The sequence below is a fragment of the Accipiter gentilis genome, chromosome 14 (genome assembly GCF_929443795.1).
Source record: "Accipiter gentilis chromosome 14, bAccGen1.1, whole genome shotgun sequence".
NCBI classification, from domain to species: domain Eukaryota; kingdom Metazoa; phylum Chordata; class Aves; order Accipitriformes; family Accipitridae; genus Astur; species Astur gentilis.
The window spans coordinates 33,499,080-33,620,975 of record NC_064893.1 but is presented as its reverse complement, the minus strand read 5'-3'; the positions used below and the strand labels follow the sequence as shown (position 1 = coordinate 33,620,975).

At 52.8% G+C, this 121,896-nt stretch overlaps 6 protein-coding genes and 1 long non-coding RNA gene across 9 annotated transcripts; 4 read left to right on the top strand and 3 right to left on the bottom strand.

Annotated features, from left to right (window-relative positions):
• Positions 1–490: 490 nt before the first annotated feature.
• TTI1 (TELO2 interacting protein 1) lies at positions 491–15,747 on the bottom strand. Its single transcript, XM_049816852.1, has 7 exons — positions 13,278–15,747; positions 12,598–12,786; positions 11,673–11,821; positions 10,673–10,813; positions 9,034–9,238; positions 8,204–8,291; positions 491–2,041 (listed from the first exon to the last, which is right to left on the bottom strand). Exons 1-7 carry the CDS (start codon positions 15,568–15,570, stop codon positions 1,807–1,809), a joined length of 3,300 nt encoding a protein of 1,099 aa, XP_049672809.1. The 5' UTR covers positions 15,571–15,747; the 3' UTR covers positions 491–1,806.
• A 202-nt stretch (positions 15,748–15,949) lies between these two features.
• On the top strand, positions 15,950–44,772 carry RPRD1B (regulation of nuclear pre-mRNA domain containing 1B). Its single transcript, XM_049816859.1, has 7 exons — positions 15,950–16,279; positions 17,837–17,966; positions 19,119–19,252; positions 26,308–26,420; positions 28,251–28,377; positions 29,418–29,593; positions 42,212–44,772. Exons 1-7 carry the CDS (start codon positions 16,129–16,131, stop codon positions 42,359–42,361), a joined length of 981 nt encoding a protein of 326 aa, XP_049672816.1. The 5' UTR covers positions 15,950–16,128; the 3' UTR covers positions 42,362–44,772.
• Positions 44,773–51,430: 6,658 nt separating this feature from the next.
• Positions 51,431–66,842, bottom strand: TGM2 (transglutaminase 2). The gene is made up of 13 exons (XM_049816854.1): positions 66,543–66,842; positions 64,027–64,206; positions 61,250–61,492; positions 59,979–60,097; positions 58,958–59,086; positions 58,139–58,319; positions 56,978–57,113; positions 56,747–56,850; positions 56,392–56,631; positions 55,945–56,217; positions 53,054–53,214; positions 52,654–52,790; positions 51,431–52,364 (listed from the first exon to the last, which is right to left on the bottom strand). The coding sequence occupies exons 1-13, from the start codon at positions 66,550–66,552 to the stop codon at positions 52,208–52,210; spliced, it is 2,070 nt and encodes a 689-aa protein (XP_049672811.1). The 5' UTR covers positions 66,553–66,842; the 3' UTR covers positions 51,431–52,207.
• Positions 66,843–71,779: 4,937 nt separating this feature from the next.
• On the top strand, positions 71,780–75,572 carry LOC126045563 (uncharacterized). Its single transcript, XR_007508108.1, has 2 exons — positions 71,780–72,808; positions 74,911–75,572. It is a non-coding gene; the product is annotated as an uncharacterized LOC126045563 (long non-coding RNA).
• A 1,698-nt stretch (positions 75,573–77,270) lies between these two features.
• KIAA1755 (KIAA1755 ortholog) lies at positions 77,271–91,348 on the bottom strand. Of its 3 annotated transcripts, none has more exons than XM_049816850.1 (14): positions 91,266–91,348; positions 87,461–87,658; positions 85,666–86,965; positions 85,392–85,556; positions 84,589–84,712; positions 84,075–84,168; positions 82,864–82,950; positions 82,067–82,183; positions 81,591–81,689; positions 81,229–81,377; positions 80,154–80,292; positions 79,747–79,869; positions 78,837–79,157; positions 77,271–78,754 (listed from the first exon to the last, which is right to left on the bottom strand). In XM_049816850.1, the coding sequence occupies exons 1-14, from the start codon at positions 91,266–91,268 to the stop codon at positions 77,786–77,788; spliced, it is 3,888 nt and encodes a 1,295-aa protein (XP_049672807.1). In that variant the 5' UTR covers positions 91,269–91,348; the 3' UTR covers positions 77,271–77,785. The 3 variants fall into 3 exon arrangements, with proteins under 3 accessions (XP_049672807.1, XP_049672805.1, XP_049672808.1); XM_049816848.1 differs by lacking the exon at positions 91,266–91,348 and adding an exon at positions 87,739–89,130; XM_049816851.1 differs by lacking the exon at positions 91,266–91,348 and adding an exon at positions 87,739–89,130 and having other exon boundaries at positions 78,837–79,028.
• A 5,958-nt stretch (positions 91,349–97,306) lies between these two features.
• LOC126045594 (bactericidal permeability-increasing protein-like) lies at positions 97,307–107,165 on the top strand. Its single transcript, XM_049816952.1, has 15 exons — positions 97,307–97,586; positions 98,501–98,615; positions 99,145–99,273; positions 100,031–100,186; positions 100,665–100,728; positions 102,703–102,766; positions 103,234–103,325; positions 103,490–103,666; positions 103,889–103,948; positions 104,075–104,242; positions 104,668–104,735; positions 105,009–105,051; positions 105,427–105,490; positions 106,035–106,111; positions 106,835–107,165. Exons 1-15 carry the CDS (start codon positions 97,343–97,345, stop codon positions 106,886–106,888), a joined length of 1,575 nt encoding a protein of 524 aa, XP_049672909.1. The 5' UTR covers positions 97,307–97,342; the 3' UTR covers positions 106,889–107,165.
• Positions 107,166–107,573: 408 nt separating this feature from the next.
• Positions 107,574–115,617, top strand: CDK5RAP1 (CDK5 regulatory subunit associated protein 1). The gene is made up of 13 exons (XM_049817034.1): positions 107,574–107,842; positions 108,530–108,633; positions 109,102–109,136; positions 109,875–109,975; positions 110,162–110,372; positions 111,202–111,322; positions 111,618–111,848; positions 112,105–112,202; positions 112,313–112,368; positions 112,465–112,595; positions 113,485–113,634; positions 114,067–114,207; positions 114,355–115,617. The coding sequence occupies exons 1-13, from the start codon at positions 107,617–107,619 to the stop codon at positions 114,433–114,435; spliced, it is 1,686 nt and encodes a 561-aa protein (XP_049672991.1). The 5' UTR covers positions 107,574–107,616; the 3' UTR covers positions 114,436–115,617.
• The last annotated feature ends 6,279 nt before the right edge of the window (positions 115,618–121,896 follow it).

The following is a 121,896-nucleotide window of genomic DNA, read 5'->3' as shown; positions in this document are numbered from 1 at the left end:
CTCCAGCCAGCGCTGAAGGCAAGGCAGAGGCGGGTTGGATGCAGCGTGTGCACCTGATGGATGAGTTTTATCAAGTGCTACAACAATCCAGAAAATTCTGCACCAACCCCAGGGGTGCTTTGGAGACCAAAGGTAATATTTCACCTTTCTGCCTCTCCTGTCTTCCCCTGTCAGATCAACTCTGAAGGGTTCCTTTGTACAAAATCCAACCAAGTGTTAAGCACTGAATATATGGTAAAAAAAGCATAAAATGGTAAAAGCTGAACTGTAGTCCCGTCCTACCTGGTAAAAAAGCCACTGACTTGTGTCTTTCCTGGAGAAGCAACCAGGAGGAAAGCCTGAACAAAAACCAGGGAGACAAGGGGAGATAGCCTCAGCTGAGGGGGGTGTGGGCATGGGTAGCAGTGCCCTTGCTTCCAACAGTTGAGATGGTGTTTGGACGCTCACCCCGGATCCCCAACAGTGATGCACAAAGCCTGTTCCATGTAACAATCAGTTTATTGCTTTGGTTTTTGCATTTCTCAGCTTTCTTACAAATTTACAGTCAAAATCTGTCCTTTTGCTTTACTAGCATAAAGCTTTCACAAGTGCCAGGAAGCAGCCTGCTGCCAGAAGTTGCTCTGGGTGAAGCTGACAAATCCAGGAGACGGCGTGGTCTGGGAGCAGCCAGGTAAAACAGCACCTGCAGACCATCTCTGGGGATGGAGTCTGGAGGACGTGGGAGCTGGAGTACGGTACAGTAGCTTCCAGGCGAGTGGTGAGCCTGTGCTGTGTTCTGGAGGGGAGGCTCTGTGGCAGGGGCAGCAAGCAGACCCCAAAGACTAGTCGTCCTCTCCGCTCGCTGCATTGTGCTATACCTGCTCAAGCAAACTGTGGCACCATCGTGCTCACACCTAATGTCACCGCCTGCATCGTCTGACCACATACGTACCCACCTGGGAGGCAGTACTGGGGCACAGTTAGATATTTCATCTAGTTCTCCTTGGGGTGGGTGTTAAAAATCTGAGAGGTCTAAGAAATGGCCTGTGAGAATAGCAGGCAATCTGGGAACAAGGAGGAGTCTTAAATCACTTGCAAGTTGTAAATCAGGGCTGGCCATTTTTCTAAAGAATCTCTCACTCAGTGGTAAGAATCAGGGAGCACAATGCATTTGGCCAGTCTCAGCAGCCAGTCTTAGCAAAATGCAGCTACAAGGAATGGCCTTGATGTTTCTAAGAGGACGTGGTGTTCTTGCCAGTAATACTGATGAGGAATTTATTGAAAATGCATTTTAACTTTTTCTGGTATTAACTGGTTTTAAAAAGAAAAGATTTTTAATGCATCCCAAACTGGATTCTCTCCCTGGGAAGGGTTAAGGCCAGAAAAAGCTTTTGTTTTGAGTTGGCAATCATTGTCCAGCTGAGAACAGGAGGGAGTATCACAGTTGTGAGGAGGTCAGAGGGATGTGGAGGGGGTGCTGAAGGGGCACCACCCAAGGATTGAGTGTTGGGAAGTCATTTCTGGAAAATGACTCTTTGTACTGAAGAACTTGGAATAGATGTGTTATGACCTTTGGACTTAGCTCCAGCACCATGGGCAGAGAAGTACGTCTGGAGGAATCAGGGCAATGTACCCACCTCATCCTCAAACACTGTTTAAAAAAAATAAAACTTCTGCCCATGGGGAGGACATCTCAGCCAGTGCCCCAGACTGGGCAATCCTTCCTTTGCCCCCAGAACGATTCAGGGCCTGAATGATGGGATTTTTCCAGGTGAGTTCTAATCCTGGCGGTTCCTTTTTTCCCCTCCCAGCTGCTGTGTAGGTCTGTCAAGGAGGAGATGCCTCCTGCGTGCCAGCCTGCGGCATCACACTCTCCTGCTGCTGCAGCTTCTCCAGCAGGAGCAGCACGTTGTCGGTGAACTCATTCCGCTGCCTCCCCATCCCACTTAGCTTCACAGGCCGCAGGCTGATGTGGGGGGGTTCATACTGGTGAGGGCAGCAGACCTCGTTCAGGAGGAGCCAGGTGCTGTCAGGGTCCACGTGCATTAAGTGGAGGAAAACACTTTGGAAAACAGTGGGAAGAAAGGAAAGAAGAGTAAGGAGAAGGCCTTTTGATTGGCACCCAACTGGGTCATTAACAGAGAGCTATGGAAAGCTCTGATGTTGTCTGCAACCTCTGACAGCTGAACAGACTTGGAGGCTCATTAGAGAGAGCCATTAAAATGGCTCCTGTGCCCAAAAGAAGACAGTTCAGTGGTTTCACATCTACTGGCAAGTGGGAGAAATATAGTTATTATGCTACACAGAAAGTTATCGACATCAAACAAGCAGCTGGTGAATAACTGACCCAGGCTTTGGTCTCAGCATCATGGGCTGATGCTGGCAAAAGCCTTTCTAAATCAGCCTGTCCCAAGCGCTGCAAAGGTGACTGCAGAGTATTGCATGTGCTACTTACATCTGGTATGTTTTGGACAATCACTCCTGCAGAGCTCTTAAAAGAAGTTGTATATGTTGTTCACCACCCTCTCTTTTTTGGGAGGGAGTGAAGGGGTCAACCCATCTGGACTTGTCTCCCTTTTCGGAGCTGGTAAAAACAAGGGTACTTCTGGACAGCTGTCCAGGCTGGGCCACAAGTAAAGTTGAATGCTGTATTGAGGGCTTTTTGCTTATGTGAGGTCTCCCCTCATCCCAAATCCTTATTAGCTGCCTCCAAATTTCTTCCTTCTGCACAGCACCTTTCACAAAGCAGGATTTTATTTTCTTAAAAAAACAAAACCCCACCTTCATTAACAATAGAATGGAGGAAGAGAGGAATGACAACTTCCTCTAATGCTTTACTGCTGTGTTGATGGTTTTCACATTGAATTTCAATACCTCACCTAAGATGGGGGATTTGACTTTTGAGAATGCACTTCACACTTTTGACTCCAGCTGTGAGTTGCTGTAACAAAGATGCTGTGGAGAATCCTGCTGGAGAGCAGGAGGCTCCTAGGAGCAAAAGAGCAAATGGCTGATTTGCATGACCTACACTTATTTCTTTCTGCCAGTTCTCATTGTCTGTAACCTTTGGGCTTAGCTACGTCTGTGTCAGGGTTTAATGCACAGGTGTATTATGCTTAACCGGTATTAAGCTCTCTGGCTGTGCCATGTACAAAATAAAACTAGAATTTGCAGGCTGCCCTAACAGCACTGCAAGGCCTCCTCCTGCATGGTGCTGAGTACTCTGTGCTCCCACAGAGATTATGAGCGTGAAGGGTACTCAGCACTCACCAAACTTAAGGGTCAGCTTTCCCAGACCTCAGTAAATGCCTAGCCACCATCTTCAGGTCTCTGGTTTCCACTGAAATCATGGGGCCATGAGGAGAACAGCTGTGCAAGGTAATGAGAAGTCAGATGGTAGGTCTGTCTCTGTTCCCCCAAGAAGCACAGGACAGAACTCCCCTCTCTAAAATCAAAGATCACCTGCTACGAAAGCAACACAAAATCCAGACTTGATGCTGTCAAAACTTTTCCCTGAAGAACTTTGATCCCTAAAGTGAGCTTGCTTCCTCTGCAGGCAGAAATCCCTTTTAGAAGCTCTACTCTGAAAGCGAGTGCAGTGCCATGGGTAACCTGAAAAAGCACAGAAATGAGATGGAGGCACTAGAAAGCGCTCTCACCTCTTCACAACGATCTTGTGACTGTATTACTTGCTACTCCATGAGTAGCCAAAGTTGTTGCTTTTGCCTGCCTGCCATTAACCATTTGCCTGTCTCTCAGTGCAGGTCTCTGAACAGCCATTAGGGAAGATGTTGTCAGTGCAAGCTGTTGGCAGTGTCCCCTCCTGAAAGTGCTTGCAGTGCCTATCTGTCAGCTCCAGAGGAACCCTGTGTGAACGTGCTCCAAAGCGATAGCTGTGCATGGCAACAACTGCATCGGCAATGTGCCTTCTTTCTGGGGGACGGCCAGAGGCAGGTGAGCTCACGGGGCTCTCTGCTCCCCTGGCTTTGTTACTGATACTCTGCTGACTGGAAAAGGGAGGACTGGCTGGACTCAAGTGCCAGCCTCCCAGGTGCCAGACTGAGTAAAGTGCAGGCAGGCTCGCTGGGGCAGGGTCTAGAGCTTGCACCTGCTGACGTCCCTGCACCAGTTCTCCCAGCCCTGCTGGCTGCCAGTGCTCTCCTGGTGCTCGCTTGGTCATGACAGTGCGAGCGTGCAGCTGTCTGCCTGCCAGCAAACAGCAGGTCCCAGTGGTTTCCCCTAGTTTATGATGGGCTGCTGCTGGTGGGCAGCTGCACAGAAACAATCCTCGCTCCTTATGGCTGGGGTGGATAGGATGGGGTGAGAAAGATGAATCACTGTGAAGTAAACACGGCAACAGGAAATACTATTCAGCTGACTTCTGCTTCTTCAGCACATGCACTACTTTACCTCATATTCACAGCAAAGATACTCTGCTCTCCAACCTATTCCCAATCAGCTGCTCTGGCGAGAGCAACCCTCAAGAGATTAGCTGGTCCCTGGAGAACTCCACTGCCTCTTGTGCCCATAATGGCCTGAGGGTGTGATTATCTCTTGATAACCTGGAGTGCTGTGTGGCTTAAAGAACAACTTGACTTTTACATTTTCAAACTAACTCTGGGGTAGTTTCTAAGCAACCTGTTTCCATGGCAAAGAATCCTGGGGTTAATCCAGGTTTGTTTTCTGTTGTTGCTTTTTTTTTTTTTACTTAAATATCATTTTATTGAATTTTGCCTTGTGCAGGTGGCTGTTTTGGTGCACTTCAGCCCAGCTTGTGAATGACAGCTGTCAATAAGTATCCAATAAACTACACAATCAAACCAAAAGAGGTATGCTCCATAATCAACTTTGGTATCTAAAAAGGTCCAAAAATAGCTCATATTTGTTCCAGTTATGCTAAACAACTTTATTCTACTAGCAAAGAGCAGAATTTGGCTATTCTGTTGCCTTGTCTTTTCCCAAGCTCTAAGCAAAGCCACGGCACACTGAACAGGCTGGCAAAAGGACAAGACTTTCTGGCTTTTGCATCTCTGCTGAATGTTTAACTGATACAGTTCACCACAGACTTCAGTAAGAACTGGGGAAATTATTTCTGCATCCTGGAAAAAACTCCATTCCTATCCAGACTACTGACTGAAAGGTCAAATGGTAAACTTCACAGGCTGTAAACATTTATTAGGAATTAAGTATAAAATTCAAAACAGTCACTTCAAATGAAAAAATGCAGAACTACTTGTGAAGTGTTGACACAGGCCAATGACAATTTCTTAATTTCTTTTCCTTCAGAGTTTTTTTCCCCTGGAGTGAAAAGCTTGTCAGGGATGATGCAACTTAATAAACTGATGAGAAGCTCAGATTTACATATTATGACTTTCAGTTTATACCATCTTCCCCCCTGCCTTGTTCCTAATCCTTGGGCCCCACAGCTGTTTGAGTGTTTCTGGTCACTTTACCTGCAGTTGCACTGCCTTATTTTCAATGAAAGGAAAGACATATTTAGTGTTCCCTTGCTTTCCCAAACTCTTCTTCAGTAGGTTTTGGGGTTTTTTTGTTGGTGGTGGTTAGTTTGTTGTTGTTTGTTGTTTTTTTTTTAAGCTTTGGATAATATTCCTCTCCTGGAATATTCCCAGTAGTCATCTTATACTAAAGCCTATTGTCCCATTTTTTTCTTCCTCAGATTTTTTTTTTTTTCCCCCAGCATCTATTTTTGCCTGTTGAGTATTGCATGAAGCTGCAGTTACAAAATTCACTTACTCCCACTGGTTTATCTAATAAAACTACAGCGTCCCATAAATGGGATTAAGCAGCCTCCTTGGGGCATGGTAACATTCCTGGACAACAGCCAAAACTCCCTTTTTTTGTGTGTGTGTGACGCCAGCACCTTAGCCAAAAATTCCTGCTTAGCCCTTTCCATACCTACAGAGTCCTCACTTAGTGCAGGGAGTTATTGGTGCTACAACTGACTTTGTAAGACCTAACCTTGTTCTTGGCAGGTCACAACTCATGAGTTGAATAAGAATCCAAAAGGCTGAGCAAAGGCCAGTTAGTATAAATCAACATGGCAAGCTGATTCCAAACATCTTTTTACCTTGTATGATTTCTGCAGTGATAAAGCTGAGTTATGTGACGTATGTTGGCACTCAGGCTGTGGCTAAGATTAGTTCTGGTCTATCTGTTTTTAGAAGCATTTAAAATGCAGAATTTTTCATGTATCAGGCTGATAACATTGCCCTTGTCTAGATGGAAAGGGCCTTACATGTGACAACCTGTGTCAGTTTGCAGGATTACTTTCAGGCACATGCAGAGCAAGGAAAAGGACTGGAGCTTACAGGAGTCTGGTAGTTAAGCAGCCAGAGAAAGGAAACTGAAGCGTGGTAGAGAAGTGATTCTTATCCTGGTGCTGGAGCCAATTGTTATGGTACAAACTAATTTTGACTTTTCCAAGCTGAAACCTCTTATCATGTGTACTATAGTTAAAAGTGATTGATATATGTTTAACTCTGATCCATCTGGGCTCCAAGATCAGGGATCAGACAGGACTAAACTAAAAAAAAAAACCAAAAGGAAAAAAAGGAAAACAACAAGTGCTGCCATATGGATAGTTAACATCAGGCCAGACATGATGCATGCCTCAGTGCATATATGTGTCTGGCCAACAGAGCTACACATAAGAAAGCTGTTCACAGAAGACCTTGCTTTGTTCAGTGAAATATGTAATGTATGGTGCATCAAGGGCATGGGGGGAGTGGTGTAACATGGTATTTCTCCCTTAAAATAGAATAAAAATAATATACAGGAGAAAAATGTTACTTGCCCTGAACTTTGCTGCCCTTTTCCTCCAACAACAGTGAGGTTGCTTCATAATATAGCTTCTATCACATCATAGGGCTAATTCAGTGTTTCCCCCCATCCCTGCTGTGGGGGGAAATTGCACAGCTTTTCAGACTGTTTTGTTAATGATTTAAAAGCTTAAGATTCCAAATATCTAGATAAACCCTGGTGTTCTGCTTTCCATTCCAGCATTGCTTACACAGATGAACGCTTTATTGTATTAAGGTATGCAAGCCTACAGTGAAGAACCCCTTTGCAGAACAAATGCTGCTGAAGCCTGCTGCGATGCAATAAAAGCCACTAAGGTAAAAATAAACCTACTCTCACCAGTGCAGGAATCCAAACAAAGGTACGGCTACAGCTTCTGAGAGCGTTCTCCCTCTGAACTGCTTCCCAGCCACACAAAAGCCCTTCACCCCCTGCACCTCCCTGGAAGGCCTGCGCTCAGGTGAAAGGGAACAGACAGCTCTTCCCTGTTCAGCAGCCTGCCCTCTGAAATCCGCAGTGCCTGCTGAACCTGCTCACTGCTGGCTTCCTCTCCCCTCAGGGGAGGGCAAGGTTGGCCTTACAGAAAGAGGGGGGCTTTTACCCCTGTCCTTCAGCCGAGACAGAGGTGCACAGCTTTCTTATTCACTTTCCATGTTCTGTAACTGGACTCGTTTCGTCTCCTGAAATCTCTGGCCTTGTTTCCAGGTGACAACATATGACAATAGTGATTTCTTATCCTGACAGCAGGAACGCGCTGAGCAGGATTTTGTACGCCAAGCAGCAAAGTATGTCTGTCAACACTTCATAGAGCTGATGTGTGTTCACCTAAACTGTTTGTGCTCTTTTAATGTCTCCCAGCCTTCTCAGAGCAAGACTGGTGCCAAGACTGACAGCTTCCCAGACAAACTCCGGTCCACCTAGCAGAGCCTGGGTTGACGTGATCACAGGGGCCCAGGGAAAATGGAAGGATAACAGAAGTAAATCCCCCAGCGTGCAGAACGTATTAAGTGATAAAATACATAGGAATGTCTGGCACATCCTCTTGCATAGCTGTCTCTGCAGTTTTATGCCACCAGTGGGCCAAGACCCCTAAGTAGTCTAGCATAGGAGGCAGTTAGAAAAAAAGCAAGTATCACATCTTCCCCCTCTGTCCCCAAATGCACTGCAAGGTAATCTGAATCAGTCAACTGTAACTTGTGGGCAAGCTAACCTCTCTAGCTAATTTTGGGTAGTAAGTGACACTTCACCAGAGAAAGGAGTTAACTTCCATTAGAGACCCTTTTTGTACAGGACTCAAACCTGCCAGAGGGAGGAATGGGAAAGGTGCAAGAGGAAAGGGGTTACTGTGCTCCCTCTGTCCCACCTGATTTGTACACCTGATACACCTGCATTTAAGAGACATTACCTCTGGGCAGCTTCTTGCAATTTCATGGGTTGCTTGGCACTGAGGTAAATCAGGCAGGCATCTGCCACTTTATTCAGGTCACTCTCACCTGCAGAAATGGAACAGAAAAGAAGGGTAGGAGGTAACCTACTCCGCGGCTGCTGCCTAACAGAACCAGCTCTAAATTGGCAGCAAGAGGCTTCTGAGCCTTTGAACTGTCTGACCCAGAACTCTTCTGACCTCACCTCTTAAGCATCTTGCTGCAAAGCTGGGAAAGCAATCAAGGGCATTGAGAGAGGAAAAGAGCAAATAGCCAGCAAACCTTCTCCCTCATCAAAGTCAGCTCCAGAAATTTAACCTAGGAGAATTTCAGAGAGTTTCATTCAGTAGAAGAATGTGCTGTGCTGCATTTAAAGGGTCACCCACAGAGGTGCCTCAAAACGGAACCAGGCAAGTTAGCCAGAAGTCTTATCTGGGCTCCAGTTCTTCAGTTAATTAAGAACAAAGCATGGCCCAACAGGCCTAGCTGCAGCAACCCAGGCACTCCACTCTATACCCACTTCTCATGCACAAGTGAGATGAGCAGTTAGACTCTGCAAGGTGCTGGAAATCTCTCCCATTTGCCTCTGCGGGAGTAAAGAGCTACCAGCCTCTCTTTACAGAGCTCTGAAAGAGGACAGATTAAGGCCCAGCAAGACCTGAATGGGATGAGGCTGGAGAAGATCAGAAAATCAATTCCATGGGGAAGCAGAAGGGTAAGAAGCAAGTGCAGGCCTGGTCAGTTGAGATGAAAAGAGAAGAGGTAAGTCCAGCAGAGATCTCGTACAACCTATACTTTGCGGGGTACTCACCCATGTCCAACTTCTCGCACAGAGAACCCAGTCCCTGCAACACAGCCAGCTGCAACTTGAAGGCAAGCGTGTGGTTGTACACAGGCCCAGCTCTGGCACTTGCTGGGGCTTGGCTGAGGAGGGAACTGGTCAGCTTAGGCAGGACATCTTTGGAGAATCTCTGCCTCAGAAAGTCCCCACACTTTTGAGCCAGGGTACACAGCACCTAGTGAAGAAATGTCAGTTACTGGAGGCTAAGTGCACTTACAGGTCTGGGAGGAGCTCAGCAATCCGCACCAGCTTGGGGGATAAGGCATTCATTCTGCCTTGATAATTTTTTTGCAGCTGAGAGCAATATGACCATACCTGCTACAGTTTCCCATAATGAACAGAAGGCGAATGCTCGATCGACAGGCTGACTGACCTGCACCCAGCTCTTCAGTTTCACACGGCTAACCTTCTGGGACTGCCCTTCTCTCATTAGCACAGTAAAGGTAAGAGTAGCTTGTGAAGCCTTATTCAGAATTGCTGGAGAAGTCTCTGATGGAAAATGCCATTAAAATACAAATCACCTTTGTGGTGGAAACAGTCCACCTTTACAACCATGCCAGCAAATGGAAAGGCCAACTGGCTACAGCATAGGGCACCCAGCACTACTGGTATGTGCCCAGGATATAAACCAAAGTGGCTTAGAGAATGGCCTTAAACACATATAAAAATGAAGGGGAGATCCATGGGGCCAACCCACATGGCCAGAACACTGTTTTCTCTTGGAACTTCACTAAGCTTGTGGTCTCAGTGTGCAGGACTGAGACGCTGGCTATGTTGTGTTTGGCTTACATTGACACTAGGCTTCCTGTCCTGAGATTTAGGAAGGAAGACACTCCTGGGGGATTTCTTATAACAAAACCAAAACTCAGTGCTAATTGTAATGGTCCCTTGAACTTTTCAAGAGCTAATTATTTTTTGTGTAGCGATCTCTCCCTTCTTTTAGGGCAGGCACATGTGAGGTATTGCTACTCTGAAATTCTATGGCTTCCTGAATTCGGCAAATCAAAACTCTCCTTTTATTCACACTGAAGGATTCCAAAACGAATCTCATTCTGCACAGCAGAGGAAGCCCTGTGAAACCCTGGGGCTGGCAACCTCTGGAAACATGCTTTATTGTCTAACTTGTGAGTCAGGAAGAGAATGCAGTCAGCTGACATGGTCAGGAGCTCTTTAATAATGTTATTATAAGGCTAAGTCTTTGCTTAACCTCTCCCCTCCCCTGCAAATGCTTCAATCATGAAACAATTCCTTTGTTTCAGTCTAAGACTTACAAAGGGGGGTGCTGAGACTGTGGCTCCAGCAAGAGCAAGTTGCACTATATGGTGCCTCTGACAGCTGCTTAGACTGTAAAAGAACCGTTTTCTGCTTCCCTGCAATAATCACTAAATTACTCTTTCCCCCAGGAACAGTGTCAAGGTTTTATCTGCGGACAAGCTGCAGTGGGAGTGGTACAAGCCTACTCACTGCAGGGTGGTGACCCTGTGTTCCAAACTACGTTTCAAAATCACTCCACAAGCTTAGTGCTTGTCTCACAAGCCACAGCAATGCCTGAGCCACTTGCCTTCTAAGCACCAGCTTGAAGGCTGTTGGCAGAGATTTGCTGCTGTACCTTGAAGGCTCTGAGCACTGCCAGAGGGTCATCACTAATCAGCCGGGTGACGAGAGCTGGCCAGACACGATGAGCCATGGGAAGCAGATGGTTTCCGTGAGGATGCAGCGCAGTTACGCAGAGCTCTAACACATCCAGGACCTGGGCAGGAGGGGTAGGTAACAGACTTTCAGAGCACCGCGGCACCAGGCATTCAGGTGGATCCGTAGTGTCACGCGGGGGAGCCAGGAGAAAGGAGGGTTTTAATATAAAAGGGTATGGTTTTAGCTTGGCATGAACTAGGATAACTGAACAGTGCATAGAGCACAGGCCCGTTTGGAAAGGGACAAGTTGCACAGTGACATAACTGGCTGGGCTACAGAGCTGGGCTGGAGCCAGGGCATGATTCCTGGCCCGATCCTGCAGGCTGAGCTGTGTGTGCACTAGGACCCTACTGCTCCTGTGGCATGGCAGCAGGATCACCTGGTAGGGCTGGGGCCTCTGTGGTAAGAATCTGGGTTATGCCTCACTGCTGCATTTTCTGTCTCGCTTTGCAGTTTAAAAGGAGGCCACCTTCAAAGGATTTTCATAATTTAAAAAAAAACACAACAGGCTTTTAGCCCTGCTTATGATCACCCCAGGAACTTCAAAAATGTTCATCAGCCTGTGCACTACAGTCTGAGGCAGGGGGATGGGAGGCCTAGATGGGAGAAAGATGCTTCTGCTTCCTCCACCAAAGGCTGAGGCACAAGATTTGACTATCACAAGCATCAAGGGAAGGTGCCTGATACAAAGCCACCCTTAAGGTTCTGTTCAGCCTGGCTGCCATTCCCAAACCAGACTACTCCCAGAAAACCATCTCACTTTCTCTTGCTAGACGTGGAGGGTCTGTCCTGAATGAGCATATGGCAGCACTAACCTCGTTACGGTGGGAAGCCCAACATGCATCGTGCACATGTTGACAAATTACCAGCCTCCTTCATGGGCACCACCTGTCCCCTCAAAGCTGGCATTTACTAACCTTCAGCCGCACTCGGAGGTTCCCGTCAGACAGCAAGTGGATGCACCTCTCCATCACATCTTTGGCCAGTTGAGCATGGCTTGGCAGTGGTGTTTCTCCTTCTGTGTTAGAGTTGTTTGGCTCTGGCTCAGCGAGGGGGAGAACCTCATCTGGGAGACAAAACCATTACTGAAGCCATGAAAATGACTTGGAAGTCCTGGGAGATCACAATACCCACCCACAACTACTCTGCAAATTCTCAAATGAGGCCTTTGGCATTTTTTAACATATTTAGATACAGTGAAGTCTATGCTTGTGTTCTGCTAAGAGTGTGGGACAGGGAAGGTTTGCTTTCTTTACTGGACAATGCAGTTGGTCTGACATTTGCAGTCTCCCCTCACCATGGACTTATTTCCCATTGATTTTTATTAAAAAGGAAAAGCCTAGGTATTTAAAGATGAAGTATTTAAAGGTCAGGATTGCAGCATAGCCCAGTAAAGACTAAAAAGCTCCCTGTATGAATGTCTGCGGGGCCTGCCAAGGCCAAGTGAGAAGGGAGTGGTGGCATCATTAGCCAGGAGAAAATGGTACAGAGATTCCCAAGGGAGGGTGAGGAAAATGGTGTAGGATACTGGAAAGAGGAAACTGGGTCCTGAACCCAAATGACCTGTTATGAGATAAGGAAAAACAGAGTGTGCTTGTGTCTTAGAGCTAGACAAGACTTGATCTGCAAGCATTTCACTCCCCGCCCTGCATAGAACAAAGCAAGAACACCCAGCAGCACCTTACATGAGCTAAGGTCAGCTCAAAGCAGACCTGCGACTGTCAGGAGCGTGCTAGGCTTTCAGTCTGGTCCCAAGTCCCCCATCTGACAAAAGGAAACATCAGAGGTCACTGTCTTTCTCCAAGTTGAACATACTCTTCTCCAGTCACGCACAGTACTGACCTGGCTCCTCATCCCCTGTGTCAGGAAGATTGCCCTCTGCGATCTGCTTCTGTCTGACATAGTCAAGGAAGAATTGTTCCACTTCTTGCCTTGTCACCACCTGCTGCCCCTGGGACAAAGTCCCGCTCCACCATTCGGGAGTCTGCCTTTGTTGGTGTTCCTCACCGCAGGACGAACCAAACCACTGGACTGCAAAAGAAGAACTGATACATCACTACGCAATCACGATCCTTTCCTGCAAGTCAGTAAGGTACCATGGATTCCTTGAGAGATGAATGTGACTCTCAAGTCTCATGGGACTGAACTATGGAATCTGGCACCTGCTGTCACATCACCGTGACCTCCCTGATGGTATGAGAATGTTGAAACCCCAATGTAAAAAGGAATACACTCCATGTGCTTCTACAGAACATTTATGGGAGCAGTAAATCCATCTTTTCTCAATCACTAAAGGCCGTGTTCCTGCAAGTCTGCAGGCCACACAAACAGAAACTGCTTGTGGAGAGGGGAAGCTATTGGTGATCTTTGCTTGAGAGCTGGCCCACCAAGCAAAGTAAAGTTGCCATCATGCTGCAGTACCTCAGCTACTTGAAATCTCCCACAGCAAGTCAAAAGATCAAAGACAATTACCCTTAGTTACAGTAAGAATGAATTATGCAAAGTAAACATCATTTAGATACCTAAAGCTGTCATTACTGAGTGGAGGACCCCGAGGAAAGTGGAAGCCTGGTTATTGTAAGACTGATCTAGCGCAGACAGGACATCTTGGATAACGTCTTCTACCAGTGGCAGCAAGCTGGCATCTGAATGCCTCAGCATAGTGTCCAGGACCCGGGAAGCATGTGGCTGATGTGCCAGCTGGCGCAAATTCAGGGAAATCCCATTCACCAGATAGTCAGAATTCTCATTAATCAAACACTGCAAGGAGTCATAACTGCAAGCCTTGCATATGTCTACCAGTGTCCCCAGTGCTGTCTCACTGATGAGCAGAGTCTTGTCACCAGCCTTTTCCAACACAGGGTAGAGAGCTGACAGCAGAAGCAACCGGAACTCCTTCCCAAGGACAGCAGCGAAGCAGCCGACACCTTCCAGCTGGATGCAGATCTGCCAGATGTTGCTGTTCATGGTGCGGGTCGTTATGTGCGGCTCTGGGGACGGAAGGAGAACACTGCTGCATGCACCTCCTGGATGGGCAGTAAGTCCTGAATGTTGCACAGAGTGCTCATGGCTGATTTCTTCTGTATCAATGCTAGTGATCAAATACCAGTTTGCCTGGTCTGTGTACTCATCAAGAATGGACATTATGGACCCTTTGAGATCATCCACATTCAGTGAAACTTCCCTCTCCTGAAGGACATCCACTCCCACTCCAGCAGCTCCTGTAATCAGCTCATTGAGGACCATTGCTGCCTGCTTTCGGTACATGCCAGATTCACCGTAGAGCCCCATGAAATGATCCACAAGCAAATAGAGGTTCCCGTAGTAGCCAAGAACACGACAAACTTGCTGAAGGAGCTGGAAAATTTTCTCCTCCGTGAAGAAGCGGAAGTATTTCTTCTGACATCTGTCTTTCTGCACACCATGCTGCAAGGAGCCCGAAGGTCCGCACACACCCTCGCAGCGTCTGTCTTCCACTATCTTCACATCTGTCACGTCCAGCTCCAGAACCTGCATCAGTGCTTTGGACAGTCGGTGGAGGTGGGATATGGAGTTGAGGACAATGTTAATCTTGGGGCCTAGCAGCTTCAGATAACCGAGCAACAAGCTCAAAGTGGAAACCTTGCCCGTGTCATCCTGAGAGTTCATCAGGCGAGGAAGAGCTGTGGCAAGGGAATGGAGGTTCTCAGAGAGGACATCAGCAAGAGCCCTGTTCTGTGCTACTATCCTCTGCTCTGCAATGCCTTGCAGAACCTCCTTACACCTGCTCTGGACTTCGCCGTTTTCATCGTTCACTAACCCTACCAAGGCCTTTAAAAGATGACCGAACGAATCCACCAACGACTGACTGCAGTTCCTCAGTAAGTGGTGGACCAGTTCCACCAGCTCCAGTCTCACTTTCCAGTGGGGGTGAACTGAAGAAAATTCAACCATTCTATGCAGGAGGAGAGAGAGTTTTTCAGCAGTACTTTTACTCCAGTCAGGTCCTCTATGGACCATTAATTCTGATATTCTGCCTTCTTCCACTGGCAGCTTTTCTTTATTCTTTGCAATTCTGGCTAGCTGTGCATCAGCCATTACCAAGCCAACAATCAGATAAAAGAGTCTGATGGCGGAAACAGTGGATTTGTGACCTTGTTTGATGTCTCCAGTAATAACCCGAGACAGCGTAATGGAAATCCCAGGCAGAAAAGAAGCAAACAAATCCCCACATTGCTGTGCCTCATCTTCATCTAGGTGTCGATGCTCCTGGCAGTCACACTGCAGAACTAGGACCTGTAAGCACTTCAAAGCAGAGATCTTAATTTGCTTTGCTTTTTCTTGCTCTGCTAGGCCCAGGAGCAAAGATACAGCAAATCCTAAGAGAGGAAGGGTGGAAGGTTGATACAGAGACCAGATAACATCCCCATAAGCTGAGTGCATCAGGGTGTGGAGTGCCTGGATTACAGCCAGCTTTAACTCTTCTGACAGCGGGACTGGGTTGCTTGAGCTAGAAGGGGGAGAGAGGCAGGTACAGAGCTCAGAAAAAAGCTCCTGCAGGAGCTCCTGCTTCTTCACACACGTTGCCGCCAGCACGGAGGAGATGCACTGCACCACGCTCTGCACCAGGCGCTCCTGCTTGGGCCCCGGCACCTTCAGGGCGAAGCGCAGAGGGAAGAGGACGTACTCCTGCAGCTCCTGCAGGGCCGAGGCGCTGACGGCTGCCAGGTGGGCCTGCAGGCGGGCCACGTTCTCCATGGTCTGCGCCCTCGTCAGCTGCACGCAGGCGGGGCGCAGGGCCCCGAAGGCCTCCTGGGGGGTGTCGAAGACGGCCATGCTGGGGCGCCGGCGGCAGGGCGGCAGCAGCAGCTGAGGGGAGGCGAGGGGGGGGACCGCCGGGGGCTGTCACGGCAGCGGCCCGCGGCGGCTTCACGGGCTCCCGGCCCGGGGCGGCCCCTGAGGGCCGGCGCGCCTACCTGCTCCCGTAGCGGAGCGGCCGCGTGCCGGAAGTGACGTGCGGGTCGCCGGGCCCGGCAGCGCGACAAAAAGCGCCCACCGGCGCTCTGCGGGCGGAGAGTTGTGAGAAAAGTCCCGGGTGCCCGCGATACGCATGCGCCTCCCGTGGCGCCTTGGCGGCCTGCGGCGATGCGGCCGCGCATGCGCTGTACTTCCATCTCCCCCGCCCCGCCCGGCGTGCGTGGTCTGTGCCGGGCGCAGCGGTTCGCCGCGTCTCCCTCTGGCGATCCGTACGATGCTGCCCTTCGACCCGCCGAGGCGGGGTGAGAGGTCGGGCGGCCATCTTGTGGCGGCGGCGGTGGCGGCTTGTCGTCGGTGAGGCTGCGTCGCGCCCTCCCCCGCGGGCGGAGCAGGCCCGGCGCGGGCCGGCCCGCCGCCATGTCCTCCTTCTCGGAGTCGGCGCTGGAGAAGAAGCTGTCGGAGCTGAGCAACTCCCAGCAGAGCGTGCAGACGCTCTCGCTGTGGCTCATCCACCACCGCAAGCACGCAGGGCCCATCGTCTCCGTCTGGCACCGGGAGCTCCGCAAAGGTACGCGGGGCGCCCGGCGACGGGACGCGGGCCCGGCGGACTTTGCCCGTCGGCCGCCGCCTTCCCGCTCCCCGGACCGCCGCCGCGGGCTCGGGCGGCGTGCCGGCGGAACGCGGGGTCGCCGGCGCTGCTCGCCGCTCCGTGAGGGAGACGGTGCCGAGGGGCCGGTTCCTCCTCCTCACGGCGGTCGCGGGGCTCTTCGGGTCGGCAGGGCGAAAGGTTTGTGAGGCGGGCGTTCGTGGTCAGCAGGAGCCTGACCGCCGTTCTCCCGCTGCTGTCGTTAGTTCTCGGGGGGCGCGGGGGGTGTTCGGGGGGAGAGGGTGGAAGCGGTGCCTGGAGATGCGAGGTGTTAGCTGGGAGGGGGGGATGCACTGCTGGGCCAGGCGGCTGGGTTGGAAAACAAAGACGTACTGAGCGTTTTCACCCGGCTGTGAAGCGCGTTGGTGTCTGTTCAGCCCGTAGGTTTTGCTTTTACGTTTTACGGGTTTGGATTCATAGTACTTATCTGTCACAGAATTGCGCTAAGGGATTAGGAGATAAGCAAAGTAGAAGTGGTTGTAGAGATCTATAGAAACCGTTTGGTAGTATCATCCAGAAATATTTTGTGCCTTTTTTTTTTTTCCTTGCAGATTAAATTAAGTTAACTTCTGGTAACTTCTCAGATTGCTTCATAATGAAGTCAGGGAGACTGCCAGTATCAGTGTTGGTGCCCTGTCCCCACGGGCAGCTGTGAAACCAGCCAGTGTCACCTTTTTCATCCTGGGTAGCCAGCAGTGTTAGCCCCTTGGAGCAGATGGTGCTGATGAAGTCCTAGCTGGAGTATCTTTAATGTGATCGCGGAGTTGCCATTTATAGTATATTAAGTATGAATTTTTGAAAGATCCGAGTTTGGCCTGCTGTGGAAATAAGCGCTTTTGTTTTCTGCCTTGTGTGTGCGTATTCGCGGCCGGTGCAGTCTGGAGATCTGCATCTCCCACAGATTCTGGCCACAGTAAAATAGAAAATGGTGGTGTCAAGATGGGAAAAGTTATGGTATACAGAAGAAATGTAATGTTGCTTTGGCACAGCGTTGTCTGGAAAATATTTGAGTCTCCACAATAGCTTTCTCCTACAGTTTCATTCTGTTCTGAATTAAGTGGTTCTATACCAAGTTTTTTTCCTGAAGTTAATTAATGAAAAATAAGTCTATTGTTATATTAATTTGCTGGTAGGTTAGAAAAGCTCGTTTTAATCATGCGTTTAAAGTTTATTTCTTATGCAGCTTTCTTGAGAAGTGAGGTGTCCCTGTCCATAAAAAGTATTAAGCTCATGTTTGTCTCATAAATTAGTTAGGAAAAACACCCAAGCAGAATTAAGTAGATCAAGAACTACTTGACTTGAAGGCCTCTGATTTGCCTTGGTAACATGGAAATATTTTGCACTTTGCTTTTAGACTGAAAAGCTATAAGCAACTTTGAAAACCATGTTAATGATTCCAAGTGAACAAAGTGAGTAATAAACACAAACTCTCTCTCTCTCTTTTTTTTTCTTCCTTCTTTTTTTCCCCCCCTTTCCCAGCAAAATCAAGTAGGAAACTTACTTTCCTATATTTAGCAAACGATGTCATCCAGAACAGTAAGAGGAAAGGTCCTGAATTTACTAGGGAGTTTGAATCTGTTCTGGTGGATGCTTTTTCTCATGTTGCCAGGTATGTTGCTGTATTATGTATTTTTTCAACTTTTCTCTCTACAGATTTGCATTCTTATTATACAAAGTTTAATTCAATTGGATTTTGTTGGTTTGTTGTGGTTTGTTTTTTGTTGGGTTTTTTTGTTTGTGGGTTTTTTGTTGTTGGTTTTTTTTAAGTCTCAGGGATGCTTGTACCCTCTCTCTAGTAGAGATAGGATTCTGACGTGCTTCGTGGCTAGGAACTCTTTAGTGTTAATATTTCCCTTTGGGCAAACTTCTTTGTATGTGAATCAGCCCCTCACAGATTTACACATTTGTTCTTGGCATGCAACTTCTATGTACTTTAATTGTTACTAAAAGATCTTGCAGATCTGTTCGTGGGCAGTGAAACTGAATAGTTGCATGTGTTTATTAAAGCCACATAATAAATGTCTCTTCCCCATTGTCAGAATACTTTAAAAGAGCTGATATTTTGGGCCACTGGATTCTCATCAGTCTTCTGGTTTAAGCATGGTTTCTTCTTGTATTGCTTGTTTAAACGGTTATCTGATCATTAGTCTCCTTGCTAGAGGAAGGGAGAATTTTATACATAAAAGGGAAGGAGTGATGCAGCTACCATCCTATCAAAAATGGACTATCATTTAGTTAAGATTTTCTCTAAATGGCATAGTAATAATTTCTATTATCTCAACTAAACTTCAGTGTTCTGTGTGTTTAGTGGTATGCTGTTCTGGATGGCTGTCTAACTTTCAGTGCACTATATGAGTACATTTAAGTGCCTAATGATCCAAACAACCTGCTTTTTAATTGGGATGTTACTGACTGAAACAACTGTTCAAAGTTAACGCTCTGAATTGTAAACATGTCAACTTGGGGGTATTATATAACTCTTCTTGCAAATACTGAATGATAGCAAGTTTCTTCCTCCAAAACTTTTCCTGCCCTTACAACATGGGAACATGGGGCACTTTGAGGCAATCTTTGGTTTCAGGAAGAGGGGAAAATTGGCCACAAATGTGTTTTGTACAGTTTGTCTCAGACAATATGAGAGAGACTCTCTCCAAACGTGCAAACATTGCAATGGATGCAGCTGCTAGTTTGGAAGATGCTCTCTTAAAACATAAGGAATATTTTCCAGCCGAACTATAATTATTTTTTAATCTTTGAACAGAGAAGCAGATGAGGGCTGCAAAAAGCCCTTGGAACGATTGCTTAACATCTGGCAAGAAAGGAGTGTGTATGGCAGTGAGTTCATACAGCAACTGAAACTTTCTATGGAAGACTCCAATAGCCCCCAAACTAAAGGTAAATACATATTGCTTTTCTTGTGTGCTGTATTTTGTTTTTTTAAATTGGTACACGTTTCACTAAAAGTACTGTGCGGAGTTGAGCTCTGGGCTCCTGTAGTTGAGTCGTTGCCAGAGCTGGTCATGGAGATTTTTCAGGATTGTCTTGAGAGAAGTCTGATTTTCATTAAACCAGCAGTTCCAGTTTGCAAGTGTGTTGCCATGTGACTTGAGGCTGGCAGTAAGCTTAACTTAAGGTAATGTCTGCTTCTGCTCATGCAGACAGACTACTCCAGGGCTGCCTTTTGATGTGAATGCAAGTAAGTAGCATGCAGGGAACTGTTGCGTCCACCTTGAGAGTTAAAATTGTCCCACTCTACCTCTCTGAGAGTGGTCAGCTGGGTTGTTATAATGGTTTATTCAATATTGTTAGTGCTTTCATTCTCATATTAATTGTTTTCATTTTGCGTAGTTACTGTATTATATTATGATTCAGCAAGGACTTCTTAATAATTAAAGCCTGGAATATATGCCCGGAAGCCTGTCTGTTTTCTTTTTTCTTACACCAGCTAATGTCATTTGGGGAAAACAATAACTTTGCATCATTTAACATCATTAGAACATCACGGTTATAACATTATTACTCCATGAGACACAGATGTGAGAAACTAAGTATAAGCTTCTTGTGTTTACTGTGCTTTTATACTGCTTTGGCAGATATTGCCTCTTCTATAGCATCTGAAAGTATTTAACTGGTAGTACTGTAATGAAAAGAGGGAAGCAGTAGGATGCCTAACCTATGGAAGGTGAAGGTCATTAAAAATCAAGAGTGTTCTGGTCAAGGGAATATTTGTCCACTTCGCAGCTAAAGGAAGTGTCAGTATTTTTCAAATCAGCTAAAATCACATTGCTGCTTTGACCAAATTTTGCTCTGTTCCCCACAGAGGTGCGGTGCTTTGTGAGAGAGTTGGCTTAGTCATTAGTAAAGTGCTCTTATACAGTTCTTAGGTGGTGAAAACAAGCAAGATATGTCTACTGGAGTTGGTAGTTAATACAGAATTAATATGAAGACATGAGTATTAATATGAGACATGCATGTGAAGACATATGTCTATGGCTGTCTTCACATGCTTCTTCAGGCAAAACTACTGGATGGGTGCTTTAGCAGTTTGCAACAGAGGCCTTCCAACTTAGTGTAATTTAAGTACAACATTCAGAGGGTATTGCCATTTTTTCCCCAAATGCTGGGAGACCAACTGACCTGACCAAAGGGGTTGTCTCTTCCATATCAGGACAGACGGAGTCTCTGCTCTGGGTGGTGGGAGAGGGGAAGGGTGGAAGATGTACAGTCTCTACATGCAACAGCTCACGTTGGGGTTTTTCTGTTGTCTGGGTGCAATGCATGACACCTGTTTGTCATGAAAGGATAGAATTTACATGCCTGAATTCCTGTTGAACTGATGTAACTGAGGATTTGAAACTGTTCAAGGTACCTAGATAAGTGTTTCACAAGTGTTTAACTTTTAATCTAAACAAGACCATACTGTGTGTCCAAGAACCACAGCTGTGATTTCCTGGTGAATTGACATCCAACTGTCACTTGGTGTTCCCCTTCCTTTGGCTGGTGGTATCAATCAGTCCTGCTACTGTTATCGTCTCAACTTAAAAATGTTTATACAAAATCAAACCCTTCCTAAGTATAACAGACCTTTGCAGGAAACAGAATGAAAAAATACAAACATTTTAAGAACTGCTGTGTGCACATCTTCACTTGGCAAGAAACTGAATTTTCTTCTGGGTAATTGGAGATACTAATGTAGTATCTTTTATTTGAGAGAACAGTTTAGGCCTTTTCATGAGTGTGAGTATTGCTGCCTTCTTGTCAATTCATTGTAAAAAAATTGAAATTTTTAAACCAAGAGAAAAATAAATTTGAAAAACTCAGTGGAGTTCTGAGGTTTTCCTCCTTGTTTTGACTGGCTTGTTTTCAAATTAGCTTTTTAATGGTAAGAGCTAATTTCTCGTGGGATTTTTGTGATTTCTAAGGTAAATTGATGTTTGTCAGGTTTCTGGTGGGCAACTATGTTGCAGAAGGCTTTGTTGTAGTTATTCTAGTCTGTTTTCAAACAGGTGAACATAAGCAAGAGGGACAACAATGTATCATGTTTTACAGGTATAATATTTATCAGAAACATGGAAAACCATAGTACGCTGCTCCTCCTGAACCATTCTGACTTCCTGGTTTTGTGTAGGTAGTATTAGTATCTGTAGATTGGTGCAAGGCTGTGCCATTAAAACAAAATTTTGAAGCTCCTTAGGAGTACCTGACACTGTGATAATTGTGTGTGATAATGCTGTGATAATTCTTTTCTTCAGCCTAAGGTATGGCAACAAGTCTGTGCAGGTGGTTCTCTATGTTTTTTTCATATTGCAGTGTCTTAAATTCCTGGGCTGGTAGGTGCTGCTTTCTGAACAGGATGGCTCTGCTGTAGAATTGCGAAACCTGCCAAAATAAAGCAGAGTCCTGTATCTGTGAGGAAAAACACGTTTAGAGCTTATCAGTGCGTGTTTCAATGGTGCAGCTTATTTCTTGTTTCATTAGTAGCAAGGCCTTGGGTAAACATATAGCAATTCAGTTGGTGGCACATGCGAAGTTCCTGCCATGGAACAGAGTTGATTGCACAAATAATGAAGCTTTCCCTTCAGGGAGGTGGTGGGGAAAGACTACTGGCCCTTTCTAAGCATTATGTTCCCTGGTTTTGACTTCCTCAGTGGTGCAGCATACTACTGTATTTTAGTCTTTCGGGTTCCTTAAGGAAATATGCATACACATAGAAATGAGCTCTTGAATATTGATATTTTCTATTGTTTTACTCTAAACGTATTCATTAAGCTTGCATTTGCTTTCTCATTAATCTCATTTTTATTAGAATGTTTCTTTTTACAAGCAATAGGGAAGAGAACCACCCATTTTTCTTAAAGCCTGGGAAAACCAGGTCTGTAGAGGTTTGATATAAAATCCTTTAGGTAATATAACCTATATAGCTGACTTTTTTTTTTCATTGTCTTTGTAATAAGCAGTTGAAGTCCTTGAATATGCTCTGATGTAGGAGTGTCACACTGTAACACAGAACTGAACTGCTACCCATCTGCTCTGGTTGTGTTTATATTGCAAATGCTGGCACAAGAGGTCAGATCCATATTAAAATATGGAGAAAAACATCAGAGAGGAGAGCAGGCAGGGATGCTTCCAAAAATAACTGAAATAAAGGCACCTGGGGACAGGACTAGGTATAATTTTGGACCAGATCAACTCCAGTTATGCTTGACCTAGGAGAGGCTACCAACAAATGTATGTTGTAATGAGAACTTAAAACAATTGTGAGTAATCTACCCCCAAAGAAACAAATGGTTAGAACAGTTGGAGGGTACGCTGGACCATTAGGTTTCTCTTATTTTGTTTTTTTCTGTGTCTTCTGGTGTTCTGTGATGGTCTTCTGTTTTAGGAAAGCTGTCTATTTTTTTGTTGTATTCAGTGTTTTGTCCTAAATCACTTTCCAAAAGTGTCTTTCATATAAGTTTACTGGGATCTTGCACAAGTTGCTAAATCCCTGCTGCTTAGAATCTAAAGCTTACAAAAGTTTGATTTTAGTTACAGTTTTGGGAGGCTTATTTTTTTGTTATGCTGATGGAGGCTGATAGCCCTGCCAACACATTAAAAAAACCCTTAAATTCAGCTGGTCTACCTTTCAAGTAAACAGTTACCTATAGAACTTCAGAAGTAGAAACCCTTGTTTTACAGGTTTGCCTGTTATTCTAGAACTACAGTATCTGTTAACTGGCATTTCCTTGCATGTTTCCCTGTAGACAGAAGTTTCTGCTCATGCAACTTGTCATATAACTGTATGCTTCACTGTCAGAAAAGGCTCATGATGTAGCTGTGCTGAGGCTGATAAATCCTCATGTGAATTAAGGACTATTTGTTTTTTTAAAAAAATCTGAGCCCTTTGCTTAGTTCCCTCCAGTGAAAGGCATTATCTATATGGGGAGTTCCTTACCACGTGGTGTGGCTGCTTCTTGAATGAGGAGATGAATGTAACCAAGTCCTCATGAGAGAAGATAATAATTTTATATTGCCTTGAGATTTAAAAAAAAACACACATAAACCCACAGTTTTTAACAGAGCAAAGTTTTAAACTCTTCGTTATCCCTCTGAATATGTGTGTACAGATTCCATGGTTGGTTTCTCTTTACTATGCATGTGAGCCTGGAGTCAAATTAAAGAAGCCTGTTTACCTCTAAAACCAGTCATCAAGAGATGAGAACAAAGAGGTGAAGACCCTAGATGGGAAGATCTCCCTTGTTGCCAGCTTACAGGAAAAACTTATGCTTTGTCACTAAGGTCTTTGACACTGTAAGCTTCCTCAAGCCACTGGAGATGGTTTGAAGACTGAAAAATTGGTGGAGACATACCTTTACACGTCTCTCTGGACACTGCAACAGCAGGATAACAACAACCTCGAGTTTCACTGCAAAGTTGGTACGACAGCAATTGTCTGTCATTCTGGAGAAATGCAGCGCTTTGCTCTTTGAAGGTTTTTAGGGAGTAGCTCAATTTGAGCTGTGAAGGCGACCCCAACGAAGCAGGAAAGCTGACTTCATCCCTAGTAGTGGCTTCTCTATCTTCTTTATGTCTGTGTCAACAATGGGCTCTTGGTTTTCTTGGAAGAGGCTGTCCATATTCTACAAGCATATCTTGATTGTTTTAGAAGATGCATGTTACATACCATTGCTGAGTTCTGATCACTTTTAGATGCTTTTAATGCTTGCTTTCCTCTTTTCTTCTTGGATTTGACAGGCTTTTTCAGAAGTGTAGGCTGCAATGGATAAATTACTTCTGGCTAGCAGGTTTTGAAGGCTACCTAGGCAGGGTATGTTATAATTTATGCCTTAGTTCCTGTTCTCTTTCAGGGGTCCTTTTCCACCATATGCTCTTAAGTTTGAAAATAAATGTGGGTTGGGTTTTTTTTCTATTTTGATGAAATAGAGATGGTGTTTCTAGGATTCTTCAATGAGGTCTTCTGCTGCCCCTGTTTACCAATGCCAAGCAAAAAAAGCGCAATGTTCGCATTTATGTCATGCTACTCATGCCCAAAATGCTACTTCAAAGCTGACTGCTTTGTCCTCCTTTGCCTACTGGTAACTTTGTCCCATCAGCTGCCATTCATACGCTCAGGGAGCGGCCTCTCTCCAGGTAGGCCAGCTAGTGACTGGTGTTTAGGACTGCAGATGTTCATGCACCTATCTTCTTCAGAGTGTTTCCAGTCAAGCTCACTTGGTCTTGTTCAGATGGAAAATACAATGAGTTCTGAATCCTCTATGTTAGAGTAATAAGTAAGCATAATACTGTGTCTTGTGGTAGACCAGTTAGCAACACAGCAGGAATAGCTCTTCAGCAATTTGAATCCCAGTTCTCATTTTTGTTTTTACTTGTGCGTGCACTGTGGTCATGCATTCTTCTATTGATTATCTTGTGTTTATCCTTTGTTGGTTAATTACTTTGATAAATACACACCAGTGATAAATACTGATGGCACATTGTATTGGGCTATGTAACTTAAAATGCTCTCTTTGGCCATTTTGTCATCTGCACATCTGTTCAACTCAGCTTGTGTCTTTTGCATACCTCAGTGGATAACAGCTGTTTTTCTTTTTGATCTGGTATCTTGCTTGTCAGTCAGATTATCAAGCACTCTTTTCTGTCAGTTGTATACATACAGTACTTAGACTGTACCCTTTTCTAGCCTAGATAGCTTTGCTCTACCATACTTAAAAAATTCATTCGGTTTAGGGTAACTATGTTTTCTGTGCTTCTTTGCCTTGTGTTGAGTAAATCTGTTCTCTTAACAGAGGTGTGTTTGTGTCTACCTCACGAAGGTTGTTCAGCTTTTTCCCCACACGAGCAGGATGTACAGCACCTCTGACTTTCCCTCCATTAAAAAGCTTATTCAGACATATGTCCCACCTAACAAGGCAGGCAAAATTTTGCATTTAAGGACAGACCTTTGTTTGCTTCCTCATTAGAATTGGGCAGGCTGATTTAATTTTAAATCAAGAGTGATCTTAGATTTTCTTGTGAATCAAACAACGTACAGATTCTTTCCCTTGAACTCCATGATTATCATGGCAAGAGTTGATTCCATCGAAGAGATGTTCTCAAGACTCTGTCCAAAGCTTGCTTACAAATTACCCTGGCTCTTATTAATTTTGGTGGCAAGTCTGAAGAATGATCTGTCTTCTTTATTTAGGAGGTTCTGTAACTGGATCAAAGGCTGCATTAAGACTTCTGACTCATTAAATAAACTGTCTGTTCCCTTTAAGCTAAGGTATGCTATGCTAAGGTTCATTTAACCAACACTGCCTTGCTTTATGAAATCCTTATTCCTGAATATTACAGGTTACCTGCTTGGAGATTGGTTCATGCTCTGCCCATGGCTGTTGTTGCTGTCACATCTTAGAGTTTCAGTTTCACAGAGCTGTCCCGAAGTCTTTATTTTGATGGAAGAGTGGAAGGTTGAATAACCAGCAGTTATTTAGTTGATGGTGGGACCACAGTGAGCATATACTTGGTGCAAAAAGATAACTTGAAATTCTTCTGTCCATATGTATCTTGGCATCAGTGCTTCATTTCTACTGGTAGAAATCCTGCATACATGGTATTAACCAGAGAATGTGAGCAGGGTTGAAGACCTGCCATTTATTGACAAATAGGACATTTCCTTTCCTGCTTTCAGTGCAGGAGGCACAAATATGTATACAGTGCACAGTGCCAATGTGAAGACTGTACCCTTGTACTTGGACGTACAGAGATACGTGTGTGGGCAAAATCAACCTTTTATTGCTTTTTTTGCATTTGAGTGCTTGGAATATGATGCCAACATTAGTGTCCAATTGTGGTCATCCTTCTGTTTAGAGACCCTAATCATCAGAGCATCTGGTACAATTTTTTTGAAGTGGAGATAGTTAAAGTGGGCAGATCTGGCATTCAAATGAGTTGCTTATATGTGTCTTTAGTTGCAGAGGAGAAGAAGTCTTTAAAGCGGACATTTCAGCAAATACAAGAGGAGGAAGATGATGATTACCCTGGGAGCTACTCACCCCAAGACCCTAGTGCTGGGCCACTGCTGGTATGTGGGACAGGTTGAGAGTGGGAGTTCTGAAAGCCACCTCCCGTGTGGTACAGCCACAAGGTGGAGCTGCCAACAAGTAAAATGCTTTTAATGGAGAAATTCAGTTGGGGGTTGAGAAGTCCATGGAAGAAGAAATGGAACAGATTCTTTTTTCATATTGAAATAGTGTACCACTTCTGAGTGATTTCAGGTAGTCTAAACCAAGGTCTGAGTAGTACTACCACTAAAGAATCTCAAAGGACTGCTAGAGGAACAGACCAGATTTTAAATTCTTTCTAAGATCAGTGTGTAATCTCTCAAACCCAAAATTGTAACAGACTTAAAACTTAATTATTTTTTTTGTAGGACATCTCTTTCCATGAGCTATTAAAAAGTTCAACCTTTGATAGATTTGTATGGAGTTGGTTAGAAAAAGCAGTTCTGAAGACTTTATTTTGACGCTGACATGTTAGTGGTGTGGAAATAGTAGGAATGAAATAGAGGATCATTCTGACCCTTCGAAGCTACAAAATGAACATGTGTTAAACTATTGTCTATCTGAAAAGGATAAAAAAGTACACCATCCATCTGGTAGACTATAAACATTGAAAAAAAGAAATAATAGTTGTCAAGGAAATAAGTGAGATTTTTTTTGTTGTTTTTACCTCCAGATGCCTTGCAGCTTATGGTTTCTCTTGATGATAAGCATTGTCTTTGTTACTGTTGGAAATCATTAGCAGTTTGCAAAGAAGTAGTAAATATTAGGTAATGGACTTCTTTATTTTTCAGATAAAAAAATTGTATTTAATTTTTTCAGTGTTTTTATTAGTTTTCAAACTATTGAAATGTAGTTTAAACATCAGTGGTGGTGTTTACAGGGCTAGTGTTCCAGTTTCAAAAACCTCCTGCTAAAACTTCAGTATTTTTTTAAAATAAAGGAACAACACTTTTTTCTTCCTGTTCAGGGAGTCTGTCTCTCTCCTTTATTTTTTTGAGTAGGGAGGAAATACGGTGTGTCAAGAAGAGGTCCTCTTAAGGTTGTCCTCATCCACATCCTTTTTAAGCTAGGATATGTTTTGAGTGTATTCATTTAAACTGACATGTTTCCTCAGTGCACTAAAACCAGCTGAGAGATGAAGTTGAGGGGATACAGTGGAGTCCAGTTTAATTGTAGATTGCAGAGTTCTTCCAAAGAGCCAGCTGAGCTAAGTGAGGATATCAATGGCTTTGCAAAATCAGGACAATATAAAATTTGCTTTAACAGGGATACCTTTCATTGTCATCAAAGTTTATGGTAGGTAACCAGTTACAAAATTCTAAATCTTACAACAATGGAAAGGTGACAGAATTTCGTTTGGACTGATACAAGTTTGGTTCAGATTTTGGGCTTTTTTTGGTATGTCAGAATGCACCTTTGGCATAGAACGAAAAGGTGCATGTACCCTCCTGCTAGTCTAAGAGAAAGTGTCAGGGATGCTTAGCTAAAAGATACAGTCCCAACTTGGTGCAACACAAAGGGCTGATGGCTGTTTCTCAAACTGGTGTGGTCATGTACTTTTCAGCTTTGTCTTAAATGATCACTTCTCATAATTGGAATGAGAAGTTTTCCACTGCAGAGTCTTGAAAAAGGTGATCCTACTGTAATTATGCATAAATTCCTAAACACTGGGATATTGTAACCTTAGTGAATACTCCCTGTGTTAGGAAGCAACAGTTTAAAAACTATTTGAAGAAAATATTCCAAAAATGGTTGCTTTCAAAGGTAGATGACCTCAGATGCAGTGGCCACATCGACAGGAAATGGCATAGAAATTACCTGGTTTTAATGTTGGCTAACTTGTCTTGTAGACTGAGGATTTGATCAAAGCCCTACAAGACCTGGAAAATGCAGCATCAGGAGATGCAACAGTGCGGCAAAAAATTGCCTCCCTGCCTCAGGAAGTTCAAGATGTTTCATTACTGGAGAAAATTACAGGTATGAAACTGGAAGATGAATGAACATGGGTCCAAAGAATAACTTAGAAATCAAAGTGTTTTTTTTCTTTAAATCATAACAATGGATGGTGGAGTGAATTCCTGCTTTGGTGTCCTTATTTTGTAGCTCTTGCGTAATTAATAAATAGCAATCCTATGAAGTAGAATAGAAGATTAAACTTGCATAGCTTCCTCCATGTTTGTGTTTTGTTTTTTTTTTGGCTTGGACCAAGGCTTTTTTACTTGGAGAGCACCAACAGCATTTTGCAAGAATGTAAAGGAAACACGGCCAGAGTTCTCAAATGGATGTGTTTGATTTTGAACACTTTGTTAGACAGAGTTTTAATCAGACTGCGCTCAGTACACGCATACTCCTTGATTGCCATGAAAAAAGTAAACTTGCTATCCCCATTCGTCTGTCAGTCCTTGTTTAAATGCACTTTTGCAATTGTATATGAAAAGTAATCTTAGTAGAAACATTTAAAGGTTGAACTGATTTGACTCTTGTTCCTGGAAGTGGTTTTCATTTAGAACTCATTATGAACTGGCACTTATTCAGTCCTTTATCATGTGCTCTTACAGCGTTCTAACTGTGAAGACTAGTGTGCAGTTGATATGTTTGCTTGTATTGATACATTAGAAGTTATTCAGAGAAAAGAGGAATTAAAAAGTGCATACCATGTTTAAATGTGGAAACCACCTGATTTGTTTAACTGAAAGTACAGCCTAATGTTTTAGTTTAATTAACCTGTTTATAGAGGCTGATGTCATAGATTTATATCCCCCCCAATCACTGAGATCTCTGCAAGGATAAAATGCAGCCAATCATGTCTGTGTCTAAAACATACTATTCTTGGGTTGTTCGTCCTGCCTATTTCCTTTATATCCCCTGCGATAAGAACTCTTATTTTCCTGTCAAGCCAGAAGTGTATTTATGAATGAGATGTTATTGTGGGTGTGGCTGGTGAATTGTAGCCCTTCTGTCAAAGATAGAAAGTTTTAAACTTTGTCCTCTAAATTACCCAACACTTTTGCATGTAGATAAAGAGGCAGCCGAACGTCTTTCGAAGACTGTGGACGAAGCATGCCTGTTACTAGCAGAGTACAATGGCCGGCTGGCAGCAGAGCTGGAGGATCGGCGCCAGCTGGCACGCATGCTGATCGAGTACACCCAGAATCAGAAGGATGTATTAACAGAGAAGGAGAAGAAGCTAGAAGTAAGTACTGATTACACTGGTGCCGGCAAGCTGATGGTCTTGCCAAATGCTGCCGCTTGACTCCTAATCTATGTGTTTCTCTCAAGGGAGATGATTCTAGGTGTTATCTCTACATTTGGAATAAAACATGGATAAGAAAGCAGTGTAAAAAGTCTGGAGAAGGCAGATCTGTTCTGATGTTCAGTCTAGTATGTTTTAATACACATGGACATGAAAGGCCCAGAACTCCATAATTCTTAAAGAAAAATAGGCTCACCTATCAAAGTTTCTTCAGACTTAGCCTATTTTTTTTATGAAATCCTTATTTCCAAAAAATCAACCTCCCTTTGCCATAATTAGCTGGGCTTTTTTTATTAGTTGTTTTTTTATTATTCTTTTCCTTATGCTTGGGTGCCCCTCATCTGCCTTCCCAGCCCCTACTTGATAAGGGGATGCAGTTTAAATAAGATCTTCTGGTATCCATCCTTTAATGGCTACTCTTACCTACAGCTTCTGTGATGGGGTGTAAATTGGGCTGATAGGGAAAGATGATGACTCGTGTTTCCTAACATAGCTCCCTTGAACAAGGAGGGTAGGACACTGTAAAATTAGACTATGCTGACTGGACCTGAGCACCAGCTGCACGTCCTAGAGCGAGTGCAGAGGCTGCAGCAGCCAGCCATTTATCTGAAAATGTTCTTTCTCAGTGGAAGTTCTTTCAGCACTGCATCTTGGGACTAGTGTGGAAGTTTAATTAATGATTGTGGTTGTATGTCACTCTGCCATCTGTTAAACTGCCCCTTGGCGGCACATTAAGGGCTTCCTCTACACTGTCGGCTGCTGGTTATTATGAACAGCTGTTGCTGGGTGGGACATGAGCTGCTGTAGAGGACAAAATCTTCTGGAAGGAGACTGTGCTGTAGCAATTTCAGGCTCTGTTTACTATCATGACAAACCTAATCCTCTGACAGCTAGGCAACACTGTGCTGAGGTACATTTCATTTTGAGTGTTTCTTTGTCATGTGTGTTTATATTAGAGTTTCACAATGTCTTGTGACTGTGAACATGTTGCTTTTCAAAGGCAACATTTTTTCCAAATCAGCCAAACAAGTGCTGATTCTGAGTTCAGAATTAGAGTGGATAGTTAATAATTCTGTTAGCTTGTTTAGCTTGAATTTCTTCAAGCATAGTGTCTGTCTTATGACTGCGTCATTAAAAGGCACTTTCAGACAGGGATATGAAAGATGCCATAAAACTAAATTCTGTTTGGCACCTGATTTATTTGCTGAATACTAGTGGAAGTCTTGGGTCAAGTTTTTTTTCCTTGCTGAAAGGACACCTGTCTAGTAGAAACACACATACATATATATATGTGTGTGTATATAAAAATATTGCTGTTTACTTTTTTAAAAAAAGGCAAGAAATAGGCAGCAAAATGCTGCACAGCAATTTTTTTAAAAGCCCAGAACAATCCATAAATTTAAGTCAGTTTGAGACTGTGAAATTAAGAAATTCATAATGACAACATTAAATTAAAATTTGTAATGCACTAGCTGGAATATTGTGACAATTGTGTTGGGTTTTGTTTTGGAAAATATAATAGAATCACAGAATGGTTTGGGTTGGAAGGGATCTTAAAGACCACCTAGGTGCAAGCCCACTGCCGTGGGCAGGGACACCTTCCACTAGACCAGGTTGCTCAAAGCCCCATCCAACCTGGCCTTGAACACTTCCAGGGATGGAGCATCCACAACCTCTCTGTCCAGCCTGTCCCAGTGCCTCACCACCCTCACAGTGAGGAACTTCTTCCTAATATCTAATCTAAATCTACCCACTCCCAGTTTAAAGCCATTACCCCTTGTCTTATCACTACATACCCTTGCAAAAAGTCCTTTCCAGCTTTCTTGTAGGCCCCCTTTAGGTACTGGCAGGCTGCTATAAGCTTTCCTTGGAGCCTTCTCTTCTCTGGGCTGAACAACCCCAACTCTCTCAGCCTGTCTTCATGGGAGAGGTGCTCCAGCCCTCTGATCATCTTCATGGCCCTCCTCTGGACCTGCTCCAACAGGTCAAATATCCTTTTGGTAAAGAAAGTTACTTGGAAATTGTAACTCTGGCAGAGGCAGAAATGTAATCTGGAAAATTAAGTGGTTCACTGGCTGAGCTACTCTGTTAATAGAAATAATCTTGCTGATGGCAACAGGACCACTCTTGCCCACTCTTAAGTGTAAACACATTCTTTAATACGTTGGAAACTAAAGAATGATCTTATTTAATACCTGTTTAGGTTAGCGTCATTGTCATTCTGCCAAAACAAGGTGGCCTTAGTACTGTAGAAGTCTAAAATGAGTTGCAGGAAGTGTCACTCTTTAATACTTAACATGAAGACACAATTCATACTCATGTCAAATCTCAAATCTTAGCTGAGGGATATTGCCTGATTAAAGCATTCCATTGTTCTTGAGTTGTAGAGGGTTAATAAATAGTGGAAGATGTTGGTTACAGATATGGCAGGCCGTATCTGCTCATCAGTTTTGTTTGAGTCTTTGATGTTCTCGCAGTAACGTTATTGATAAGCCTGGATTTTCCTTTGTAGTGCTAATAAGCATTTTAATAGAAGGATCTGAAATTCTTGTAGCAATTAAGTATGTATTAAAACCCACAACATTTTCTCAAGCAAAGACTGAAATAAGAAAATAACTTAAAACAATCTAATTTTACGTATCTTCTTGTTGCTTGTATGCTTTGCTCTCTCAAGGTATCTTTTCCAGAATCTTTGGTACTATTGACTAAGTTTTTTCTCTTGTGAAGTAAGTTTCCTGACTCTCAGATGAGATGGCATTTTTGGATAGAAGATGGATTATTTACTTTGCTACCCTAATCTAGTCAAGGCTGCTAGTTGGGGAAAGGAGTTTCTGATAGTTAGTAATATGACTCAGGGCTTTATTTTAAGATACAGAAATGTCTAATTTGGAAATCACTGTGGATATTTATTTTATTTCCTTACAAAGCAAAGTCTTTCACTATGATGGCAATGAAAGTAGCTAATCTACATCTTTTGAAAAGCAGCTTTTGTAGTCTATAAAGAGCTGCAGTTGTTTACTAATCCTATTAATACTATCCCTCGTGAAACACAGCAAATTCTCAAAACATACATAAACTCAGTGTATTTATGTCTAGTGGGCTAATGCTCAAAATACTTTGCAATGTCAAAACCCTGCAACACAGAGCTTTGTTATCAGTTGCAGAAAAGTTGTTTAATTAAGGGACAATATGCTGAGAAAGGTGGTTTTGGACAATGAATTACACTTCAGTATTGATACAGAGTGGTGTGAGTAACGATTGAAACAACATAGTGCTAAGAAGCACTGGTAATTTGGAGGGAGAAAGCTGGCACAGAGACTAAGGATCATAACATATGGACAAACTGCTTTTAGGGTAGCGACTGAAAAAATTGAAAGTGTAATAATTAGGATTACTTTATCTGGGGCTGGAGTGGGGGGAGATTGTGGTAATATGATTGTAGTCTAAAAGTGCTTAGAAGGAGAAGGTAGATTTCCTTTAATTCTGGCAATCAGCTGCAGAACAAAATCAGCTGGACCAAAGCTGATGCTGAACAGCCTATAACAAGGCATGTATTTTTAAAGGTAAGTACTCCTTAGGTTAACTTAGTGAAAGGTACGGTGGATTCTGTCGTTCAACATCTGAACACTGAATTTCCTTTTAAACAGTGCTTCATCTCAGTCAGAAGTTGTGGGCCTGTACTACAGCTGCTGTATGATCTTCCATGGCCTGGGTTGGATCAGAGGTTGGCCTAGACTTCCATATAATAGGTGTCAGGAAATAAAATCTATTTTCAGACTGGCATAGAAATAAGAACTGCTGTTTCTATAAGAGTGAGATAAGATGTCTTCATATCTCACATGAGTACTTAACTTCCATTTAAAGTTCTTGTGTTATTTTTGGCTATTGCTGCTCCTGTTACAATTACTGAGTACAATCAGCTGGGGAGGGTTTTTGTCCTTCAGCACCTGTGTCTGCAGAACTTCAAGGGGAAGGATTGTCTTTTGAAGTCAGTGTACTCTTCCTGAATGCATGGCAGACAAGTAGAAAAGTGAAAGGGAGAGGTACCCAGGAGAACATTTCCATGTTGGTGTACCAGGTGACTCAAGTGAAGTCAACTAAATAGGCAGGACTAGAAGAATGCTAGAAAATGGCAACTTGTATGGAAGTTTTATGGGTATCAAAAGTAACTACTGACAATAGAAAATTCAGAGTAAGAGGGGAGGGGGGGTATTTTAATCTAATGGGGAGAAGGTGGGGGGGAATATAGAGGAGAATGTGCATTCAGAGTTTTTACTTTGGCTTGCAGTCAGTGATGCTGAGTTCTTCCCCATGCCCTCCAAATATCTCTGTACCTGCATTTGTAAAAGGGGACATGAGGAACATGCTGTACTATATATATATACACTGTATATACTATAGTGTGTACGTGGAGGTATGTGTGTATACATATGAATATATCTGTGTGTTTGTATGTGTGCATATATATATCTATAAATATAAAGAACATATATTGTACTTAAGATCTGGTTTAGGGAAATTTTTCTGATTGTTGACTGCACCTGAAAAATCGTGACTTAGAATCCTGCTGAGAGCTGTGAGAGCTTTCAGATGTTGGTGGGTTTTAATATTCGTGGCTTCAAGGCACTTTTAATAAGGTGTTAAAGCTGTGCCCATATGAATTTGCAAACCCTCTTTGATAATGCATCTCTGAAGGATGAAGTACAACCTCACTTGACGTTGTCTGGACTGCCTGGCACTACACATTTTCTTGAAGTAAGATTTAGTTCAGCGGGTTAATATGCAATTTATTGCTGTGTTGCTTCCACTGCTTAGGTTTTTGTTGCATGTCACTGGCATGCCTTTGTGGCTGCTGCTTTCCTGTCAGACAAGAAGTCTTGGGTTGTGGTATATCCATTTCAGTGGTTTAGCCAGGGAACAAGAGATGAAGATTTAGTTTTTCTGCCAGGAAACAACAGTGTCGGTGTTTTACATGCATGCAAGTAGTGGAAGATAGCTGGGGGAACTAGGCAGCGGAGGGAGGTCTCCTGCTCTACACCCTGGGCAGGCCGAGAAGATCCTGAACAGGAGCACCCAGGCACAGAGTGTCATGCTCAGGTCTATAAAACTGAACTGCTAATTAACATGGCAAAAAGTGACTAACCGTACATCAGTATTTCCAGCTGTGAGCCAGTCATGCCTTTGGGTGTGGGACGAGAACGAAGGCTGTTCCATAGCGATACAATAAACTAACATTGTGGTGAACCTGGTTCTGTTGTGTGGTGTATGGCTCGAGGCAGCAGCTGTGTTTCTTTGCACAATGCAAAGGTATAATTTCTTCACTTTGTAGGTACTTGCAGACATTCATAATTATAGTAGTAGTACTGCAAATGAAATCATGCTAAAAAAATAAAAGCAAATAAAAATCATCCAATATTAATATATAATGTTTTTATGCATTTTACTGAAGTGAACCAGTATATAACTACTCTTTTGCCTAGCAATCAAAAGGATTAAGGTGCTTGGAGAGGTGAATATGTAGCTTTTTGTTTGTGCCCTAAATGTTGATTTTTGCTGTGAACATAATTTGTGGCCCCCCCCATGTTTATTGTAGGAAGGATATGTTGCAAATGAAGCCAGGTTTTGTTGCCATCACATACTGACAGCCAGGGCCAATTCTGAGAGAGCTTTTAAACGTTGCGAAGGCCAGTAGATGAAGAGGAGGCATCTCCAGCAGCTGGAGGAATGCTCTACAGAGGCCTCTGCTGACTCTTCCATTGGACAACTTGAAGTTGTCCTAAGCAAAGAGTAAAGCAAGGAGACAAGTTACGGTTTCAGAGCATGTAATTGTGCCAAGAGCAGAAATACCATTTCTGGTGTGATGAATGATGGTGCAAAAGAAAGAAGCCTTGTCAAATTTAAGAGTAAGACTGTGAACAAATTTAAGGCATGAAAATGAGCTGTAGCTCTGTAAGGAAACACATCATTCAAGCTCCGATTCCTGGACTGCATCTTTCAGATGTGTTGTATAAAAACCTCAGGTGGTTTGTTTAGTGCTTCTGCAAAATAAGGAAAACTGGCTTTACCACTAGCATTTGTTTTCGCTTTGCTTTTGAGGTGGGTTCTGCTGCACTGAACTTATGAAATGGAAGATGTTTCCTTCTCCGTTATCTGACTTCTTGGAGGGGCAAATTGACTGTGTGACTGTTAAGAACCCCTCAAGGCATTTGCCATGCTGACTGCAGTGCTGCTTTTGAGTTTTGCCAGGTACTGGAGAATGTTCTGTCCCCTTGGCCCTAAAACACACACTTCTGGAATCGGGAGGTCAGGACACAGATAATGCATTGTGCAGCTGTAGGTACTGCTACACTCTTCTCTGCAGGTTTGTGGCTGCTTTGCCAGGAGGCCGTTTCAATGCAGCGCTGGGCTTGCACTGGTTAGCCCTGCAAAGGAGGAGAGGCAGGGCAGCCTTGCTGCCAGGCTAGTGCAGCTGCCTGACTGCACCAGAGCAGGTGCAGGTCATTTTCAAGGTGGCATGGGTGTCCTAGTCCAGCAAGTGTCCAGACAAACTATTTCAGAGGACTTTGGGTTCTGGATCAGGCCTTAAATGTGTCTAATCTCTCACTTGTGTTCTGTTGAATTTGCATGAAAATGAGCAAGTTTACGGATAATTCATGGGTTTTTTTCTGGCTCTTTTCTCTCTTGATTTTTGTGTGAATGTTTGTCAGCTGCCTTCTTTTGACCAAGACTACTTTTATTTCTAGAACTGTAGAGTTTCTTTACAGGGCAAATTCATGTCTGTTTTGCAGACAGACTCTTTCAAATTTGCTTTCTGTGAGGTTTGGGTGGTTATAACTGATGTGGAGAAAGCAGTTAGCCCTCCACTCCACCAATTAGTAATTCTGCTTGGCACACTGACCAATGCCTTCCATTGTCATGTGGAGAAGATTGATTTATGCTTATACAGTAGAAAATACAGGCTAGAATACGGTTTTAAAACTGGGTGTATTCAAACGGGACACTTGAGAGAATGTGAAAGGAGGTGGGTTTGAAGGCAGGAGAAAAGTGCTGGTATACTTGGTACACTTTACATTGGAGAAGGGGAATTTTGAACTGCTTTTGAAAAGGCTGGGAGGAATAGCTTGGCAGGAGGTGGAATGAACATATATGTAGCATGCAAACTGGGCATCTTCTGCACGGAGTTGTTCTTGAGCATGAAACTGAAATCAAACGATAGGCTTTTTTAAAAGTTATCTAACAAATTATCCATGCTAAAAAAACCCCAAAATGTTGGGTTGTCCTCTAGGTGTATATATACTGGAAATACTGATTAGTAATAATCCATGCTTTCTTAGATAATAAAGAACAACCTTGGGGGATGATCCCAAAACCAACCAACAAAAAAAACCCTTACTGTTCTAATTTTGGTGTGCTGTGTCTAAATGTTCTGTCAGGATGTAAGATGAAGGCTGTTTGCATACTCCTTGAGCAGAAACGTGACTCTCCTTGCTTTAGAAAGCTTTTAATTTGTGCTCATTTTCTCCCAACACACTTCAGATTGGTCATTTCTTATAAATACATGGTCATTGTGACATTCTAATATGTTTTAATGAGTATGTTTTAAAAGTACTTTACATAGGTTGTGGCAAGTGGCAAAAGCTAAGGAATACCTAATCAACCTACTATGTTAGTGTTGTATATTTAATGTTTTTAAATAGAAGTTTTACACAACCATATAAACGTGTTACTGTCAAACACCTCACTTCGCTACGAACTCTTTTCAGATTTCTGTTGAGTCTCTGGTGCATTTTTTTCCCTGACTTCTGTGGTCTTTTGCTTTCATACATCTGGCTCAAGCTACGGCATATCAAAACTGAGACTGACTGGCTGCTCTTCCTATTTACTTTCTAAATTCTTATTAAGGATTAACTAGATGTTTTTCAGTAGATGCAATTGCTGTGATGACTTAACAGTATGTTACTGCTTGACCCAGCACAGGAATGGAAGTGTCCAGTGCAAAGTCTAAGCTAAAATAAAATTAAGTCCGTGCTGGGTAATTCAACAAGGTGAACCAAGTCATGCAGCAGTCCTCAGAATTGTTTTCCTGTCATGTCAATTACAGTCAGTTTTAGAATGTTCAAGCAAAGCTTCTTTTGAATGAAACGCTTCCATCAGATTTGTTCAGCGGTGTTTAATTCTGATTTTGCATTTGTTGCAAGGGCTAAGTATCTAATTCACTTGGCCACTGTGGATGTAGAATGCCTCATACTAAAAGGGAATGTTGATTAGCAAAAGCATTTGTGTGGCACAGCGCCAGTTTTTTCTGTGTCATCCTGAAACTCCTGCTTACAGCAAAGATCTCATTATTTTGTCTAAAAAAAGCAAATAGCATCCAAATACTATTAATCTTAATGAAAGCTTACAATGCAGTGAGGCAATTAGCTAGGCGCATGGAGTACAAACTAAGATCTGAGAAAGCAGAGATTTCTTTTAAGTGTACTTCATATTTTTTTCAATTTTATAGAATGGAGGGACCTTATGCAAAAATCTGCAAGATGCAGTTTCAGAGCATGTCATGGGCTACATGAAAAACATGGTTTCCCATAAAATCTGTTTCCAGAGTCCTACTTTGCAGGATATGGCCACAACTCAGTTTGTGAAAAAAAAAAAAAGCCCTTGAGCATGGAAGGGGGTTACATACCTCTGCTTATGCATATTCCTGAGTGGAGCTGAGGTGTATTCCTGAATAGTACAAGTGGCAAATACAAATAAAGGTGTCTTGCACTTCATACAAAGGATTACGTCTCCCTGGTAGGCGTTTCTTCCATGTTGCAGTAGGACTTCAGAATTCTCTGCTTCTGAGAGCAGCTGCCCAGAAGTGATGGGCTGCCTCCAGGCTCTGTCTTTGATACCCTGTCTTTAGATCATTGCCTTGTTCTCTGTGTGGTGTGCCTGCCAGGTGCTTCAGGGCAGTCAGCACTCCCTGACCCGGCTTTGGCATCCAGTCTCTCAAGTCCTTTACAGCTCTGCCACAAATCAGCACAATGTTTCGGTACCAGAGCAGATGGAAAGTGTTAAGCATGCAGAAGACAGTTCTCTAATGTAGTCTGTATTGTGTATCAAAACTGTCCAACAAGTATTCATCTCTTCTAGGAAATCTTGGTTCCTGGATTATTCCTTTAGAACATCGTTTCCATTCCTGAATTTAGTGATGTTTTTCTGAGCCAGAGTTTTTAATGGTTTTGGGGCTGTTGCTGCCTTTTCTGTATTGGGTATACTCTCTCTCTCTCATAGGATTTAGGCCTCACTGCTTTAACAAAAACTTCTGTGTGGACTAGTTAATGCCTGCATTAACCTACTAGTAAGGTAGGAATTACTTAGAATTGAATTGATGTGATTCTCAAGGTGACTTGATTTTTTTTGGTCATCATATATGTACAAAAGTCTGTTCAAATTGAGAAGGTATTTCTGATAGCTTAGTATTCCATGTAGCTCTCAGTGTAAAGTATCCCTAAAAATGAGGTTATATTAAGAGCAATCATTTCCTAACCATTTGAAGCTGTTAATTGTAAATCTGGGAATAGGTTGCTGCTGTTACTGTGTAGAATTGCTTCTAAGTCTGTATGTTTGCCATAGCATAAAAACCAGAACAGAAGTATGGTTTGCATTCTTCATTTGTTGGCATGTTTTCTCAGAGCTGGGCTATCAAACAAGGCATTGGAAAGATTGCCACTCCCCTAAATAGTTCTATCAGTAAAGAAATATTGTTTGGATCTAATACAGTTGTAATAGTCACACAAATCATCTTCAGCTAAAAAAACCAGTGTCCTAGACCTAATTGTCCACTAGAAGTAGCATATCCTGGTCCTCTTGTCAGTTTTGCCCCAAGTGGCAGGACATTAGTCTTCACGTTGAGGTAGACATTGTGTTGTACCTGTTTTTACAGAATTCTCATGCGTGGATCTTGGCAATTCAAGCAGTATTTGAGGTATTTTCTTGGCTTATGCTGGGAATTTGCACCTTCTACCCATTTATCAGACTTGGAGGACTTGCCAGCTGCCTTGTGCTTCTTTATTTCTTTCCTATCTTTAGTAAGAATTACTACAGCAAAAAACCCCCACCTGCCGATACTCGACAGTTTGGCGTTCTTGAGAAAGCACTGCCCTTTCTTTCCTGGTTTGATATCCATCACTCCCTGACAATGTCCTGAATTACGATTATTATTTTTTTTTAAGACAGTCTTCTGGGAGTGACAAAAAGCAGTATCTGAATCTAGCCTCTTCCACCTTATATCTGTAAGCATTTGCAATACAATAATATAATAAATATTTTTGCTGTCTATCCCATGTGTGCAGGAGCTGGTGTTCTGCTGTCTCCCTGCCTCATGCTATTTGTGACGTGCCAGCTTTGAGCACAGCACTCCATTTACCATCTCTCTCTTTCCCCAGTGTTGGCTTCCATGTTATCTTGGAGAACTACGCAAAGTGTTGGAATGCAGTACTTCCATGGCTCTCCTCGCTATCTGCTTTTGTTCTGTATTCATGCTTAAAAATCTGGGGTGTTTTCCTGTTTTTGTTCTGTCTTCATAATGTGACTTTCTTGACTTGTTTCCCTATTTAAGTATTTCCCAAAATGGTATGACTAGGGATGTGGGGTGCATTCTTATTTTTATTCTGATTCTTTGTCTTCCATTAAAACAAAACAGAGCCTCGCAATCCTGAATTAATGGGTGCACCTTCTCCTGAGTTTTTTGTTGTTGTTCTCCTCTAGGCTTGAGAACAATACGCTTTTGTTTATGAAGGTGGTAGAGCTTTGTTTGAACTTGATTATTTCAGTATATATCCTATGTACATTAGCAGAAGTGTTTGGTTATGATGGTATGTTAACTCACTGAGCCTCATAAAAGGTTTTAAGTTTGAAATAGTCTGTTAAAGGACATTCTTATCTGGTGCTGGCAGGAAATTTATGGAATGTATTTATATTGCCATTCCAGGCGTAGGGGTATTCCGAGTTGTTGCAATTGACTGCTGCTCTTGCTATTCTAATTCAAAGTAATGGAACACAGAGTGTAAACTCATTGCTTGTAACCCCATAGAAATTGCTGTGCTTTGATATTTGGAGAAAGTGAAGAGAATTTCCATCACTGAGAAGGTTAGAAAGACTGGATTAAAGTTGTAACTCTTCAGAAAGATGTTTTGATTAAATGTGTGCCTAGTTTTATTTGATCTTCAAAGATAAACTTCTGTTCTTTGGTAAACTGTTCTCTTTGCCAAGTAATTAAGAAATGAAAAGTAAGTTAATATTACAACTGGCTGTATGGAAGCCTATTCTGTGTATGATTTTTCTTTAAGCTCATTGTTTTCTGCATTCTGGAGATGCCACAAAAAATATGCCATATGTAGTTAGGTAAAGACTGGTGCATTCCAAAAGATCTGATGTGATACTGGTTTTTTATTACTTAAATAGCTGTCTTCTGTGACTTACATAAATGTTTAGAATCACAAAACTTTGAAAACTAAATAAACATCAATCTTTATTTGAGCGTCTCTATTAGATAACTTGGATATATGTTGGTCTGCTCTTAAACAGCCTCTAAACATAATTTAACAAGGTGTGGTTCGTTCTTTCATTTCCAGGGTCCAAACTCTTCCTCTCGCTTCTCAGTATGAAATACTAGTCACTGTTATCTGGTGTCTCTTAGATTGTGGAGATTTCTGAAGATGGATAGGTATTTCCCACTGGAATTTTAATGCTCAATCCAGACTTCATTTGTGGAAAAACTACTTGCAAGTTTCCCCTTCAGGGTTTTTTAACTTACTGTTTTTCTCCCTTTGTAATAAAACTCTTGAAAACTTTAGTTTCTGTATTTTGCTCAGTTTCAATCGAGTGTGGATGTATCTTTCTCAGGTTTACATTTTAGTGATCATACACATACTTCTGTGTTGTTTGCTAACGTGCAGGTCTTGTGGTACAGCTGCTGTTGTTGCTGAGATGAGTTGTCTAACAACTCCTAGAGGAGACCCTATTGCACAACCAAAACTTGTTTTTGATTTAATGACTTGAAGGGGAAAAATTGGATTATCTAAATATTTGAAATTGATCAAGCTTGACAAAAAAAATTGTGAGCATTTTAGCAGCACAGTAGTAGCTCTGGTGTGCCTCAGCCTGCTGCCTTTGTCAGTAGAGGTGTGCCTGAGGAACGCTCTGTCAGTGTTCTCCTCCGGCACCGGGTGGAAGTCAGGGGCCTGTGGAAGAATACAAGAATAGAGCAACTATGTAATGACACATCTCTCAAATACTCTACCAGGCCCCAGTGGGTATGGGTTTGGGGGCATTTTACACAGCTTCTGTTAAAGTGACGCAGGGCAGGATTAGTGGTTTAGGGATGCCAAAGCCTGTGGACAGGCTGTGAATTTGGGTGCAGATGACAGGGTCTGCAGTCATGCCAGCAGTTGCTCAGAGAACCAGTGGCTTGCCACCTTCTCTCAGAATCCTCACCTGGAAAATACTCCTGGCTTAACTAAAAGCACTGTTAGTTAACCTGTGCTTAATCTTCGTTCTCTTGTCTCTTTCCCTCAGGAATATAAACAGAAGCTTGCTCGGGTAACCCAGGTCCGCAAGGAGCTGAAATCCCACATCCAGAGCCTTCCAGATCTGTCACTGCTGCCCAATGTCACAGGAGGTCTGGCACCTCTGCCGTCTGCTGGTGACCTGTTTTCAACAGACTAGAACAAATGGTGTCCCCCAGTTTCCATTATTACCAGCAGAAGTAAGAAGACTCTGGTGTTGACTGGAAATCCAGTCTTCCAAGATCAACAGTAGGAAGGAACTTGCAGACCCTGCTTTCAACCTCTTGGCTGCTCATGCTCACCCTCTCTCTTGTGTACATGGGCTCACGTTGAGGGGAGGAAGAAGAGCGAGTCTTTGTGAGCTCTAAAGGGAGTGGGGATAGTCCATATAGGCAAACTTTTCTCATATTTTTCCGTACTCTTTAGTTGCTGTTTGCTCTTAGCACTTGTTACCCCCAACAAAAGTCATGAGAATCATGTACATACATACCTGGAAAGTTTTCAAAGAAAGGTTGACCATATAACATTTTTCCCCTGTAAAAGCATTGTATTATTTCTGAATAAGTCTTGTCTGGTTTAGTTGGGTTTCTGAACCTCATCTCTGAGAGCAGTAGAGTGGCTGGTGGGCTTGGGGGGCGGGGGGGGGGGGGGGGGGGGTGGTGTACGCAGGTACTGTACCATGTCAGTGTAAGAAGGCATCTACTGAGCAGTGGTACAGAGAAATATTTTTCTTAAATCTACAGTTCCTCATACTGTTGTGGGACTGACATGAACATAGTTCCTATTTGGCATGTACATAAATTGAAACTCACCACAGGCAATAAAAATAAGCAGCTTTTCTTTGTGAATTAGACATAGCTTCATAATTTACACACTGCTGAGCGATGCAGAACTGGATATTACCTAAATGAGAGTGGAAGTAAATTTTGTTCTAGCTACCTTAGATTTATACCACATTTTTCCTCTTCATTATACAAAATTAGATGGTCACAGAAGCTTTGGTGTAACGAACTGAGAGGTTGGAGTGGTGTATTGCAACTGTTGATATCCCTGTGACAGGCACTGTCTGATCTACTCTCAGGATGGTTACGTTAAAAATACATTCTATAAATTCTCTCCATAGCTTTAGTGAAGATATTTGATGCACAGAAGTTAAATGTGGTATAAATATTTATTTATATAGAAAATAGACCCATATATATGCACATATCCTGTATGCACATGTATCATGTCCATGCATGTAGATATTAGAAGGATGTACTTAATTTTGTGTCACAGATTATTGTGAGTTGATTTTTATAATCGGGAAAAGTAAAAAAAAAAAAAAAAAAGAGGCAGGAAAGAAGGCAAATTTAAGAAACTCTTAATTCCATTATTTTGCTAGCTAATGTTTTAGGTGCCATGGATGTAGTTACATTTCAGTTTGTGTGTTAGGTCTAACAAGCTGGACTGATCACTGAAAACCATTCCAATTTGGATAAAAATTCTGTTTAAATTTAGCACCTCTCACTATAAAACATTTTAAGTTTCTGGAAACACTTGATCTGATAACACAGGTTTTGTAACACAGAGGCTGAAATTAGTTGATGTGCTGTGTTTGTGCCTCCCTATAGTCTTAAGCTGCTGTTGTCAAAGACATGAGAGGAAACCTACCTACAGAAATGCAAAGCTTGTTCTGCGTCCTCATTAATTTATTTTAAAGGGTATTCAGTAGCCTATTCAGCATTCAGTTAAATAATACAGCATTTTTTGGTCATTAAGCTGTTAAAAAGCTCACGTCCTTTTCTTACTGAGGCTTCATTTTGTCCTTTTTTTAAAACTCCTTGCACCCTTACTGCCCAGCCAAGAAATCTGGTTTTTTTTCTCTTAGTTTACAGGAACTTTTCCAGTGGCAGAACTGTTCTTTCCATGAATTGGTTTGATTGTACAGCCTTTTATGGTCCAAACATTATTTAGATAAAGCACTGTATGTTCTCTCTGCTTTTGCCAAAAATGAAAAACAAAAAAACCCCCACCAAACCTCAAAAACTCAAACCAAAAGACTCATTTCTAGCCTGTCTCAGCTCATGGAGTTACCCTGAAGCTGTTTTAACTAATAATGATTTTGAACATTGACTGAATGTGTATCCATTATAGGACAGAAAAAGCTGTCTAAAAAAAAACCTGATGTAGACAAATGTGTTGACATCTCACGCTGTTTTGGGCAGATCTTCTGTGAGAGAGTTGTATGTTGGTTGTTTTTTTTGTTTGTTTGTTTTGTTTTAATTGAAATGTTTTGATTTTTTTTCCAAATATATGTGTGTGTTTTATTTTGCTTAATTTAAATGAAGTCTTGTGGTTTTTAATTTTATTTGTTTTACTTTTTGGGCAAAGGGCATCTGGTGAACTGGGTGACGTTCTCTCAAGGTTAAACAGATTTCCCCAAGGTGTGTCTTTTTTTAACAAAAGCTTAAATCTGTATATGAATTGATTTAGGAATTAATTTAGACATATAGGCTGCCATTTGTGACAGCAGTATATTCTGAAATGTCTCATAGATATCTATTTTTGAATAAAGAGGGTGTCGTTGAATAGTAGTGGTTTTACTGTTTTTTCCACAATGCAGGTGTTGCTCTGGCACACCATAGGTTTTGTTTTGGGGTTTTTGCCCTCTGAAGTCAGAGGCAGTGACTGCTGAATGGTCCTTATGTTAGAGTTTGTAGATGTAGACTATCATTTGAGTGTGTCCAAGTTATAGGCATGCTTCCTGACAGCTTATAAGCCAAATCAATATGCAAGATTCTTAGATGATTACTGCAACGAACAAAAATAAAATACGTTCCCCTGCACTAATGTCTGATTTGAGGGGCACAAGGTACAGAAGGCTACCTTCTTAATTCATAAATTAATTTAAGTTATATGGAGGACATGTAAATAATTACTCTTAAAAAAGTACAAAGAAACAAACAAAAGCCAAACCTGGAAGCCAGGAAACTGGCTTTCCTGTACAAGCATCAAGAGCTGCTGTTTCAGCAGGGTCTGTGACACTGTGTAATCAAAGCCTTTCTGCTTTAGAGGCAGGGGGTCTTCACATCTTACTGGGTGTTAATTCTCTTAATTCTCTTAGAGGTTTGGGGCGGGGAGGTTTAGGGGGTTCTTCACTCCAATTAACTACTCTGCAATGGTCTCTTTGGGCAAACTTAGTGATTGTTTCATATGCCTTGGAGAGTATCTGTAAAGCTGCTTACATTTTTATACCAATTGACAAATCTTCCATGAAAGAGACTATATTTAGTACTACTTTCATAAAAGGCTTGCAGAAGTTTGATATACAGTTTTCTGTGAGCAGGAGGGAGTCTGATGTAATTCCTTCCAGTGAAAAGCCACCTTTGTATCGTGTTTGTAGGAACTAGAGTGAGGTTTTCAAAGGCATAAAATGTGACTAGGTACTGGATGTCCTTTCTTGCCTTTGAGAATCTGGGGGTTTTTTTTGTCGATTTTGGGGGTTTGATATCTTTTTTTAAGAACTGGAACAAATGCCTGCAAAAATATTTGACTGTTAAGCAGCTTTCTATGCAGTTAACTACTTCAGTGCACTGGTGTATGTTCCCTTCACTCTTTGCTGTGAAGGGTATTGCTGTATAATGAACTAATGTTGGCTTATGTGTCGTAGAAGGCAAGAACTCGATCCTAGTTAACTAACACCCAAGTCTGTAAGGTCACAGGTTATAATGGCAATGACAAAGCAAGGCTGGCATAGCCTCAGAGCAGTGGAGTCTTTCTGTGGAGGTGGTGAGCAGTTGTGCTGCCAGGCGCCCAATGTCTCGTCCCAGAGCGAGATTGCTGTGGGCTTAGTCCAGTTATTGCCTCAGCCAAGTGTTGATACGTTCCCTTGTCAGTTCTAAACTTTATGTGCGTTTAAGATTAGATAGAAAAAGTATAAAATGCACCTCATGCCACCTGAAAAAAAAACCCCAACAACCTTGTAAAACATGTGAATGAAATGTCACCATAGATGCTGTGATGGTCTGGTAGTACAGTGAGACTGGGCCATGCGTTTGCCAGTGATTTCGCTTGCTTTTAAGGAATTGCCACAGGCACCTGCTATCTTTTTCCTGTTTGAACTTTGCTATGGTTTGTAAGGTTGGGGATCACCAAGTTTCCTAGGGCTAGTTGTATTTTGGAGATTTTGGGATAAAAAAGCAAGGAAAATGAGCCAGAAGAACTGGGAAGCTTGGGAAGCCTTGGAGGTTCAGCATTGCTGCGGTACAAAGATAAAGGTTTTTGCATTAGCACTAGAAGTATTGGGTTTGTACCACCTTAGAAAGTAAATTCTTGTCTCCATAGGCAAGTAATATGCAAGTGAAGTTTGAATCAGTGGTTTATAAAGCAGAAGGATAAAAATGTTCCTGTTAAAATATGGCGAGTAAAGAGTCTCAGACTGACAGCTTTGTGGTACAGGAAATGCCGGGGGTGGTTTCACAGCGCAGGAGGCTGTTTGATGGACGACGGGGAGGGTTGGGGGTGGAGGAAGCTGGCGCGGTTGAGCAGCACCTGATTTGGAAAGGAAGAATCAAAGTGTGAGGTTTTGTGTATCTGCAGGCTTAGATTTTGCAGCTTTATGCTTGCTGGGAGAGGGTCTAGGACGTGCCGGGGAGGGCCCCTGTGCTGGTCAACACGCTGAGCCCGTGGGGAGGCTTGGTGAGGTGTCCAGCTCAGGGCTTCTCTAGCAAGTCCAAGAAACAAATAAGCTTCTTTCAGGGATTATATTGTGAAAAGAAAGGTCTTGTGGAAAGAGGATTGAAAAGAAATGGGTGTGAATTACAACGTAAATGCCTTTGTGTCTTCTAGAGAGCAGCTGCAGCCTTTCCTTTCTCCTTCCTTCCTGTCTTTTTCCACTTGCAGGAATAGTGTGAAAAGTCTGCTGGAAGGCAACAGTAGGTGGAAAATGGTTTCTTTATTTGTATTTTCAGTAGAGGCTTCCCACAGCACCATTTAGCAAGAAGTTTAATAAAGGCTAATACCCTACCAAGCCTCCGCATATGCTAGAGCAGATGAAACTTCATAGTTATGCTGGTCCAGAATGCAGGAGGCTTTTAATGCAGGAGCCTGTGAGGCCCTGACAGAGGGGATCAGTGCTCCCGACTGTAAAATGCCCAGCGCAGGTAGACAGCACAGCAATGCGAAGGGTGGGAGACAAGGTGTGGAGGTGGGCTTCACCCACGGAGAGAGTGGCAGCACCGGGAATATCCCATGCTTGGCATCCCCTTGTTCTTGTTACTGAACTGCCCGGCTTCTGCTGTGCAAATCAATGAAGCAGCCGTTCCAGTGAGATGATGGGACATCTGCCACTCTAATTGCCACAGCAGATGACAATCATCTACTCTGCTGCAGTCATCAAATACGGTTTTTGAGGTATTTTGTGTGCTGTCCAGGCGATGGAGGCTGAGGTGTGTATTAATGTAGAACACCCAGTTGTGTTCTTCCTGCATCTGCCTCCTGTATTTTCTGGCACAGAGTTAACTATGAAACATTTTTCTTCACCTAAAACTGTAAGTGTCTTCACAGGTTTTCTGATGCTCTGGGGTGAGAGAAGCTTAATATTTGTCTTGGGAGATTGAGTAGCTTCAGATAGGTCTTTTGTTTTGATCAGCTGCACTGCCAGCAGCAGTGGGAAAAACACAGAATCTCCTCTCGGCTTCCCTTTGGCTGTGTTGCTGTGGCTGTTCGGGGGTTTGCAGAGGAACCTGGTGGTGAAGCGCTGCAGATACCCCTGCCCAGACGTGGCAGCAAGCCGCTGGGGCCGCTTCTCTTGCATCCCTCAGCAGGTAGGAAGCCAGCCAGGGAGGCTCCATGGGATCAGCCAGCGTGGGTTCCAGCAGTGCAGCCCTGGGAGGGAGATGTTTAAGTTAAACCAAGCACTTTGGGACAGAAGTACCCATCGAGCACACAGCAGCCTGAGGTGCAGGCGTTTTGCAGCCCCATCGAGCCTGGACCCTTGCAAGTGGTAGCAAAACATGCGTCTCAGGGTTTTCCTCCGCTCAGGGATTTGATGTGGTACTGCAGTCCGGCTGGCTCACTGTGGTCAAATGTGCTGCTGCTGTTGTAATGAGTCAGTGTGAGAACTAATAATAAATCATAAGCAGATTTAGGGTCTTGTTTTTTCTTTCTGGGAAGAGAGAAGTGGCTGACGGAAAGCACACCCATCTGCTGCAAGTGCCTGGCTGGCTCTCGCCAGTCTCCTTACTGGTTTGTCTGTGTAAGTCCAGCCCAGGGGACCTGCCCTGTGGAGCAGAGAAGAGCCGGGACCGAAACCACAGGCCTGGGCTGGTGGGCTGTTCCCTCCTGGGAGCTGCGTGAAGGGTTCAGACAGGCACAGAAAGACTGTTTGAGTTGTAACTCTACTTGATGGCCATGCTGAAAGAAGCATCTCTCTGTGGTGTCTCCTGTACCTCCCGTGGTCTTGGAAAAGGGGGATGGCTTCCCACAGGAGCTCTTGCTGACTGGGTTTTATTATGTGTTTTTCTCTGACTGCTTGCTGGTGCCTCAGGTGTCCCGTCAGTTCAGTGATTGTTAAAACATGTCTGAGTTTGAGAAGGAAGGAGAGCTTTGGAGAGGCAGTGGGATTTGAAAATCTCACAGAATCGCACTTGTGCACACTCTGATTTATGGTAGTTTGTTCTAGTCTCGATCCATCAATGAAGGTAAGTTAAAGGTCCTCAAGTCTAAAATGAGTTTACAGTCACTTCCTGGCAAGTCAGCATCTCTGGCAAGCTGAGATGTATTAATAACCTCTCCTCTACATGTAAACTGGCTCATGTTGCTTTGGCACCTGGGCTAATGCTGTATTACAAATTCTCCCATGCAATGGATGCTGTAAATATTTAATTTATAATTTATTACTTGCATGGCAACAGTGCCAGAAAGTCTCATGAATGTAGCACAGTACAGTGTTTGGGAAGCCAGGGATGCGTGCAGGGAAGCTGTTCCCAAGCTATGGCAGCCGACGGTGCCTGTTCTGCCCAGGAAAGGCCCCACAGCGGCTGCAGGACCGGTCACGCTGTTCTCGCAGTCCTTAAAGGATGACTAAGGAGGTATGTGGGGCAAACACTCGTGGGCTTGACGGAGGTGCCTTAAATAATTCCTTAGGCTCTGCAAACAGTCTGGAAGGGGTGGTGGTTGCTGGATAATGGGGGAGAAACCAGCCCTAAAGAGAGCCAAACCCCAGAGCCAAACTGTAAATGCAGCATTTGGAGTCTCTTATGAGCTTGTTTCTTGTCAAAGCAGCCTTGCTCTGCCAGGCCTCAGATGGATGGGAGTGACCTTCAGAAATAGCTGTGCTAATGGTTATTTTATCAGGACCCAGCTTCGAACCAGAGGAGCTGCCGGTTATTTTTAAACCAGGCATTGAGCAGCTTGAAGCCTGGCTCAGCAGAGCTGCGTGTAACAAATGCTCTTTAAAGTAAGGCTGTGCATCATCGTTGGCTCTGAGGAATGTTCCTGACAAGGGAAGGCAGCACTGGGTTCACGCTGTTAACTCCTTCAGGCACCGCAGCTCCTTGGTGGCTGGCTGTGCTCCTGGGACTTGTGTCTCAGGGGTTGATGCTGCCAGAGCTGGGGGCCGGCGTGGTCCCCACCGCTCGCCTTCCCGGCTGCAGGAGGAGGAGAGGGTCCCCATCCCCGTCTCTCCTGGAGCTCCTGTCCTGTTCGCACATGGCGGGATGGGCATTCTCAGCTTCCATCTCTCGGGAGAGCTGCTTATGGCAGCTCCTCAGCCCTCCCATGGGCCGGACCCTTCCTCTTCCCTCTGGCGTCCCCACTGCAGCCCCACGGTGGTCCCAGCTGCGTTCTCTGGTCGCATTTGAGAAAAGCGGGATGGAGAGATGTGGTGGTTAAACCTCCACAAGGTAAGGGGAGAAGGATCGCTCGGCCATCCTGGAGGGTTGTCTTGAAAGATTTTGGCAGCCAAATAACCCGCTGCCACGCACGAAGCCGGAGCCCGACAGTGCCCACCTCAGCCCCTCGGCTGGAGCAGAAGCCGAGGCTGCTGCCTGACCCCAGGGCCAGGATGGAGCATGGGCAGCTCCTGCCAGTCCTCCCAGGGGGCGAGCAGAGCCAGGGCACTGGGATGTCTGGCCGTGGACCCCCTGCCAGGCTCGCGAGGGGCGAGCAGCTGTGCCTAGAACTGCACATGGAGATTTTGTCTTTTCTTCCACAGAAAGGGAAGCTGGAGGACAGGTTGTCCTGGGTAGGAAATGCTCCCAGCTCCCCATCCAGCCCGGATCGCAGCCAGGACCGGAGACCCCGACAGCTGCCGGCAGTGTCGGGGTGACTGGGACCAGGCGGGTGTGAGCTCACTGAGTGGGGTCCCCTTGTGCTACAGACTGTCCCCCCATTTGGGCCAGTGGTGCCTGGGCTGGGTGCATCCCCTCTGCCTGGGGCTGCTGTGGATTTGGGAACCCTCGGCTGCAGCAGGAGACCACCAGTTCTGTAATGGCTTTTCTGGTGTTCGTTTAACAAGGGCAGGGAGGCTCCCATGATGTTTGCAGGGAGAAAGCAGGAGGGTCATGTTCTGGTGTGAGAAGTGCTTGTCTTCAGCAGTGCCTTAACCTGTTCCAGGCTTGAGACAAACCCCTGCCCTCCTCCTGCATCCCTGCGCTCAGCCACCCCTTTTCCCTTGCTCCCAGGTTGGGTTTCTTGTGCTTGGGCTGCTGGCCTGCGCTTTCTCCAGCTGCCTGTGGGCAGCCCTGACAAAAGCCTGTGTGTGCAAAATCTGTTCGTTTCGTTTCCTGTACGGATTTTCTCTCCTGGTCTTTGTGCACAGTCGCAGCAGCACGGTGCCATTCCTGCTATGGGAGAAACACTCCGGGAATGCATGGCATCCGCGTTAGTCTCTGCGGCTGCACTGCATTGGAGGCTGAGCGCAGGTTTACCCTGCGCTGTGGCCGCTGCCGAGTCGTGCTGTGGGACTGGGAGAGCCGTGGGGGTCACCGCTCTTTATGGATACAACCCCTGAGCTGCAGAGCACCCCGAGAATGCCAGGCTGTGCCGGCTCTGCGGCTCAGGGTGGAGGGAGGTGGCTGAAGTGGAGCCGACAGCATGGCTTTAGTGCAGCAAAGTGTCGGCCACAGCAATAAATCCACAGCTTCAGTGCTGGGCTGGGGCTGAACTTGCCCCCCACCCGCTCAAGTGCTGGGCGAGGAGCTGCTGGGTGCCTCTGTTTGGAGAGGATGCTCAAGGAGAGCCGGGATGGCTTTAAAAGTGAAAAATAGAGTTTTTATTCAGTGCTTGCATAGTTAATTCACGTCAAGGAAATGTCCTGTCCCTCACTGCACAGTGTTTGCAGTGACAGGAATGGTTATCAAAGCAAATACCCTGCTTTACCTATGCAGCAGGGTTATATGCAGTATGTATTTCTATATAAATAGGTTTGTTATATACGCATATAGCATATGATCAGCTTTGTGCTCACAGTATACAATCTTTTCTCTACCAAACTGTGTTCAGAGAATTGCAACGGCACGTGTGAGCACAGCTGAGGTGCAGTCAGTGCTGGAGAAGGTTGTTCGGCTGTTTGGTCTATGACATGGGCACTGCGGCCCGGGGCTGTCAGTGCTGCAGAAAGAGGAGGGGGCTGGCCGCTGCCTGGCTGTGCTGGCCTTGGGGGGGCTCTGGGGGTCCCTGCTGCACCCAGGCAGGGGGACAGGCAGGATGGGGACGTTTCCACCCCGCGGGGCAAGGGAGAGGCGGTGAAGCGAGCGGCTGGTACAGGGAGCCTACGAAAGCCCCCAGCCCCGCTATTCTCTCCCCGCTCCCCTCGCTTCTCTCCCCACAGCACTGAGCACTCCCGGGGGGGAGCGTGGCACCGCGGCCGCCACGTCGGGGTCAGGCTGGGCTTCGGCAGTCGTCCTTCCGTGCGCCGCTGGGACCGTCTTGGGCTAAAGCAAGTAGGGGGCCGGTGAGCCCCCCGAGCGGGAGGGGAGGAGGCAGGGTCTCTGCAGCAGGGGGGGACGGCCACGGTGGCCGCTCACTTGGGCTGGGGGGCGATGATGACGTTGCGGTGGCCCTTCACCCCCGTCAGCTTGTCGCTCTCGAAGTCCACCACCAGCTTGCGCAGTCCCGACTGGCGCGGCACGAAATCCAGCCTGACCTTGGCCTCCGCCTGTGGTTCCACAGGCTCCTCGCTGGGGGAAGGCAGGGGGTCGGTGGGGCGGCCCCTCTCCCTCCCTCTGCCCAGGACCCTGGGCAGCAGGGACCCCCCCAGTGGCACGGCCGAGCCCCCCCATCCCCAGCGAGGCGTGGGGCAGAGATGCTTCGAGCCCCTGCGCCCCACAGGGACCAGCACGACCCCAGCTCCCGCTGTGCCCATAGCGGAGCCAGACCCCAGGGCTGCCCTCCCTGGGGGGCTCCAGGCACAAAAATCTCCCCCTGCCCCGCTCCCAACGGCCGGGTGAAAGGAGAAAAAGCTCTTACAGTTCCTTGGTCTGCTGCCCATTGGTGAGGCCGGCACCCTCCACCACGAACATGCAGTTGTTCAGGGGGGCTGCGAGGGGGTTCACCAGGCTGATCTCCGCCACCAGCTTCCGATTCTGCATCGGCTCCCCTAAAATCTGCAAGCAGCAGGGGTTGGAGCCCCAGCACCGCCATGCCTGGGGGTGACGGTGCTCCCCCTTGCCCTGAGCCTGGCAGGTCCCTGGGGATGCAGCGCTGCTCAGCGCTGCAGGACCTGCTGCCCAATCCCCACCATGGTGGTGTTGCCCCAGCCCCAGGGCTCGGGTCCCTGGGAGCAATCCCCCAGGGTGGTTGCAGCAACCTCCTGTCAATGGGAAATGTCCCCCCCAAACCCACCCGGGACAGGGGGCCGGGCCCTTACCCTGATCTTGATCTCCGGATTCTGGATGTAGACATCCCTGACTGCCACAACAACATCGCCGGTCTGGTACTCGGTGAGGAGAGCCACCACCTTGATGAGGTTGTCCTGGGTCAGGCTCTCCCCATACTTCTCGTACAGGATGCGCAGGGGCACGCTATTCTCTGGAAGGAGAAGCAGAGCAGGGTCAGGCCCCCTCCCCAGCCCAGTGGCTCTCTGCTGGCACCCAGCTGCTGCTGGGATGGTCTGGGGTCTCCAGGAGCTTCTCCAGGTGCTTTGCGAGGATGGGAAAGTCTCAGGGGAGCCGGGAGTCCCGCAGCACTGGGAGTACCCCTGTGGGGAATGGACACCATGGGGTGGGCATGGCACTGTGGGCCCACAAACAAGCCTGTGCTGGGAGGCGTCAGTCCTAATTGCTTCCCAAAGAAAACGGGTTATAGTTAGCTGTCATCAACCCCCAAACAAGCTGCAGCCACCTGCAGCTGTTTGTCCTGTGCCCAGCTGGGTCCTCGGGGTGCTGCTGGGGTGCTGGGCACCAGTGCTGGTGCTGGTGCTCCCACCCACGCAGGGAAGCAGGGCTGCGAGTGCCCAGCTCAGGGCAGCGGGCAGGGACCCCACAGCCCGGCCAGGGTTCCAACACCCAGCGCCAGAAGTGACGGTCAGAGCACGGGAAGGGGAAGGAGCCACGTGTCAGGGCAGGACCCTGGGGATGTGCCAGCACCGGGGTCCCAGAGGGGCTGCGCCAGCCCTTGGCAGCCGGTGCTGGCGGCGGCAGGCAGCCCGGCTTCCCGGCAGCTGCCCTTGCTCAGCTCTGAGCGTGATTTATCCCAAAGCCATTTAGGGACTGGGCTGTCTTGTGCTGAGGGTGGGAAGGAGGCTGAAGGCAACCAGCTGTGGAGCTGTCTTGAGGAAGGACCCCAGAGAGGCTGTGACCGCTGGAAGCAAAGCCTGGCGTTCCCGGGGCAGGACGTGAAGTGCCGTAGCACCGGCTGGGGCTGCGGGGAGAGGGACGGGCTCAGCACCGCTCCGGCTGGGATCCCTGCACCGGCACAGAGTGCAGGGGGTCCCTAAAGGCTGCAGGCTGGGAAGTCCTGGGGTCTATATTCCCAGGCAGGAGCTGGGGGGAGAAGCTTCAGGAGCTCGTAATTAAAGCTTCAGAGAAAATGATGTTGAATTAACTTGTGGACAGGGATGTTAAAGACCCTAAAGGCCAGCAGGGCTCCTCCAGCAATGCACGGACCCTGCTGTCCCCGTCCAGCCCTGCAGAGCAGTTCTTGCAGGTGCTGGTACCTGCCAGTGCCGACACCGTGGGGAGGGGGTGCCAGCGTGAGCAAAGGCAGTGTCCTGCTTCCCTTCGCAGCAGCGACAGTGGGCACATTCGTTATTCCCTTCAGGCAGCTCAAGAAACAGCAGAGTGCTGAGTGCTGCATTTGTTATGGGCCCTGTTAGGAGAGCAGATCTTGGTGTAGATTAAAAATTAGGCCATTCCAGGACAGCAGATGTATTACGTTTCCAAGCCCTGAAGGGTCTGTAGAAAACTGACATAAATCAAAACTCTTGTTTAATTACCAGGCGATAACGCTAATTTGTAACAAAGGCAAACGAAGGCTCAGCCAACTCGCACCAGGAGAGCTCTGCGGCGAAATGCCTGCCCAGGGAGGAGATGCTGAGAGCTTCAGCGCTGCTGTGACCAGCCTGGCCGACAAAACCCAGGGCTGTCTGCTTCCCCCCAGCCTGGGACCGTGCTATCGGAGCTGACCCAGGGTCAGTCCCGCTCTCCCTGCCTGTGGGAAAATCCTGCCAGAGACACCAGCCTAGCCCAGCTCCGGCTTGCAAAGCGGAGGCGTGTGGAAGGGCAAGAGAGGGATGGACACGAGTGCAACAGAGCGCCCTGGGGACGACAGCCTTGGGATGCACACAGCTTGCTCCCTCGGCATGACGGATTCAACGGCAGTAACTTTTGTCCTGCTCTAAGTGCCTTTCCAACCCCCTGCCTGAGCAATGTTCCTTATCCTTTCATCAAAGATTAAAAATCCCCAGTGGTAGATAAATAAGGAGGAAGCCCTGAAGGAGGCATTGCTCACTGAGCAGCCTTGTGATGGAGCTGCAGTGCGTGTGAGCGCCTGCCAGCCTGGGGCTTTGCCCACCAAGGCGGTTGCTGGTGAATGGTGGTGATGCGGCATGGGCGGCACGGGGCTGCCGGATGGATAAACGCCCCGGCACCTGCTCTGGGTGCCGGCTGTCCCTACTGCCCAGCCCCAGGCCATCCTTTAACATGGCTGTTATTGCACGGGATTAAACAGAAACCTCCAATTGCTGCCCCATGCCAGCCCAAAGTGTGCCGACCTGATGAACCGGTGGCGGTGGTACAACCGGAGGGGATACAACAACCCCTGCAGCGCTGGGCAGTGCCAAGCTGGAGAAGCAAAGATGGGGAAGGCTAAACGTGAAACCTGGCCTTTGGCTTACACTGTGTTTTTAGGGAGGCTGGTGCTGATCCCCAGGTCCTGAGCAGGGCTGTCGGGCTCTGTGCAAGCCTGCAGCCCTTCCCGCTGGTCCCATCTCCCCATGCCAACCCCCTCAGCGGGATGAGCCCAGCTCTTAACTGCTGCTCAACTGTCGTGTGTGCGGAGCGGGCGGCTGTGACCAGGGTTTCCCCTCTGGAAAGCTGTCGGTGCAGAGCCCGGAGCCGGTGGCAGTGGCTCTCTCCCACAGGCTGCCCCAGCCCCTGACCAGCACGGTGGTGCTCTGGTGGGGGGACCCATCCCCATCCCTCGCCCTGGCACCATAACCTCACCGCAGACCCCGGAGACGCAGTTGAACACGGGAAAATTGCTGACCTGACCCCAGCCCTCACCCAAGCATCCTCTCCTCGCTGCCAGCGGGTCTCTTACCTGCCCGGGGCGCGAGGGTGACGTTCAGCAGGTCCTTCATGCCGCACTGGGGCCCGACGGTGCCGTTGTAGCTGGCGGTTCGAGCGCACAGCATGAGCCTGCAGACTCGCTCTACGTCTGTGTTGTTGTTGATGACGGCAAAGACGTCGAAGTCGCAGCCGTTGTTTGCGCCCTCCGACAGCTTGATCTTGAGGTGCAGCCCCTCGTCCTCCTGCCTGAGAGAGCTCTTCTCGTGCTCTGCCTTCGCAAACACGTCTCTCTCCTTTTCAGACCCTGTGGTGCATGAAGAAAACCCGTGTTTCCCAGGAGGACGTGGTCTGGGCTGCTTTGCCCTGATCCCTAGAGCCCTCCTGGTGCAGTTGCTGCATTAATTAATTGTTCCCCAACTTTGTTTCCCAACAGCCCACCCCGCCCCAGGGTGTCTCTGCCCCCACTGCCGCCCCGTACCCTCCGGGTACTTGTAGGTGTGGGTGATGTCCTCCCTGCTGTCTTTGCCCACGCTCTTGGTGCTGATGTTCTTCCCCACGACCGAGGAGTGGGTGCTCTTCTTCTGCGACCCGTCGCGCTGCACCACCCAGTACACGACGTCAGCGTTCACCTCCGCGAAGACGAAGGGGATGTCGTACTTCAGCTGCAGGTCGCCCTCCTTGATGGCTTTGACGGGAGCTGGCCCGCAGCAGAAAACCCCTGCAAGGGAGCGGAGATGCCGTCACCGCCCGGGGTTCAGCCACCGCGGGGGCAAGACGCTGTCGTGGCGAGGGGAGACCCTGCCGGGTCGGGATGGAGCACCTGCGCGCCGTACCTTCGCTCTTCTCCTGGGGTGTCGGGTCCAGCGCCTGCCAGCCATCGTAGCCGGCTGCCAGGTCCGGACGGGCCATCCAGGACTCTACCCAGCAATGGAAGTTCCTGCAAGAGAAGCCAGGACATCGGGGCCTCAGCCTCTCCCAGTGCCCGCTGGGCTCCGGGGAAGGGCTGGAGAAGGGACAAACGCTGCCCGGGGGTGGGCAGGCCAGGGTCCTGCCGTGCCGCTCACCAGATCATGTCCTTGGAGCGCTGCTCCTGCTCCCCCGTCTCGTTGAGGTAGCGGTCGATGACCAGGTTGCCGTTGGTGTCGTGGGCCGAGTTGTAGTTGGTCACCACCCGGCTGGGGATCCCCAGGCACCGCAAGACTGCGGGGAGTCAGGGCAGGGTGAGACGGGGGTCCCAGCACTGGGGGGCCCGGGTTTGCACGGCTCCCGTCCCAGGCAGCCCCAGGTTTGCACAGCGCCGGGTTTGCACAGCTCCCGTCCCATGGAGCCCCAGGTTTGCGTGGCTCCTGCCCTTCCCTTTTCCCCTCAAAGGGGTGCCCAGGGACCGATCCCCAGGACAGGCTGGTTCCTGCAGTCGCTGTGGGACTCGGCGTGCCGCGGGCGAGATGGGTGGCACGCGGCACTGACAGTCGGCTGGGTTTTGATACTGCAGTAGAAAAAAGGCTCAAAAGTGGCTGCGAGTGCTTTTGAGGGAGTGCATGGGCAGCAGCGCGCTGCAACCTCTTATTTAATCTCACAGCTGCCTTTTACTGCGAGCAGAGCTCCCTGGGGAACAGGGAGGTAGTTATAACGCTTCAAAGGAAGGCTATAAACTTCTGTGAGTCGCAGAAAATCCACTTTAGTTTTCTGCTATTTCTCTTCTCTAAAAAGGATCTCGTATATCTGTGATATATAAATGCACACGCGCACTCATGCAACCCCTCAAGTGCGTTTTTCTCAGGATGAAACTGCGCAAGCGTGCAAGTGTGCTTCCCAACAGAAGCAAGCCTGGAATTTTTCTTCTCTTTTGCCCCAGCCCGACTGCCCCGGTGGCAGTGAAATTATTTTGGTCTCAGTGGATTCATGACCTTATTGCAAACTTGACCTTAAAGCCCCTTTCCTTCCTGTGCTGAGCATCCAGTCCCTCCCCCTCTGCCTGGCTCGGGGGCAGCACTAATTGAAAAGCCAGAGCCCTTTTCTATCATTTTTTTCCCTCCATTTCCTGACAAATTAGAATAACAGAGAGCTTAATTGCTAAGCAATCATTCCAGGCTGATTGTAATCAGCCCTAGAGGTTCTCTCCTGCTGCAGGACTGGGAGCAGTGCAGAGGGCCCAGGGTGGAAGCCCGGGTGGGGGGACACGGGTGACCCCATCCTGCGGGGAAGGGGGAGATGTCTGCTCTCACCAGTACATGCCACGGCAGCGAAGACCCAGCACTGGCCATACTTGACTGGCTGGCAGCCAAAGTCCTTCCACCTCTTGAGAATATCCACGCTCCCGATCCAGGCCATCGGGCTCATCCCATCTTCGTAATGGTTGTCCCACCGCCCTGCCAGCACCCCGCGGTCCTCATCGTTACAATTTACCTGTGGCACGACAAGAGGAGGCTGGTGAGGGAGGGAAAGTGCCTTTCCCCAGCTCACACGTGCTGTCACACTCATGAGCCATCCTGGAGCCGTGCAAGAGCTTGCCGGGATGCAGGCGGTTGCGGTGCAAGAGCGCACCGGGATGCACGCGGATGCGTGCATCCCGGTGCGCTCTTGCACCGCAACCGCCTGCATCCCGGCGTGCTGGGGATGCACAGGTGAGAGTGGGTGGATGGAGAAGCCGTAACTGGGATGCACTAATTGGGGAAGGATTTTGGAAACATGTCCTCCTGCCTGGGAGTTTGGGGATGAATATCACCTGCAGCAGCCAGCGAGGAGCAAAGGTTGCTCCTGAGATGATGCGTGCTCACCTCTGCTATTTCTTTCCTCTTAAAAGAATCTTATATATAGGTGATATAAAAGCAATAGCAGGAAAGATTGTAAAAGGGATGCGAAACACCCCAGGGAAGGAAACTAGTGTAACTGGAGGGGGAATGGCAAATGCCACGTCCCTGTCACAGCTGTAGTTGTGAGCTATAGCTGGGGGGGGGCGTTTGCACCCCAGGGAACGTGGGGTGTTGGGGAGCCTGGGGACACCCTGCTGGGCACGCTGGTGGCCAAACCCCTGCAGGACTCACCATGGCACTCACCACCCTGCCGATGTACACAGGGTCGTTGCGGCGGGAGCAATCCCTATTCTGGTCCCTCAGGAATTTGGGGTTTGTGTCCAGCAGATTGAGGCAGATGGACAAGATGTCATCCTCGAACTGGTGCAGAGCGGGGAGAAAAGGTGTGTGAGGTCCCCATGGCGCACGGGGGCTCTCCCACCTCCGTCCTCCCTCCCTGGCTCACCACGATGCCCCACAAACAGAGCTGCCGGGCACATGGGGGTCACGCAGCCCCGGGGTCCCCTCCTAAGGCCAGCACCCACTGAGTGACTTTCCCTGGTTTGTGCCACCGCGATGAGAGGCTGACGCTGCGGCTGGCAGAGGTTCAGCCCGGGAAGCCCGAGGGCGAGCTGCTGCCCTCGCACCCGGGCCGGATCCTGCTTCCTGCAGCCGCCGCTGCGCAGGGGTCAGGCACGGACCTGACCTCCGGGGAAAACCACCTATTTCCCATAACCCGGTGAGTCACAGCCTTTCCCCGAACTGAGACGTGGATCCTGGGGGGGCCGCGCGCACCCTTGCTCCCGCTGGCTCTGCAGCCCCTCCAGAACAGCCCGGAGCTCGGGGAGGGCGGCCGGGGCTCCCCCGGCACTGGAGCCCGGCGCAGCGGTGGGGGGCTGCGGCTCGGGGCACGGGCGCTGCCTTATCGGCACGGCCGGCACGGTGCCGGGGAGCGCATTATCGGGCACCGGCTCCCGGCGCAGCGTGGCCACCCTGATTAGGGGCGCGCGCCCCTGGGGCCCCCGGGAGCCGTGCAGGAACGCTCCCTTCCCTCTGCCACGCTTCGAAGTCAGCACGTTCCCCTCTTGGAAAGGAGATCTTGGTTGGTTTGTCGCATGGTTGTGTGGTGGGGCTGGATCCTCCCCAAGGTGCTGGCTGCATTCGGGGTGCACGTTTTGGGGCGCACACGGGGCACCAGTCCCCGTGCCCTGCAGCGCCAGGGCTGCACGGGCTGGGCTCGGCCAGGGGTCCCGGGGGTCCCTGCCCCGCTCACCTGGCCGAAGTTCCAGGGGGTGGAGGTGATGTAGTCACAGGCACCCTGGTAGATGAGTCCCTGCTGGGACAGCACGTACTCGCCACGCTTATCCTCATCTCGGAGGAAAACCGTGTCCTCTGCGGGGAGAGAAAGAGATGGGGATGGGGCTCTGCCCCACAGCCCCCGGCCCTGCTCAGGGCTCCCCCTCCCCAGGGATGGATCTGGTGGGAAATGAGGCAACAGGGGCTTGGAACTGCTCCCATCTGAAAAAGCTGTTGGAGAATTTCAACCCAGTTTGATTTGAGCTGATGGGAAGTTTTCAGCAGGCCTGTGGTTTTCCATTCTTTCTCATTTCTCTCTTTCTTTCCTCCCTTTTGCTTTATGGAGTTGGGTCTTTTCCCAGGAGGGAAAACCTCCCTGGTGGGAGAAACAAGCAGTGGGAACTGGGAGAGATCGCAGCTGAAGCCATTTTGCTCACACAGCAGTTACTGCTGGAAAAATCACTATTTACTGGAAAAGTTTTCAGAAAAAAACCCAACACATGCATCTCCAGACTAGCGCTCGGCAGAGCCCTGGGTGAGTGAAGCTTCCCAATGCCCCTTATCTTGGCGGAGCCAGCACCGAGCGTTTGGGATTCAGGAAATCGGCCAGTTTGGCCCCGGTCTGGCCGGGTGGAGCTGGGAGTGGGGCAGCACAGGACTGCTCCTCGGGGCAGAGGAAGGACATGGATAGATAAAAATCCCAGCTGTTGTTTGCCCAGGATCGTTAAACCCTGCAGCACTGAGCCTTCCTTCTCTGTCAGGCTGCCCAAATTTCACTGGGACAGTAACGTCCCTGGGAGCACCCAGAGCTCGTCCCTGAGGCAACACCAGGGGTGGGAGGGGCTGGCCAGATGGGGGCAATGAGGAGCAATTAGGGGTAATTAGGGGCTTTTCCTCTGCCCACCAGGCTGGGAGCTGCTGCTGTTGCTGTTGCTGTTTAGGGCTTCGCACCAGCACCACAGAGGTGAGCTCCTGTGGGGCACTGTGCGGTGGGGGCAGCCTGGAAGGGGCATTGGGTGTTTGGGGTGCTGGCAAAGGGGCTGCGTGTGTCCTGGGGTGGGGGACAGTGCTCGTGGCCCTGACCTGCTGTGGGGACCGTGTGGAGGTGGAAGCAAAGTGTGGATTTCTGCTTAGACCTCAGCTCGGGACAGGGCTTGGGGCACCTGGGGTCTGCCCCGGCAGAGCTGGGGGGTGGTTTGTGCTCACCTTGCCTGGGAACCCCAGGTCTAGGGAAGGTGAAAGCCTCACCTGGGTGCCAGGCGTTAAAGAGCAGAACGAAGTGCCCGATGTGGTAGCTGGTGCCCTGGTAGCCGGTGGAGGTCTCCAGCGTCAGGCTGTAGCGGCCGATGCAGGCGCTGGTTGGGGAGCAGAGCGAGACGGAGAGGGAATTCCCGTCCTGCTGCTGGACGACGGCGCTCCAGCCCGATTCCTCGGGGAAATCGGTCACGGCAAAGTGGGACCTGGTTCCTGACGTCTCGATGGGGCAGGGTCCTGCCAAGAAGGAGCATGTCAGCTCTCCTGGTGCTTTAGGGGTCCTGGGACCCCCACGCCCAGGGGGCTGTGCCAAGGGGACCTGCCCTGCAAGCTCCCCGCAGTGTTCCCGTGCCCTCTGCCCTGTGGCAGCTGCCCGGACCTCAGCTCTTGCAACCCAGGAACGTTTGCTGTTTGGTTTGTGGGGTATTGGGGGCATGGGGCAGGCCAGCCGTGGGAAGCTCAGGCATGTCCCTTGCTGTCTGGGAAGGGGCAGGAGGGAGGCACTCGCCCCACGGGTGCCCCAGGGCCAGGAGAGCGGAGGGGGTGCTCGCCCCGGTGCCCACCCCAGGGCCACGTCTTGTCCCCTCATCTGCACCCCCTCCTGCCTCTGCTTGGAGCGGAGCTGCCAAGTCCCCGTGCCTGTGTAGCTCCGTCCTGCCGCAGCCCACGGTGCGGGGGCCCCGCCAGAGCCCGGCCGTGAACCACGGAGCCCCCATTGCCGGGGTGCTCTGGGCAGGAGCCCTGCTATGCGTGTGCAGCCTCAGGCGTTGCTGCAAACATCCCACGATTAGCCATTACATCAGTGGCCGCGGCGCTCGAGCCGAGGACAGCGTGATCCCTGCCGGATCCCTGCCGGCCCCTCCGAGCTCGCAGCCGCGTCCAAGCCACCTGCGCCCAGCCGGCTCCAAGCACCGCTCCTCTGGGGAGCTGTGATGCCCGGCCCCGGCCAAGCGTGGCTCCGCGGTGATGCCGGTGCCTGGGCAGGGTTGGCCAGCAGCCGGGGCAGCGGTGCCGCTGTGGTCTGCTCCCCCGCCACCCCTGCCAGGAGCGCAGCTCCGGGCCGGTCCCCTGCCAGCCTTCGCCCGCAGTGTGGGCAGGACGCCAGGCGAATCGCCAAAAATACTCATGAACTCATGAGAGTGACACAGTTTCTCCTTTCTGTCCTTTCACGGAGGCTGGGTTGAGCTAACCCTGTCCTTTGGCAAGGGTCAGCCTGGCCCTGCCGTGGGGACAGGCAGCCACGGGAGCCTGCCTCATCCTCCTCCTCCCTGCCTGCAAAGCCCGCAGCATCCCCCCACGCCCCAGGCGCCTGAGCAAAGCTCTTAAAACACGGCCACTTTAAAAATACAGGCTCTATTCTTACACGGAGCCGTTCCCCCCTTTCCTGAGGGAGGTGGTAGGTGGCCTCAGCAGCTTTGCTGTCCCGGGGGGGCACACAGGTCTGGCAGCCCCTGCCCTGACAGGGCTGTGGGTCCAGCCCCAGTGAGGGGACAGGCTGGGGCCACCTCCAGTGGGGCGGCATGGCCATGCGCCTTTGCGAGAGCAGAAGTGTCTTTGTGAAAGCCAAAGTGTCTTTGCGAGAGCTGAAGCACCTTTGCCCTTTTTCTGCAAGCTCCAGGACTGCATTCCAGCCCAATGGCAGCCGCTGCCAGCCCGTGCCTTTGTCCCGGGAGGCTGCGCCGTGGGGCTTCGCCTCGCTTGCAAAACCAGCCTGGGATTGCCTGGGATGCAGCACGACCTTAAAGAAACCCGGCGAGTTTGAGGGTGGCCCCCCTGCCATGGCTGCCTTGGGACTGGGGCAGGGGGGGGGAGCGGCAACGAGGGAGCTGGGTTTGTGTTTGTCACCCCATGGCAGGATCGGAGTTTTTGGGGGGAAAAGAAAAAGAGAGTTATACAGCGCAAGGAAACCCGAGTGCAGTTTCACTTTGAATTCTAGCCTGGTTGACTCAGCAGGATGCTGCAGCCCCAAAATAACTCTTGCCCAAGAAATAGCTTCCTCCCCCTTCGCTCCGAGCTGGCGGTGGCCGAGCCCCTGCCCTGCGTCTGTGCCCAGCTCTGGCCGCAGGAGTGACGTCCCCGTCCCCGCTGCTCCCGGCAGGCTCTCGCCAGGGCCGTGGCAGCAGGATAAGTCCCCAGCAAGGAGCCACAGGAACCTGCCAGATGCTGCGCCCGGCTCCTGTGTACCGGCTCCGGCACCGCTCGGTGGGGCTGTGCGCTGGGGACGCTCGATGGGAACGTTTCCTTTCTCCAGGGTTTGTGTTTCCTGAGCAAACCCCGCTCCAGGGATGTCCGAGTGATGGAGGAGGGGGGGAGCAGGGGCGGCTGGGTAAAAATACCATCTGCAAAAGTGCTGTGAAACCCTCTGGCTGAAAAGATTTGCTTTTGCTGATGTTTCTCAGAAGGGCAAGAGACTCGGGTGGGTTCCCCGGCCACAGCCAAGGCGCTTCCCAGTGAGCTGGCGGCTCTGGCACGTCCCTGAGTCTGGCTTGGGCATGGGAGGAAGAGGAGGCGGTGGCTTTTTGTTTTCTTTCTTTATCGCTTCCCTTCAGCTCTCATTATGGGGCCATGTTTCCACCTTTTCTCTCCGTCTTGGTATAAAAGCTGTTCATAGCACCGGCCTCTGCCGGGAGGGGACGGGACACGTTCAGGGACTGCGTTGCGACGGGGCACTGCCACGTGAGCACGGGGTGAGCCCTAGGGCAGGGGCAGAGGGCAGCTCGCCCTGCGGCAGGCAGGCGCTCGCTCGTGGCGTAGGGCACGGCGGCACTCACCCGTCTCGACGTTGAAGGCGAGTTTGTCCACCCCCTCCTCGTAGCCCCTGCCCGAGAAGCACAGGGTGATGGTGAAGGGCTGCCCCCGCCGCACCACCAGCTGCTGGCCGCCCATCTCCGCCGTCCGGTGCTCCCGGCCGTTGTGATCGCACTGCAGGTCCCATTTCTCCAGCACCAGATCTGCAAAGGCAGCAGCACATACAGCTCTCCCCTCTGCCGCACGTTCCTGGCCCCAAGGTGCGGCCGTGCCCTGGGACTGTAATTGCTGTTCTCTCCACCCTGAGCCCTGGGTTTCTGGACCTTGGTGCCGGGGTTTGGCAGCCTCCTCTGCCCAAGCCACCCTGTCCGCCCCGCGGTGTGCCTGGCACAGCCCTGGGCGCTGCAGCCGTGCCAGGCTCTGAGCATCCCTCCTGGAGGGGTCTGCAGGTTGGGCTCGCGATCGTGGGCTGTGAGCCCGCCGGGGCAGAGGCAGCGGTCCTGCAGCTAGCCAGCAGCCAAGCTCGCAGCGAAGTGCTGCCCTCCTGACCAAGCTCTCTGCTGTATTTCTTGTGCTGTGGTGCTGCCCTCCACGGTATCACCATGGAGGAAGGGCACTGCGTGCTGCCAGGGCTGCGCCAGGTCCACAGCTTACGGCATCCAGCGCTGGAGCGAAGCCCAGCGCTCATCTCCGCTTTCTGGGAGGCGTGGGGCCATCGGCCGGGGACTGCTGTCTGTGTGCCCCCACCCCAAACAAGCACCGCTGAGCCTGGAGAATGCCAGGGATGTTTCTGTGCCTCAGCCAGGCTGAGGGCAGCTCTCCGGCAGCTTTACTGCTCCGCGACTGCTGACAAATTGGTGAGACTGACCGTAAATTCGGTGACAAAGAGGGTGTCTGATTCCCTGGCCTTGGGCGCTCTGCCTCCCAGCCCAGGCAGGGCTGTGTGCTGGAGCAGCCGGCGGCCGAGTCCCTGCTGCGCTGGAGCGATGCGATATCATTCATCATCACTCAAGGCTGGTGACCCTTGCGTGCTCTGCCGACCGATGGGTTAGTTGCCAGAATAAGCAAAAGTGTTTAGCGCAGGAGAGCACGCAGTGAGCTCGGCGCCAGCCAGGGCCCGAGGCAGTTCAGAGGGGCGATGCTCAGCTCGCCTCCCCCATACCATGGCTCTCCCTGGCTGTGCCCTTCCCAGTGCCAACATTAGTGGTCACTGATCCCTCCTTGGGCCAGTGCCAGATGGAAACAGCTGACCCTGAGCTCGCTGTTCCCACAGCTAAATGGAAATCCTGCTCCTGGCTCTCCAGGCACGCGTGCAGCCCGGAGAGGCATTTGGGCTCATCACTGGTCCCCACCACACTGCAAGAGCTGCTGCAACAGCTAAAACTGCTCACAAATAAGGGCAACATCCCTCCAGCTGGTCCACTGGGACCCTGGAGCAGGGACAGAGCACAGAAAGGTCCTTTCCCTTGCCACCTCTCCCTTTGTAAGTAGAAGCGTGGCTCTGTGCTACATATAGCACGTGAACTGTGTGAGCGTGAACCTCGCTGACAGCCAAACTTCTTGCATGTAAGTGTGTTAAGAGAGCAGGACTGGGGCTCCTCCTTGTCCCAGTCACCCAGGGTTATTGTCCGCAGCGGATTTAGCAAAAAGCAGATTTTTCAAAGCATGGGTGCCTCTTCCCAAACTGATCAGTGCCAAGAGACGGGCATGCAGGCAGTAGCAGCGTCCCAGGCAGCACCACACAGGAGCAAGAGCTGCCTGGTGTGTAGTGGCTCAGCTTCGTGCCGGGAGCTGGCGGCGCCCGTGTCAGTGCCCACCCCGAGGGACCTGTACTGGTATCGCTGCCGTGGTGCCGGGAGCCCGGTGAGCCGGGACAGCCCGCGGCGCTGCTGGGCACCGGAGCAGAGCGATGCAGTCTCACCCAGGGGACTGCATGCCCATCGGTATCGCACGGTCCCGTTTCCTGGGACTTTGGAGACGGCTCTGTGGGAGGCAAGGGGTTGTCTTTGCCCCCCCCAAGCTCAGAAAAGCCACCCGCGTGGAGGGATTTCTGAAGGCCAGAAGCATTGCTTCTGAGTGAGCCTCCAGAAATCCTCCTTAAACCAGGGTGGGATGTAGGCACATGTTCCTAGTCCAGCTGTCAACGCTCTTCTCCGAGAGCGCTGAAAGCTTTAAATAGCACCAAACTTCAGCCTGTAAACACCGGCGGCCCCTCGGCCCGCCGAGAGCCCTGCAGCTGCGGCGGGGGCACGGGACGAGGACGGACCCCCACGAACCCCCGCTCTCCTCGTCGCCGCCACCTCCGGTTCTCTCCTTCCCGTTCCCCATCGCCCTTCGGTCTACCGGGACTGCGGTGAGCCGGCTTTTGGGCCGGCTGGCAGGAAAGCGACCGGGCGGGCGGTGAATGGCCGAAGGTGCCGCCGAGCCCCGGCGGAGGGGACGCTTCGCTCCCGGGCGACCCCCGGGACGGCGGCGGGGGGAGCTCCGGGGGGGCAGGAACGCCGGGCACCGGCGGGAGGGGATCGTCCTGCCGTCTTACCTTCGGCCATGGTGCCTGGCACCGGGGGGTCCGGGTCCCGGTCTTGGTCCCGGTCGTGGTTCTGGTTCTGGTTCTGGTCCCGGTCCCGGTCCCGGTCCTGGGGGAGCTGCCTCTCACCGCCCGCTGCCCGGCCCCGCCGCTCGCTCCATTTATACCGCGCCCGCCGCCGTCGCCGTGCACACCCCCGCGGCCGGGGATGGCCGAGGGAAAGCAAGGGAAAACAAAGTTTCCAGGAAACGGAGTGGGTTTGGTCCCACCTATTTAAAACACATCCCCCATCCCGCAACACCCCCCCCCCCCCCCCAAAAAAAAAAAAAAAAAAAAAAAGCCGTTGGAGGTTCAGCTCCCGCTCAGAAGAGCCGGGGCCAGCTCCTGCCCCAGCTCCTGCCCCAGCTCCTGCCCCAGCTCCTGCTCCTGCCCCAGCTCCTGCCCCTGCCCGCAGTGCACAGCCCCTCGCCGCTGGCGCCTGGAGCCTCCCCGGGCAAAGGCTGGAAACGCTGCCCGTTAAGAGGAGGAGGGGTGGGTGGGGAGGAAAAAAAAAAGTGGGGGGAGGAGAGGGGCTGTGCAGTTTACACCAAGATGCCAGAAACTTGAGGAATGTTTTCTCCTTATAAAGTTTTCTTCACCCGTGCCTTATCTCCACACCCGGCCATATCTGGCAAGGGATACAGTGGCTTGGGATTGCAGCAGCCGGTCCCCCTTCCCGTAAATGCATCCCTAAGAGACAGAGTGGCTGGAGGGAAAATGTGCCTGAAACTGCTCTTTGAAGAAAAATGCGCTGGAAACCTTGCTGTTTACTCTGGGGCATGATGCCACAGGGAGGTGTGCACAGAGCAGGGACCGGCGCTTTCCCTGGCAGCCCTTGCCCCATGCACTGGCTGTCCCTCTCTTGCCTGGGGGTCTCTGGCCCCACAGGACTGCCAGCGGTGCTGCCTGGCCTGGCCTGGCCCTCCCTGGGCACCCCAAGGGTGACCCAACACACTTGAGACCACATAGCAGGGGCAGAGACCCCACACCTCCATGGGGTCTTAGGGTTTGGGAGTGCCCCCGGTACCTGAGCAGCGGTACAGCTTGTGATAAATAAGGTCTTGAGAAGTTTCACCTCTGGAGCAGAGTTTATTTAGTTACTGGGTTTTCTTCAAGTCACTTAAGCTGACCCGGGCCAGGACCAAGGATGGGTACCTTCTTTGCCTGGCCCTTGGCCGGCTGCGGGACGCTGCAGCCCCTGTTCCCGAGGCAGCTGCATGCTGGAAACCCTCCTCACCCTGACGGGTCCCCTCCTGCTCCCCCAGACCCCTCACCCTGTTCCCTCCCCAGACCCCAGGAGGTTTGGTGGTTCATGCATTGCTCCAGGGCTGCTGTGGGTAACGAGGACCTTCTTGTGGATGGCAGTGTCCTGAAAGCGGTTGGGGTCCATCACTTGGTGTGCTCGGGGTCACCCACAGGGCCCCACACGCAGGCTGTGCCCCAGTAGAGCCCTGCTGTCTTGGGCTCTCCCGTGTCCCGGTGTGCCCTGTTCCGATCATGCAGCCGGATCCGCTCCCCCGTCACTCAGGGCAGTCCTGGCAAGGGGCCCTTGGCTGCGGGCGATGCTTTCTGCTCAGGCATGCCCACAGCACTGTGCTGGGAGGGTTTGCAGCGAGATGTGTAACTCCTCCGGCTCCACAAAGGGCTTTTTGGTACAGTGTCACAGGAAGGTCTGACCACGCCAAAAGCAGAAACCCAGGAGAAGCTCCGCGAGCCAGGGACTCCCAGCGTGGCTGGACCCTGGTCCCGCCATGGGGGGCACACGGCTGATCTTGCAGCAGCGCTGCCCCGTGTTACCCAGCGTGGCAGAGGGCAGAGGGGCCCTGGAAAGGCAGCGTCCCCGGTGAAGGAGCTGAGCTGGTGCCGGCGCTGCAGCCGTGGCCGGTGGAGCCCCCTCCCGCATCGTCGTCTGTGAGGGAGGGGAGGGAGCTTAGGGCGAGTGCAGCAACTCCTCGCTGAGCGAAAGCTCAGGGCAGCTGGTTTTAATGAAAGCCATCCATGCACTGCTCCAGCATGTGTGTGCACAGGCTGGGGCGTGCAGGTGGCGGCGAGGGGAGCCTTCGCCAGGGTCACCGCTGGTGTCAGCACGGCCCTTCTCACCCCCGCAGCCGCTAACCCTGAGCAGTGCCCACCTCATCGTGGGGCAAACCCGTCAGTGCACCCCTGCCATTACCACCAGGTCCCACTCTCCTTGCTCAGACTTGGGAGGAACCTCTGAAAACGTCGCCTTCTTCCTCCTCCCAGACCCCTCGGTGCCGGCAGCGTCGGCAGAGCTGGGTCGAGCCATTCCCACGGATGCAGGGTGGGCTCACTGGCGGTGGGGGTCCAGGGGCTGCCCGGCTCTCTGGGCATCAGGCGTGCAGGAATCCCTCTCCCCTGCCAAATCGCTGCGGGGCTGGGGCCGAGGGAGGGCTGGCGGCAGCGGGACCCCCAGTCCCGCCGGCAGCTGTTTTCACCTGCCCCAAGCTGGCCCCGTTCCCAGGGCTGCTTCCTGGGCACAGGAGCCATCGCTATCAGCAGTGACGTGTGCCAGTGTGTTTGGGCTCACGCTGGAGGGTGCGGGGTCAGGTTCCGTCTGTACAAGCCCGCTCTTCCTCCCTTACCCTGTGTGAACTTTGGATGCACTCAGCAGCCTGAGGTCCCGCGCTCGGGATGTATTTAATTTGCTCCGGGTAACGTGTGACAAACAGCCCGTAAAGGCACTGTCTGCCGCAGAGCGAGCGGAAACAGACTTCTCTCGCTTGGCTCAGAAGCAGGAATGGTTCGTCGCCCCGAGGGGTGTTGGTGTGTTTGGGGTGCGCGGGGCTGGGCGAGCCGGGGCGCCCGGCACTGGTCAGGCTGTAGGGACTCATTTCTGTCTGGTTTTCTGGCCAAGCACAGAGCTGGAACAACTGACAGCGTCTGTCCCTGCTCTGGTACCTCTGTCAGAAGTGACAGGAGCTGGGTGGCCGGCTGTCCCCCGGGGCTGTCCCAGGAGCCCCAGGCTTGGTCCCAGCATCTCAGCAGGAGGAAACCTCCCTTGTTTCCGACTTTAGTGCCCACTTCGCTCACCACCACGTATTGCAGAGGCATCTGTCTGCCCAGGCACTGGAAAATGCTGCACATGGAAGGCCAACCACACTGATGGCGTTATTTTTACTCTCCTTAGTAAGACAAAGTTGCATTAAGAGGGTGTTTGCGCTGCCGGATGCCCAAAATAACTCCTCGTTTGCTCAAGGTGTTCAGCGGAGGACTGCGACTTCCCTCGTACCCGCCCCGGTCCTGGAGCTCCTTCAAAGCGTGCTGGTTTCTTGCCTTCCCCGGTCCTGCGCGGGCAGAGCCTCTGTTTGCTTTCCTGGGTGTGTGCCGGGGAGGCTGGCAGCCCCCGGCTGCGCCCGCACATCCTGACTCAGTCTCTTGTGCAGGCAGATAAACAAGCCCTGAAAAGGGACAGTGTCTTCCTCTGAGTCGCCCTGTTAAGTTGTCAACCGACTTTTAACAGATCTGCCCGTTAGCCTGCATTGCCTCCCACCCTGGGGTGTTCCCCAAAGGGTGGCCCTTGGCAGAGCCACAAGCTGCTGCCTCCCGCAGCCCTCCAAAGCCGGGGTGACCCCGTCCGCTCCCCACCTTGTGCGGTGACCCCGCCAGCCGGAGCCCCTTGGCGGGGAGCCCGGCATCGTCCCATCCCTATCCCAGGCTCCGCGCTGGGTGGTGGGTCCGGAAAGGGGGCGGCAGGGCTGGGATGTGACTTGAAGAAAAGGTTAAAGGGTGAGAAAGTGTTTTATGCTCGCGATGACGGGGCCAGCGGGGAGCATTTGTGGCTGACCGTAGGGATCCTGGCACGTCAGACGTAGCAGTTACCCCTTGCACGCTGGAGCCGGAGAGGAGCTCTGATCTGCGAGCATGGAAAAATACTTCAAAAATGGGGGGAAAAAAACCTGTAGCTGCTCCGTACTTGGTAGGGACCGAGCTGAGGGCTGGGCAGCGGTGGCACACACAGCCTGTAAGGGCATCGCAGTCCGGGATGGAGGACGACGGGCCGGCAGATGGGGGAAGCTGGGGTCAGTGGCTGTGGCGTGGGCAGACACCGTCGTTTGGGGCAGGGGCAGCAGCTGGCTCTGTGCGGGCATCACTCCTGTTTCGCGGCTTTTGGTCACCGCTGCAGTGACCAGCTCTGGTGCTGGGCCAGCGGTTGAGTGAGACGGGCTCAGCGTTGTGCCGGGGCTCCCACGGCGGCAGGGATTCGGGACCCGGCACAAAGGGGCTCTTGTTCCCGGCTGCGTGCAGCGGGCAGTGCCGGCACGGCGGGGGGGGCAGCTGCCCGCCAGGCCAGGCAGTGTAGGGAACGGGCAACCTTTCCTTTGTGAGGAGAAGTGGCTTTTCCAAGGAAAAGCAGATTGTTTTTCCACCTGGCACAGCCAGGTCCTGGGAGCCCGGTGTGCTGTGGTGTCGCAACCGTGGGGCATCTGGTGGGTGCAGCCCCGCAGGGTTGAAGCATCCTCTGGTCACGAGGCACGAGGATGGATGTGCCAGCAGCATCAGATGTGGTCCTGGGCTCTGGCTCACCGCTCTCGGCACACGCCGAGCCAGAGGCTGTTACCGAGAAATGCAGAGTGCCAAACCAGCGCCGTCTGCGGAGGGGTGAGCCAGCCAGCTGATACACAGCTTCTCTGGAAAGCCCTTGGGAAAGGCACTCCAACCCGCTTCTAAAGGGGGGGTTGAGGAAGAATTTGTTATGTCACTGTCTTTGTTCTTAGGCCGAGCCCGTGTTTTTATTTAAAAGAAAGGAGAAACACAAACCTCTCTTGATTTACTGGGTCTCTGAGCTTGGTGGGGGGGCAGGAGGGCTGGGGCAGGATTTTCCTGGCAGGGCTCCCGCGGGATGGGGCAGCCCTTTCCCACTGCCCCACGGCGAAGGAACCTGCGGGCGGGCGGCAGCAAGGCGTGCAGGGGAGATGGGTTCTCCGGCCACGTGAAGCCTTTCTGAGCCGGTGGCCCCGGGATGGCCACGAGGTCGGTCCCAGCCGCTGGCAGGGTCCTGCGGCATGGGAGGGTGGGCTGCGGTGCTGCACGGGATGGACTCCTGTCCACTGCCAGCGCAGCTGCAAGCAGGGACACGGTGTTTTGCAACCTGAACCGGTTGAACCTGGTGAGAGGTGAATTCCAATCTCCGGTGTAATTTCCCAGCAGTTTGCTGGAACCCCCCCAGCCCTCCCACCCCCGGGTTGCCTGCCCTTCCGAGGCACCTCTCCCCAGTTGCAGATGGGCTCTGATGGGGTTTGTGGGAGGAAAACAAGAAGGGTCTGCACTCCCCGGCCATGGCTTTGGTGTGTAGCATGCTTGTGTTCCTCTGCAAGTGCATGCGTCCGGATTTAAATGCCTGAAGCTGCGCGATTCCCAGGACTCGCACGCGAGCGATGTGTTTCCCCCGTGTGGGGGGTCTCCTGTGCCTGCCTGTCCCCTCAGCGGCTTCCCGAGGTGGGTATCTGCCGGGCGCCGGGGTGAGTGGCGGCACACTAGTGTTTTCCAGCCGTCCCTCGGGACGGGGCACCACTGGGATTCTGGAAAGCAGACGAACTGGAGTTACATTCGGCCCTCAGAGTTTGACCCTTTGGCGTTACCTTTCACCCTTCCAGTTTTCCTTTGGTATTGCTTGTTTTTTTGTTTTTTCTTTCTTTTTTATGGCCACTCCACTAGCACCAGACACCTCGGCCTGATGATGGGCGAGACCCGACTTTGCTCTATCAGAGCAGGAGCTTGGAGATAACAAAGCTGCTTTGGGACATCTCTGCTCGCTGCTGCTTCCAAAACTCTCGCAAAGCTGAGGATGGAGCTGTGTGGCTTTGTGTTGTTGTTCAGCTTCCTCTTGCATTAAGGCCTCCTTCCCTCTGTGTTTACCTGCTGAAGCCAGACCCGGCGTCTCGGCTGCACCCCAGGAGGACAAATTCAGGCACGACTGCGTTTCTGCTGCGGCGTGAGCCAAGTCCCCATCCTGCACTTTGAAACGCTCGCGGCTGTTTGTGGCTGAGCCCTAACGCCAGGAGCTGTGTAACAGGAATGGGCCCACGGCTGCTCCGCTGGCACCAGAACTGCTGGGGGTCCTGTCCAGGGGGTTCGTGTTGTCCCACTTGTGGTTTTCCCTGTACCTTTGCCTTGCTACCCATTATCCGTGCTTTCCTCCTTGCCTGGGGAAGAGGAGGGCAGTCCTCTGCTCCGGGGCTGGTATCCTTGTCTGACCCACGTCCCATCTCTGTCTGCAGGTTGGTTTTGTCTTCTGCATCCAACATTTATTACCTTTTTTCCTTCAGAAAAAAAGTATTTCTCTGGGCCTTGTGGGAACTCGCTTCCACAGGCTGGGCTGGCTGTGGTGTCCCGACACTGCCGGACACCTGCCAGCCCGGCCTCGCTGGACATCCCCAGCCAGCCCGTGACTAATGATTTTGCCATTTCATGGGTGGGAAAGAGACATTGATTAACTCCTGCACTTGCCTTTCTGGAAAGGTTATAGCTTAATTGGTCAGACGCAGAGTCATAAATCACGCGCTGAAGGATCAGCGGAGATAAGAAAATTTTTGCAGAATGTTGCAAAAACACTTTTTGGTAGGAGGAATCCAGCTGTGCCCACCCAGCTGTGGGAGCTGAGGGCAGCTGAGAGTTGCAGGGCTCCTCCGAGGAAACAACTCGCCCTCCAGCGAGGGGCCGGAAATTCTCCCTTCTGTTATCAGTTAATCTCAGCACTTGCAAAATATCCTTTTTTTTTTTTTTCTTTTGGAAAAAGAAAAACAACAGGAAAGCCATTGTTTGCTTTATTCAGAAGAATCTGAATTCCATCTGTTTTAGAAGATGATTCTGTTTCTCCATGGGAAGTGCTATTCCCCTAACCTAAAAACTAAAATTTAAAAAGTCCCAACTTTTTCCTAGCCAAGGAAGGCAGTGGAGGAGGGAGAAAAGGCTCTTCCCACCAGGGCAGATGAAAGCAGAGTGATGGCAGCACCTTCCCGTCCTGGGGACTCTGGCTGGTTCAGGCATACCACCACCTCGGGCGGTCCTGCACAGTGTGGGCTTGGGCGAAGGCAAACACCGGCCAGCACTGGCCCAGCTTGGGGGTCCCTGCCAGCCCGGGGATCCCCCTGGCCCTGGCCCCAGGGACCCGCCAACGCTGCTGGCCAAGTACTTGGAGCGGGCAAGGAATGGCATTGCAGATACGGAACATTTATTATTCATGTCTGTAATTATTTCTTCCCTGATTCTCCCCAGCATTTTACTGAGGAATTAGGATGTTAATATGAGCAATCTCAAAGCCACGCTGCAGACATCGCTATTACTGCTGCCGCACTGCTGCTGCTTAAAAACGGCAATTCAGAAAATGCCCCCAACTTGCTGGGTTGGCCCCAGCTCGCCGGTGTCTGACCCCCGTCTTGATGTGCAGCAGAAGAGGGGCTTGGTATGGCCCCCAGCATCCACCCTGGTGGTGTCTCCTGCTCTCTGTCTTGACTGGACTCTCTCTCCCAGCCACCAGGCGTTTGCTTTGCCTGAGTTTATTGCTTAAACTATTTCTTTAAAAAAACCATCCAGGTCTATAATTCCAGCTCCTTGCAGCCTTTGGGGCAGCCTGTCCCTTCCCAGCCTGTCCCGGAGCTGAGACCCGGCTGTCGTGGTCAGGGCACGGTCTGAGTCCCCAGAGCCTGACAGCCAGCAGGGATGGGGGTGAGGGGGTGCTCCCCTGCACAGCCTGGTCCCAGGTGCCAAAATCTCTCCAGGCAAGGTTAGGGGATGCCGAGATGCAGAAACTGGCTTTGCTCCATGTGTGGTGATGATAAAGAACAGTAGCATAGATTTGAGTGCCTTTTCAAAGGGGTTCCCAGGAAACTGGCTAAACAGAAGTAAAATAAATTAAAAATGCTGAGCACCTCTTTCATTTCAATGAGGAAGCTAAAATAGACATTGCTTGCCCCAGTCGAGTAAAGAGGCAACTTCCCGACATAGGGCCATGAAGCCTAAGGCTCGGTCCCTGCCACTCCTGCCCTTCTCAGATTTGGTCATTTCAGCCTCTGACCTGGCATCACCACTGGGGATGGTGCAGGGGAACAGCAAAGCATAAAACATCTTCTGGGGCACTGGAGGTGTTATTCTTAGAAACAAGCAAAGCACCTTGGAGTCAATACAAAGTTTTATTTGCGGCTGCTAGAGAGATTTCATCTCTTGAATTATATGATGCGATAGACAAGATCCCAATCCGGCTGCCACCCTATGTACGAGGAGCTATCTGTCCACAGCCAGCCTGAACGGCTCCCAGAATTAATTAAAATAATCAATCCCAAAAATGACAGAAGTATTGATTAGCATTTTTGTCTCTTCACAGCCTGGCAGTGCTGTGACTCCAGGAGCATTGCAGAGTGATAAAAAGCAGCCTCAGCTGTGGATGGAAGATGCTTATCCAGCGACATCGCGTGACAGCGTAGCAGCGAGGGGTTTATACGCAACGATGGCATCACCCAAACGCTTCCATGCAGTATTATTTCAGTAATAATATTCTCATCCCTCTTCCTTGCTCTTGTTCAATTTACACAGTGGTTCATTTTTAAAACCTGTCTTATTTACTACTTTCCTGGACACGGTAAGAAAGCAGGAGCGGCGGAGAGGGGACCCTCTGCACCCGCTGATGCCAGGTGGGCTGATGCAGGCAGCTGCCTGAGTTTTGGGCAGCGTAGCCCCAGCAGACCCCGGCTGGTCCCAGGAGCTGCCTTGCCGTCGCACGGGTCCCCACAGAGGTGTCCCTGCCCGGGAGCCGGCGTGCCTGCGGCGGCGGTGGTGTGCGCAGCGCTCGTCAGTCTGCCTTTCCCAAGGGTGATGAGTAACGTGGACGGCGTGTCCAGCCCGTCAAGGCACCGGCACAAGCCCAGGGTGGGACGTGTGTGCTGTGCTGGTGGCAGGAGGCTGAGCTCAGCCGCACGTGGCTGATAACAAGGACTTCTGAAGCCACGGGTTTCTGTCAAATGACAGGCAAAAATTGGTATCCAAAGAGGAATTTGGAAGGCGTGCTGCTGCTTCGGTGCACTGCAGAGACAAGTGTGTAAGGGGATGGTACCACAAATCAGCTGTTGGTAGAGCAGAAAATTGAGCGAGGGAACTGTCAGGCTGGGCTTTAAATGCTTTTGGAGGTAGAAGAGATTTTTGGTTCTCGTGATGAGCTGGGTGACGTCCAGGTGGGCACGGCTTTCACCAGCCGCATGTGCGGGGCTGGGGAGCAGGCACGCTCGGCTGGCCGGTGCGGGGGGAGCCAGCCCCGGGCAGCTCATGGGGACGTCGGGACAGAGGGGGGGCTCATCCGTCTGCTCCTTCTCCAGATTTATTTGCTACATCATCTGTGCAGAAGGGGATTTCTGAAGCCCTTTAAACTCGCTGCAGGGCCAGATGGTTAGGCATGGGTAAATATCATAACATGAAGAGGTAGGAAAAGTGGCCTGGCTGGGGTGACCTCGGTGACAATCAGGAGGTGGTGTTGACTGGGGAATGGAGCAAAGCCGGCTGGGTTCACCCAGGATGGATCGTGCAGACCTCCCCCAGTGTCTCTCTATGATAATTACTTTTAAGCCAAAAGGAATAGGATGGACCTTGGCTAGTGGGATTTCAGTGAAGCAGTGATAGAAGTGCTACTAGGGAAATTAGTGTTTGAACAGGATAAGATGGGAGTTTAAAAGAACTGAAAGAACAGACAACGCATAGGACTGGGAACAGAAGCGACGGGCGGGAGGTCCCAGGGCAATGTCTAGGGAGCAGGCTGGGATCGGTCTTCGTTAACACTGTTGTTAATGACCTGGGCAGAAGGACTGTGGTGCCGTGAGGGGCGGCTGGGACTGCAGCCTCCAAAGAAGAGCTCAGCGGGACTCAGCATGGGGATTTGGCAAAAACAAGGCTGAGGGGGGGTATGAGCGATGCTCGCAAACACTGGGATGGGCAAGTGGCCTTTGCTGAGGCACAGCATCACGTGGGGCCGCGAGCCATGACCGCGCCGTGGCTGGGAGGAAGAGAGTGTTTTTCTGGAACGGCCTCTACATGAGATAGTGCTTTTTCTACGATGTCTCTTGATTAGCTCATGATGCGACTGCCTGGGGTGGTGGGCGGCACAGCGCCCTGGCCCAGACAGCCTGTCCCCTGCCTGGCTTTGCCCGCTCCCGGGTGCCCAAACAGGCGGCTCGGCTCGGTGGGACATGCCCCCAGGGATGGGATCTCTGGGGACGCCAGGCTGTTCTGGACAGCTATCGGCGAGGTCGCACCCATCTCAGCCAGATCCCCAAGGCTTTGGGACAGCGCGTTCCCAGCGAGTGGGGAGGCTGGGCAGGATGACACCACCCTCGCCCATGTACTGGGGAGGAGGTAGGATGGGAGCGAGACAGAGGCGTTTAACCCTTACAAAAGGGAGAGGGACTCATTCTGCAAATGGCTGCAGCCCGGCAGCAGGGGCCAGCAGGTCAGGGCACAACAGGGACGAGCCAGCAGCAGTTTGAGCAGGACCCTCCTACCGGCAGCGAGATGCTGGCGGTGGGCAGGAGAGCCAGGCTGCGGCCACAGCCCGCGCGGGCGGCACAAGAGGCTCTCGCGGTGGCACTGGTTGCCCGTTGGCACTGGGCTGGGGCAGCGGCGGGGAGCCTGGGCGAGCAGCCCGGCATCTGGCTCTGGGCAGGACGCGGCTTTTCGTTCTGCTCCACAAGGACCAAGCCGGGCACTTCTCTTCAGGTTTATTAACATTAATCACATTAGTCCTACATTAACGAGTGCACACAAACAAAATGCCTGTCGTTGTCGCTTGGCTAGGGCTGCAGCAGCAGCACGGGGGACGGTAAAACCGCCTGGCAGAGGAGGGGAGCGCGGCAGGGCCGGTGGGCAGAAAAACCTCGGCACAGGTTTGCGCTCCCATGGGATGCTCTGAGCACGGCTGCTGACTGCGGGGAACCCTCACCGCTGTCCTGAGGCAAACCTGGCACTTGTAGGGATAAATGCACTTTAGGTGAGGATTGCAACACACGTAGTAGATTATTAACAGACCTCGTGAGGCTGGTGATGGGGTTATTGCTGTTCCACAGCGGGGTGAGTGCTAAGTATGGGGAACTGAAGGATCCTGGGACCGAGGGTTGGACAATGTGTCCCAGTGTCCCACCTCTGAGCACGGGACATCCAGTTGGTGACCGCGACTTCCACAACTGGACAGAAACAGCCCCTACTAGAAGGGATTGGTTTTACTTGGCATTTGCTTTAGCTGGACTCTCGGTGTGATGGTTCTCCAGGTAAACAATCTGGGAGGGCTTTTCAGAGGGGCAAAGTGGTCTGGGATTCTGGAGGTCCCGGGGCAAAGCCAGGCTCGCTGCTGGGGCTTCTTCAGTGGAGTTCTGCGAGTCTGAGTCTTCAGAAGAGAAACTGCTCTGGCTGGAAACCTGAAAGTACTGGGTGGCTTCTGCCCGATTCTCTGCTGGCGGACCGTGTGTGCCGGAGGCTGAGACAGTCCCGTGGGGCACAGTGGTGGGACACAGTGGGTCAGCACCTGGAAAACGCGCCCGGGGAGGCAGGGTGAGGGAATGCCTCTGAAGGGGCTGGCTGCGCTCCTGAGCGAGGTGTCCTGCAGCTCCCAGGCAGGCTCCGCTCTGCGATTTTGGGAGGGAGGCACCGGCAGAGATGTGGCGGTGAAAGGCACGGTTGCCCTCTGGCCCCTGCTGGCAGCGGGGCTGCGGGGAGCTCGGCTCCGTGCCCACCATGGGGCCAGGAACACTGCTGGCCCAGGGCTGTCCTGGCCCCCTGGTGCTGGGCTCCGGCTGCTCCGCTGCCCCCCGGCCCCCCGACACCGCTGGCTCGGGGCTGGCGGTTGCTTCGCAGACCGGGGTTTCCTTGCAAGGGGCTGCAGACCCTGAGCCGGGGGGGCTGACGGAGTCTCCCTGCCCGTCGGCTTGCGCTCCCCAGGGCTCCTGCAGCTCTGCTAGCATCTCCTCCAGGATCTGCCGGGTCTCTTGGTACCTGTGCCGTGCCTCGGTCCAGGCTGCAAGCCCTTGGCTGCCCTGCAACCTGCGCACCTGAGCCTTCATCTCCTGCAGCTTCTCCAGGGCGAACTCCACCGACAGCTTCTGGAAGGAGCTCTGCAGGCACTGCAGCGCCTGGCCCTCCCCGCGCTTCGCCCGGGCTGAGCACTGCCTGCAGTCCAGCTTCAGCCCCGTGATCTAGAAAAGAAGGCAAGAGAAGCTGTTTTCACGGCTGCCCAGGCGGCACCGGGTCCTGCGGGAGGAAAGCCCACGCACCCACCTTGCTGGAGAACCGGCTGAGCTCCCGCAGCAGCTCCCGCTCAGCCTGCCGCCGCTCCACCTGTCTGTAGAAGCTCATCAGCTTCGTCTGGAAAAGGGCCGCAGCCACCTGAAAGGGGTCTGCCTCGGGGAAAGCCGCGTCTCGGACCTCAGCCGCCTCCTGACACAGGGCCAGGCCGTGCCGGTACTGAGCCTGCAGGGACGGCAGGAATTCCGCGCTGGGGGAACGGTGCTGACCTGCTGCGCTGGGATGTGTGTGCAGGGTGAGGCTCTTTGCAGGCCAGCACTCGGCATCGCTGTCAAAGCTATCTGGGAAACGTTTCTGGGCCAGTGGGAAGAAACAAAGAGAACGGGGATTCTCCAAATGTCTGCTCTGTCCTGGCTTGGCTCAAAATGCACAAAATGCATCGTCCTGTCCTGAGTGGGGTCACCTTGCTTCGTCCTCCCTGCAGCGTGTGTAACTAAAGGGCCTCTATATCTAGGGGTATGGGGGGAACAAACCCTTGCCACCACATTATCTGTTGTCTGATGGGATGTCCAGGCTCCGCAGCCTGGCCCTGCGGGAGGAAGGGGCAGGGGGCTGCAAAGGACAGAGCACAGGAGGGGTTGGGAACAGCAGTGCAACCGCCCCCCTCGCCAGGACAGAGCTGCCCAAAGACCCCAACAAAGCTGGGCTTCAAAACTGCAGTCTGACCCAGCCAGCCTGCAGACACCCGGTTTTGCTCAGAAGCCTCGTTTCAAACCTGGGGGATTTGGGCTAATTGTTTCGAACTTCATAACGACGTTCGAACGCTTCCAATTTGGCATTTTCGGTTTCTGCGGAGTGCCAGGCAGGGGCCGGAGCCACCTAACAGCGCTGCTGGCAGCGATACCCTAGGCATGCATGTTACAGAAAGTCCCCTCAAACGTACTGTTGCCTGGACGAGGAACTCATTAAACCGCTCGGCAGAGCCCTGGAAGCTGTCGGGGCTCCACTCCTCGGTGCCCATCTCCTGCAGTCGTGCCGCTGCCTCCCCGTCCAGCCAGCACCCGAGCTGCAAGAAAGAGCGGGGCCGAGGGTCAGGCGGGACTGGCCGCCGGCCGCAGCGCTTCCGCAGCACCTCCCTTTCCTTCCCGGACCGGGGCATCCCATCTCAGGCGTGAATATGCAGTCACCCCGTAATTAAAATCAAAGCTCAGGCAATCCTGTTATTCTCTCGGCTTCCTTCGTCATTAAAAACCGAGGAAATGTGCCCAAAATGCTCAGCTGTGGGAACACCGCAGAGGACAACTTCAACTTGCTGCTTCTAGAGTGGCACCCCAAGGATGCCCAACTGACCTTGCTGAACTCGGCCTCAAGCTCCCGGACCTTTCGGAGGAACTCCAGGCGCTCCAGACAGCTGTTGGACTGGGACACCAGGTTGTGAAGCTCTTCCTCCAGCTGGCTGTATAGCCCCTCGGCCGACTCCATGCTGGTCCTGGTGGTCGGGGAGGAGAGGGGCCGTCAGTGCCGGCTGCCGCCGCGTGAGCCGCCGGCTCCTCCTGAAGATGCCGGCCGAGGCAGCTCTCCGGTGGGCAGGAGCCTCTGGATGGGGCAGCTCCCTGGAAACCGGCGCTGGCACTTGCCCACCCAGGCAGCCAAGAGCCAAGCAAGCGGATGGCCAACAACCGAGCACGTGCAGCTGGCAAAATCCCAGCAGGTACGTGGGGTCAGGAGCCGACCGAGAGACCTCCTTTCCACCCGCCTCCTGCATCCTCAGAGCCCAGCCGGGACATGAGGGTACTCCCTGGGATGCAGTGGGCTCCAGGCCCTGCATGCCGGGGACGCTGCAGGGGAGCAGCACCCTGGCACTGCACGTCATCCCATGGAGCAAGCTGGACGTCAGGGAACGCGGGATGGGAAAGTGTTGGTTGTCAGCGCAGCCCAGCCCAGCCGAGAGAAGGGAGCAGAAGGGAGCAGTGGGATTAGTGCTGCATGCATGCATGGACTGCTGGACAAGCGCGGCATTGCCAGACATGCGCATCGTCGCCGGACATGTGCAGCGTGGCTGGACATGTGCAGCATCGCCGGGGCTTGGCCCCATCTAGTGGCTTTGCCTGAGACCAGCCTGGAGGGCTCACTGAGCAGCCCCGGAGCCTGGTCCGAGGGCAGGAGACCCTCGAGGGACCTGGGCACCTTCCCCAGCCGGGATGACGGGAAATCCTGCCCAGGGCTGTCCAAGATGCGAGCTCCAGGCTCGGAGGGAGTTTGCAGGGCAGGAGGGAGCACAGTGCCAGCTCCGGGGTGTGCTGGAAAGAAGCTTTTTCTCATGGGGACTGGGCTATCCCTACGGAGGTGGCTCTTTCGGCCAGTGGAGGAGGCCGGGGGTCCTCGGCGTTGGCACCCCTCTCCCAGCAAAGCCGCCCCCTCCTACCTGACGTCAGCCGAGGTGCTGAGCCGGGCGGCCTCCCTGCGCAGCCGGGCCAGCACGGCCCCCCCCTCGCGCTGCACGCACACCAGCTGTGGGTCGCTCAGCACCCTCCGCATCAGCTCCTGGTGCCTCCCGATGCACGCGGCCACATCCTGCGGAAAGAGGGTCGGACACGCATCTCACCTGGGGCCTCATCTGGCATCTCCGGGGCTGCGCCCCGAGGGATGAGCAAAGGGGACAGCCCTGCAGCTGGCAGCAGCTGGTCTGGGAGCGATTGCACCGAGTTTCGGGGAATCGGGGTGAAATGTCACCGTGTGCTGGACTACAGACGGGCTCTTTGGAAAGCCCTACGACCTGCCTGTTACCTGCGTCCCCGCTAGCGCGTCGGCGCTCCGCAGCTCCTGGATGCAGCTCTGCAGCAGCTCCGATGCCCGCCGGAGGCTGGCTGTGAAGGGATGCAATTTCTGCGGGTGGGACACACAGCAGGTCAGTGGGGCCGGGGTGGCTGGGCAAGCAGTAGGGCAGGAGGGCAGCCTGCCCACGAGGAGCAGGAGGAAGAGGAGGAAGAGCAGTGCCAGGCCAGAGCAGGGAATACCGTGGGGCACCAGGTTAAAGCCAAGGAGGAAGGGAGCGTGGAGGTGGACGGGCAGTCACAGGCAGGAGCAGTCAGAAGCAGGCAGGAGGGGGTTGCCCTCCTGCGCTCGGGGCTCTCCTTCTCCCTCCCCTCTCCTGGGCTTTCCTGTCACTTTTCCAGGGATGTCTGTGAGACACGAAGCAGCGGTGGGGACGGAGGGGCACCGTGGGGAGGTGAGGCGATGGCTAACGGCGTGATAACAGACACCTGGAAGAACTGAACCCACTCGCCGTGGCAGTACGGGAACGTGCCGTCCAGCTCCTGTGTCAGCTGGGAGCTGTCGACGTAGCGGCCCAGAGCCTTCAGCGACGCCAGGGTCTCCACCTGCGGGGCACGTGGAGCTCGTCAGCGCTGCCGGACTGTGCCAGGTCCCTCCCCAGGGACAGCCTGGAGCAGGGGGCACAACCCAGTCCTGCCCTAAGCACCCTGCCCCGTTAACCCGCGCCGTGCAGCGGCCCCGGGAGTGCAGCGTGCCAGTGCCGGCAGGGCTGAGCGCGCCGTGCGGCAGCTCCACTCGGAGCAGCTCCCGCCAGCTCCGTGGTGTTTGAATGCACGGGAGATCGCCGGGACTGCAATAATCTGCCATGACAGCCAAGCTAGGTGATGAAGCTCATTAATATTTCACATTACATTAATTAAACTGAGCAGCACTAAAAGAACAATAAACCCTTTCGAGTTTAGATTTATTATCCCAGCGCCTGTGTCCGGCCACTGGAGGTAACTGGGAAAGCGCTTGGCTGCCCTGGGGTAGATTTTGCCTGCCTGCGCAGCCCAGCCAGCCTGAGGGCAGCATCTGCCTGTCCTGCACCCAGCACGGGGGGGACCTGCCCCAACGAGGTGCTGCTCTGCCCAGGGTCCCCGAGCAGGGGAACTGGGGTCTCCAGGTGAGGGGACGGAGGGTCCCCCAAGGTGGGAGGCTCTTTTCACCCTGGCTCTGCTCTTCCCACAGGAGACAACGTGGGGACAGGAGGAGGGGATGGGGACAGGGACAAGGACAGGCTCACCTGCACCCCGGGCAGCCTCTCGCGGTGGGCGACCAGCTCCTTCTCGGCCAGCAGCAGCACGGTGTGGATGCAGCCCGGCGAGATGCTCTGCGGGAGGCAGGGAAGAGTCACCACGGCAAACCCCACGGCACAGACCTCAGGTTACCCACGGTGATGCTGGGGCTCAGTTGCCTGGGTCGGCTGAGGCCGGTGGGCTCATTACAAAGGAAAAGGCTCCCGAGCTTGCTGGCGTGGGAAATGGAAACGGGTCGCTCAGGCCATAACCCCATCCCAGCCACCAGCTCCCTGGCAGAAAGGACCCGTGGAAAGAGCCTCGTGAGCAAACTCCTTCTTTTGCACCAGTGATACTTCTCTGCAAGGAGAGCATCAGGGCCGGCACGGGATTTACTGGACAGGCTGCAACCAACCTGAAGCTCTGAGCGCACAAAGGCAAAGGGTGCTGTGGCGGGGAGGACCCCACGGCCCCCAGGACAGCACAGGGCACTCCCACAGCACTGCCTCGGCACCGGCACGGAAACCCTGCCAGGATGATTGACCGTCACTGCGGAGCCGATTTCCAGGTGAGCTCAGCTAGCAGGATGCTGAAGGGGTTTGGGGCACGCCACGGCGTCAGGCGATAGCGGGACCGAGGCCAGATCCTGCGGGGCTGGGAAGGGATCTTTGGTCCCAAACCACCAGTGCCTCGCAGCTGGCACTCGAGGAGCTGGAGAGATGCAAGCGCCGGGTGTGAGCTCGGTTTGGGGGCTGGGGGAAACGGGGTCTTTGTGCCCTGTTGGGGGATGGTCTGCGCCACTGCAGACGTGCTCAAAAATTAGAGATTTATCAGCAGCTTTGGGAACAAAGCAGCGGTGAAGCACTGCCAGACCTACAGGGAGTCAGGAGGCAAGACTGGCCACAGGGGAGGAAGCAGCAAGGACATGGGTTTTCTAGACCAGGACATTGCGCTGCAGCTGCAGGCAGGCAAGAGCTGCCTCGGTAAATCTGCACCGCGATGCTTATGGGTAAAATCTGTGAGTAAGATAAAAACCGTGGCCACAGGCACGGCAGCGCAGGGGGCTGTCGGAGAAGCTGCTGCCAGCCAGGCGACTGCATCAGGCAGCGGGTGCAGGGGATGCTCTGAGGGACCCCCAAAGGTCGGCAGCACTCGCTCCTGGGCAGGACCCCCCCGCCCCCAGCACCTCCATGGTACCGGCACGCAGACCCCGGTGTACCTGGACGGAGCGGAGGGCTGAGAAGAGGACGGGAGCAGGCGGCTGCTTCCTGGCATCCACCACGACAGTCAGCCCGCCATCCTTCGCTTCTTGCCTAGCAAAGGGAAATACAGTGAGCAGGAGGCAGATTGCACCGGTTAAAAGCGGCACATAAAGTGGGGGTCCCTCGCGCAGGACCTGCTCAAAGCCCCGTCCCGCAGCCCCGCAGCCCCGGGCAGGAGGGTGAGGGCAGGCGGGAACCGGCAGCCGCAGGTGACGGCCCCGTCCCTGTGGGATGCCCCAGCCGAGGGCAGCGCCAGACCTTCAGAAAGAGGCGCTTCTGGCAGAGCCGTGGCACAGGGTCCTTGGGGATGGCTGCGGGCGGGACCATGGACATGGTGGGGATGTGTCGGATGTGCCCAAACCAGCACGTGCGGGATGCTGGGCATCCATCCTGGCTCGGCGCCAGGGCTGCTTGGGACCCCCGAGCCGGGATGCAGCCGGAGGGTCCCCGGCAAGCCCTTCTGGCCCTTACCTGGGGAGGGAGCGGAGGTAGAGGATGAGCCTCGCCAGCTCAGCGGTCGAGCACCACGCAGCCCCCCAGGCGCTGCCGCTGGTGGTCACCTGGAGCAGGGTCCTGCCCAGCCTGTCCGAGCTCCCTGCGGGGAAAGGGGCGAGTGACCCCTCCGGCAGCCCCCCGCTGGCTGCAAACTCCAGCCCTGAGCAACCCCCCGCCAAGGGGCCAGGGCTCCCATCGGCCTCGCTGCTGCTCGCCAAGCAGGAACGGCTGCTGAGGGGCGCGGGAGGGGGCTCTGTCCCAGCTCGGCCCGGGGGGCTCAGCCCAGGTTAATACTGCGCAGCTGTGGCAGCACAGCGGCTGCCCCAGTGCAGCCTCCCCTGGCCCCCCCAGAGGGGCAGTGCTGGCCCCCAAAGGCTCTCAGCACGAACACCGGCCCTGGAAATGCCAGGGCAGAGCTGCTGGGGACATTTTTCCTGAAAAAAAGATGGGTTTCATCCCTGTTTTTCAGCTCTTGGGAAAAGGAAGAAGCCAAATGTTTAGTGTTTGGCAGCTAAAAGCTGAACGGCTTCATTGGGGAGGAATGGTGTGGGAGGGCTGGCTGCAGCTGGGAACTGGGGCAGCTGCTTGGAGCAGACTGCTTGTTTTTATGTTTTTAATTTTTTTTGCCCAGCTGAAAGGAGATTTTCCGCTCGGGGGCTTTCTGGCCTCCAGCAAAGCCCTGAAACCTTCCTCCAGAATACCCTTTCCAGCAGCACGGCATTTTCCCTCCGGAGGCCTCTCCCGACATCCCCCTGAGGGTCCCACCGTGCCAGCAGTACCTGGCAGGCACACGATGCCCGAGCGCAGCAGCCCGGCGTGCAGGTCCTGCCAGGCCGGTGGCTCCCGGCCAGGGGTGCCGGTGCCGGGCACAGAGGGACCGTTCTTGCAGCTGGTGCTTTCCAGGGACCGTTCCTCCGCAGGGGCAGCGGCTGCCGCATCCATACCTGCCCACGGGGACAGAGGAGAGAGGAGCTGGTGATGCTCGACGAGGCAGAGAAATGCAAAAGCTCCCGCAGAGCCCGGGCAGGTACCGCAGCCCCGCTCGGACGGTACCTTTGCTGGCTGGCTTGGCTCTGCCCATCCTGGGCGAGTAGATGGCAGACATCTTCTTCCTGGCCCCTTCGTGCTGGCTGGTGGCTCTTTCATCCCCGGGGGCCGCCCCGAGCCACGGGCCCTTCAGGAAGGAGAACTTGTGGCTGGAGCCCACGGGGAGCCGGGGGCCGCCCTGCCGTGCCAATGCCTCCGCCGGCACCCCAGGACTTGCTCGGTGGGGACGGCGGGCGAGGAGTGTGGGGCTGCCAGCCCCCCTCCCGTGCTGCGTGGGGGTCTCATGGGGGGTGGGGGGGGGAGGCTCGGGGCCGGGGCCGTCCGACTCCTCCAGGATAGCTGCCATCAGTCCGGGGCCGAAGCTCACCGGGTTCTGCAGCGCAGCCAGGTAGGAATCGCGGTGGCGGCACCGTGGGCTGTGTGGCCCCGGCTCCTGGCTCAGCTTCCTCCCCAGGCATGGGGTGCAGGGACCCTTCTCCAAGTTTCGCACCCCCGTGCAGGGCCAGGCGTCCGTCCCCGGCCCCCCGTTCGCCCAGGGGAGCATCGCCTCGGCCCCAGGCCCCATCGGCCCTGCCGGGCGGGCGGGCGGCAGGGACTTGGCCAGGAGATCCAGCTGCTCCTGGGAGAGCTCCAACAGGTCCACGTACTCCCCCTCCAGGTTCTGACTGATGATCTCGCAGAGGCTGGGCACGGCCAGCATGGCCGGTTTCTTCCGCAGCCCAGCCTGGTCCACCTTGATCAGTCCCGGGTATCTTCCCTGGTTCGACTTCCGAGAGGTGACCTTGCAGCCCGGGATGGTGCCCACGACGTTGCCATAGGGCACCGGGACGTCCGCCGCGCCGTGGTGCATGGGCGCGCTGGGTGCTGCTGGCTCCGCTGCAGTTTCAGGAGCGGGGCCGTGCTGGGCGCCCGCGGGCATGCCGTCGGCTCCAGCCTTGGGCTTGTCGATGAACTCTGGCGTGGCAATCTTGCTCCACGGCAGCGGGGCGATGCCGTTCTCGGTGGCCACCAGGCAGGTGTGCAGGGGGGTTCTGGCCCGGTCGCCATTGATCTCCTCCAGCCACTCGTTGGTGAAGAGCAGCGCGTAGGCGGCCTCGGGGACCGGCGTCTCCTCCACCGTGCGCAGGTCGTGGGAGAGGTGCTTGACGGTGATGCGCGCCGAGTGCTCCTCGCAGGGCTCCGCTTGCAGGTAGAAGTCCCCAGGGCGCAGCAGGAGGGGGTTGAGCGGCGCGAGGTGGACGACCACTTTCTCGTGAAGACACAAGGGCCAGCCTTCATGGAGAAAGATGCAGTTAAAGTAGGGAGCCTAGGAGGGAGGAAGAACACAGCGCGTGAGCGAGAGCCCCTGCCGGCTCCGTACCCTCCTGGCCAGCCCCGCGCGGTCTCACCGCCGGGTTCTGCGCTTCCTGTGGTGGGGACCGAAGAGACCGGTGACCTGATGGGATGTCCCTGAGCCGAGCCACAGCAGGGCCCCGCAAGCCCACCCTGAGCCCGTGGCCATTCCCAGGGTGCCGCATGCTCCCCACGTGCCAACAGAAGGGAAATCCCCGCTGGAGCCTCTCCAGGGGCGAGATAAGGTGACCCTGGAGTCCCTCCTCCACCCTTATCGCGGGGACAGCATGTGCCGGGCTCTGTGCTGGAGATGTCCCGGGGAGCTGGGCACACCACGGTCCCCTCTGCAGGGAGGGGAAGGGGAGAGCGCAGGGCACGGCCATGCAGGGTGTCCCGCTATAGGGCAAACCCCCCGTGGCCAGGAGCGGGGTGCAGGGGCACCGCGGCGTGGGGGGGCATGCAGGCTTACGCAGGCTGCCTGCCGCACGTGCTCGAAGAGGCGCTTGGCTGGGATGAGGAACTGGAGCAGGCAGCAGAGCCCATCTCCCCGGTAGCTGGTCTCCAGCAGCCGAAACACCTGGCCCAGGACGGTGGGGGCCGTGGCTTCGAAGGGGGGGTAGAGGGCTTGGAGGGCACTCTGCACCGCCGCATCCAGCGACCCGGCGTCCTGCAGGAGGAAAGCATCGCTGGTGGGGAGAGCGGCCCCGCAATGGGATGCCGTCACCCCCCCATGGAGCCTGTGCCCACCATCCCACGCTGCACCGCCACACCGCGTCTCTGCCAGGTCCCTGGTACGCCCACGCTGGCGATGCCGCTGAGCTCGGGGGTCTCCAAACCGTCCTGGGCTGGAAACTGGGGAGGAACCGGGTGTAGAGCACACCAAGCACCGCGCAGCCGGCGGGCACGAGCACGGCCGGGTCCGGTTCCCAGTGTTGGGCTGTGGTTTAAGAAGTTCGAGATAAGTCCCAAGCGCAGCCGGCCGCCCCACTCGAGAACGCTGGCCGTGCGGAGGCGGAGGAGCCGCAGCAGCCAAGGGGTTAAGCTGAGCCAGACGAGGAGCGTGGGGATGTGCTGGGCTCAGCGGCTGGCTGTAGGAATGCAGCGGATGGGAGGAAGGACAAACATCTGAAGATGGATGGGGTGTTTTGGTTCAGACTCATCGCTGAATTCGCCGAACTCAAAATTAGTCCTCCGAGCGTTTTCTGGGAAGCGCTCTGCCGGGTTACAGCCCCCTCCCCTGCACCACTTCCAGACCGGGGCGAGGACGCTGGTTTCGTGCCACACACAAACTGGTAGCTCTAAGTTTGCTCTCCCAGCTTTGCCGGAGACTTCGGCTGCGCAGACCCGGCTGGCGCAGTGGGTACATGGAGGGAAGGCATCAGATGGCTCCCGTTAAATCCCAGCTGCATTACAGCCAGCGCGGGGGTGACTACAGACATGGCTGCCAAAAGGAGCCCATTAGCGAGTGGGAAAGACAGACGCTTCTCCAACTCCTTGGGGGGTATTTCTGCAGGACAGGCTCCAATAAACAACAAATCAAACTGGGGCGGGTGGGCAAATGGCACCTTTTCTGCTGGAAATGGTGCCGCTGCGGGAGAGATGCAGGTTTCTGCATGGTGCAGGGTCAAGCCCAGCCTGGCCAGCTGGGGATCTGCCACTCTGCAGCGGGACATCCCTCCTCCTCTTCCTCCTGCAGAGCGTGGTGTGTGCTACCTCTGCCAGCTGCCGCCGGGTACCAAGGAGCCCCTAGCTCTGCCACCGGCTGCAGTCCACGGCAAAGCCAAGCCCGTCACCTGGGGCTGGGCTCCAGATTTGACGGTGGACGGACCCCAGCACCGCAGGCAGCCGCCACAGGGATGAGCATCCTCCTGGCAGCCGGAGCAGCCGCCAGGTCCTGCACCTTTGGCAGCCACGGCTCACCGTCATCCCCGTGCTCCTGCACGGGCATCCGGGAAATCAGGTGGGATTAGCTGAAGGTGGGCGTTAGTTTCAGACTAATCCCTGGCCTGGGAGCCCATACAGAGACAAAGTGGCCTTGGTTAATTCAGCTTAATTAGCTTTAATGCGCTTTAGCTAAAGCACTTTGCAGTCACGCTTTGGTTAATTCTTGACTTTTTCTCTGTGTCTCCTCACAGGAATCTCCTGCCCTTGGGCCTGGCAGGAGAAGCCATGGGGCCTGGGCAGAGCAGAGGGAGACCAAGTCCCTTCTTGGTGCCCCGATCGGCAAGCGCATTCCCCTGCCAGGCTTTCTGCCGTTGGACCACCGGTGTTCTCACGCTTGGTCTTTGCACGATTCCTAAGAGAGATGGGAGACCTTGCTCTGGAAAAGCCCCGCTGCAGGGTAAAGCCCAGCTCCCCTCTCCGCCTTGCTCCCGCGGGACCCTGGCACAGCCACCCGCTCCCAGGCACCGAGCCCGGCCGGGTGCCCACCGCCTCCCTGCCTAGCACCACCGAGCTCGGCTCCTTCCCCATCCTAGCACGGAGGTGAGGAGCCGCCGTCTGTAACAGCAAAGGGGGATCCATCCAGCTCCTAATGGTGGCACGAGATGAGCCAGCGCTGCCTGCGCTTGCCTTCGCCAGTGCCCGCTGCACGGAGTCACCCTTGCGCAGCCCTGGCACATCCCAAAAACAGCTCTTTTGAAACCGAACTAAACTCTTACTTGCCGAACTCTTGTGGCACTTAAAAAAGCAAAAGAAAACAGAACGAGTAGCCAGGTCCCCTGAGACCGGGGCTGCCAGGGCTCTGCTCTGGGCAGGCTGCGTCGTGGGGTGATGAGCAGCCCCAAAGCCGGCCGCGCTGCCGCGGAGGGCTCTGTGGGGCGGTGGGGGGCACAGGCCACGGTCTGACGGGGTGAAGGCACACAATTACAGTCAACACCGTCCCACACCCACCGTCTCTCACAACAGCATCCCCCCCAAACCCCAGAGCAGCCTCCCCCGGCTGCAGCACACGTAGCCCAGCTCCCTGGCCTTGCCCAGTCCCGCACCTTGGCAGCTGAGGAGAAATGCCCGGAGTTTGGGTAAACCGGCTGGGATAAACTCGGGGCGTCTGGGAGAGTGGACAGCCCGGCTGCAGCGGGAAAAAGAGAAAACCTTGCAAATCATCGCCAAAACCCCAGAGCAAAGGGACGCGCCAGAGGATGGATCGGCTGAATAAACAAAGCTGCTCCCCTGTCAATGGAATAAAACCGCCCAGGACTCCATCCAGCAGCGGGGACTGCGTGAGCCAGCGTCGGGAGAGAACTACTGACTGATGGAGGCACCAGACGCAGTCTGCGTAGTGCTGGGGAATATTTTGGCCTGGAATGACACAAAATGTTTTCACTGAGTGTCACAAAGCTCTTCATCACTGAGGGAAGATTTTGGGGTAACCATGGTGCAGCGGCTGAGGCCAGGCCAGCTGGGGAGCCGTTAGAAATCCAAAAGCAACCAATTAGCCCACGTCCCTCCGCCAGCTGCAAGAGAGTGCAGAACCGAAACAAAAGGCATTAGGGAGCATAAGGAGATTTACATTTGCAAAGCTATTTCCATTTTAATAAGCCAAAGTGCTGTTAAATAGAGATTGATATTTCTCCCCAAATACCCATATTTTTTAAAGTGGTTTACACCAACAAGGCGAGCTGCGCTTTGGTGTTTTGGTGCCGTGAAGTTAACTCGTACCCAAAGCCACAGGGTGACTCAGCTCCGTCTCCTTTCTCCCTCCTGCTCAGGAAAGAGCGAGGTTTGAGTGCCAGGACCAGCCCTGAATAACAATTCCTCTCCCTCTCCCGCAGCTCTCGCTGTCAGCAGCTTTGGCAGGGCACGATGCAAACGCTAACCAACAGCCCCAGCCCGGCGGAGCGGGAGGCCAGCGCTCAGCCCAGCATCGCCTGGGAGCCCGGGGCAACGGCGCGTGCCGGCCGCCGTGACAAACGAGATGGCCAGCCCGGGGACGGATCCGCCGAGCGTCCCGTACCTGCGTGCCGGGCACGGTTCACGCAGCAGCACCCGCTCGCTGCGCCCCATCCTCCCGCCAAACTTTCCAAGGAAGTTTCGGCGTCGCGGGCGGCAGCCTGCCCGCGCGGCCGACGGCCACCTCCGCCATCGCGCCCGACCTCCGCCTTCGCGCCCGACCTTCGCCATCGCGCCCGACCTCCGCCTTCGCGCCCGACCTCCGCCTTCGCGCCCGACGCCCACCCCGTGCTCAGGAGGGCCGGGGGTCCCGCAGGTGCCCGCGGGGGCCGGCGGCTCGGTGGGAAGGCCGGCGGAAAGGATAGGAAAGCAGAAGGAATTACCATGTGTACTGGGAAGTGGCAGAGGGGCCGGGGGGGCCCGCGGCACCAACTCTGCCTTCCCTCTTTCTTCCTGGGGGGGCCGAGCGCTGCCCTCCCGCCCGGGGCTCTCCCGCCCGGCTCGGCTCGGCTCGGCTCGGCTCGGCTCGGCTCGCCGGTCCGCGGGCGGCTCTTCGCCGGCCGCCGGCGCCTCCCCGAGCCGCGGGCGGGGGCGGGCAGCCCCGGCCCCCCCCCCCCGCCCCCCGGGCTCCGTCCGCGCCTCGTCTGGGGGAAGAAAAAAAAAAAAAAGGAAAAAGAAAGAGAAGGCGAAGAAAGAGCGAGCGCGGCGGGGCGGGCCGGGGGAGGGGGCTGCCGGGGGGCGGTCGGGGAGCTCCGCCGGGCCGGGGAGGGGGGGGGAGCGCCCGCCGTGCGTTGCCGGGGCGGCGGGAGCTCCCCCCGACCCCCCCGCGGGTGCCCCGGGGCGGCAGCGGCGCCGGTTCCGTCCCCGCGGGGGCGGCAGGGGGGTGTGGGCAAGACCCCCGGAGAAAAAAGCCGGACCCGGCGGGTCCTGGCCCGGCCCGGGGCGCTCCGCCGTGGTTCCCCCCCTCGCCCCCGGAGCGGCTCCGGGCAGCTCCCGGCCCGGGGGACCCTTCACGGCCCCGTGTGTGTGCGCGGACACGCCGGCTGCTGTGTTTGGGGCGGTTTCCCTCTTTTTAAATAAACACAGGCCCGTGCTGGTAGGAAGCTCCAGGGCTGGTCTGTATTCAGTACGGCGCTTCGCACAGCTCGGAGTTCCCTTTTCTGAATTGGCCTGAAAGCACAGCAGAAGAAAGGTGTCTCTTACGGCTCTTTGGATGTTTCGACGACGGAAAGTACCTACTCGAAGGCAGAGTTGTGTGATTTAGCAACCAGAAGTCGTACAAAAACAATCGGCGCAAGAGCCAAAGCCACAGATTTGGTCTATCCTAAGGCAAACCACCACTGCTCGGCACAGCTCTTCCATCCCCGGGCACGGTGTCGAGCGCTCTCAGACCCTCTGCTCCCTGCTCAGGCTGAAGCCGTGTTTGCTGTCGTCTTCGTGGGCACGGGCTCAAGGATGGGACCAGAGCTGGGATGGGGGACGGGAGCGCGGACGGGTGGGACGGCCACGGCGTGGGCCGCAAGCTGCCGGGGTAGTCTCGAGAACGAAGGTTTGTCCAGGGATTAGCGAGCAGCCAAAGGACACGCTGTGAAAACAAGCCGAGACGGGAGGAGGTACAGCTGGGTTGCTGGCTTGTTTTGGAGGGAGGACGGCGCCAGGGAGGGCTTGCGTTTGCTTCCCATTTCCTTGGGAGCGGGAGAGAGCCCTTTCGTCACTGGTATAGATCACGAGTGCTGCAAGGGCTCAGGCACCAGCAGTCATGCTGGGTGGGCAGAGGCTTGGCCGTGGGCAGCGGGGCTGGAGCACCCAGCGGCAGCCCACCGCACGGCTCCGGGCCCGCAGGCGCTGCCGCTGCTCTGTGCAGGGCTGGCCTTCGGCTCAAACCCCGTCCAAGCTGTTTGCCTGGGATCCCTAATGCAAACTGGGGTCTGCTGGGCCAGCTCCTCCCCCGCCAGCAGCCAATTGCTCCTTTAATTGCATTAGTTCACATACTCTGCTTCAGCCTTTTTATAGTTTCTCTGAGTGTGAGGGGAGTATGAGCTCATGCTCTGACCTTCTTTAACTGTGTGGTTACCTCTGAAACGAGCCCAAGACCTTGCTTTGGCTCATGCACCTCTGACAGGCACCGGGGCTGGGCGAGGAGGCTGCAGGCGGGGAGGAAGGCAGGGTCCTGGTACCAGCAGGTAGGATCCCTTTGTGGCACTGGCACTGGTGAGCAGCGGGGGAAGGATGCAAAGCCAAGCCCAGAGGGACCCCCTCACCCCCCGCACTGTGGAGCTCCCTGCCTGGAGCCTCGGGTGCTCTTATCAGCTGTGCTCAACTGGCCCACCCTGCAAATGCACCCAGCGTGGCTGGATCCAGTCCTCCATCCCTGCAGCACCCCAAAGCAGCTCCCTGTGCCCTCCTGTCGCCCTGAGACAGCAGGGCTTGCAGGTGGGAATCGGGGTGCTGGGGACCAAGCCTGCCCAGCAAAAGACAGAGTTCCTGGGTGCCCCTGCCACCCCAGGGCCCCTGACCCCATGAGCTCACCCTCCTCTTTTGCTCCCTTTCTCCATGTCCTGTTTGTCCCGAGCAGCTGCTGGGACAGGCTGCATGTGGCCTCTTGCCCTGCCCCTCCGCCGGCACAGAGCCACCATTCAGATCCCCTCTCAGGCTCTGCCTGAGGTCACCATTCCTGCATTTTTATTTTTACTTTTCTGCAAAATCATCCCACTCTGCTCTTTGCGTCCCCTTTTGTCTCCCACGAGGCTCCCAGACCTCATGTCACTAGCTGGCGTGCTGCGAGAGGAGCCCGTCTGTCTGGGGGCAATGGCAACCCTCTGCGGATGGAGAAGACACACTGGCTGCAGCGCTGTTCCCGGGGGGACTCTCGGATGTCACCAGGATGTTGGGGTGGAGGGAGGGCAAGGGTGGTGGGCCCAGCATCGGGGACGGTCTCTGGGGCTGGGCTCCTGCTGGGCTCCTCGTCACTTGTGGCCGTGTCCCTGCACCCTGGGTCCTCGTCTGCCGGGCGCAGCTGCTCGCTGTGCCCCGCAGGGCTCCTGCTTTATTAGCTCTTGGGTCCCCGAGTATTTCCATTTGCCTGTTTTTGATGCAGCGGTCAGGGCTGGCGTCAGCACTGACCCCACGCTGGCGGAGAGCCCTCCTGGCTCCAGGATCAGCCGTGGCCGGGTCACGCCAATCCTGCAGCTGGGAAAACAACAGCGGAGGAGCCCCCGTGTGTTTCCCTGGCTGTATTTTTAGATGCTGCTGGATCAAAGGTTGTCAGGGACTCGCAGGTGACGGTGGGCAGTGTCAGGCTGGCGGCGATCCCGTGCACATGGGAGCGGGCAGGAGCTGCAGCTCTGCCACATCTCGATGCCGGCTGTTTTGCCAAGCTCTGGGTGAAGTCCAAGCAGGTCTAGGGACGGCCACGGTGGCCACAGGTCCTGGTCAGAGCCCTGTCCCGTTGGTGGCAGTGAACTTGTCCTGGCTGGAAATGGATGGGGGAGGTTTTATTTCTGGCTATCGACTTCTGTTTTCCAAGTTCCCCCCCAAAACCAGCTGGGTTGCTCTCACTTTTCTTGCCGAGTCCCCCGGGTTTTCCCCTGTGTTTCCCCAGCAAAGTGTTTTCCAGCCCACAGCTCTGCCCCGCAGCTGCAAGTGAAAGCTTGATGAGCGGCAGCAGCGATGCCTCTGGCACCAGCACACGCTACCCTGGCCCCAGGGAATTCCCACGGTGGTTGTGGCCCCGTAAGAAACAGATGCGGCTAGATTTCCTTGCAGGTGGCAGACACGTCTAGGTGTTCTTGCTCGCAGCCCGCGGAGCAATAATGCCAGCCGCGCTGCCCTGCATCTGCCAAAGCCGTCCCGAGGACAGTTGGGATGCAGCCAGCCCTCGCCGGGGGCTCACCTGGGAAAGGGGCTCGCTGTGGCAGCAAGCCCAGCGGACCCGAGCTGGTGGCTGCTGGGGATGGAGCAGGGCCACAGCCCAATCCCCACAGTCCGTCCCCCTCCCCGGGGAGCCCCAGCACACGATTGCAGGGTGGTTTGGGCCGTTGCATCATGCAAGAGATGCGGAAAGAGCTGTGGGCAGGATCAGGAACTGCCCGCACGTGCTAAGTGTGTGAGGCCAGAGAAAGCCCTGACCTGGGGAGCGGGGGGTGGCCTGGGGACAGCAGGGAGAGGGTCCTGACCTGCAGCCCTGGCCGAGGGACAGCCGGCAGCACAGGAGAGGGACCTCCTGCAACTCCCTGCCCTCCCAGCCTCTTGGCTACCGTCTGACGATGGCCCTTTCCTGCAGGTGCAGCCCAGCAAACCCCAGCCCAGCTCCAGCAGCCCTGGGGGCACTAGTCCTTCCCTGGTGGAGCAGTTCCCGTGCTCCTGGGACTGGCAGAGCAGCCCGTCAGGCAAAGCCTTTTCCCCTCCAAAGGGTCAGGTCAGACAGGGCAGGTTTTCATCCTCAACTCACTGCTGGCATCCCTTGCACAAAGCACTAGCGGGACCAGCCCGCATATCAAGCGTTAGATGTGGTTTCAGCTGTTCCTTGCCAAACGTGGGAGTGTTTGGTCAGGGTTCATGCTGTTTGAAGGGTTTTTTTTCAGTGCAACTTTAAAATTTGCTCAAACCCAGAAGGAAGACACTCTGGTTTTGCTTCCTCTCTGTGCTGCTCCTTATAAAATTTCATTTCTCCTCATGGAAGAGGTTCTGGTTCCTCAATGCTTGTCCTGAATGTCTTAAATATTGTTTCGAAACCACCCTGCTGAGATGTGGTGTCATGGACAGGAGGGTTTGCGGAGCTTCTGCTCCGCACTGAGCAAGACCCAGCAAAGTGCAGCAGGCAGCAGCATGCTCATAGAGCCGTGGAGGCTGCAAGTGGGGATTTGGTCCTTTAACCTTCTCCTCTGCTCTTGGCTTCTTTCTGGGCAAAATGAGCTCTGCCCATGGGCTCCTGACCCCAGGGATGGATCGGGGCCAGCACTGATGGGAGGATCGCAGCCCCTGGATGCTGTCTAGCTGCCTGGGACACATGGCTCTTCCCTGGGCTGTTTGTCCCTCTTTGGCAGACACCGTCAGCACCAGACCTGCTGCGTTCCTGTGTCCTTATTTTCCTGCTCCAGCTCTGACAGCCGAAAATGATGACAGTGCTGCTCTCCAAAGCCATAGCCACACGTGCACATCTGGTGAGTGTTTGCTGTGTATCTGCCAGGCAGCTCGCAAGTGTCGCGGTCTGAAACTCTGGGGAAGAAAGGCAGAGTGGATCCGAGAGCCTCGACCTCTCAAGCCGTGATCCTCCATGTGCCAGGTTCCTCCAGCACAGATGCCCCGGGGCTCCACTCACGCTGTCCCTCAGGGCCTGCTGGGGCTACGGCCACGCCATCTGTGCTTGAGCAATAGCTGCATTTCACAAGCGCTTGGTTCAGGGATGTTGCCTCTGGCAACCAGGACTTCCCTGGATCCAGCATGAGATCTGCCTGCATCAGCTGCCGTGGTTTTCCTGTGCCTAGTCCTGCCGCTTCCCCAGTGAGAAATGAAAGTAAGTTAAACAATTTCTTCTTCCCTCACCTCTATCCTGCAGCCTGCATGGAGGGTCTGGCTGGCCCCGCTCTCACCCCTGCCCGGCTGCACCCAGCTCCGGCACCCGTCTCCAGCCATCGTGAGCCCAAGAGCTGTGACATGGCAGGGCCCCAGAAGTTTTGCCTTTGGGGCTTGTTCCCGGTGCGCTGGATGTCTCCTCCTGACCACGGCTGCTCTGTGACATCCCCGTGCAGGGGGGCTGGAGGTGCAGGGCACCCCTCTGATTTAGTTGCCCCCAGTGCCCTGCTGCAGCCACCCAGCCCTGGGGAAGCTGCTCCTTCACCAGCCCTGCTGGGTGCGGGGGGACTTCAGGGTCTGCTCACAGGGAGTAAGAAACTCTAACACGCTTTCTTTAGCCTTTGCTATGCCCCAAGGCTGCCCTGGTTACAACCGGTACCTTTGGTGGGTCTGTGCCGTGATAGCATCACCTAATGCCCAGGAGCGCAGAGCAGACCGGACCCGGGTGGGACAGGGGTGGGGGGCAGCAGGGCTGGCAGACAGCTTGAGGGCAGCCCGGGCTGTTCCCAGCCTTTGGTCGGCAAAAGCAGAGCAGAGCAGGCAGAGCACGGAGCGAGAACATAACCCCATGGAATGCAGAGCAGGCAGAGCATGGAGAAAGAGCATAGCCCCATGGAATGCAGCTGGCAGAGCCGAACCCGTGCCCGCACCAGGTCTGCTTCCCTGAGCACCTGCTGCTGCTGCAGGCAGGGACACTTTGCACCCAGTGGAGAGCTGGAAACTGAGCTGTTGCCTCCTGGTTTTTTGCTCGCCCTTCCCTGCCTGCGTGGAGAGGCACCGGGTGTGCCGCTGGGTGCAGGTGCGCCACGCCGTGCCGTAGGCGCAGGTGCCGCCGGTGCAGAGGAGCGTGGTGGCGGCCAAGGAGGAAGCCCTGCGGCTCCGGAGGATGTGCCGCGTGGGCTGCGGCAGCAGCTCTGCGTGCCTCCCTGGCCGATGGTTCCTGTTTTGGCACGGATATAAAGGCGGCGTGGGCAGGGAGAGCCCAGCAGGAGCGCGGTACCGCGGGGCAGCCAGGATGGGAGCGCAGAGCCTGGCGGCGGCTTGCGGGGCACTGGCTTTGTGCCTGGCCCTCACCGGAGCCACCAACCCTGGCTTCGTGGTGAGGATCACCCAGAGCGGATTGGACTATGGTGGGTTCGGCTTCTTATCTCCCTCCTTGCAGATGTGCTGGTGGCTGAGGCGCGGAGCTGGGCGCCCATTTGGAGAGCACAGCGTCCTGGGGCAGGATGGGGGGGATCTTTGGCCACGGGTGCCAAATGCACCATCGCCCGGGGCTTCCTGCTGATAGCCCACCATCACGGAGCCCCTGTGGGGGGTCTCGGGGGGGCTGTGCCCAGGCAGTGTCACAGGAGGCGCAGAGCTGGCAGGGCAGGAGGGTCCCACTCCCATGGCACGGGTCCGGGCAGCTGAGCTGTGAGCCCTGGAGGAGTGAGCTGCAGAGAAGAGAGGAGGGGGGGAGCTGCAGGGGGGCAGTGACGGAGATGGATGGGCCCCCACGCTGGTTTTATTGAGGCAGGCAGAGCCCCGGCTCCAGCAGAGTGCTGTTATGGATTGAAATACACTGTGTGAGAAACAGCTCATTTACCCGGCAGCTCTGCCAGCCGTGGGGGAGAGGAGGACGTGACTCCCCTTCCCAGATGGATGCAAGGATGCAGCACCCGCTCGGGTCGTGCTGCTCTCTGGGACGTGTGCTCCATCCAGCTTTGCCCACCGGCACTGGGCATGGAGCAGCGCAGTGCCCACGACCTTCTGCACACCTCGCACAGCGCCCAGCCCAGAGAGCGAGGACTGGGACCTCTCCCCCCTTTCCGTGCCTGGCCACCACCTTCCCCTGGGGCTTGCAAGCAGGCAGGAGTCAGGCAGGTTGCCTGTGTGCTCACAGCGCTCAGTGCACCGAGATTAGCTTTAAAGATAGCCTGAGAGGTGGAAAGCAGCCAGGGCATCTCCTGGATGTTTCCTTTAACCCTTTTGCTGTGTGCCCGGTGCATGCTCCCAGCTCCTGCGGGAAGCACGTGGCCGTGATGCTTTTCCTCATCCCCTGCAGCCCATCAGCAGGGGATCGCCATCCTGGAGAAGGAGCTGGCCCAGCTGAAGCTGCCAGATATCTCGGGTGACTTTAGGATCCGGCACGTGGGGAAGGTGCACTATGAGATCTCCAGGTGAGCCCTGCCAGCGCCCTGGAGCAGCTCATTGCCCCCCCAACCCACGTGAGGGGCAGGAGGGCTGGGGGAGGGTGGGGAGCCCCCAGAGCAGCGAGGACTGTCCTGTCCCCTCCACGGCTCCCAGAGATGTTGGCCCTGTCCTCAGTGCAGGCAGAGACGCTCCTGCCCAAAGGGGAAAAAGGGAACCGGGGTGATGGCACTCTGGGTGCGGGTGGGTTTTGCACAATTGAAGCCGAGGCGGTGGAGGTGGCCCAGCCCCTGCGGAGGTCCCAGCTCCCCACTGCCCCATCACCTCTCTGCTCCTGCTGTGCAGGGTTTCGAGCTGCTGTTTGGATGGCTGCAGGGATGCCATTTCCAAAACACACTGCTTCGCGTGTCCCTGCCAGGCATCACTTTGCTGCAGCAGGGTGCTGCTGGGGTGCTGCAAGTGTGGTGGTCCCGCTCCCTCCCTCCCCAGCTGTGTGCCCAGGGGTGAGGCACCCCTGTAATGTGACTTTTCTCTTAATTTTTTTTAATTTATTTTTAGATTGGACCTTCGCAGTTTCAACTTGCCGTACTCGCGGATTTCCCTGGTCCCCAACGTGGGCCTGCAGGTCTCCATCTCCAACGCCTTCGCCGAGGTGGATGGGAACTGGCGGGTGAAGATATACTTCATGTGCGTGCCCAGCTCCCCCCTTGCCTACTCGGGCGCTTCACGCTGCGTCTCCCTCTCCGGGTCTGGACAGGCTTTTTCTCCTCTCCATCTCCCTTGTGTTTTGGATAGCTGTTGCTTTGCTCTCTGCAGATGCGCTGACTTGTCTTTCCCACAGCCGGGCTGCAGCCACTGTATTCCCGATGCACGCCTGGGAGCCCCTCGCCCTGGGGGAGCCCAGCCAGGTCTCCATTGACACCAGGAGCCCTCGGAGCTGGCCAGGCAGCGTTTATCCTGCTTGCAAGTGGTTGGGGAGACAATGTGAAAGCCGTATCCCCTCCTGTGGCACCTGGGGGGTGCGGGACAGTCCCTGGTACTTGCTTATGCTGGGGGGCACCTTCCTGAGCACCCACAGGGACAGACCTGAGCCAGGACTGGGGGTGTGCAGAGGACGCTGCCACCCGTACAGCCACTGAGATGGATAAAACGGGCTGGGAGGCAAGAACAAGGTGGACGATGGAGGAGCTGTGCATGAACTCTCCTGTCTCTCTTCCATGTCCCCTACTTGCTCTTGATCCTCTCTATTTAAAGGTTACCTCTCCTAGTTTATGTTCCAGTGAAGTTTGGTTTCCCTGAGTTTAAAAACTTTCCTGGTCTTCTCTGGGTGTTCACTACAAGGGAGAGCCTGAGCTAGATAGATCCATCACAAACCTGACTTGGGGCCCCTTTGCCAGGACTTGGCATTGAGAAATCTCCCTTTCTCATCCTCCCCTCCCTGCAGCCGGGACCACGGTTCATTTGACCTGAAGGTGGAGAATGTCTATATCAAAATCAACCTGAAGCTGGGCAGCAATGCCGCTGGGAAACCCACCATTGACACGTCTGACTGCAGCACCCGCATCTCCAAAGTCCGGGTACACTTTTGGGGCAAGTTTGGGTACGTAACTTCACTGTGAGGCCTGGAAACGCTGTGTGTTAGCCTGTCTGCCATGGGAACGTGGCTTCCAGGCCCTGGTGCAGGGAGTAAGATGTTGGCATCCGCAGTCCCTTGGAGGCTGCCTGTTCTGCCTGCAGGCTGCCCGCACTGGCACACCACTACTCAGCTGTCTCCGGACTCTTGCATATACTTCTCATCCAGATGTGCAACTGAATGAACTTAAATCTGGCCTGAACTTATCCTGCTGTGGCTGCACATTTAAGGGAGATTTAAGACAGTCACTAGACTTGTGTGCATGTGGCTTACAAGCAGGTCCGCTTGCAAATGTAAATGCTGGGGCAAAGCCAGACTCCAGATTGGTATGGGAATGACGTTCCCCAGTGTCTCGCATCCCTAGTGCCTCCCTTTCCTGGGCAAATACTTCTGCAGCAACCTCTGAACTAGAGAAAGAAGGACTCCTCTCTGTTTTTCTCTGCAGATGGCTTTACAACCTCTTCTATGGCGCTGTTGAGTCCAGATTCCGGAATATTTTGGAGAGCAAGGTACATGAGCGAAGGAGGGCAGAGCTCTGGTCTTTAGCCCTCACTTGTAGCTGATGTCCTAGAAGGATCGAAGCACATGTAGGGATTTAACTAGAGCCAGAGCGCACGGATGTGTTGCCAATTTGGTGAAAACCAGAGGAATGGGCATTGCTAACTACAGTCTCCATAGCATCGTGTGGCTCAGGCTGAATTTGAAACCTGCAGCCTTTGCCAAAGCCCAGCGTAATTGGTTCCTAATTAACAAAGACTTTTCTTTCCATGTGGTCAGCTAATTAGATCCTATGCCTCAGCCAGACTCAGTGTAGCAGAGGAAACCTGATCAGAGCTGTCCTTTGAACGGCTGCACTCCTGTATGCTTTGGGGAGCAATGGGGGAGAAATTCTCATTTCTGGATTTCAGATGCTTGCTGTCTTGTTTTAACGGGGTGCATCAGGGAGGCCCTGGTACCGGCCGCCCGGTACAAAAGCCTACATGCAGGAGACCTGCAACAAGACATGGAAACAAGCTGTTAGCAATAATTACTACAAGGCTAACTGGCACGAGTTACAGCCTCCCTGGATGTGAACCTTGCTCAGGAAGGAGGCAGTTGGAGAACAAGCAAATCCCACTCCCGCAGCAGATCCCATCCTGCCCAGGAGCTATTCCTGATGCCATGTAGTGGCTTTCCCAGGGCCCCTGGGAGCTGTGGCAGCAGATGGGCTGGCAGCAGGGGTGAAGCTGGGGCTCAAAGGCCTTTTCTGCTGTTTTGCCTCCTGGAAGAAGGGCAGCTGTGGGTCTCCGAGAGGACCTCTACGCCTCCTCCGAGCCCTCTGTGCCCCACGCATGCTTCTCAGTGTCTTTCTCCATGTGCGAGATGGTGCAAGGGGCAACGGGCAGGAGAGGGCAGGGGCTGGGAGTGCACTGCACCGGGACCCCGGGGAACATCCCGGTCCCAACCCAGCCCTGGCAGCCGGTGGCTGCCTCGCGCTCTCGCTGCACACGCTGGGGCAGTCCTCGTGCCCCCAGTGCCAGGGGGACCCGGCCGCTGGGAGATCCCGGTCACTGGGACCGGTGCTGCATTTGCCGATCTGCAGCTCCGTCCTCCCAGGTGGTGATGGGGTGTTTCCAGCACAGACAGAGGAGTATCGGCTGGGCACAGGGAAGAGCAGCAACCCTCTGTCGATACGGCCATGCCCAAGGCTCTGTCCCTCCTCTTCCTCCCCAGCGCTGTCCAGGCAGCGGCTGTGTTGCTGTCAGCGTGGTCGCTGGTCCTCCAGAGCTCTGCATCTTGCCATCAGCTGCTGCAGGCTGGATGCCCGGTCAGACAGATGATGGCCCGATCCTGCCTGGCGGTTTCTGTGCCATTAGGGGAAAGCATTGCAAGAGAGCTTGTGCAGATTATCTCAGCTGTCTGCAGGACTGTGCCCTGCAGTAAATTTCCTGGGCTAGTGTTTAGCCTGCAATTAAATCCCCCACTGATGCCGAAGCTTCACCTGTGGATGACAGCAGCAAAAGGATTTGCTCTTCTGTCCTGGCAGCACAGAGCTGTAGAAACTCAGGACAGCTCTGCTTTGTGGGTGCAATTAGTGCTCCTGCCCCTGCAGGGGTGAGTTAACTCTTTCAGTTGCTCTGCTTCGGATAAGTCTTGGCTGCTCAGCACAATTCATTCCACCATGGGCCACAGGAACAGGCTGAGGGCACACATGAGGTTCTTTCCAAGGGCCTCGACGCAGCTGAACTGTGCATGGGGAGCTTGCTGTAAGCAGATATTTGCAGGTATAAACCTTGCTTGTATCTTGGACACTTAATGTGGCGTCTGATGAGTAGAGACAAATATCACTCTGTGCTCTTTTACTTAAGCAGGCTTTTGCAAGGAATAAAACTGGCACCGGGCAGCAAAGCAGAGCACGGCTGACGCTTTGACCCGGGGGGTGTGAATGGGCTGCCCCCGGCAGAGCTGCCCCTGCTCATCTTTGCTGCCTTTCTTGCCCGCAGGTCTGTGAGAACGTGATCACGTCTGTGCGCGGCGAGCTCCAGCCTTACCTCCAGACCCTGCCAGGTACCAGGCGGGGGCTGCACAGGGTTTTAGGAGCAGTTCTTCCTGATGTTTCCCAGCCATGAGGACAGTGTTCTATCTTGTGCCCGCTCCCCATTTCCTTGTATTTCTGCACCCAGGTTGGGAGCTGGGGAGTACTACATCAGCAGAGACTTGTCACTGTGCTCCCGGTCCAGCCACGGAGACGGCTCGTCTGCACGCAGCCTCCAACGAGCCGTGCCCTGGAGCTGGCGGGGGCATGGGCTGCCTTAGCCAGGGGACCCAGACCCTTTGTGTTAGTCTGCATGGCTGAGAAACAGGAAGGAAATGTGATTTTTGGCTTCTAAACAGAAGCAAGCACATATGAACCTGGTACTGAGCTGTTGCACCATGAAGCCCGGGCACAGCACTGGATGTTGGCAGAGGCATTCTGCTCCTGGCTTTCCTGTGTCATCTCTCCCTCGCTCATCTGCCTGCCTTGTGTTTTACAGTCACAGCCAGGATAGATGACAAGGCTGGGATCGATTACTCCTTGGTGGCACCCCCAACTGCTACCGCCCAGTCCCTGGACGTGGACCTGAAGGTGAGAGGCTGCCCTGGGAAAGCTTGATTTGGCTGATGCCTTCGCCACAGGCAGGTGGGGAACCAGGTTTAGGTATCTCCTGCAAATGCTGTTTGCCAACCAGCATTGGCAGGAGACTCCCACCACCCTCTGCTCTCCTGCTTCACCTCTCTCCCTCCTCACAGGGCGAATTCTTCTCCCTGGCCCACCGCTCCACCGTCCCCTTCCCTCCGCTGGCGCTAGCCTTCCCCCCGGATCACGACCGTATGGTTTACTTTGGGGCATCCAGCTACTTCTTCAACACAGCCGGCTTCGCCTACCACGCAGCCGGGGCTCTGGTCTTCGAAATCACAGACTCCACGGTGAGTAGCGCAGGTGGGACAGGGGCCTTGTCCGTGCCTCTGGGCAGCGGCTTCAATTTGCAGAGGAGCTCTGGTGGCAGCCTGCAGTCTCGGAGGACCCCCCCTGCGAGCTGCCCGGGGGGCTGAGAGCTGGGGGCCGTGGGATGAGGCCGGGGGGGCTGATCTCGCTGTGGGCTCGGCCGTGCCGCATCGTCTCGGCATGACTGTTCTCCCCCCGCACAGATCCCAAAGGACATGGGGTTCCGTTTGAACACCTCCACCTTCTCAGCCTTCATTCCCCAGGTGAGTGGTTCCAGCCCTGCCTCCCCAGAGCTCCTGCCGCACACAAGCTTTGCTCTGCGCAAGGTGGTCTCCCCCAGGAACGGGGGTTTGTGCCGCTGTCCCTACCCTCTCCCTGCTCCTCTGCAGCTAGAGAAGATGTATCCAGACATGCCGATGAAGCTCAGGCTGTCCGCCCCGTCTGCTCCGTTTCTGAACATCGGACCAGGGGGGCTCTTACTCAAGCCTGTCGTGGATATCCAGGCTTATGCCATCCTTCCCAGCTCCAGCCTGACGCCTCTCTTCCTCCTCAGCCTGGTGAGTTTGGGCACAGCCTGCGGTGGTGACTGTGGTCCTGGCTGGGCAGCTCCAGGTGTAGTCACAGCTCCAGCTGACGCGGTGTGTCGGTGAGCTCTCCCCTGCTTCCCAGCGGGGCAAAAATGTGAGTTTTCACTGTGCACTGTCCTCCTGCTGCCTTCAGCAATGCTGAGCCATCGCTGCTGAGCTCCTGCCAGGGGAGGTGCCAGATGCTGTCCAAAACCAGCCCAGTCCTGGTACAGCTGGGGTGTCCCCAACAGAAAAATACCTGAGCTGACTAATGCCAGGTTTAACGCTGCGTGCAAACATGCCCCTGGATGGGCAGCGGTCCCGCTGCGTTTTGGCTGGTCGGAGCCGTTCCCCTGCATGTCTGGTTTGGGGTGAGGTGGGGTGAGCACTGCCGGAGATGGGCTCTCTCTCCCCAGACAAGCAATGTGTCTGCTGTCATCGACGTGAAATCTGGCCACATAGTTGGGAACCTGACCATGGGCAGGTATGGAGCGGGAGCAGTGGAGGGCTTCGCTCGCACAGCGGCCTGAGCACAGCCGCTGCTGGGCAGGGGGTGGCTGGGGGGTGCTTCTGGGGGCTGTTCTGTTCTGGGATGGAGGTGAGGTGGGGAGGTCCCAAGGATGTGGACCTGGTGGGGAGGGGATGAGCTAGGGCCAAAGGGAACGGGATCTGTGCAGCCATCGACGGGTGGCACTGGGGTGGGAACTGCTGCCTCCATTGGGACAGCCTTCACAGCACCACTTCTGTCTCTGTGCAGGTTGAGGCTCTCTCTGAAGCATTCGGATGTTGGCACTTTCCAGGTAAGCTATCCTTATCCTTGACCATGACCAGACCCCCCAGTATGGAGGCGAGAGCCTGCTGGGGGCCAAGGAGAGGGCTCAGTCCCCCCTGCCCCCCAACATGGGACCTGGGGGTGCACCCAGGACCCCACATTGACCCATAGACACCTCCTGCCTAAGCCTGCAAGACTGGGCGAGGATGCAGTCAGATGCCATTGCTTCTTTCACCCCTACACTTCCCACCCTGCCAGCATGACCAGACAAAGCCACTGGTCTCTGGCGAAGCATGTGCCCATCCCAGCTCCTCATCTCATTTCCTAATTATCCTCCAGTACCTGGTCACCTCCTCTCCTGGAGGTTAAAGCTCTTTTCCTTCCCTCTCTCTCCGCTCCCCAGGTGCGAATGCTGCAGTCCTTAATGAACACCATTGCTTCCCTTACGCTGCTCCCACATCTTAATGGTGAGAACCTGCTGGGGGGAATGGGGGTGTTGGAGTAGTCACTAGCCATGGCACTCCATCTGAGCAGGCCCAGCTCGCTAATTAAATCCCTGTTGCCAAGCCTGATCAGTGGGTAAAGCCTGCCACGAGTGCAGGAGAAGGCAGTAGAAGTGCCTGGCAGAGGCAGGCTGCAGCGTGCAGGAGCCTCTCGGTGCTGTGACATGCATCCAGCAGTGAACACAATGGAAAAAATGAGCACGACGCACGTCCTAATGCTTTCCAGACCCTCTCACCACTCGCTGCTTCTCATGACTCCCCAGCAATTTGGGCCGGAGCGGGGCTGGGGGCTGCCAGGGGCCCAGGGGGGGTGGGGGGGCGGCACAGTACAACATGCAGCCCCCAGCCCTTCTGTGGAGCTTGGGAGGAATTTCCTCTGCCTACCCTGGGAGCAGCAGGGGTGAAGAAAGGGCCAGGGGCAGGAGGTGGCCGCCTGCTTTGCATAAGCCTGTGCTCCCTCTCGCTCCCACTCCCACCCCAACAGAGCCACGCGTGTTGTCTTTTCCAGAAAGGTTAGCTGAGGGTTTCCCTCTGCCACTGCCGGACAGAATACAGCTCTCCAATATCCTCGTGAGGTTTCACCAGGTGAGTGAGGGGGTGCACCCGGCCCCAGCTGGAGCCTGTCCTGCCGCCCCCGAGCCCCCCGCCTGCCGGCACAGTGCGCAAAGCCGGTTCCCCCACCCGTGCTGGGAGGTGGCAGGCAGCGGGATGCGCTCGGCCGGGATCCCAGCAGCACAGCCACAAACCAGAGCCCCGCTCTTCTCATCTGTGTGGTGGGGGTCTGGGCTCTGCACCCCCAGGGCAGCACCGCATCATTCTCCAGTTCTTAAACCCGGGGCCTGAATTTCCCACGATGCTTTTTATAGCACGCACAGCTCTGCAGCAGCGTTAGCCCCAAGCCCCCACCTTCCCTGGCCGGCGGAGCCTGGCAGGATGCTGCGTGTGAATACGGAGCAGCTGCTGCCGGACACATCTGCCTGCAGTGGGACAGGCAGCGCCTGCCAGACTGGGTGGAAGGAGCACTGCCAGGTCCTGGGGAGCGGAGAAAGCCCCTGTTGTGGGAGACCTTGGGGAAGCCCCAGAGGGGTTGCCACGACGGGGTTGCTGCATAGTTGTGGCAAGGCATGGCTGTGAAATGTCTTCAGAGCCCTTCCACGCCTAAAATTAAGCACAGGGGCTGGCAGAACCACCCGTGCCCATCCATCCTCCCTCCCTGAGACGGGGTGGGTGCCGGGGAGCGTGGCCGCCTGTGAGAGAAAGCAGCTGCCAGGGCCTGTCACAGCCCCACGCTTTCTCTCCTTCTCCCAGAATTTCCTGCTGCTTGGAGCAGACGTCCACTATCAGCCTCGGGAATGGAGATAAGGCGACGAGAGGGACCTCGAGTGCCAAAAAAAAATGCCCCCTTCGCCCCTTCCCTCCCCTGGCCCTGTCACCGGAGCCGAAGACCCCCGGTTCTGCTGCAGCGTCCCTCTCCGCCTGCCTCAGCCTGGGCAGAAGCCCCCCCGGGGGCTGAACCCCACGTCCCCCGGCCCCAGCATCACCCGCTGCTGCCGAGAACTGGGGGTCCCCGGGCCCCCCCTCCCCTCCCGCTTCCCCTCTGCCAGGGGCGGTTGGCAGCAATAAAGGTGGCCGGCGCTGGGATGGTGGCTGTGGGGCTTCTGTCGCTGTCTGAGCCTCTGGAACCTTCCCTGGGCCCTTCGCACCGGGCCCGGGGACTGCTCGGGGGCAGCCGCGGGGTGCCATGAGCCCCCCGCCTCCGCCAGCGGGAGGGCAGGCGCCCGGGAACGCTCGTTTCGGCTCTTTTTATGGCTGCGGTCGGTGGCGAAACACAACGAACACCGGGTTTTTCATCGCGGTTTACAGTTCCCCGCGGCGGGGCCGTCCCCGGCCACCCGCGAAGTCAGAAGGACGGGCCCGGCGGAACGGCGGCGGCGCGGAACGCAGCGCTGAGGGGCGGGGGAGGCGGCGGGGACCGCTAATGGCGGCGCACGGCGGGGCCGCCCTCTCGCCGTTCGCGCCCTTTCCCGCCCCGTCCGTCCCGTAAAGCGTTCCGCCGGGCCGTCGCCGTGGTAACGGGGCCTGGCGCGGCCATGCTGCCCTGGAGGCGAGCCCTGCGGGCGGCGGGGCTCCTTCGCTCGGCCGCCGCCGCCGATCCCCGCCCCGGGACCTCCCGCCGAACGCGCTGCGGGCCGGGCGAGCGGCCGGTGGGGCGCGGGGTCGCGCTGCCCGCGGGGCCGGACCTGCGGCAGTTCCTGAGGGGAGCCGCCGCGGGGGAGCCCCGGCCCGAGCCGGGCCCTGTCCCCGGCACCGGGAAAGGTTTGTGGGTTTGTGTCGTCCCCCAAGGCGTCCACGCTCCGCGGGTGCCGCTGAGCCCTGCGCGGCGGTCCGGGCTGGCGGGGTCAGCCGTGCCCCGCGGCCTTGCCGCCAGGCCAAGGGTGGCCGTAATGGCCGGTGCGGGCAGTGGTGCCCTGCAGCCGGAGCGGAGAGTCAATATGGCCTGCGCAGGGGGTTGTTCGGGTGCTTTGGGGAGCCCTGAAGGGGGTTTTGGCCTTAGAAGAAACCCAGCTCGTTGGCCACACGCTCACTGGTGCGTCTCCCCGTGCCCTGAGGACGGGTTGGGGAGCGGGTTGCTCTGGCACCTCTCTGCAGTCCATGTGCTGGGCTGTTGCCCGCGGCCGTGGCAGAGTTATCAGGCTGGGATGCCCTGGGGAGAGGGGTTTTGGTTCACTAAATGGTATATCTCAGTAATAACACAGCTTCTGCTTCTCTGCAAGCCACAGCCCAGACCTGTCATGTTAGAGTGACGTGCTCTGAGGTACTCAGCATTCCCAGAGTCCGCCTTTATTTTTGGTTTATCTTTTCCGCAAGCAAAGGTAGCTTTCGTGCTGCTTGCCTGACTCTCCAGTGGTGGGACTGGAGGTTCCTTCCTACAGAAAAGGTCATAGAAGCAGCTGGTAGATGAGAGCTGAGGCAGGTTTCTGCATCACACCACCTTTGTTGCAGTGTACCTGGAGACGTATGGCTGCCAGATGAACGTCAATGACACAGAGATTGCCTGGGCCATCCTGCAGAAGAATGGCTATGCGAGGACAAAGGAGTTGGATGAGGTAAGGCACCTTGGCAGCTCTCCTGTAGCGCAGGCCTGCAAGGGCGTCACACCACTGTTGTGCCTAGAGTCTCAGCTTTTGTCTGGAGTGCAATCCTGCAGGATGTTGTGATTTTTTGCAGTCTAAGTTCTGTGGTGTAAAGGAGACTACTTAACATGTGTGCTAGAAAGCTGTGGGTTGTCTTTTTTCTTTAAACGGCTGGGTTCTCCCTCAGCTGGAGAGGGATTGGACACAGCAGGACTCAGCTTTGACTGAGTTCACCACTACCATTTAGTGGAAGACTCTGCTTGTCTTCTGTTAGTTTCTTGCACCTTTGTTTATTGAAACCCACCACATACTTGGGCAGATCGTTTTCACTGAGTTAAGTGAGTTTTACAGTCTGCCTCTTCAGGTTACCCGTGCAGGGCATGAGTACTTACTGTTTGGCTTTTACAAATTCTTCTTCCTTTTTTGTTGTTTTCAATTTAGGCAGATGTGATTCTCCTTGTCACCTGTTCTGTGAGGTAAGGAAACTTGTGTCACTGCTGGTTTTGGACAGTTTTTAAGGAATTACCATTTGAAAACCAAGGCAATAAATGTGTTGTGTGAGGAAAAGAGCATATAGATGTGAAGCTGCCTGTTTTGTTGAGGGTAGAGCTAGCTGATGCTATGATGTATAACATTAATTGTGCTATGAATCGCTTTTCTATATAGTGAGAAGAAGTTCTTTGGTAGCGTAAGCTCTGTGTGTATGCCATGGGCAGTTAGAGACCTGTACAGATTTGTGCTTTAATGTGTTGTTTTTTTTTTTTTTTTTTTAAATGTTCTTCTGTCTTGAAGTGACTGTCTCTCTAGTACAGGGTCTGTACTTCAAAAATTTGGGAAAAACGTTTAGGGGCAATTTAGGATATAAATATATAGGGAACTTTGCTTGTTTTTTCTGAATGCAGAAGATATAGAATGCTCATTGTTACTTGCAAGGCAGCTCATATTGCAGGCTAAGCTCTTGCAGAGCTTAGTCCCTGAGTTGTTTCTACAGTGCAGATGCTCCCAAGCGAGCAAAATGATAGTAGATAAGATGGAGTCAAGACATAATCCACACACCCTGAACGACACTTACATGTGTTTTCAGCCAGATCCATCAGGTTGATGATTCCTTGTCTTTAGTTGAATTTTCCTCTCAGAGCACTTGGGCTGCTTCAGGTTGGAGGACCGTTAAAAGCGCAACAATCAGAATAACCACTGTTTTCTTGGCTTCCCAGGGAGAAGGCAGAGCAGGCTATCTGGAATCGCCTGCGGCACCTCAAGGCGCTAAAAGCCCGGCGGCAGCAGGCTCGCTTACCTCTCCGCATTGGGATTCTAGGTAACTGGCAGGATGTGCAGCCATGGTAGCACACACTGTTGTGCCACATCCCATCGTGCTGCGTTTCTTCTTCCCCTCTGGCAGCACTGAGCCTTTCCTGCAGGGTGAAAGCAGCTAGTGAAGGGGTGCAGAGGTGTAACAGAGGGTGGGCACTTCCTCACAAGGACCCTTCTCCTTTGGCGGCAGGATGCATGGCTGAGAGACTTAAGGAGGAGATTCTGCACAGGGAGAAGCTAGTCGATATTGTGGCAGGCCCTGATGCATATCGTGACCTTCCCCGGCTGCTGGCCGTGGCAGAGTCTGGCCAGCAAGCTGCTAATGTCCTGCTATCGCTAGATGAGACTTATGCAGATATTCTGCCTGTCCAGACTAGTGCAGGTGGCACAACAGCGTTTGTGTAAGTATCTTTTTTTCTTGTGCATGTTTCTGTGGTCCTGGTTTGGAAATACTGCTGTGCGAAACAGACATGTCAGTGACAGCAGCTACCCAAGAGATCCAATGCCTGGTTGCACTCACTCCCAGCAGCCCAGAGGCATGAGTCTGCCAGACTGTGTGTTTGCTGCTTCTTCACTGTCTGACTGAGCCCTGGAGGGACTGCCCCATGCTCTGGCTGTCTGCGGGCTTCTCTTATTCTCTTTTGAGAACGTTGATTGTCTAAGCCTGATGCTGCACCGAGTGATTTCTGTCCCACTGACATCTGTGCCTTTCTAAAGTCTGTGCCTCTCATCCCCTGCCTTCTGCTATGTCCTGCCCCAGGTTCTCCTATTTAATTCTGCTAATCCTCCATGCATTGTAACTTCTGTTGGTTTTGTTTCCATTTGTTTATTTTTGATAATAAGATTCCCAAACATGAAATCAGACTCTGCTCAGTGTGGCCATAAAGTACAGAAGGACAGTATCAGTCTCTGTAGGAATAGGATGCAGAAAGATCTTTCATCACTGCCAGATTGCAGTGCAAGTCTGTGCCTCATTAGTTGCTTTCCAAGTTTCTTGGAAATGTGTATGAAAAATTAGGAGCTATTTGCTAGGGGCAAGCAGAAGCCAGCTCTGGCTGGAATGGTGCATAAAGGGAAGCTGCTGTGTTCAGAGCTGGTGCTGTGTGTGCTGCAGGCCAAGAGAATTGACTGTAGGCAGCAGTGCTGGGCCAGGTCAAAGCAGGGCAGGATGCAATAAGGATGATTCTTCCAGAGTGATCGTAGTATGACCTGTACTTTACCTCTCGGCAGATCTATCATGCGGGGCTGTGACAACATGTGTAGCTATTGCATTGTGCCCTTCACCCGTGGCCGTGAAAGGAGCCGCCCCATCGCGTCCATCCTGCAGGAAGTGCAGATGCTCTCGGATCAGGTGAAGCATAGCCTCCTTCCCACTTGTCCCCACCCGTGGGAGGAAGGATGGTTCTCAGTGAAAGTGTTTTCAGTGATACCTTTGACCAATGACATCGCCTTTATCTGTGGAGATGAGGTTACCATAGATTTCCACCAGTGGCTTTTTGATTCCCCTTGTAATGCTCTGAGACAGACAGGAAGGGAGAGCCTCCCTTGGAGACTCCTCCTTGAAGTAAGAGTAAAACCATGGCTGCCCTTGCAGCCTAGCCATCCTGACAGGGTTATATTTTTTTCCCCTCTGTTTATCTTCATAGGGGGTGAAAGAAGTGACCCTTTTGGGTCAGAACGTCAACAGCTTTCGAGACATGTCTGAGGTACAGTTTCAATCAGCGGCTGCCCCAGTCCTCAGTCGTGGCTTTAGCACAGTCTACAAAGCTAAACCAGGAGGCTTGCGCTTTGCACATCTTCTAGACCAGGTTTCTAGAATTGATCCAGAAATGAGGATCCGTTTCACCTCGCCACACCCCAAGGATTTTCCTGATGAGGCAAGTGTAAAGTAAACACCTGGACCTCTGCTTGCAGGCAGGCAGGCAGCTCTGAACTGCTAGATGTGGGCTGTGCTTCCTTCCCAAAGGGAATATGGAATCGCAGAAGGGGAACAGAAGCTCCTGAGAGGGGAAATGGTTATGCTAAAGCCAGCAGATTTGCAATTTGCTGGCGTTTACCTGGGGAATACTCTTCCCCTTGGCATCCTGGTAGAGTTGAGCTGTCTATGACGTTGTCTCCTAATGCCCATCACAGGTCCTGCAGCTTATCCAGGAGCGACACAACATCTGCAAACAGCTTCACCTCCCAGCCCAGAGTGGAAGCACACGAGTCCTGGAGGCCATGCGACGAGGGTGAGTGATCACCATGTGGAGTCCTGTGCCTTGCCCTCTGATTTAGGGTGCTGATTTCTCCTCACCAATGTGGTTTTCTGATTAGCAAATCCACGTATTGTTCATCGCAGATACACAAGAGAAGCATATTTAGAGCTTGTACACCATGTGCGTGAGTCCATTCCAGGTAGGGCCTCCCTTTAGCTTGGTCTGAGCTCAGCATTCTTGAGTGAAGTGTTCCTCTCTTCCTTGAGGGAAGTGTAAAGCAGTGTCTCCGTTACAGGAGTGAGGTTAAGCAGTGATTTCATTGCTGGCTTCTGTGGAGAGACAGAAGACGACCACCAGCAGACCCTGTCCTTGCTGCGGGAAGTTCGCTACAATGTAGGCTTCCTGTTTGCCTACAGCATGAGACAGGTGAGTGCAGGACCTGATGGAGAAGACTGTTACCTCTGGACATCTCACCTAACTCCTGAGTGCTGTTCCTCACAGTAAGACACTAAAAAAAAATATCTATTGAAAATGACACCTAAAGACTCGTTATATTGGTAGATTATTTTTTTTTTTTGCTGGCATGCAGCCCTTCAAGGGTATGTGTTGCTGCAAGTGCTGCCTTTATGCCTGAAAGGCTTCCAGCTCCCTTTTGTGAGTGTAAGGCTTGATTACCGATTGGGTGACCTGGTTCTGCAGATGTTCCAGAGTGATTGCAATGAAGCAGCCATGTCTGCAGAGACCTGGCTGCAGGTCCATTTTTCTTTGTTGATGAGAAATTGTGCTGATGTAGAGAGTCTCTGTCAATTGAGTCTGGTAAGAACTGATGAATTTTCAGAATGTATTTCCATGAGAAGAGTGGACAGTTGACAAGTCTCCTTTAGAATGCTCCCCATAGTGTAAGATGGTGGTGGGGAAGAGGACAGAAGGTTGGGAAACATAAGGAAGCAAAGGGGTATGGATCACATTTTAGCACATGGGACTAGAAGTAGTAGAATCCATTGCCTGTCTTTGTGGACAGACAGACAACAGATGCATCTCATGTGGGAGATGCAGCACTTCTGCTTCACACAGCCACCGATACTCAGCGCCCTACATCAAACCTACTACCAAAAAGGTGGTGCAGGAAGAATGAGGAAATCAAAGATGTTGCTGGTGCTTAGCACCTGAAAATGTTCCTTGAGGTTGTAAATACAAACTGTAATGTGTGGAAAGCTGTTGCTTGAAAAGCAGCCAAGCTGGCTGGGGTCAGACAAGGTTCTGATCTCAGACTGTCTGGTTATTCAGGGGCCACACTTACTTTGTCTGTTTACAGAAAACCCGGGCATATCACCGGCTGCAAGACGATGTGCCTGCAGACATAAAAAAGAGGCGGCTGGAGGAGCTCATTACTGTCTTTCGAGAGGAGGCTGCAAGAGCAAACGAGGCGATGGTGGGCCAGTCTCAGCTGGTGCTGGTGGAGGGGGTGAGCGTGCCTGGAACAGAGTTGTACTTCTCTCCTCTTGCCGGGCTGAGAGGGTCTTAGGCTGTACACAGCAATCGTCACGTCTGCCTTCCCTTCTCACTTTCCTCACACAATCCTAGGACTCCAAGACCCTGTCTTCACACTTAAGCAGGCAGACTGATTTTTCCAGAGCACTGAGCTGAGCACAGAGGGATGGGGTACGCCAGACACGTCTCTGGGCAAGCTGAATTAGTGCAGGCTTTGAAACATTGCCTTTGGTGTGTGGGTGTCAACACAGCAGCTCTGGCCCTAGGACTTTGTTACATGGCATGCTTAACAGCGTGGAATGTGGATTTAATACTGGCAATAGTGCTCAATTAATTCCTGAGGCAATAAAGCCCAGCAGTGAATCAGCTATTGCCATGCAGGTAATGTTCCCTGTCCTCCTTTCAGCCCAGCAAGCGCTCTGCCTCGGAGTTGTGTGGGAGGAATGACGGCAACATCAAGGTGATCTTCCCTGATGCCGAGATAGAGGATGCTGCGGGCTGCAAGGCTCTGGTCAGAGCCCAGCCAGGGGACTATGTGTTGGTGAAGGTGACCTGTCTGCAATGCTTGTTTCCTTGGGCTCTTTTCCTTGCACAGTGCTGTTCTCTAGAGCAGCTGCTGCCAGGAGAGCCTAAAATTAGAATGGATCCTCCTCAGCCTTTCTGTTCCTGAGGACTGTTGTGCTGTTTCTTTCAGGTAACCTCTGCCAGCTCTCAGACCTTGAAGGGAGTTCCACTCTGTCGTACCAGCCTCTCCCGCTCTGCAGCTTGTCATTGAGGTATCCCTGCTGCCGGTTGACAGAAGCAGCACATTTTCCCCAGGAAGAAACAAGGAAGTTTGGTCAGGTGGAGATAGGGTAGAAACAGGGACATATATGTGTATTAGAATATGTATATGAAATATTAATAAAATATATATATTTCTGTTTTGGCAACAACCTACCCCTCATAGATCTGTGCAAGTTTGTAGGCAAAAGGGATGGAAGCTGTGTATGGATTTGCCAAACCCAGGTACTGTGTAATCTTTTATTTTCACTTGCCCTCAGGCTTGGCCCACCCTTGCAGTGCTGCAGGTCTGTCCTCTGACTTTGATCATGCCCTCTCATGCAGCCCAGCCTGGGAAATTTATGTCTGCAGAGCAGGTTTTTCCTACTAGCTCAGTTGAATTTAGGAGTTGCAAAAACTGGTAGTGCCTGGAAAATAAAGCTCCAGTAACTGCTGGAGAATGGTAGGAGTACTGCCAAAGGGGAGGAAGAACTCAGAGAACAGGAGAGGATTGTGATCAATTCTTTCCAAATATTGGTAACTTCCCTATTTGTGAAATGCTTGGAAAGGGCAAGTAAGAACCTGCACCGTGCCTGTGTGATGGAATATGGCACTGAACTGTGGAATACAGAATGGTGTTTAACATGTACAAGTGATGCTTAATCTGTTGTATCTGAGGCCGAGGGAATGCAGCCTTGCCCTTGTACTGGGGATGTCTGGATCTAGGTTAGAGAGGTTTTCCCCGTCCCCAGGCCAAAGGGGCTGCATGGTAAGGACTGGCTGCCAGCCGAGGGTTATCTCTAGCCTGTTAAAACTTCAGGTGCATCTTTGTAATCCAAACATCTGTGGATGTCCTTCCCTTTGCTCACTAGAAGAGAGATGTGGTTATACTGATTTAAATGGCCAGTAAGTTCCTTAAGTGCATCTTACAAGAGTTCCTTGTTTTTATCAGCCTACAGCTAACTGTGGCTGCACTGTGTCATATTCCAGCCTGGTCTGCTAAATTCAAACAAGTACCTGTAACTGGTAAGTAAACTCTTATGAGATGTGAGAGTCAGCCCTTTTAATATAGGTAATCATATTAGTAAAAGAATTCATTGTGAAAGGCTCTATCCAGTGACAAATTTTGAAGGAAAAGCTGATCAGCTCTTACAGAGAAGTCACAACATGAATTTGCAGAATTTTTAAATAAACATAAAAGGGTTTTGCTAGAAAGTCTTCTCTCAGCTCTTTCTGGAATATAATTGTATCTCTTTGAAAACAGCATGGTTCACTGAATATTCATTAGACCTTAGTTTAAGAAACAAACACATTATTATTATCTCAGAGCTGATTCTCTTCTCATAGAAGTGAATCTGCATGATCCTACTCATCAGTATGGGTTCTGAGGTGCTAACAAATACACAGTGCCGTTCTGTTCTCCTGCCTCCAAATGGGTAAGTGTCTTGGGCCCAAATTCACAAACCAGGTCTTAGACTTCTGCTGCTTAGTGAGTGTCAGCCTTTGACCAGTGGGTTTTTAAGGACAAGGCAGTGAGAAGCTGTTTGGTTTGAAATACCAAAGGAAGCAGCAGGGTGTATAGGCATCATCCCTCAAAAGTGGCAGGCACTGAAGCCAACATGTGCTTGCTAATTAAAACAACCGGCTAAGTGGCCCAGTTTTAACTGCCCCGCAGCATCTCTTTCAGCTCATTTTCCCCATGCATCTTGAAACTGTGGCCCAAGCCAGTACCCCCTGAAAAGGGGCTGACACCCACTTTTCAGTGCTCATGTTGACCTTCTCCCCAGCAGCACCTATTCCAAGTAAGAAATGCAGACTGCAGTGTCCCTCCCCGCTCCATCCAGTTTTGAGGCCAGCTGCGGTCGTTTTACAATCATTATTTTAAGAGCAAGAGACTAATGAGGAGGAGAGCAGGGGTTTACGTTTTGATGAGAAGGTGATAATGCTCACTGCACAAACTCCCCAAGGAGCCGTAGCGCTTACCATTTGCCTCGCCTCCTTAGTTTTTATAGACCTCGGGAATGAAGGCTGAGGTTTTAAGGCAGCAAAGGATCCATTAGGAAGCGCTTACAGTGACCTTGGAGGCTGAGTTAGTCGTTTGGCACTGCCTGAAATCAGGAATGTTTTTTTCTCAGGGGCTAGAGGTGGGATGCAGTTTCTGTATCTCTTGTCAGGAAATTTGCTCCCTGAATTCAGTTGTTGGGAAGGCTGAACTTGTCTCTGGTGGTCTTTCTGCGTTGTGCTCATACTTGCACATTTCTTTTCCCAGCCTGAGCAGGGATGAGAGTCCTGAACTCCACAGGACTTTAAATCTCCCACACTGATTTATACTCTGTGCCTTCTACAATTGGAAGCTGAAGTGTTGCGGTGTTTTGACATATCTCAGTGATGGAAAGGTTTGTTTTGCTGAGATTGATGCTGTAAGACAGCTGTGGGTTCAAACCAAAATACTGGTTAATGTAAGCGTGCACTGTATCTCTGCTCTGTAGAGAAACATGGATCCAGGAATCGGTATCCAGGCTTGGTGGGAACATGACTATCTGGGATTTGTTACCGGCAAAGAGGCCTCCTAGGTTTTTATTATCCAGAGTGCTGTGTTTAAAAGTCTTAATTTCAACCTATTTTGTAAGTGTCCTCATGAGATATATTTTGTAATGAAGTTCAGTCCTCACCTCCAGTATCCCAAACTCCTGGAACAAGTTCTGGTGTGTTCCCAAGGAGCTCCAGGAGACAGCAGCCCTGTTACAGTTTGAAAGCTGGATCCTAGTGCCCCTGCCGGTCTCCAACTGCTTCTGGGCACAGGAGGAGATGTTCATCAGAGGCAAAACGCTACCGGTTGGATGCTGGGTGGTGTTTTGTGCTGGGGATGACTCAGAAGTCTTCCTCAGGTCAGACCCACAACTCTAAATCCCTCCTCACTGTGCAGTCCCGGTGGTGTTCTCTGTGCTCAGCCTTCCTGTATCCACTCACTTGGGATGGAAACTGCTAGCAATAACAACACCAGACCAGAAGCCTCAGGAAGTTAAAAAAAAAAAAAAAGGGAGCAATGGAAGTATTTATTCACATGGGTTTGGGGTTATCTGCTTGCTCTTTCTGCTCTTTATATTCCTATGGTTCCAAGTTTATATTCCCGGTATTGGGCAGAGTGAATTTCCCAAGTGAAGGAGACCAACCAACTTTTAACCCTGCCCTGAACTATTCACACAAAAATGCTGTGTTCAGGTCACGCCCTGGAAAAGGTACAGAAAAAATCACAGCAGCGATCTATGTCCAGGTCCTTTGCTGAGGCAGATTCTTTAGGTAAGAGCCAGGGGATTAACGGGATGTACGTGAAATGCACAGAGCATAAACTTGAAACGCCTTTGGCGAGGAGCCCAAGAGCCACACTTGCTAAAGCACACTAGCCACGCTCGGTGCAAAACTAGACCAGGCTCATTAAAAGCCTGCAGCCAAGGTGGTGAACCCTCACTTGCCATCTGCAGGGCTGGGCACTGAGGGCACTGCAGGGGAAGGTGGCAGTCCATCCGCAAACGAACCGACCTGCTAGAAAAACAGCTTAAAATCCATCCGCTCAGAAAAAAAGGCAGGCAGCCTCCAGCCTGTGCAAGCCTCTGGGGACTTCAGTTGGATGCCTAAGCGAGACATGAAACGGCCCCTGGGACGCTCCTGCTGACTTGTGCTGTGCTGGGCACAGGCTGCGGCATCGCCTGGGAGCCCTCGGAGTCGGGTCACCGCTGTAGCTGTGCCGGTAAAGCACCGGCGCCTGGGGACACCGGCCGGTGACTGCAGCTGCGGCCCCGTCCAGTATTACCGGTATGTAGTGATAAAAATTGGGGTTTAGTGCTGCTGAGAACAGGTCTGTGCTGTCAACCATGCCCAGGCCAGCCAGCTGCAGTGACAGCGAGCGTTCCTGCCTGGGGCGCAGGATGGCTCTGCTGGGCTCTGCAGCCTCTGCCCTGTAACTTCTGCCAGTCGGTTTGTTTTAATCTAGTTTTTCATTAAAGCAGAGTCTCATTCTGAGCGCAACCTCTGCTGCCAGAGCAAAGCGGCTCTGGGGACCCATTCTCCTTCACACCTCTCTGACTCCCCGACTCCCTCGAGTGCCTCCTGATTTACAGCAGGACGGGGCTGGGCTTGTAGGTAAGTGTTAGACATCTTAGTGTTACACAGCGACTCACAACGCTAGTAATGGCAGCGCTGGTGCTCTGCCCTGTCGCGCAGCCTCTGGCACAAGCGAGGAGGCACGTTAGTCCCTCCAGCCTGTCCCGCTGCTGCGAAGCACCAGGATTTCTGCAGTGTCCTGCCTCCCGCGCTGGACGATGTGCCGGGCTGTGGTTATGTTGGCATCTCGAGTGCTCGGCCAGTCCTTTCGGGGGTGAGCAGAGCCCTGCCCAGCCTCACCTCTCCAACAGCTCCCTCCTTCCCAGGGAACTGGCCCAGCATCCCTCTGGAGAACACACAAACTTTTTTTGCCTCCAGCCAGCCAGTCATGCCCCAGTTACAGCCATGGGAAAACACCTATCAAGGCATTTGGGAGGTCAGTTTTCTGAGCACAGACCTGAAGTGCTGGGATGATATTTATTTTCAGGCACAAGCTGTGCCCTGAGGCACCTCCTGACACTGGGATTTCATAACATACAACCTGCACGCTTTCCTTTTCTGCTCGCAGTGTGTGTTGAGTGAGGCTGGACATCACCACAAACACACAAAGAGCTTCACGTGGTAGAAAGGTCCCTGCCGGAGAGAACAAGAGCCCGTTTGTTCTCTGCGCTCCCATCACCCAGCCCTAAGGAGCGAACCTGTTTGTCCTCAGGTCTTGGCTGTGCTTACAGAGAGGAGGGACAGACGGCAGCGGGCGCTCTGAGCCAGTGTTCATCTGCTCCTCACTGCCATTTATTGGCCTAAGGACAATCTCAAAATAGATGCCCGTCGTTGTCTACACTACTCCTATGCAGCCTTGTTCCCTTCTCCAAGACTCTCTGAGCAGTTGGGCTTTTCCCAGTGCCAGAGCCGGCTGTGGCGTGTCACATCCTTCCCCAGAACCACCAGTGGTCTGCAATCTGTTTTCCCTCTGCATATCAATGAAGCTGGAGGGAAAGATTGACGTTTTCCCTGATGGCAGCTTGTAAGCACAGTTTGCTTTAGGTCAGCCGAAGACCTCCGCTCTGCTGAAGCGGTGGCAGGTGACGAGAAGCGTTGCCTCTGAGAGATGTGCCAAGCAGCCTGCCGGGCTGCGCCGGGGGTGAAACGCTTTCCTTCCTTTTTCTCATGGGTTTTCACTTTAGCAGACAGGCTTCATGCACTTGCCAGCCCTTTTCCCCCAGGCCTCCTCCTCCTCCCTCCAGCAGCGCTGCTGTGGGCTGGGGGTCCATGGAGGTTTCCTTTGGTGGCTCTTCATCACCATTGCTGAAGCTAGCTCTTTGCATAAAGCTTAGGGATTTAATGCATCATAAAGAATTTTTTAAAATGTTTTCCATTTCTAAAATTAGTTACATCGTTAGTTCAGTCCTTTCTGGAACTGGCTGCAGTCAGGCTCCAGCAGGAAGGTTACGCCGGCTCCTTTGCAGCTGACGGTGAACTCTGCTGTGCTGGAAACGCAACAGGCTCTCCGTCGCAGCAGTGGGCAGCTGCCGGGTCCTGCCCACCTCCCCTGTGTCCCCCCACTGGCGTCCCCCCCTCCCCGGCCAGCCCCGAGCTGCTCTGCAGCCCACCCAGCACCCGCTCCCGCCGGCAGCACCGGGGTTGGCGTTTCCGTCTGTCTCCAGACCCTCCCCATGGCAATGCGCCGTCCTGGAGTGATTCTGGGCTGTGAACTGAATGTCAATGACAGAGGCGCTGATGGTGAATGGCAGCTCCGATTTTTCAGGGTTTTGTGAATTCAGTGTGTATCTTACAAGTCTGTCACAGTAACTGCTGTTCTCTGGGGCTTGGGAGTCCTGTGGCTTTCCCTCCTCCCTTGTGAGCAATTTATTTCCTTTACTGACAGCTAACTATTGACTTCTCGTTCTCCTGAAGACGAGATGTCCTGTCTCATCAGGTTTAAATTAGTTTTATCTTTAGACTTTCCTATTAATGAGCTCTCATCGTAGTGTCATTACTTGATATCTATTTTCTGATGTTTTTCATTAACGGCTCTATATCTTCCAGATATTTTTTCAAGTATTTTTTTTCCTCTGCTGGCTGAGTTATTTAATAGTCAGGCATGGATCAGGGACGTGAAGATGGTCAGATGCTAGCCAGAGGTGCGCATGGAGTGTCCCGGTGCCCACCGCCCGGCTGTGTGTGCAGGGAAGGGCGATGGACTGGTGATGGGGCTGGCGGGGACGGCCACGCACCCCCTCGCTCGGGCTCTCTGCACCCTCCGATCCCAGGCTGAGCTCTGCCACGCCGGGAGCTCTCGAGAGCATGAGTCAATAAAGTAAGTAAAATGCTTCCCGTGCGGCAAAGGTGGTGCAATTCATTTGGACAGCTCTATCGGACTGTCTCTGGGAAAAGGAAAGACTTTCTGTCGCAGGCTCCCTCCCCCCCAGCTCTCGGTGGGCCCGCTCCAGCGGCTCCAGCCCGTGGGCGATAGCCCCAGCGCTAGAGGCACCTCTCAGCTCCTGTTTCCCATGTGAGACCTCCTTCGCTCTCAGAAATCTCATCAGGGATGTGCCCCAGGGACGTGCTGGGTGTTCAGGACATCCTTGCTGCGGTACCTCGGGGTGCTCTGCGACCCACTCAGGGACAGGGACCGGACAGGGTGGCTCTGGGATGCGGGGAGAGCTGGAGCAGCAGCAGCAAACTGTGGGAAAACGGGCTGAGCTGAGTGTCTGCTCGTGATCCACGCTTGAGTGTTTGGCATGGAGATTAACAGGAATGTTGATGTTTTACCTGGAGAGCTCACAAGGTCAAACAACAAAGTAGCGTTCAAAACAGCATTTTGCCTAAAATGTCAGAATTTCAGAGAGCAAAGCAGCCCTCAGTTGGGAGATGGCCTCTCTCAGCTGTGTACTGTGTGCTGCAGGATGGACTCGAGCAGCGCAGCCGCCCCGTGCGAAGACCCCGCACACACCCCCCGTGTCGCAGGGACCCCCCAGGCCCTTTCTGCCCCCCAAACCTTTGCTGTGCAGGAGATACCGCAGCTTCTTTTTCGCACTGCAAATACAACTGCTAACAGGGAAATTCGGGAACTTGTTTTTCCACTGGGGAAAAGATGACAGTGCAGTGGAAGCCCAGCACTGCACATGGTAATTTGGCTGAGCCGATGTCATCTGCTGACCTGCAGAGGGGAAAGCTTTTTTTGGCATGGCCAAAGCTGACGCCCTCCTCCCCTGGCAGCAGAAGCCCGTGATCTGAGCACCGTGCAGTGAATCGATGCTCGTGGTATATTGTAATGTGCCAGCTGCATGGGGATGGTGCAGTGCTTCATGTGCCTGGCAGATTCTCATCCCTGTTAGCAGAACTTCCTCTAGGAAATTGGAAGTGAATAATT

What these genes read in the sequence shown, in the direction of transcription:
- TTI1 (XM_049816852.1), bottom strand. Translation starts at nt 15,570, where the DNA reads ATGGCCGTCTTCGACACCCCCCAGGAGGCCTTCGGGGCCCTGCGCCCC. An exon ending in ACCTCCGAGTGCGGCTGAAG is followed by an intron (nt 10,814 to 11,672) that starts GTTAGTAAATGC and finishes CCTCCTGCCCAG; the next exon opens with GTCCTGGATGTGTTAGAGCT. An exon ending in CAGTGCTCAGAGCCTTCAAG is followed by an intron (nt 9,239 to 10,672) that starts GTACAGCAGCAA and finishes TTTCTTCACTAG; the next exon opens with GTGCTGTGTACCCTGGCTCA.
- RPRD1B (XM_049816859.1), top strand. Translation starts at nt 16,129, where the DNA reads ATGTCCTCCTTCTCGGAGTCGGCGCTGGAGAAGAAGCTGTCGGAGCTG. An exon ending in CTAGTGCTGGGCCACTGCTG is followed by an intron (nt 26,421 to 28,250) that starts GTATGTGGGACA and finishes CTTGTCTTGTAG; the next exon opens with ACTGAGGATTTGATCAAAGC. An exon ending in AGAAGGAGAAGAAGCTAGAA is followed by an intron (nt 29,594 to 42,211) that starts GTAAGTACTGAT and finishes TCTTTCCCTCAG; the next exon opens with GAATATAAACAGAAGCTTGC.
- TGM2 (XM_049816854.1), bottom strand. An exon ending in CTTTAACGCCTGGCACCCAG is followed by an intron (nt 60,098 to 61,249) that starts GTGAGGCTTTCA and finishes CTCTCCCCGCAG; the next exon opens with AGGACACGGTTTTCCTCCGA. An exon ending in CACCTACAAGTACCCGGAGG is followed by an intron (nt 56,218 to 56,391) that starts GTACGGGGCGGC and finishes CATGCACCACAG; the next exon opens with GGTCTGAAAAGGAGAGAGAC.
- KIAA1755 (XM_049816850.1), bottom strand. An exon ending in TACCTCCGCTCCCTCCCCAG is followed by an intron (nt 84,169 to 84,588) that starts GTAAGGGCCAGA and finishes TCCCTTTGCTAG; the next exon opens with GCAAGAAGCGAAGGATGGCG. An exon ending in TTGAGGCCGAGTTCAGCAAG is followed by an intron (nt 79,870 to 80,153) that starts GTCAGTTGGGCA and finishes TCTTTCTTGCAG; the next exon opens with CTCGGGTGCTGGCTGGACGG.
- LOC126045594 (XM_049816952.1), top strand. Translation starts at nt 97,343, where the DNA reads ATGTGCCGCGTGGGCTGCGGCAGCAGCTCTGCGTGCCTCCCTGGCCGA. An exon ending in TTACCTCCAGACCCTGCCAG is followed by an intron (nt 102,767 to 103,233) that starts GTACCAGGCGGG and finishes TGTGTTTTACAG; the next exon opens with TCACAGCCAGGATAGATGAC. An exon ending in CCCTGGACGTGGACCTGAAG is followed by an intron (nt 103,326 to 103,489) that starts GTGAGAGGCTGC and finishes CCCTCCTCACAG; the next exon opens with GGCGAATTCTTCTCCCTGGC.
- CDK5RAP1 (XM_049817034.1), top strand. Translation starts at nt 107,617, where the DNA reads ATGCTGCCCTGGAGGCGAGCCCTGCGGGCGGCGGGGCTCCTTCGCTCG. An exon ending in TCTCCGCATTGGGATTCTAG is followed by an intron (nt 109,976 to 110,161) that starts GTAACTGGCAGG and finishes CTTTGGCGGCAG; the next exon opens with GATGCATGGCTGAGAGACTT. An exon ending in CTGGAGGCCATGCGACGAGG is followed by an intron (nt 112,203 to 112,312) that starts GTGAGTGATCAC and finishes TGTTCATCGCAG; the next exon opens with ATACACAAGAGAAGCATATT.